Source organism: Bos javanicus, chromosome 4 (assembly GCF_032452875.1).
Source record: "Bos javanicus breed banteng chromosome 4, ARS-OSU_banteng_1.0, whole genome shotgun sequence".
In the NCBI taxonomy this organism is placed as follows: domain Eukaryota; kingdom Metazoa; phylum Chordata; class Mammalia; order Artiodactyla; family Bovidae; genus Bos; species Bos javanicus.
The window spans coordinates 77,750,362-77,878,893 of record NC_083871.1 but is presented as its reverse complement, the minus strand read 5'-3'; the positions used below and the strand labels follow the sequence as shown (position 1 = coordinate 77,878,893).

The window sequence follows — 128,532 nt, the reverse complement described above, 5'->3', positions numbered from 1 at the left end:
GATTTTCCAGGCAAGAGTACTGGAGTGGGGTGCCATTGCCTTCTCCAGATTCTTCATATGGTGAGTTATATAATTATTTCATTATATATCACAATGTAATAATAACAGGGCTTCCCTTGGTAGCTCAGACGGTAAAGAATCTGCCTTCATTGCAGGAGACCTGGGTTCGATCCCTGAACTGGGAAGATCCCTTGGAGAAGGGAATGGCAACTCACTCCAGTATTCTTGCCTGGAGAATTCCATGGACAGAGAAGCCTGGCGGGCTACAGTCCATGGGCTTACAAAGAGTCAGACGTGACTAAGCGACTCACACACACACACACACACACACACACACAATAATAATAGAAATTAAGTGCACAGTAAATGTGATGTGCTTGAATCATCCTAAAACCATCCCCCGTCCACCTGGTCTGTGGGAAAACTGTCTTTCATGAAACCAGTCCCTGGTGACAAAAAGGCTAGGGGCTGTTGCTTTAAGCTGATCTGCATGGCGTTAGAGAAGTGTTTCAGTCAGTTCAGTCGTTCAGTCATGTCCCAACTCTTTGCGACCCCATGAACTACAGCATGCCAGGCCTCCCTGTCCATCAGCAACTCCAGGAGTTTACTCAAAATCATGTCCATCAAGTCGGTGATGCCATCCAACCATCTCATCCTCTGTCGTCCCCTTCTCTTCCTGCCTTCAATCTTTCCCAGCATCAGGGTCTTTTCCAATAAGTCAGCTCTTCACATCAGGCGGCCAAAGTGTTGGAGTTTCAGCTTCAACATCAGTCCTTCCAGTTAATATTCTCCTTGACCTGAGAAGTGTTTAAGAATACTTACAAATGTTTCTAACCATTTGCTTGCTGCATTGAGAACAGGATTATACATGAATAAAAGTGGCCCCTATTGTGCAATGCATGTAGAGAAGTGTTTAAGGACATATAATAAAGATGTTTCTAAAAGTTCTACTTGCTTGCTGTGCTGAGAACAGAGTTATCTCTGTGAATGGAAGTGGTATTTGTTCTGCAATGAAAGGAGACACCTATTAAGATCACTAGGTATAATGCTGGAGAGCGTGTGGAGAAAGGGAACCCTCCTACACTTGGGCGAATGTAAATTGGTGCAGCTACTATGGAGAACAGGAGAACAGTATGGAGATTCCTTAAAAAACTAAAAACAGAGTTACCATACAATCCAGCAACCTGGGCATATATCCAGAAAAGAGGAAAACTATAAGTAAAAAAACTACATGCACCCCTATGTTCACTGCAGCACTATTTATAATAGCCCAAACAGGGAAGCAACCTACATGTCCATCAACAGATGAGTGGATAAAGAAGATGTGATATACATACAATGGACTATTTGCTTAGCCATACAAAATCAAATAACGCCACCTGCAGCAACAAGGGTGGACCTAAAGATTATGACACTAAGTGAAGTAAGTCAGACAGAGAAATACAAACATTATATGTCAATTACATGTGGAATCCAAAAACTGATGCAAATGAACTTATTTACAAAACAGAAACAGACTCACAGACATAGGAATCAAACTATGATTACCAAAGGGGGAGAGGAGGGGGGTGGGGGAGGAATTAATTAGAAACATGGATTAGGAATGTGTATCTGTTAATCCCATGTTCCTAATTATATATAATAGATTTTATCTATATATTAGATATTATTATATCTATGTACTATATCTATTATCTATATAATGGATAACCAACAAGGACTTACTGTATAGCACAGGGAACTATATCCAATATCTTGTAATAACCTACAATGGAAAATATCTGAAGGAGGATATATATAGAAGAATATGTATATCTGAATCACTTTGCTGTACACCTGAAATTAACATAATATTGTAAATCAACTTAGTTCAATAAAAAAATAAACTTAAAAAATCCCTAATTATAAAGACTTATCTAGAACTTCTTGTGCTTGCTGCATTGAGAACAGTTTCATTCAGTGAGTGGAAGTTATACCTATTTTGTAATGCATGTACTTACATGTTTCGGAAAAGCTGTAATAAAGATTTTCTAAGAATGCACCTTGCTTGCTGAATACAGTGTTATATCAGTTTTACCCACTCTAAGAGTTTCCTTTTTATTTATTTTATTTTTTGGCTGTGTATGGCTTCCCGGGTGGTGCTAGTGGTAAAGAACTCGCCTGCCAATGCAGGAGACATAAGAGATGCGGGTTCAATCCCTGGGTGGGGAAGATCCCCTGGAGAAGGGAATGGTAACCCACTCCAGTATTCCTGCCTAGAGACTCCCCATGGACAGAGGAGCCTGGTGGGCTACAGTCCAGAGGGTCACAAAGAGTCGGACACAGCTGAAGCAACTTAGCATGCACACACAGGTCCTCCCTGCTGCCAGTGGGCTTTCTCCAGTGGCAGAGAGTGGGGTCTGCTCCCTAGTTGTGCTGCATGCGCTTCTAATCATGATGGCTTCTCTTTTTGTGGAGCATAGACTCTAGGGTGCACGGGCTGCAGTAGCTTCAGCATCCAGGCTCAGTAGTTGTAATGCACTGGTTTAGTTGCCCTGAGACACGTGGAATCTTCCTTGACCAGGGGACATGCATCAAACCCATGTCCCCTGCACTGGCAGGCAGATCCTTAACCACTGAACCACCAGGGAAGTCCTACCCACTCTGTACATGTATGGTAGTGTGTAGAGATGTTTCCCTAAAAGTACTTGTAGCTTGTGCTGCAAAGTGTTGTTATCAGTGAATGGAAGTTATACCTGTTTTAAATTATTTTTAGTTGACAGATAATATTATATGAGTTTCAGTTGTACAATATTATTTGACATTTGTATATATATTGTGAAATGATCACAACTCTAGTTACCATCCATTGCCACACATAGTTCTACTTTTTCTTATGATGAGAACTTTTAAGATCTACTCTTAGCAACTTTCAGGCCCACACTATGGGATTATTAACTATAGTCACCATGCTGTACATTACATTCCAGTAGTTATTCACAACCGGAAGTTTGCACCTTCTGACCCCCGTCACCCATTTCTCCTCCCATCCCCTGCCTCTGGCAACCAATCTGTTCCTTGTATCTATGAACTTGAGTTTGTTTTAGATTCCACATATAAGTAAGATCATAGGTATTTGTCCCTCTTTGTCTGACTTATTTCACTTAGTGTAATGCCCTCAAAGCCCATCCACGTTAACACAAATGGCAAAGATTACCTTCTTTTTTTAAATTTACTTTGTAATGCATGTAGAGAAGTAATACCCTAGTTTAAAAGATGTTTCCAAGAGTAGTTCTTACTTATCACATTGAAAACAGTGTTATGTCTGTGATTAGACTTAGGTAGGGCTTCCCTGGTAGCTCAGCTGGTAAAGAATCTGCCTGCAATGCAGGAGACCCCAGTTCAATTCCTAGGTCAGGAAGATCCCCTGGAGAAGGGATAGGCTACCCACTCCACTATTCTTGGGCTTCCCTGGTGGCTATTCTGTAATGACTGTACAGAAGTGTTTAAGAGCTCTAGTAATAAAGATATTCCTAAGAAGGAATTGCTTGCTGTGTTATTGCTTGCTTGCTGTGTTAAGAAGTCTTATACCAGCGAATGGAAGTTACACCTACTCTGCAATGCACACACAGAAGTTTTTAAGGATACTCATAATGGATTGCCATTTTCATTTTAGAAATTTTATTCAAAACTTATATCCCCCAATCTCCTTTATATGATTTTTTTTTTTTTTTTTTTTGCCACATTGCATGTGAAACTTCCCTGACCAGGGGTTGAATCCTGCCACCTTGGAGAAAGTAAAAGTGAAGTTGCTCAGTCGTGTCTGACTCTTTGCAACCCCATGGACTATAGCCTACCAGGCTCTTCAGTGCATGGAATTTTCCAGGCAAGAGTACTGGAGTGGGTTGCCATTTGAAGCATAGAATCTTAACCACTGGACCACCAGGGAAGTCTATCTTACATAATTTTTATTTTTTAAAAGAATTTATTTTTGGCTGTGCTGGGTCTTTGTTGCAGCACTGGCTTTTCTCTAGCTGCAGCACACAGGCTTCTCTCTGTGGTGGCTTCTCTTATTGCAGGGCTCAGGCTCTAGGGCGCTTGGGCTTCAGTAGGCGCAGCATGTGGGCTCAGGAATTGTGGCTCCCAGCCTCTAGAGCACAGGCTCAATAGTTGTGGTGCACGGGCTTTGTTGCTCTGTGGCATGGGGGATCTTCCCAGATCAGGGATTGAACCCATGTCTCCTGTATTGGCAGGCGGATTATTTACCACTGACCCACTAGGGAAGCCCCTATCTTACATCATTTTTAAAACAAACTAACCAACTGCTTGAAATAGTTATGTCTGAAGAAAAAGCAAAATTAGTATTAGAAAACTTGAACAAAATAATTTTGCTCACTATAAATTTGAGGAATAATATATATTACTTCTTTAATTCATTAATCTAAAAAAAGTTTTTTTTTTTTTTAGAAAAAGGGCTGGGGGAAAAAAATGGAAACTGGAAAAAAAAAAAATGAACAACTCCTGAGTTGTCTCTTATGTTTGAGCTTTTGGAGAGTCATTGGTTAAGAATGTGAAAATGTGACTTTCTACATCTGCCATCTGTCTATGATTATTGCTTTGGCAGGCTGTCAACACTCTAGGCAAGCCTGGGTTTACAAGCTATGCTCTAGGAGTAAGCTGTTTTTAAAGAAAAACTGTAATTATATTAATTTATAATATAGGCAATCATTTAACAAAAGTATGATTTGAGGCCTACAAAAAGGCTTATTTTTTCATGTATACTGATGACAGAAATATCAGCCAAATTAAAGAAAACGACAGCCATTGTTATTTATTGCTCACCACCTAGGTGCATACAGTAGAAAAGAGAAAACCATGAATTCATGTGAGAGAGGACTGAAGTGGGGAAGTGAAGCTTAAGTAGAAATTAAGACCTACTAAACAGGTCTTCTTCTAACCCTGAAATGCTACGGTTCTGTGGAAGGGAATAATAACCACAAATCATAAATGTCTATTCTTGTCTTTTGCCCAATTTTAAACTGGATTACTTTTTAAATTTTTACTTTTGCTATTGAGTTCTACAAGTTCTTTATATATTTTGGTTTATTAACCCCTGGTTGCCATTTCCTTCTCTTTATCCCCATTGAATAAGTTGTCTCCACTTTGTTTATAGTTTCTTTTGCTGTTCAGGTCAGTTCAGTTCAGTTGCTCAGTCATGTCCAGCTCTTTGCAACCCCATGGATTGCAGCACACCAGGCCTCCCTGTCCATCACCAACTCCCAGAGCCTACTCAAACTCATGTCCATTGAGTCGGTGATGCCGTCCAACCATCTCATCCTTTGTCATCCCCTTCTCCTCCCGCCTTCAATCCTTCCCAGCATCAGGGTCTTTTCAAATGAGTCAGCTCTTTGCCTCAGGTGGCCAAAGTATTAGAGTTTCAGCTTCAGCATCAGTCCTTCCAATGAACATCCAGGACTGATGTCCTTTAGGATGGACTGGTTGGATCTCCCTGCAGTCCAGGGGACTCTTAAGAGTCTTCTCCAACTTTTTCGTTTGATGTAGTCTCACTTTTTGATTTTTTGTTTCTTATGCTTTAGATGTGATTTCCTAAATACCTTTACCAAAACCCATGTCCGGAATTTTGTTTTGTTTTTAAACCTTTTATTTTATGTTGGTATAGCCAGTTAACAATGTTGTCATAGCTTCAGGTGGACAACAAAAGGACTCAGCCATACATAGTAAGGAGTTTTTTTCCCTCTCTGTTTTCTTCCAGGAGTTTCATGGGCTTCAGGACTCACATTTAAGTCTTTAATCCTTTCATTAATTTTTTTGTGAATGGTGTCAGTTAGAAGTCGTTTCACTCATTAACATGTGAATATTTCCAACATCAAGACTCTCTTTTCTCCACTGAGTATTCTTGACCCCGTTATCAATTATTAGTTTACTATATATGCTTAGGTTTATTTCTGATCTCTCAATTATGTTCCATTGGCCTGTTTTTTTTTTTACGCCAATACTATCCATTTTTATGACTAAAGGTTCATAGTATAGCTTAAAATTAAGAAGTGTAATGCCTTCTGCTTTGTTCTATGTCAGGATTCATTTGGCTAATTGGGCCTTTTTGGTTTCATATAAATTTTAGGACAATTTTTCTATTTCTGTAAAAAAAAATGTCATTGGACTCTTAATAGAGATTGCATATATAGATGGCTTTTAGTAGTTGACATTTTAATAATATTAATTATTCTAGAGATTTCCTTGGTGGTCCAGTGGTTAAGAATCTGCCATCCAGTGCAAGGGACATGGGTTCCATCCCTGCTGGGGAACTAAGATCCCATATGCCCCAGGGCAACTAAGCCCACATGCACTACAACCACTACTGAGCCCACACATTCTAGAGCCTGTGTGCCACAGCTACTAGGCCTGTGCACCGCAACCACTAAAGCCCACTCACTCTGGAGCCCATGTGTGCTCTGCAACCAGAGAAGCCAGCATACTGCGACTAGAGAGAAGCCCCCATGTACTGCAAGGAAGAACCAGCATGCTTCAGTGAACACCCAGCACAACCAAAATAAAAATAAGACTTCAGAGATGAGAAATTCTTTTTTTTTTCTTTTTACTTCTAGATTAGTTTAATATAAAAGGATCTAACTCAGGAACAGCCAGATGAAAGAGACACACAGGGCAAAGGTACAGGGAAAGGTTGAGGAGCTTCGTTAAATCTCCATGTGTTCCTCAACCCAGAAGCTCTCCGAACCCTGGCCTTCTGGGTTTTTATGGAGGCTTTATTACCTAGATATGATTGTTTAAGTCACTGATCATTGGCTATTTTGTTTTGTTTATTTTTTTATTGGAGTATAACCACTCATCTGAATGCAATTTACAAGTAGTACTGTAAGAAACATGACATCCGGTCCCATTACTTCATGGCAAATAGATGGGGAAACAGCTACAGGCTTCATTTTCTTAGACTCCAAAATCACTGCAGACGGTGACTGCAGCCACAAAATTAAAAGACACTTGCTCCTTAGAAGAAAAGCTATGACAAACCTAGACAGTATATTAAAAAGCAGAGATATCACTTTTCTGACAAAGGTTAGTATTCCAGTAGTCATCTACAGATGTGAGAGTTGAACCATAAGGAAGGCTGAGCACCAAAGAATTGATGCTTTCCAACTGGGGTGCTGGAGAAGACTGTTGAGAGTCCCTTGAACAGCAAGGAGATCAAACTGGTCAATCCCAAAGCAAATCAACCCTGAATATTCATTGGAAGGACTGATGCTGAAGCTCCAATACTTTGGCCACCTAATGCAAAGCACCAACTCATTGGAAAAGACCCTGATGCTGGGAAATATTGAGCACAAGAGGAGAAAGGGACAACAGAGGATTAAATGGTTGGATGGCATCATCAACTTAATGGACATGAGTTTGAGCAAACTCCGGGAGATAGGGAAGGCCAGGGAAGCCTGGCATGCTGCAGTCTGTGTGGTTGCCAAGAGTTGGACAGGACTTAGTGACTGGATAACAATTGTAAGAAACACATTTATTACAAGTATTTTTAAACACTTCATTCCTTGCATTACATTTGTGTACAAGTCTTATTAAACACTTCAGTATATGTGTTACAAAATGGGTACATTTGTTCACTGAAAGAACACTGCTGAACACAGCTTGCAAATGGCTTGTAAGAACTCTCTTACTACAAATCATTACAGACAACAAATAATAAAAGAACAATAAATGAATACAATACTATGAACAACCCTACATACATAAATTCAATAGCTTAGATAAAACGGACTGATTTCTTTAAAGTCACAAACTACCAAAATTCACCCAAGGTAAGTAGATAAACCTGAATAGTCTGTATCTATTAAAGAAACTGAATTCACAGGTTAAAACCTTTCAAAAAAGACCTTTCCAGGCCAGAAGTTTCCACTGGTGGACTCTATTAAACATTTAAAGCAAAACTAATAATTCTACACAATATATCTTCCAAAAAATAAAAGAAGAGGGAATGCTTCCCAAAAAAAGTTTATAAAGTCAACAACAATGATACCAAAACCAGACAAAGGCAGCACAAGAAAACTAGAGACCAATATCCTTCATTAACACAGACACAAAAATCCTCAACAACATACTAGCAAGTTAAACCCAGGAGTATCCAAAAAAGAATAATACACCAAGACTAAATGGGATTTACCCCTGGAATGCAAGGCTGGTTCAATATTCCAAAAATCAACCAATGTTAACCACTAAAGAAGAAAATAATCATGATCATATACCTTGATGCAGAAAAGTGAAGGTGAAAGTCACTCAGTTGTGTCCGACTCTTTGCAACCCCATGGGCTTAGTCCATGGAATTCTCCAGGCCAGATTACTGGAGTGGGTATCCTTTCCCTTCTCCAGGGGATCTTCCCAACCCAGGGATTGAACCCAGGTCTTCCACATTGCAGGCGGATTCCTTACCAGCTGAGCCACCAGGAAAGCCCAAGAATACTGGAGTGGGTACCCTATCCCTTCTCCAGCAGATCTTCCCAACCCAGGAATTGAACCGGGGTCTCCTGCATCACAGGCGGACTCTTTACCAACTGAGCTATGAGGGCATGATGCAGAAAAAGCATCTGGCAAAACCCTACACACATTCATTATAAAAACTATCAGAAAACTAATCATAAAAGTGAGTTCCCTTAATTTTATAAAAAGCACTTAGAAAAGCTCTGCATTTAACATTTTACTTAATAGTGAAACACTGAAACCAAAAGTTGAGAACAAAGCAAAGATGCCCACTCTCGCTATGCCTAAGCAACACAGAACTGGAAATTCAAGTCAGTGCAATAAGCCACGAAAAAGAAAAAAGGCAACCAGATTCTGAAAGGAGAAAGGAAATTGTTCACAGATGATGAGATTATTTATGTAGATAACAGAGTGGAATCTACCAAAAATCTTTTAAAATTTAAAGTGAGTTTTGTAAAGTTTCAAGATGAACATATGAAAATCAATTGATTTCCATGCGTTAGCAATAAACAACTGGAAACTGAAACAAACAAAATTCTATAACAGCTTCAAGATAATGAAACATGTATAAATCCAGCAAAATAGGTACTGGTTTTATACACTGAAAAACTATTTATTTCACTCATGAAAGAAATCAAAGAAGGCCAAAGAACTTTCCTCAAATTGTTCTATAGGTTTAAGACAATTCCAACTGAAATTCCAAAACAGTATTTCATAGACAAGTTGATTCTAAAATGTCTTTGGAAAGTCAAAGGAGATAAAATAGCCAAAACAATTTTAAAAAGAACAAAATGAGAGGACTCACACTACCTGATATTGAGCATTACTCTAAAATTCAAGTTAATCAAGTTTAAATAATATTTTTAAGGGAAAAGACACTAGAGATAAATGGAACAGAATAGAGTCCAGAAACTGCACCACATAGATAGCTAGCTGACTTTTTACTAAGGTTCAAAGGCAATTCAGTAGAGAAAGGATGGCATGTTCAAACAATAGTGCCAGAAAATTTGGGCATCCATAAGCAAATAAATGAATTCAACCTAAACCTTCCACTTCAAACAAAAATTAACTAAAAATGAATTCTAGATATAAATGTAAACTGTACAACTATAGAAGAAAACAGAGAAAATGTTTATAACTTGGAGTCACCTGACGTCAGAGGCATGATTCAAAAGAGAAAAAAAATGAGGGAAAAAAACTGGTAAACTAGACTTCATCAAAAATTAATATATTCTGTGGCAGATTCATTTTGATATATGGCAAAATCAATACAATATTGTAAAGTTAAATAAAATAAAATTTAAAAAAAATTAATATATTGACTTTGAAAAAATACACTGATAAGAGAATAAAAAGATAACCTACGCACTGGGAGAAAATATTTACCAATCACATAACTAACAAAGGACTCTTATATAAAATACATAAAGAATTTTCAAAATTCAACAATAAGAAGACTAACAATTCATTTTTTTTAAATGAGCAAAAAATTTGAATAGATACTGCACCAGAGAGAATATACAGATGTAAATAAGCCAGTGAAAAGATGGTTAACATTGTAAGACATTTGAAGAATGCAAATTAAAGTCACAGTGAGTGGGACTTCCCTGGTGGTCCAGTGGTTAACAATCCGCCTTGCAATGCAGGGAACGTGGATTTGATCCCTGGTCAGGGAACTAAGATCCCATATACCACAGGGCTACTAAGCCTGTTCACTGCAACTACTGAGCCCATGCACCACAACTTGAGAGCCCCTGCACAATGAAAGATCCTGCATGACGCAACAAAGGATCCTGTGTGCTATAACTAAGACCCGACACAGCCAAACACCCAAACCTGCTACATACCCCCTGCTGCTGCTGCTAAGTCGCTTCAGTCGTGTCCGACTCTGTGCGACCCCATAGACGGCAGCCCACCAGGCTCCCCGTCCCTGGGATTCTCCAGGCAAGAACACTGGAGTGGGTTGCCATTTCCTTCTCCAATGCATGAAAGTGAAAAGTGAAAGTGAAGTCGCGCAGTTGTGTCCGACTCTTAGCAACCCCATGGACTGCAGCCTACCAGGCTCCTCCGTCCATGGGATTTTCCAGGCAGGAGTACTAGAGTGGGGTGCCATTGCATACCCCCTAGGGCAGTTAAATGCTCAAAATACTAAGTGCTGGCAAGGATACAGACTATCTGCCATCTGGTACGTGTTTAACTTACATGTGTGGCTCTCCTCTCTAGTGATGTAAGTGTAACCTGGAAGAGTTAATTTTGACTCCATACTGGATCTACTTCTGTGACTTTATCATTTTGCCACTTTTGTTATCATAGGCATACACAATGGCCTGCCTCAGGGAGCCCTGCCTGTCCCCCACCCCACAGCCTGACACTTGGGCTAGGGTGCCTTTGTTTGGCTCACAGGGAGATAGCCTGACCCTGCCCACCTGTGAAGGACTGTGACACTCCTGAGTTCTTCATGTTGGGAAATGGCGCCCTTCATCTGCTGCTTACAGGCATGGCTCAGAAATTCACATTTTGGGGGCCAGAACTGCAGATAGCTATGGCATCTCTGTTTACTGATATGACAGGAAATATTCCATTTCACCCTACCAGTGAAATGAATGTAAGGACGTGAAACTAACACATCCCCCTGCCTGAGGCTTGCCACTTTAGGAGGTCTTTGCAATAATGGCCTTTTTACTTTTGTTTCCTCAACTCCCCCCCATCTCTGATCCATAAAAGAACCTGGCATCCAGGCCCTGACAAGATGGTTATTTCCAGACCTTAGTCTGCCATCTCCTCATCAGCTGGCTTTCCAAATAAAGTTGCATTTCTTGCCTCAACACCTTCTCTCTCGAATTTACTGGCCTATCGTGTGGCAAGTAGAGTGAGCTTGGACTCTAACAAGCACTATGGAAAACAATTCTACACATTCTTACAAAGTTAAATATGCGCTTAAGTGTATAACCTTGTAATCCTACGTCTCACCCAAGAGAGATGCAAAGCTCTGTTCACACAAAACCTCTATAGGAAGTCTATTCATAATCACCTAAACCTGGAAACAACTCAAAGTTCAACAAGTAAATGGGTAAACTGTGGACTATCTATGGCATGGAATGTTGTGCAACAAGAAAGAGAAATAGCAGCAACCTAGATGAATCTCCAAGACATGTTGAGTGAGAGAGGCTAGCCTCAAAAGGTTATATATAGTCCAGATCCATTTATATGACCTTCTGGAGAAGGCAAAACTACAGGGACACAGAAAAACCAGAGGAGCAGGGACACATATGACCACAATGGGACAGAATATGGGGATGTCTTGATTTTGGTTGAGGTGGAAGGGTCTAAACGTGTGTTAAAATCTACACTGAAAGAGTCCATTTTCCTGCATATTAATTTAAAAAATACATTTTATGGGGTGACTGGCCAGGGAAGTCCCTACTCAATAAACTTCTGACTTGGAAGACTAATTCCAGGTGGATAGTACAGAAAGAGAAAAGGCCCTGAGGCAAGGAGCATGCCTGGGGATTTGAGAAACAGACGACACCATGTGGCCAGCACCCCAGTGAGAAGAGGAAACACCCCTGGCCTTGTGGGTGTCTGGGACAGTTCAAATGGGAAAGCAATGAGTGAGGGAATGCACCTGGCTCCTCACAGCACAGTGGAACTTGAGAGAGGGGTAGTGCAGGAGATAAGGCCAGTGGGGGTGCAGGTGGACACAGCAATACTAGAGCCCCAGGGGCCATAGTAAGGACTTTGGCTTTACTGAGAGGTGGGGAAATGTTGGAGGTCTTTGCTCTAGAAGTAAAAGACACCATGTGACCTGTTTTTAAGACTTCTGAGGACAGATCTTAAAGGAGCAAGGGTGGAAACAGGAAGACTAGGAGCCTGGTTGGGAGATGTGAGCTTAACTCAGGCAGGAGGCAATGGCTCTGCATTGAAAGTTCTCTTCCTCCCACTTCACTACCCCTGGGCCCTTTCTCCAGATGCCCTAGCACACCCTTTAGTGCCCCAGACCAAACGCAGACTCCTAGCAGGCAAGAAACCTGTCTCTACTCCTCAGGTCAGAGACCTGGAGGCTAGAAGCTGAATCAGGCATTGTGCAAAGCACTTGCCATCCAGGCTCTATAAGAACCCCAGAAACAAAGCCCCATTCAGGTCCCCACTCTATAGGGGAAAGCCTGAGGCCTCTGGCCCAGGCTCACTCAGCTATGATGCCCTTGTTAAAAAAAAATTAATAAACATAAACTTCAGTTAAATAGAACTGGGAGATCAGAAGGGGGAGCTCTCACACTCTACAATAGCAGACAGTTGTAGACTGTTGGGAAGAAGATTCTTCTCAATCCTGGCAACAACTCAGCCAATTAAAAGCCCTCCCAACTTCCCTTCTCCTGCCTCCTTCTCTTGTCACAGGGGGACTTGCCTGCAGTTCACTGTGGTTGCAGACCCTGAATTGCAATTCTCTGCTGATCTCAAATAAACCCAATTTTGCTGGAGAAGTTACTGGCAGTCTGTTTCAGGTCAACATTTTGGTGGCTTTTACAGGGATCTAAAGAAGACCTCTGATGAGCTGGTAAGTAAATGGGTGGTGTGCCTACCTGAGCCCATCGCTGCTGGTTTTCTCACTGATCTTGGAATTTGAAGGTACTTCTTTCTCCTGTATCTGAGCCTCTGCCCTCTTTGCATTTTGAAGCTCTCCAGGCTTTACCTGGGATCTGTTTCAAGGTTTTGGCCTTTCTGGTTAAGGCCTTGTTCTGTACCCGAGTACTCATTTGGAACTTCAGTCTGATTTTGAAGTCAGACTGTTCCAACTGGAACTGGCTAGGCTTCAGCCCATTCCTTTGAGCACAGAGGTTATTTCATTGGGATTATGCCAATTCAGCCTTCAGGTCATTCCTTTGGAACAGACAGGTTGTTCTATTGGAACTCTGCTGAGAAGGCTTCGGCCTGGCTCCTCTAGGACCAACTTATTCCTTTAGAACTGGCTGGGTATTAGGTCTGCAGGCTGTTAGAGACATCTGAACTGGTCAGGCAAACTGTTTAAGCTACAAGCCACTGAGCTGTTGAGGTTTTTAAAAATTATTCTCTTACTCTAGAAAAAACTTATGAGAAATGGGATTCCAGTTATCTAAATACTTTGAGGGCACTCTCTATAAGGACTCTGGCTGATTTTGTGCTTAAAAATTGTAACACTTCCTCATAAGAATTTCTAGCTAGACAGATCAACCTAAGGCAGTCTAGAATATCATATGGCCATTATGGGGAACTTTAGAAATCCCCAAACTTACTTTTCTTAAAACTGAATGGGACTATCAGAGTCCTAAAATTTCCAAAACTGGATGGAATGCCTATTTTGATTGGTATTTTGAGGTTTCCAAACATTATCAGCAGCCTAAAATTGACTAAAATTGATCTAAAATAAGACTAAGGCAAACAAATGATTAAAAAGCTAGAATGGCTCCCCAAGCCTCAGGCTATGGCTATGCCTCCAGGGCCATCCTGTCTCCCCTCCCTCAGCCCCTTGAGCTCAGGCCCCAGCTCCAGGGCCATCCTGAATCCCCTCCCTCAGCCCCTTGTGCCCAGGCCCCAGCTCCAGGGCCATCCTGTCTCCCCTCCCTCAGCCCCTTGTACCCAGGCCCCAGCTCCAGGGCCATCCTGAATCCCCTCCCTCAGCCCCTTGGGCCCAGGCCCCAGCTCCAGGGCCATCCTGAATCCCCTCCCTCAGCCCCTTGGGCTCAGGCCCCAGCTCCAGGGCCATCCTGAATCCCCTCCCTCAGCCCCTTGGGCCCAGGCCCCAGCTCCAGGGCCATCCTGAATCCCCTCCCTCAGCCCCTTGGGCCCAGGCCCCAGCTTCAGGGTCATCTTCCTGCTTCTCTCCTAGGCCACCCGCACCTGCTCCTGACCCTCAGTGCCGCAATACAAATTCTCCCACTGAACTTCCCCTTTTCTCTAAATTCTTCCCTCTCCCTTTTCCTTTGAACTTATCAGAACCTGTCCCTTTAAAATTAAGCTGCCTGAGGATCCAGAGGATAAACGCCCTATTTTATATATTGCCTGTACTAAACCTGAATTGTGAGCCATAGTCAAAGATTTTTTCTCAAGTAACTGGAGAGCCTCACAGATTTGCTGAGGAATTTAATACAGTCCTTCAAACTCAGCAACTTGTTTTCTTTGACTGAATCAGCTAGTTCATAGCTTGTCGCGAAGGCTAGGCCCAGCATTGGATGAAAACTGCTACTTGGGAATATCCTAAAAGGTCTTTAGAATTACAACTGGGAGCCCTCCTAACTTATATGATCAGGCTCAGGCAATCACTAAGTAGCTTCATGGGGCAATTCCTACAGCTTTTCCAAAGCCTGCTGATTGGAATAAAATGCAAGCTTATACACAATAACCTAATGAATCTGTTCATGACTATTCCAATTGACTTCAGATTGTTTTTAAGGAAAATTCTGGTCTTCTTTCAGATCTTAATCCTACACAAGCAGCTTTTAACTCCATGTTTATTAGTGGGCTGAAGCAGGACCATTCCCTTTTAGCAAAAAGGACCAAGATGGAAGGGGAAATGTTCATTCCAGATTTAATTAATCTGGCAAACCAGCTCTCTCACACTCTAGAGGAGTCAGCTAAAACGGAAACAGCTAAAATCCTTTATCTTCAACCTGAGCAAATGAAGCCTCCTAAATTAAACAAAAACCCTCCTAGTTTCTGCTATTATTGCAAAGATCCAGGACTCTGGGAAAGAGATTGTTACAAATTTAAGTGCTTCAGGCACCTGCAATCCTTTAACCAGCCTTTTCAACATCCTCCCAATTCTCAATGATTGGGCTCCAAAGAACTCCAGAGGCTCTTCCCAATCCTTCCTCTTAACTGGCTTAAAGAAACATTTCTTCAGATTGGGGTCAATCTCTTCCAGTCCTGACACTGGAGCCACCCCACTACTATAAGGCAGCCCCTGCCTTAAGAGTAAACAACAGTTCAAATAGCAGGGATCTCGAAGGAATCTATTCCATGTTGTTTTAGGCCCTTTGAGAAATATACTCTTTTCTCCTTAGTTCTTCCCCCTCTATCCACTTATTAGGGCAAGACTTTTTAGAGAAGTATCATGCCAGAATTTCTTTCTCCTATGGTTGTGAGAGTTGGACTGTGAAGAAAGCTGAGCGCTGAAGAATTGATGCTTTTGAACTGTGGTGTTGGAGATTCTTGCGAGTCCCTTGGACTGCAAGGAGATCCAACCAGTCCATTCTAAAGGAGATCAGCCCTAGGTGTTTTTTGGAAGGAATGATGCTAAAGCTGAAACTCCAGTACTTTGGCCACCTCATGCGAAGAGTTGACTCACTGGAAAAGACTCTGATGCTGGGAGAGATTGGGGGTAGGAGGAAAAGGGGACGACACAGGATGAGATGCCTGGATGGCATCACCAACTCGATAAATGTATGTTTGAGTGAACTCCGGGAGTTGGTGATGGACAGGGAGGCCTGGCGTGCTGCGATTCATGGGGTCGCAAAGAGTCAGACACGACTGAGCGACTAAACTGAACTGAACTGAAAGGGGGAAATGATTCCAGAATTTGGCAGTACTCATCAAAGTAATCAACAAGGTGAATTAAATGACTCTTCGATATCTCTGCTCCATCTCTGATGATACTAGAGCTGATTCTGGAAGCACAGATTATCTGTCCCTATTGAATCAGCTACCCTCCTCCTTACAGGCAAAATCTCCAGCTGATATTGGCAAAATTCACAGATGTCCCCCACCAAGATTCAAACAAATCTCTCAAAACCTCTTCCCAGAATCGACACCATATACGTAAAGAAGCCATTCCAGGCATAAAGGCCATAACAGAAGATACAAAGCTCAAGGCCTCATTATTCCTTGTGTTAGCTCCTATAACACTCCCATTTTACAGGTGAGTAAACCTAAAAGCCAAGGGCATAGGTTTGTCCAGACATCAAAGTATTAAGCAACACTGTTAACCCTTGACACCCTGTTGCTTTTCTCATGAGTTAGTAACAGCCATTACTACAGAAGGTAAATGCTTTATTGTAATTGTTTTATGCAGTGCATTTCTGTAACATTCCAACTGAAGCAACTAAATACCTTTCTGCCTTCACTGAAGAAGAAAAACTATTCTCCTGGACAGTAATACCTCAGGGTTTTACTGAGTCTCCTTATTTCTCAAAAATCCTGAAGGCTGGTCTGATGATACAAAGTTTCCAAGAGGTTAAACTTTGATACAATATATAAATGATTTTCTTCTCTTCTCTCTTTCTCAAACCTCCTGGCAGAAGTCATCACCCACCTCCTAAAGTGTTTAGCCTTAAAGGGACATAAGGTGGTGAAGATAAACAGCAATCTGCCCCAAACCTAGGTTCATTATTTAGGGCATCTGATATCAGAACAAGGACTACATTTAGATCCAGATAAGGCTTCCTGGTATCCTAAGTTTCTCTAAACCCAAAACGAACCACCAACCGTGAGGTTTTCTTGGGTTAGTTGATTATAGACAAAATTGAGTTCCAAATTTCTCTTATGGCCAAATCTCTGTATGTTTTACCAAAGCAAAACCACAACCCAATTTTAAGGTAAGAACCAAATGACATAGCTTTTAAGGACTTAAAAGGAGAGTTTGATGAACCCACCTGTCTGTGGGCATTCCAATAATAGATTCCCTTTTTGTATATGAAAAGGAAGGGACTGCCCCTGGGATACTCTCCCCAAAACATGGGGACCACCATCAACTCATAGGCCACTATAGCCAGCAACTGGACCCTGTCACACAGAAATACCCCTCTTCCCTAAAGCCATCACAGCCACTGTCATTATTGTTAAGGCTGCTGAGAAAATCATTGTGGGACCTCCTTTCCATACCTCATGCAATAGCCCTCACGAATTCTCATCACACTCATTTCTCAGCCAGTCAAATCACCTCCTATGGAGTCCTTTTGTTAGCAGCTCTTCACATAAATCTTTTACACTGTAATAATCTGAACCCTGCTACTCTTCTGTCACCCATGAAGTACCTCACAACGGCTTAACCTTGACAGACCACCTCCTGACTCCTCATAATGATCTGTAGGAAATTTCATTGGGAAACACTGACTTTTCATGTTTACTGATGGTTCTTATTTAAAAGGAGACAATGGAGACAATGTGCTGAATATGTTATCTCAGCTTCTTTTGATGTTGTTGAGGCAGCATCTTTACCTATGGCTACGGACAGAGGAGAGTGGCAGGCTACAGTCCATGAGGTCACAATCGCACGCGACTGAGCGACTTCACTTTCTCTTTGGCCCAACTGGCTGAACAGTGTGCTCTTACACAGGCTCATACTTCAGCCAAGGGCAAACTGCCAATATTTATATTGATAATAGATACGTTTTTGGAGTAGCTTATGATTTTGGAATGTTGTGGGAGCAATGTGGTTTCCAATACTCCAGCAGAAATAAAATTTAAAATGGCCCCAATGTTTAGGAATTATTGGATGCAACACTTTTATTCATCCTTTAATTATCAGTAAGATCCAGGCTATTCTAAACTTAACTCTCTGGAAGCTAAGGTAAATCACCTTGCTAAAATTTCTGCAAGGAATTCTGTCTTTAAAGGAACAGCAGCTAAACTTCTGTCTTGGTCCAAAGGAATATTCCCCTGAATGAGAACTTTAAAGCTCAAGAAGCCCCAAAATTGGCCTGAGGAAAAGAGAAACAAGATTGGAAATTCAATGACAGTTGGTTTGATAAAAAGAGAAAGCTCTGGTTCAGACCAAATAATTACCCAGTCCTACAAGAGACTGAAATTCCCACTGCTCACCACTGTACATGCATTAAACCACTGGTAAAGAATCTACCTGCAATGTAGGAGACCTAGGTTCAATCCCTGGGTTGGGATGATTCCATGGAGAAGGGAAAGGCTACCCACTCCAGTATTCTGGCCTGGAGAATTCCATGGACTGTATAGTCCATCAGGTCGCAAAGAGTCGGACACAACTGAGTGACTTTCACTTTCTTTCACACTGACAAAATGATAGGCTTCATGAGTCAATATTGTTGGGAAACATTAACAAAGCCCCAGAAAGTACCTACCTCACTGTCCCCTTTGTCTAAAGTACACCAGGGAAGCCTGTTGGTACTGCTCCTGGAAATTTTAGATTGCTGATGGATCATTTGAGTTCTGGCAGATGGATTTCATGCAACTTCCTTCAGATCTAGGTATGTGTTAGTCATGGTCTGTACATTGGCACACTGGGCTGAAGCTTCCCTTATAGATAGGTTACTACCCTCTTCTATGACTAAAGTACTTTTGGAAAAGATTTATCCCTACCTGGGGAACTTCTCGTAAATTTCATAATGATCGAGGAATCCATTTCACTATCCAGGTGCTTCAACCAGTCTGCACAGTTTGGCCAGTTTTACAACACTTTTATTGAACTTACCACCCTCAATTCTCTGGTTTGGTCAAACACACAAACAGCATTCAGTTCAGTTCAGTCGCTCAGTAGTATCCGACTCTTTGTGACCCCATGAACTGCAGCATGCCAGGCTTCCCTGTCCATCATCAATTCCTGGAGTTTACCCAAACTCACGTCCATTGAGTCGGTGATGCCATCCAACCATCTCATCCTCTGTCGTCCCCTTCTCCTCCTGCTCTCAATCTTTCCTACCGTCAGGGTCTTTTCCAATGAGTCAGCTCTTTGCATCAGGTGGCCAAAATATTGGAGTTTCAGCTTCCCCATCAGTCCTTCCAATGAACACCCAGGACTGATCTCCTTTAGGATGGACTGGTTGGATCTCCTTGCAGTCCAGGGTACTCTCAAGAGTCTTCTCCAACACCACAGTTCAAAAGCATCAATTCTTCGGCACTCAGCTTTCTTTATAGTCCAACTCTCAAATCCATACATGACTAGTGGAAAAACCATAGCCTTGACTAGACGGACCTTCGTTGGCAAAGTAATGTCTCTGCTTTTTAATATGCTGTCTAGGTTGGCCATAACTTTCCTTCCAAGGAGTAAGCATCTTTTAATTTCATGGCTGCAATCACCATCTGCAGTGATTTTGGAGTCCCCGAAAATAAAGTCAGCCACTGTTTCCACTGTTTCCCCATCTATTTGCCATGAAGTGATGGGACCAGATGCCATGATCTTAGTTTTCCGAATGTTGACTTTAAGCCTACCTTTCACTCTCCTCTTTCACTTTCATCAAGAGGCTCTTTAGTTCTTCTTCACTTTCTGCCATAAGGGTGGTGTCATCTGCATATCTGAGGTTATTGATATTTCTCCTGGCAGTCTTGATTCCAGCTTGTGCTTCATCCAGCCCAGTGTTTCTCATGAAGTACTCTGCATATAAGTTAAATAAGCAGGGTGACAATATACAGCCTTGACGTACTCCTTTTCCTATTTGGAACCAGTCTGTTGTTCCATGTCCAGTTCTAACTGTGGCTTCCTGACCTACATATAGGTTTCTCAAGAGGCAGGTCAGGTGGTCTGGTATTCACATCTCTTTCAGAATTTTCCACAGTTTGTGGTGATCCACACAGTCAAAGGCTTTGGCATAGTCTTTATAAAGCAGATGTTTTTCTGGAACTTTCTCGCTTTTTCGATGACCCAGCAGATGTTGGCAATTTGATCTCTGGTTCCTCTGCCTTTTCTAAATCCAGCTTGAACATCTGGAAGTTCATAGTTCATATACTGTTGAAGCCTGGCTTGGAGAATTTTGAGCACTAGTTTGCTAGCGTGTGATATGAGTGCAATTATGCTGTAGTTCGAGCATTTTTTGGCATTGCCTTTCTTTGGGGTTGGAATGAAAACTGACCTTTTCTAGTCCTGTGGCCACTGCTGCATTTTCCAAATTTGCTGGCATATTGAGTGCAGCACTTTCACAGCATCATCTTTTAGGATTTGAAATAGCTCAACTGGAATTCCATCACCTCCACTAGCTTTGTTCGTCGTGATGCTTCCTAAGGCCCACTTGACCTCACACTCCAGGATGTCTGGCTCTAAGTGAGTGATCACACCATTGTGATTATCTGGGTCATGAAAATCTTTTTTGTATAGTTTTTCTGTGTATTCTTGCCACCTCGTCTTAAAATCTTCTGCTTCTGTTAGGTCCATACCATTTCTGTCCTTTATTGTGCCCCATTCCTTGAAGAGATCTCTGGTCTTTCCCATTCTGTTGTTTTCCTCTATTTCTTTGCATTGATCACAGAGGAAGGCTTTCTTATTTCTCCTTGCTATTCTTTGGAACTCTGCATTCAAATGGTCTACCTTTCCTTTTCTCCTTTGCCGTTCTCTTCTCTTCTTTTCACAGCTATTTGTAAAGTTTCCTCAGACAACCATTTAGCTTTTCTGCATTTCTTTTTCTTAGGGATGGAGCTAGAGCAACTGTGAGGCGATACCTCACGTCCAAGAGCAGAGAAGCCTCAGCAAGATGGTAGGCGCTGGAACGGCAGCTGCATGGCACTGGAACAAAGGAGAAGGGCAAAGGAGAAGCCCCAACAAGATGGCAAGAGGGGCAAAATCACATTTAGAATCAAACCCCATACCCACCAGAGACGCTCCGAGGGCTCAAACATACCTTGTGCACACCAGGACCCAGAGACCCCACAGAGACTGAGACAGAACTGTTTTGAGTGTCTCCTGAGGAGGTACGGGTCATTGGTGGCCTGCCACAGGGGCAGGGGCTCTGGGTGTAGCATACCTAGCTATGGTATAAGCCCACTTGGAGGAGGTCGCCATTAACCCCACCATAGAGCCGCCAGAACTTACACAGGACTGGGGAGACAGACTCTTGGAGGGCACAAACAGAACTTTGTATGCATCAGGACCCAGGAGAAAGGAGCAGTGACCCCACAAAAGACTGACCCAGACTTTCCTGTGAGTGTCCAGGAGTCTCTGGCAGAGGTGTGGGTCAGCAGTGGCCTGTTCAGGGTTGGGGGCACTGAGTGTAGCAGTGTGTGGGTGGGACCTTTTGAAGGAGGTCACCATTATCTTTATTACTTCCACCATATTTTGGCCTCAGGTCAAATAACAGGGAGGGAACACAGCCCTGCCCATCAACAGAAAATTGGATTAAAGATTTACTGAGCATGGTTCCGCCCATCAGAACAAGATTCAGCTTCCCCCTCAGTCAGTCTCTCCCATCAGGAAGCTTCCATAAGCTTCTTATCTTTCTCCATCAGAGGGCAGACAGACTGAAAACTACAATCACAGAAAACCAACTAATCTAATCACCCGGACCACAGCCTTGTCTAACTCAATGAAACTATGAGCCATGCCCTGTAGGGCCACCCAAGACAGACGGGTCATGATGGAGAGTTCTGACAAAATGTGGTCCACTGGAGAAGGGAATGGCAAACCACTTCAGTATTCTTGCCTTGAGAACCCTATGAACAGTATGAAAAGGCAAAAAGATAGGACACTGAAAGATGAACTCTCCAGGTTGGTAGGTGCCCAATATGCCCCTGGAGATCAGTGGCTAAATAACTCCAGAAAGAATGAAGAGATGGAGCCAAAGCAAAAACAACATCCAGTTGTGGATGTGACTGATGATGGAAGTAAAGTCTGATGCTGTAAAGAGCAACATTGCATAGGAACCTGGAATGTTAGGTCCATGAATCAAGGCAAATTGGAAGTGGTCAAACAGGAGATGGCAAGAGTGAACATTGACATTTTAGGAATCAGCAAACTAAAATGGACTAGAATGGGTGAATTTAACTCAGATGACCATTAATATCTACTACTGTGGGCAAGAATCCCTTAGAAGAAATGGAGTAGCCATCATAGTCAACAAAAGAGTCCAAAATGCAGTACTTAGATGCAATCTCAAAAGCAACAGAATGATCTCTGTTCATTTCCAAGGCAAACCTTCAATATCAGAGTAATCCAAGTCTATGCCCCGACCAGTAATGCTGAAGAAGCTGAAGTTGAACAGTTCTATGAAGACCTACAAGAACTTCTAGAACTAATGCCCAAAAAAGATGTCCTTTCCATTCTAGGGGATTAGAATGCAAAAGTAGGAAGCCAAGAAACACTTGGAGTAACAGGCAAATTTGGCCTTGGAGTACAGAATGAAACAGGGCAAAGGCTAAGAGAGAGAGACTGCATTGGTCATAGCAAACACTCTCTTCTGACAACACAAGAGAAGACTCTATACATGGACATCACCAGATGGTCAGTACCAAAATCAGACTGATTGTATTATTTGCAGCCAAAGATGGAGAAGCTCTATACAGTCATCAAAAGTAAGACTGGGAGCTGACTGTGGCTCAGATTATGAACTCCTTATTGCCAAATTCAGACTTAAATTGAAGAAAGTAGGGAAAACTACTAGACCATTCAGGTATAACCTAACAGCATTATTAAGATTCAATTGGCAAAACTCGTAGAGACCCTCCAAATACCTTTTTCAAAAGCATTGCTGTTGGTCTTTCTAAATCGTAGACCCACCTCATTTAGAGCTCTCATATCCTTTGAGAAAATCACAGGATGTGCTGTGCACTGGACTCTTGCCTCTTTTGACCCCCCAACTAAAAAAAAGAGAGGTACTCCAATACTACAAAGGCCTAATTGTTTCTTTTTAAAATAACCATGTTTTAGGACTTCCCTGGTCATCCAGTAGTTAAGAATCTGCTTTCCAATGCAGGGGACACAGTCCCCTAGTTGGGGAACTAAGATCCCACATACCATGGGTCAACTAAGCCCGTGCACTACAACTACTGAGCCTGCGCATTCTATAGCCTGAGTGCCACAACTGGAGAGAAGCCCACATGCCCCAACAAAAGATCCTGCATGCCACAACTAAGACCTGAAGCAACCAAATAAATAAATATTTTACAGAAAAAAAAAAAAATCACGTTTTGGTAAAATAATCTTTTTCACAGTGCACTCTTGGGAGAGAAAGACCTTGATCATCGTATCTTGCAACCTGGAACTTTCATCTGTTGGAAAAGACACCACGAGAAGGATGCCGCTATCAGTACCACTAACCCCCCTGTGCTGCAAAACTCCAAGGAATACAACTCTTATTTTCATATGATACACCTAAGGAAAGCACCAAACCCTGTCTAGACCTTCAAAACATCTGGTGACCTGAAAGCAGATTTCCCTGAATTGAAGCAGATGACAGCTGCTGAGACAGCTTTCCAAAGATATCTAGACCAGGCCTGTTGGAAATTTGTCACCAAACCTTTGATGACATAATGTTAAAGAACATAATGACATATGTTCTTTAACATCTAGGATCTTGGTAACATATGGACTTTTGATAAAAAGTGCCTAAGAGTTCTCCCTCCTACCCCTCGTTTCTTAAATATGACCTCAACAGATCTCCAATCTGTGCATTTTCTCCCTGATGTGGGACACTACACCCAGGAAAAGCCTTTCCTTTCATAGAAGGTCAATAAGACCCTGAAACTAGAAAACCTGACTCAGATTAGTGATGCTTTCAGAAAAAGATCTTGATTGAAAGGGGGAAATGTTAAAAAAATAAACAGAAACCTCAAGAGTTGGAAGACCAGAAGGGCGAGCACTCATGCCCTATAATGATAGCAAGAGCCCAACAGAAAGAAAGACCTCCACTTCTTTCCTGACAAGGACTCAGCCAATGAAAAGCCATGGACTCATGTTTACTATAGGCCTCCCAAATTCCTTTTTCCCCTCTATAAAAGTTTTCCTCTCTATTTTTGCTGGGGACTTGCACACAGCTTGCCATGGTTACAGACTGATTCTGTGCTGATTCTGAATAAACCCATATTTGTTGGAGAAATAACTGGAAGTCTATTTGCTAGGTCAACATTCCCCACCCTCAATGACACCCCAAAGCTGACCTCTGGGCAGAACCAGGCACCGTGCTCCTCAGTCACCCACACCAGCAGCACATTCAGAAAATACACCTTCATTTGTTCCACATGCTAATTTCATTACATCTTGAACTGGGTATAGGTGGGGGAGAGGTGGTTCACAGATAGGGCTCCCACATGGAAGGGGTAAGGACTTGGGGCAGCAGCACATCTTCTGCCTGGAAGTAGTCAGGGGCCAAAAACGCCAATAGAGTCTGGCTCAAATGACCCCCTCCATTTCCAGAGTAGAGGTGGGGTTGATAGGATCAGGCATTTCTCAGCTCTGGGGGAAGGTACTCAAGGTCCAGGAGTCTGAAGATGTCTTCCTCAGAGGCCACGTGGAAAACCGTCTTCTGCAACAAAATGCAGGCTTTAGGGCCTGGGGGCTGTTCCCTCCACTTCAGCAGATTCCCCGAGAAAGGTATGGGGAGGAGGCTAGAAATGCTGGCAGAGCCCAGCCCTATGGTAGATGCCTCTTGAGGGCCCTGTGGGTTTCAGGGTTGAGGGACCTGGGGCTGATTCAGACTGTGGGCCAAAGAGAAAGCCGTTTCCTATCCCCCAGGCCTCCCATCACAGCAACACACCTGCTCAGGATCAAATAGACCATGGCTGTTCAGACAGAGGCCCCTCTCCTTCCTGCTGAAGCGGCGTAGCTCCCGCTCAAAATGCTGAGGAAAAAGTGACCACATCTCAGCAGGGCCACCAGTCCCAGATCCCAGGGCCAGCCCCAGCAGCACACTCCCTACCTTGGAGCCAGTCCAGCCAAGCAGGGCAAAGGGGAACTGGCTGACAGGGGCAACCACCAGGTCCACCCGCACAGCCTTCCAGGCATAGCAGGGCTTCTGGGCGCCACCTACAGCAGCCCCTGGGGGTTGCGGCAGGCGGAAAATGCAGAAACTCCTCTCAAAGGCATCCATGGTGTGGCTCTGCTGGGTCAGGTCTCCCTGCTGGCTGTGCTGGTGCTGGTGGTACAGGACAAGGCCCTGGAGGAGAACAGACATGTCCAGGCACTGCCATAGGGGACTGAGAAACCAGGAGCTGGAATCCCAGCAGGACTCTCAGCAGGGGAAGTGGGAAGCCCCTCACCTGCTTCTTCAGGTAGCACATCACTCTGGGCAGCAGCCCTGCCTCCTGGCCCTCCTGGGGGTGGGTGATGAGGAAGTCCACATCGTGGCCCTGCAATTTCCCCCTGAGGGGGCCAGTCTGACTCACAGATTCCATGTTCTCCCAAAACCCCTCAGTGAGGGAAGGCCCAGCTCAGTGGTCCCACCTCAGATGCCTTCCTGGAGGAGGGCCTGGCCGGACGGCGTGTCGAGTCCCCTTACCTCCGGAAGCCTCCAGCCAGCGTAACAATAGCCCCAGGAAGGGCCTGCCTCACAGCTGCCTCCACCTCTTGCTGCAGGGCCTCAACATCTGACCGCAGGATCGGGGCACTCAGGTCCTGGTGGTGCTGCAGTCCTGTGGAAAGTACAGCTCTCCTCACTGGCCCAACCCAGCCCTCTCCAGCTATCTACCACCACCCCTCCTCTCTCTTAAATATTAAACTTTTATTTTGAAATAACTGTAGATCCACATAGTTGAAGGAAATAACAGAGGTCCTCTGTGCCCTCAGTAACATCTTGCAGAACTATTGTATACCACACCAGAATTCTGACATTGACACAGTCAAGATACAGACTACCCTTTTCAACATCTCTGTTCTCCTATCTATAAAATGGGACTAGGAGGTATTAGATGTGAAAAGGATGACTCTGCCACTTAAGAACACCTCACTTGAACCCAAATCCATCTCCTCACCTGTCAGAGAAATCACTGTTCCTTCCACACACTGTTAGGAGGGGACTAAGTGTGGGAGTTACGGCCATTGGCACAGTGCGAGCTCAGTAAGCACTGCTGGCCATTCCTTGGGGAGAGGTGAACAAGTGGAACCAACAGATATCACTACGGAAGTCACGGCATAACGCTCCCCTGGACACTCAGCTCTCTGGTCTCACTTCCTGCTGACCAAACATAGACAGCTCTCCCAGGACCCCCAGGTGGTCTCCTTTCCCCCAGCCCCTGGGAAGACATTCAAAGAGGCAACGAGTGCTGGGCTGTGGGGCTCCTTCAGAAGAGCCCCCAACCCATGCCATGTGGAGAGATGGAGAATCCACTCAACACCTGCTACATGTTGGTCCCACGCTGAAGAGCTCACAGAATCCCATGCTTTACAGAGAATGTAACCGAGGCTCAGAGAAGTCAAAACTCAGGGCCACGGCCTCCTACCTAGTAAGTGGCAGAGATGGAACTCAAATCCAGGCCTAGTCAGCTCTCAAGTTCATGTTCTTTCCATTGCATAGTGCTACCTCCCACTAGCAGGCTCCTCACTGAACCTCTCCCCACCGAGCATCAGCCAGCAGGCCAGGGCACCAAGCACCACACTGTAAGTGTGTCCAGGGCCTGGGCTTCTCTGACCTGCTTTCCCTTCCATGAAATCAGGAGTAAAGCGTCCATGCCTGGTTCAGGTCCAAGTCTAACCAGGAGGCAGCTACTGTGACCATTATCATTCACTGAAAATGGCTTGCAATGGGTCCTGACTCCACTGGTTCAGGAAGCCACCGAATACAGATGCCTGTTTTCACACTCACCTTGCTCCCTGCCACACAGGCAGCCATGAGCACACGCCATGCATCAGAAGTAAGGGTTCTGTGGTGTGGGAGGCTTTCAGGCCCTGGTGCTTTGCGGAAGCCCAGAGCTCTGCCCTCTCTCAGAAAGCTCACCTGCTTTCTGCTGCTGGGTTAGTCTCTGGGACTCCTCTCGGAGGTCGGCCAGCGTCCAGAGCCCTTTTCGGTACCACTGGTCAGCAGTCCTTACCCCGACCCCAAAGATCTGAGTGAAGAGCTGTTTAAAGGACGAGTACAGTGTGGTCGGGAGCAAAGCTCTTACAGCAAGACGAGGATGGCAACTCTGGCATATGCAAGGCATGTCCTAGGACAGCACCCCCATGGCACTGCACAAATGATCTCATTAAGTCATCATGTGGTCTGGCAGGTGGCATCCCTACTCACATTTTTCATGTTTAAATAATCTGCTCAGGCCACACAGTGGGTGCACAGGCAGGACTCAAACCCTGAGCCTGGCCCTGACACAAACATCACGGGGGATGGCAGGGAAGGATCAGGCCCCTCCTTGAAAAGGATCTCTCCTCAGAACTTGTGCAGTTCTAGCCCATGATTTCAACATCACCAAAGGAGTCATCCTAACAGTCTGTCCACTCACTGGGAAAACCATACTGCTCCCACCCAACAGTAGCTGGGACTTACTACTGTGGCTCTGCCTCTTAAAACAGCAAAAACGGGCAGTTAACAGCTAAGGGTTCAGGATCTGGAAGGAATAGCTGGGGGCTGGCTATGGCTCTGTTCCAGGAACAAACACAGCAAGTGCCACTGGCTGGCCATGGGTCAGCAGAGGTGTCCAGGCCAGTGGAAACTATGCTGCCGGAGCCGACCTCTCATAGGGTGGCCGCCTGCCCTTGCACGGGTCTTCCACACACAGGGTGGACCCTAGAAACTCCCTGTTTCTTCCCTGACGATAGCTCGCTCATCAGGGGTGGGCAACTGCCCTAGGCCAGCTACTTATCATCCTCAGGAACTTTTGGAGCTGAAACAAAAGGGCAACCTTGCAGTGGTACAGGCTGCAGTACACGCCAGGGGCACCTTCGTGGGGACGCTGCTGGCATGCAGAGGAGGAAGAACAGCTGGGTGGCACTCATGTCCCTGAGTCCTACTTCCTGCAGTCTGGGCTGTGTTGATCCCCTGAACCAACAGCATGAACTGGATCACTTTCACCAACAGACTCCTGAGAGGAAAGATGCTGAGAATAACCTAGTCATGTTTGTAACAATAAACCTCTCATTGTTCGTGTACTTCTCTCCCAGCCTGGATGGATTCTGGGACTCAGGGGTACCCAGGAAGAGACAGATGGCTCTGCCCCCTCTTGGCACCTGTCTACCCATCAACTCCTGTGTTGCTCCCACACCCCTGAGCCCCTCCATGTTTCATCCATGGCTCCTCTACCTCTCTGAAGCTCCCCACCTCGCTGATGCTCACATCCTGGGTGACCTTCCACGGCACCTGACACACCCTGCTCGGGAAGCCCCAATTCCATGACCAGTGGCTGGGCTGACAACTTCGTCACAAAACTGGGGTGTCTGAGAAGCATGACTGAGCATCCACAGACCAGAAGTGGGTGGGAACAGCGAGAAGGTGCGCCATGGACACAGGCAAGACGACACCAACAAATGAGCATGTGAGATCACAAGAGAGAGACAGTACAAGGATGAGCAGCCCCTCAGAGTTAATCCTCCCTGTGGCACCCAGGGAAAGGTTCTGTTTTGTTCAGGTTGCTCTGTTTAAGATGCCAGGGCATGTAATATCCTGGAGAATATGCCATCAATAGTAAAATAAGAACAGATGCTGCTGAGTGATCTAGAAAATTCCCTGTGCTCAAAACAACTCTTGCCCATCTGTTTGGCTGCCTCATGCATATCAGGTGTCCTCAGTAAGACCGTCTCTGAGCCCAGGGTGGGCCCTGCCACCCTCTCTTGCTGCCTGACATGGTGGTAACCTTGCTGTGGCTCTGGGGTAACACCGTGGAGCTGAGGGCCCCTGCTCAGGGCTGCCCTGTGTACCTTCATGGTCTGGTACCTCTCCGAGAGCCGGACTCTCTCCACCTCATCACACACTCCGTGTTCTAGCAGTTCCTGTGGGAGGAGACATAGCCTCACTGTAAAGAAGAGGGCTGGGGGGCCCAAGGCCTCGGCAGAACTCCCAACACCCAGAATTGGGGTCTTTGTGGGGCCAGGATCCCAGGGAACTTGTAATGAAGAATGTACCCAGGGATCCTCCAAGCCCCTTGGGCGAGGAACAAGGGCCACCTCTCAGATAAACAACAAGCCTCGGGGTATGTCAACAACTGCTTTTTTAAAACATAGATGGAATTCAATAAGACTTCTTTTAAAAGCAGGGGATGTGGGTTCAGTCAGGGAACTAAGATCTCACATGCCATGCAGCCAAAAAATAAAATAAATTTTCTTAAAAACAACACACAGAAGTGAATTCAAAAGTATTTTTTCTGTCATGATAAATTTGCTCAGTGGTAACGTACAAAAGGACAACTTCACATTTTAAAAAGAAGTGCTCATGCTCAGGGGTCCTCTCCCACCATTCCTCACAGTCTGGGCCAATGCCCACGATGCCAGCTACCAGCCTGCCAGACTCCTAGCAGCTCCCTTGGCTGAGACCTTTCAATCAGCCTCAGGCAGGTGGTGCAGACCCAATTTACACATGAGGAATGTGGGTGAATAAGGTGGTCTGCTGCTGCCTGGGCACCATCAGTGGCCACGGCTGGGCTCTGAGCCACCCAGTCACCTGCCCTCACCAGGCTCCCAGGCCTCCTCACCACCCCCCATTCACATTCACAGCTCTGCCCTTCTACATGCAGTGAGCACAAACCTGGACAACCCTGCAGGAGTGTTCTCCGAAGTGGGGCAGGCCCTGCAGCTGGCTCAGGGCTGTGACCGGGCTGGGGAGGGCCTTGAGCACCGAGGCCGCTCTGTAGAAGGCGATCTGGCGGCCTTCACTGCCATCGAAGCCAGCGGCCTCTGCCAGCGTCTCCAGAGCCTCCTGCAGGGAAGGGTCCTTGGTGAGAGGCAGGGATGGCGGAGTGCCTTACCCTAACCCCTCCTCCAAGGCTGGGACATGGGACGGCCTGGCTCCATCCCAGGGAGGCAGGGGAGCCACAGCTCACCGAGAGACTGGCATTATGGTGCACGAGGGGTGTGGGACGCTGGCAGGCATAGGGCAGCATCCATGCTGGGCTTGGCATCTTCTTTTTGGGCACAGCCACCTACGGATGGGCAATGCACAGGCTGCTTTGAGGCTGCAGGGTTGGCAGAGGACCAGGCAGCCCTCCAGAGCCCCACCTCTCCTGGTAGGGGGGTCACCTAGGACTCTCAGGACAGGAGCCAACTCAGAGAGGGCAGAACTGCTCGAGGCACAAGGCAGAGGCCAGAGCAGCAGTAGCGGTACAATGCCACCTCTCACAGGGCACGTGTTCTGTCACTTCCTCTCAATTAAGCGGGCCTGACGTGCCTATCACCCTCACGTCACAGACGGGGACTCTGAGACCTTGTGGCTCATGGGCAGAGCCAGGATTTGAATGCAGGCAGCCCTGTTCTGAGCCCACACCTGAATCCCTCCACTGTGCTCACCCAGGAAGCACTGGAACCTTCCCCATGGCGATCTGGATGGGGCCCTCACTGCCCAACTCATGGGAAGGACACTGAGGCACTGCTGCCATGTCACCTGGCCCAGCTGAGGTCTGGCCAGCACTGGGGCTTCCTCAGTGGCTCTACCCTAAGCCTCCACCCGGCTCACCTCCAGGCGGTGCCGGCATTCCACAGGCACAGGCTGCCCAGCTGCCATGCTCTCTGTGAACCAACTTATGTCTAAAACAGCTGGGCGGGTACAACCTGGGGGAAGAACCGACATCTTGCGCTCCTGCCAGCAGACAGCCTCCTCTGCTGAGGTCCCCTCCATCACCACGTGTGTCACCTCTGGGCTGGGTGGAGGGAAGAGATTGTGAGGTCTGGAGCCCTGTCCCAGGCCTGCCATTCTTCCTGCTCCATTCTACATCTCCAAGCCTTCGCCAATACTATCCCCTCTGCCTGGTGAGCATCTGTTCACTCCAGATTTTCAGCCCCTCCTCCTGGCAGCCAAACATCTCCATCACTCCAGCATCTGCTGAGCTGTGGTTCTCTGCTCTAGATAGGATCACAAGCCCAACCCTTTTTTGGTGTTAATTTGTCTGTCTTCTTCTCCCCCAAACCCAGAGAAAGGAGAAGCCAGGGGCCTGGGGTCCAGGAAGCAGGGCGGGTGGGGGTGGGTGGGTCTTACTTCCAAGTGCTGGAGACAGACTGCTTGGCTTTGAACTTCCGCTCTGCCCCACACCTGCTCTGTGCCCTTGGGCACATCATTTATCTCTGTACTTTTGACTTCCAACTCTGCAAAGCAGAGATATTAATATATCTACTTTGTAGGCTTGCTGTAAAGATTAAATGAGCTAATAAGAAGCAAAAGGGCTTAAATAGTGCCCAGTACCCTCTAGGCTGCTGTCATCATCCTGAGTGGGTCTGCAACAACCCTGGGTATGGTTAACTAAGCTTCAGGAGGACTGGCCCCTGGTTCACTTTGCTCTCTCAACTTCAAAAATGATGGAGACCCTCCTCCCTTACTCTTAGCATTGCTTCTGTGACCATTTTGTTTGGTTTAATTCTACTCTTGGAAGTCTCACTTAAATCACTCTCAGCTCTGAGCAAAGAGATCTGTTTAGCTAACAGGGCAACATGAATTCACCTAACGAAACGTTACAAACCCAACATACACCCGCATGACTTTTACAAAGCCTCCGGCATGTTCTCTCCTTGTCCTACAGAAACACTCCTGGCCATAACTGCTAACACCCTTTTACAAAAAATGAAATTAACGAAAGCCATATGACCATGAAGTGCCAGGGTTAACTTTGAATACAAAAACCTCAGGTGCCCCTCCGCCCCAGAGTCAGCTGCGTGGGAGTCTTTTCAGATCTCAATATCCTCAGCTGTAAGGTAACACCGTGTATACAAGTGGCTGCTGCTAAGTCACTTCAGTCGTGTCCGACTCTGTGCGACCCCACAGACGGCAGCCCACCAGGCTCCCCCGTCCCTGGGATTCTCCAGGCAAGAACACTGGAGTGGGTTGCCATTTCCTTCTCCAATGTATGAAAGTGAAAAGTGAAAGTGAAGTCGCTCAGTCGTATCCGACTCTTAGCGACCCCATGGACTGCAGCCCACCAGGCTCCTCCGTCCATAGGATTTTCCAGGCAAGAGTACTGGAGTGGGGTGCCATTGCCTTCTCCCATACAAGTGGCTGGTCAGCTGCAAAATTCCTAGCGGGGTCATTTTGTGCTCAGGCCATCATGCCACGCAGCAGCGCCCCCCGACCGGCCCGGCGCGACGGCGCGGTGATACAGATATGGGCGTGCCACATTCCTCGGTGAGGCGAGGCCTTCGGCCGGCACCCGCCCCGCGCCCCTCGTAAAGAAAGCCCTGGAAAGGCGGCCCCGGGTAGGTGACCCCGCCTAGCGGCAGCTTCGCCACAACCGCGCACCTGTAGGCATTCAGGACGCGGAAACCCTTGGAGACAGCCAGGCGTGTGAGAAAAGCCTGACGACTGCGGCCCATGTGTGGTTCGGCCAAGTAGATCGTGACCCCCGGGAAGCGCGCCGAGGAGGAGGGGGCGGCGCTGGGGGACGCGACCCGCGCTCGCCGTCGTTTCGGTAGCATTAGGGCCCCGGCCACCCGCGGCGCCCAGCGAAAGCAGCGAAAGCCTGGACAGAAGCCAGAAGAAAAGCGGGCGGAAGGTAGACAGAAGCCGGAAGCCACAACGGGCGGAAGCCGACTGGAACGGGAAGTGGCACCCGGCTCCACTTAAAGAGGCAGGCCCCGCCCCCTGCAAGTTAAGTCTCCGGGTGGTTCTCTCCGCCTGGGTCGTTCGGAGCGAGGTGGAGGTCGGCTTTAGAGGCCCCGCCTCTATGCAAATAGAACCAGAGCACACACCTTTTATTTAAATTACCCTCGTAGAAAGTCCCCTCCCGTTCCTGGGACCACCCGGGAGGAGGGACTAGGGTTGGGGGTGGGAGCTGAGAGGGAGGAGATGGGAGGTAAGGGACACTTCCTCGACGTGGGTCAGGGGGCTTTGTCCTCGGAGGGTGGAGGTGAAGTCGCGGTAGTGGTGTCTGGGGTTTGTCCTGAGCGCAAGGGTGGGAAAAGGGGGTTAGTGGTCGGTCGGCGGCTGGTAGGAGTGGAATAGTTCTCAGCAGCGGAATATCCACTCCACCGCCTTCCCTTCGCCTCCTCCGACTGGATCTGGCCGGGCAGATGGGCCGCGGAAACCTGGCGGCGAGGGGTCCTTGGACCGCGCGGGCCCCGGCAAACGCGCTAGCTTGAAGCGTGCTGGTGGAGTGGTCTCTTCAAACCCCGGAAAAGGTTTTTCAGTCTTTTTTCAATCAAACGACGTTAGGACGACTGGCCGGCCATTTGGAAAAGTAGAAGTTGGCTTACGCTTAACACCAAAATAAAATCCAGATGGATCAAACATTCAAATCTAAGAAAGAAGCAACACAGAAAATGTGCTGGGGAGTCGATGAATGTTTTTTCAGCCCTAAGTATCACAATAAACCTGGAGACACTAAAGGGAAAATATGATAAGCTTTACATATTTTAAATTATTTAAAAATTAAAAGGCAAACGGGGAGGGAATACTGTGACACATTTTGAATTTAATTCCTGTAATTAAGAAATTGTTCATAGATAAATAAGGAAAATACAATGAGCAAGAACACCAGTAGGCAATTTACAGAAGAAAGGCTTCTCAAAAACATACCAGGGACTTCCCTGGTGGTCCAGTGGCTAAGATTCCGCCTTTCCACTGCAGGGGGTGTGGGTTACATCCTTGGTGGGAGAACTAAGATTCCCCTATGTACCACAGCCAAACAATTATTTTTTTTCCCTTTTAAAAACAAAACAAAAGAAATACATACCAGATTGCCTGACGAGTCCAATCACCACACAAGGGCAAACTTAAATGAATACTTTTACCTGTCACATTAACCAATGTTTACAAATTGATCACACATGAGGGAATTGGCAATTTGTAGAAGGGACTTTTTGGAAGCCAATTTAGCAACCATACCCAACAAAATGAAAACAGAAATCTCACCCCACAATTCTTTTTCCAAGATTGGTATTGCACTGAATCTCTAGATCAGGTTGGGAAAGCAGACATCTTGACAACATTGAGTGTTCTGTGTGTCTCTCCTATTTTCAGGCACTACGTTTTTAATCTCTTTGTTATACCTTGTGATGTCCTTCATCTCCCTCCCCCACTCCCCACACCCCCACAGCCCTTCACTAGTCAGTGGGCACAGGGCTGAGGCAGGCAGGTGCCTGAGACCAGGTCCCCTCTGGGCCTCCCCACCAGCTCCCAGTCAGCCCTCCTGGGCCCAGCACACACACTGTGAAGCTGGGAGGCCTGGGATGCAGACCCTCTCTCATTTCCCATGCTCATTTCTCCTGCCATGTGGGAAGGGGGAGCTCCCAGCTTCTTTGTAAGGGGTTACTCCCCCATCTGCGGGTGCTGCCTTTCCTCAGGGAGCAGTAGCCTATGTCCTGAAACCACTCCTGCTCCTTTTAATGGCCTCTGGCTCCATTTTGGGTACCTGAGTTCTCTCCTAGGGAGGCAGAGGCAACTTTTAATGACCCATCATACCTGAATACTTAAAACACTGGGCGGCTTGCAAAAATGAGGAACACAGAGCTTTCCGTGGGCCCAGGGAGGCTTTGTGAGGGGTGATCCTTGGTAGCCACCCAGTGGAGGCCTGGGTACCAGTGCACAAGGCCATGGCCTTGATGGTGGCCCTTTTCCTCTTCTCCCCTTCCTGGATCACTAGGTCACTGTCCAACCAGCTGAGAAGTGGAGATCTCAGCCCTCTCTTTCCAGTAAACCTGGCTTGGAGTTCCCAGATGTCTAAGTCTCATGCTGCCAGCACTGAGACCAGCCCCCAGAAAAGTCAGAGGCTGCACAGGCCCTCTCAGCTGCCCTGAGGGTTGCAGTCCACCCCCTGCTCTGCACTGTGGTATCTCATGCTGTGTTTTGGATTAGTTTTACCCAGATGTATGAGCTTGCATTTTTCCAAGATGAATCTCATTTAGCTATTTCCTGTTCCCACTTCCAGTTCAGAAAAGGCCCCTGGGGGGAGATTTTTTAGGCCTCGTGACCTTCGCAAAGCCTCCCCACGGAGCACCTTCTTTGATGTTCACTTTAGTGCTGTTGGCGCCTATCCTTGGCCTGTTGGGGCCAGGACTCTGCCCTGGCTCTGAGGCCCAACCCGCCCCCTGCCGGTTCCCGTCCCCTGCCGGCTACTTGCCAGCAGCATTCCAGAGGGCGTGTGGTCAGACTGCTGATGCTGCTGCTGGACCGGAGCTCCTGCGGGCCACTGGCCCAGAGCTCTGGCCTCAAGTGCTGGCCCTGTACTTTCCTGAGCTACTCACCGCATCTCTGTGGGTTTGGGCTACCTGGTCCACTCAGGCTGACAGAACAAAATACCACCGACAGGGAAGCTTAAACGAAAGAAACATTTCTCATTGTTCTAGAGGCCAGCAATCTAGGATCAAGGTGTGGCAAAGCAGGTTTCATTCTGAGGCCTTCCCTCCTGGTTTGTAGGCGGCCACCATCTCTCTGTGTGCCCATGCAATCTCCTTGTGTGCTCATGAAGAGAGAGAAAGAGAGATCTCTTCCTCTCCCTTAAGGTCACCAGTCATATCAAATTAGGACCACACCCCATGACCTCATTTAACTTTATTAGTCTTAAAAGCCCTTTCTCCAAATGCAGTCACTTTGAGGGTTAGAGCTTCAATAGATGAATTGGAGGGAACACAATTCAGCCCACAGCTCCCAGTGTATTTGGTCCTGTGGCTGCTATAACAAATAAGCACAAACTGGGTAGCTTAAGACAACAGAAATGCATTCTCTAGCAGTTCTGAAGACCAGAATTCTAAGCCATGTTCCCGCTGAAAGCTCAAGGGCAGCAGTCCCCATCCTTTTGGCACCAGGAAACAGTTTCGTGGAAGACAGTGTTTCCACAGACCAGCCCGCGGTGGCGGGGGTGGCGGAATGGTTTCTGGATGATTCAAGCCTATTACATTTGTTGTGCACTTTGTTTCTATTATTATTGTTACATCAGCTCCACTTCAGATCATCAGGCATTAGGTTCTGGAAATTGGGGACCCCTGCTCTAGATGACTATCCTTCCCACCTCATATCTTCTTGTGGCTCCCAGCATTCCTCGGCTTGGGGCTGCATCCCTCTAAACTCTGGCCCATCTCCAGTGGCTGTCTTCCCTCTGTCCCTTCCCCTTTGCTTACATTTTTTAAGATTTTTAAATTTTTTATATTTAAAACAATCTTTGGCTGTAGGCAGGATCTGGAGTTGGAAGACCAGACCAAGGGGTGGAGAAGCATCCCTGACTCCCTCCCCCTTTGGGGAATTGGCCTGAGAATGATGGAGAAGAGATGTCCTTAAAATGAAGGTTCTTCGAGTTCATTAGGGGCTTTCCAGATGGTGCTAGTAGTAAAGAACCCACCTTCCAATCCGGGAGAAGTTAAAGATGCAGGTTCGATCCCTGGATCGGGAAGATCTTCTGGAGGAGGGCATGCCAACCCACTCCAGTATTCTTGCCTGGAGAATCCCATGGACTGAGGAGCCTGGCGGGATATGGTCCATAGGGTCACAGAGTCGGACCCAACTGAAGAAACTTAGCACACATGCACTTTGAGTTCATTGGTCCAACCAACTCTGACTCAACATGAGTCAGGAAGAATTACAAGAAGAGGGGTATTTACTGGGCACTTAGGAATAAGAGCAAAGAGCTGAGTGGCCAGACAGAGTGAACAGGGGTGGGACGGGAAGGGAGGCCCATCAGCAACTGACAGGACTGACTTCTACTTAGAACTTGGAGCACAGGGGAATGTGATCCCACTCAGCTTTCACAAGACCACTCTGCCCCCGCTGCTGTCTGGAGAGCAAACTGAGGGGCAAGGCAGGAAGCCAGGAGACCCCTCTGATCCAGGTGGGGTGGAGGTGGAGTGACTGGACCAGGCTGAAGCGTGTGAGTAGAACAGACCAACCTGGTCAGCGGGTCAGATCTGACAGTCAGAGACAAAGAGGAGAGACTTGTTCCATGTCCTGAGATGGGACAGCCTGTGGGGAGCTCTGGAGTGGGGCTGCAGACCAGGTCCTCTAAAATTCAGTAGAAACAGAGGTGAGGATTCCAGTCTGACAGCTGCGGCCAGCACCCCGGGAGGGGTGAGGTCTATAGCTACAAATTAGGGATTGCTGGGGGCCAGGAGGTTACCAGATATAGAAGACATGCAAGCACTGAACCCTGGATTCCCCCAAATTAGAGGTTAGAGACTGTCCCCCAGGGCAAGGGGTGGGGCAGGGGGAACTGGGTAAGGTGGTGTCAAATGGAAAGGCTTTCACAGCAGAAGGTATGAGCGATTCTATCAGATGCCTGGAGGGTCACCTGAGATGAGGACCGAGGCGTGACTAGGTGCCTGGGGTTGACCCAATTCTGGTGGTGATGGCAGGTTGGTCCTGCCCTCGTCTCTTCTCAGATGCCCTTCATCATCCATCCTCTTCAGGGTGGTGTGTGGCTTCAGTCACCAGTTATTTAGGTCACTTAATCAACCTAAGCCCCAGTCTGCTCATCTGTTCAGTTCAGTTCAGTTGCTCAGTCGTGTCCGACTCTTTGCAACCCCATGAATCGCAGCACGCCAGGCCTCCCTGTCCATCACCAACTCCCAGAGTTCACTCAGACTCACGTCCATCGAGTCAGTGATGCCATCCAGCCATCTCATCCTCTGTCATCCCCTTCTCCTCTTGCCCCCAATCCCTCCCAGCATCAGAGTCTTTTCCAATGAGTCAACTCTTCGCATGAGGTGGCCAAAGTACTGGAGTTTCAGCTTTAGCATCATTCCTTCCAAAGAAATCCCAGGGCTGATCTCCAGAATGGACTGGTTGAATCTCCTTGCAGTCCAAGGGACTCTCAAGAGTCTTCTCCAACACCACAGTTCAAAAGCATCAATTCTTTGGCGCTCAGCCTTTTTCACAGTCCGACTCTCACATCCATACATGACCACAGGAAAAACCATAGCCTTGACTAGATGGACCTTTGTTGGCAAAGTAATGTCTCTGCTTTGAATATGCTGCCTAGGTTGGTCATAACTTGCTCATCTGTAAGCGGGAGTAACAAGGTGCCCTTCTTCCCAGGGCTAATGTTCAGACTGAATACAAACTGATAGATTTAAGAAACATTGGTCAATCACAGCACATGGGCCTCATTTGGATCCCAATTCTAAGTAAAGTGTAAAAACTGAAACATAGGGGACTTCCCTGGACGTCTAGTTGTTAAGACTTCCCTTTTCAGTGCAGGGGGCACAGGTTTGATCCCTCATTGGGGAACTAAGATTTCACATGCCTTGCAGCCAAAAAAAAACACACAACAACAACAACATAAAACAGAAGCAATATTGTAACAAATTCAATACAGACTTTATAAATGATCCATATCAAATAAAAAGTATGCTGCAATCAGAAAATATATACCCTGCTTGATATTAACATTGTATATTAAAAGAAATGTGGTTGAGAGTAATCACGTGTAGCATTGGTTATGTTAGAGCAGGAGAGAGAGAGAGAACAAGAGGCAGGCAGGAAGAGTTCTTTCTTTCATAAGCACACAGTAAAATATTTCCTGGTGAAATCACATGATGTCTGGGATATGCTTCAAAATTAAGGTGGGGGAAAGGGGAGGACTCAGATGAAACAAGATGGGCCTGGAGTTGAGAATTTTGATGCCGGAGGTAGGCGGGAAGTTCAGCACATCATCTCTCCACTTCTGCATGTGTTTGAAATTTCAATAATAAAATGTTTTTTAAGCACATGAGCTTATACGGGATGAGATCAGTGCTCTGCCAGGAGCAGATCTAAGCCCTTTACACGTGTCAGCTCATTCAGGCCCAGGACATTCTTGTCCGCAGACGACATCCATGTCCCCATCTTGCTGGGGAGAAGAGAAAGACACAGAGAGGTCAAGTGACTTGCCAGAGTTTGCACAGCTAGTGAACAATAGCTTTGGGATGCTGTCTTGGAAAAACACTCCTGTGTTCTCCTTTACTCTCACATGACACTTTGACACTTGCCATGGATTTTCCACACCCAGCAATTCTCCAGCACCAGTTGGGTGTCCTAAGTTTAACTCAGTTCTGACACTGACTAGGGTTAGTGCAGAACCCCTCCCCCCCAACACACACACACACAATTCAGATGCCAATCTTAGATCCAGGTTGTCACTTTGATCTTGAGTGGCCTGGCCTGCAATGACTTGAAGTGGGGGTTTTGGTTCCCAGCCAGAGATTGAGGTCAAGTCATGGCGGTGAGAGCACCGAATCCTATCCACTAGACCTAGTAACAAGGCTCTGGCTCTTCAGCTTTGCAGAAAAGAACTGCCACAAAGACAGAAAGTAGTAAAACAAGTAAAGTGTTTATTAGGAGGGAAAGAGTACAGCATGTGTGGATAGACATACATGCATGCTGAGACATTTGCACCCTCATGGTGGTTTGAATCACTTTTGGGGGCATTTCTTCCAGGTTTCTTTTGCCTGGTTTTGATTTGCATGGTTCTGTGGCCGTATTTGGTATATCTCAGGGTCTGCTCATGTGTGCGTGCTCATCCCTTAGCCAAGATGGAGTCTAGTGAAGAGGCTTATGGGTGGTTGACATCACTTACTATGAGGTGTCATGCCCTCCCTTTTTGACCTCCAAGGAGTCTTTCTGCACATGTGTATTCAGGGAGGTCTCCTCAACTTTTAGAAGGATGAATATGTGGTCTTCTATCTCTTATCTGGGCAGAGCTCAGCCTTCTCCATCATCCTGCTTTTACGCAGTTTCTGCTATTATGGAGCTTCTGTCCACAGGGGAGAAGCTGTCCAGCCTGGGGCCCATTTATCTCCTCCCTCAACCTGTGCTTCTGACTGATTGGCTATTAGTTGGAGTTCCCATCATCCCCTCCTCCAGTTTGGTAATTTGTTACAACAGCTCACAGGACTGGAGACTACTAAATTACCATTTTATCACAAAGGATATTGAAGGATATGAATGAACAGCCAGATGAAGAAATAGATAGGTTGGGGTCCAGAAGTGTCCTGAGCACTGGAGATTCTGTCTCCATGGAGCTGGGGTGAGCCCCCTCATATGAATGTGTTCACCAACCAGAAGCTCTCTGAACCCCATCTAGGGATTTTTATATAGGGGCCTTCATCACATGAGCATGATCAACCAACAACTCAATCTCCAGCCCACTCCTCTACCCAGATGATAGGGGACAGGGCCAAAAGTGCCAAGCTCCTAATCATGGCTTGGTCTCTCTGGTGACCAGCCCTGATCCTGAAGCCATCCAGGAAGCCACTCAGAGTCACTAAATTAGAACAAAAAGATCCTTCTTTCTGCCAGTAAATTCCAAGGGATTATGAGCTCTGTGTCATGAACTGGGTTCAAAGATGAAATATTTGAACAAGAAACGCTCCTAGTGTTCTTATCACTCAGGAAATTCCAAGGGATTTAGGAACTCTGCACCAGGAACCCAGGGCAGAGACCAATACATATTTTTTTCTATCATTTCACAGATGTGACCCGGAGAGCCTTAGCTCCATCACAGAACTCCTGATCTTTGTGCTTCCAAAACTCCCAGATGAATCTGTGTCACAAACTTACTTGTTCTCTCTGGAGGATGAGAGGGTTTGAAATTCAATAAAACATATCATAGTTTGTTATTTTGCCTACTTGTGTTTTCTAGTTTTTATACAATGAGCACACACCACTTGCATGATAAAGAGATTTGTAATAAGAAGAGTTTTTGATAGACACAAAGCCAGCAGCAGTGAGGCCAGATGCTCTGGGTGGGAGAGCCCAGGGCTCTCACCCACTAGGGTGCAAGGGTTGCAGGGGAGTTACCCTGAGACTTCCCCATCCTCACCCCTGTTTCTGATGGCCCACAGCTGGCAGGACTTCAGACCTGGCCATGAGGTCAGCAGGACTGCTGGGTGTCCAGCCCAGTACATGCACTTGGGGCCCATTGCAGCCCTGCCCTGTGAGGGGCACAGACTAATTTTGGGGTGTAGCATCTCGAGGCGCAGGGGTAGGGCGATCCCCGAGGCTTGGTGAGAGTGCCAGGTGCAGGAACAGCTGCCTAGAACTGAGGAAGTGGAGCAATGAGTGTGAACAACTTCTTCAAGGAGCTTGGTTATTAAGAGGAAGGCAGCAGGGTCAAGAGGGCAGCTATGAGTTCCAGCACTAAGAACTCTGGGCACAATAGGGGCTTTGGGGACATTCTGGCTCTTCATGCTAATGGCAGGAGCTGTGGAGCTGGGGACATGGCTGCTGAGGGTCCTCTTCCTCCTACAGAGCTTGTCACTACTTCTTGTTTTTGTTGGCTGGGCTTCTGGCTCAGGTCTGCAGACAAACATGCAAGAATGTGACTACCTTACACACAAAAAGATTATAAAATGGCTAATACTATGATGTGTTTCTTATTCTTATACTTTCTTGGGGTTTCAGCTTTTACACCTTCTACCAGATACTACTTTTTTTTAAAAACACCTTTCTAAGATCTTGATAATCTTATCAGACACAAAAGTGAAAATAATATCATCTGTAGCAAAGACTTTGTTGTTCCTCAGTGTCTATTGTCTCATTCTTATTTAGTAACAGAACTCCTGGCATTTAGCTGGCACATGGTAATCAGAAAAAGACTACACTTTTTGGCTTCCCTTGTAGCTGGGTGTGGCGCATGACTGAGATCTGGCCAAGGCCAATGGAATGAACTTGGAGCTTTGTGTGAGCTTCTAGAAAAAGTTCTTAAAGGAAGAAACTGTGCTCTACTATTCCTTTCTGCTGGCTGGGATGATGCAATGATGGCTGGATCTCAAGCAGCTGCTTTGTACCATGACATGGAAGCCAGATGCAGAAAATGGAGGCACAACAAAATGAAAAGAAAGGGACTCTGGACTGGTCTTCATCTTGAAGACAGGATTACATCAGTTATCGAGGCCTATTTGGTGTTGACCCACTGCCGTGCTCCTCACCAGTGCCAGTACTACCCTCTTTCCCTACTCAGTTCTGACTACTTCCAGGACTGTTGTCTGTCTCACAAGATCCTGTTAAGGTATTTATCCTACATTTAGCCATTTAACAGATATTTACTCAGGGCCTCTGCATGCCAGAGAGCTGTCGTAGTAAATGTCACAGCCCCCGATCCCCTGGTCTTGTGACACTGGCAGTGCTGGTAGGGAGAACAATAATAAACATCTGAGATAAGTGTTAGCTATTGTTGAGTAACCAACCACCCAACTCAGCAGATTAAAACAATCACATTTATTAGCTCACCTGCCTGCCGGCTGTTTGGGCAACTCTTCCCATCTGAGCCCAGCTTGGCTGCTCTTGCTGGTCTCCCTCTTGTGTCCAGCCTGTGGCAGCCTGTCTTGCATGGTCCCAGCTTGGCCCCCTGGGGTCTTGTCCTTCAGCAGGACAGCCCAGGTGTGCTCACACGGTTCTGGAAGTTTGGAAGAGAGGAGAGGGGATGCCACAAGCATTTTTTTCAAGCCTCTCCTTGGACTGAGTTTGTCCCTGCCTGACTGACCAAAGTCATCCCAGGGCCATGCCTGTAGTCAGAGTGGGAGGTTCCTACAAAGTTACAGGGCACAGGGCAAAGGAAGGCTGCTTAGCTGGAGCCATTAGCACCATCAGTATAGCCTAATGGGTCAAAGTGTCAGAAATAAAGTAGCCATGTGGGAAGCTGGATAAAGGCCCAAAGGTATGATATGATGTCTGAGGGAAGGGCACTGCATGCAGAAAGAACAGCAATACATACCCCACGGCAGGACGTGCTCATGGTGTTGGTGGGATTTCCTCCCACTAAATCAGGAATGTGTTGTATTGGTCTGGGGAGGAGGGCAGGGGAGGCTTTCTCAGGGGCTAAAGCAGCATCTCATTCCCGAGTGTCCCTGTGGACAGGTTGGACATCTCAGGCTCCTCACCTCCAGAGCCACAGGCTCCTTGCACCTTGAGGTCACAGTGTACCTCAGGGCAGGAGAGTCTGTCCTCGATGTGGGGGAGGGTTGCAGATGTTGGGTCACATGCTTGTTTATAAGGCTGGCATCCAGCTTCCCAAGAAGATGATCCCAGGGCCTATCCAGCCCTGGAATCCTCTCATGGCTCCTTGGGAGGTGGCTGGCACATGGCCAATCCCTCCAGCAGCTGATTGGAATAAGGCACAGGGTAGAGTCCCATTGCCTGGTCTGAGACCCCTCTGGCAAATGCATCGAGCTGAAGTCCAGACAAGTTCTTGGATGTGGAGGGGTGCTGAGCTGCAGAGGGACTCAGAGGCCCTCCATCCTACCAGGCACCTGTGGGATGATAGCCTGTTGGGGCTCAGCTGCTTTAGGGGCTGTATTGGTCAGGTTTCCCCCTAGAAACAGAACCCACAGGATAAATATACAGAGCGTGTGTGTTAAGTCGCTTCAGTAGTGATCGATTCTGCAACATTATGGACGGTAGCACACCAGGCGCCACTGTCCATGTGGATTCTCCAGGCAAGAATACTGAGTGGGTTGCTGTGCCCTCCTCCAAGGACATATACAGAGAGAGACTTACAATGAAAGATTGGGTCACATGATTAGGGAGTCTTTAGTCTGCTATCTGTGAGCTGGAAGCCCAGGAGAGCCGGTGGTGCAGTTTAGCACAAACCCAAAGGCTCAAGAACCAGGAAAGCCGATGTCCAAAGGCAGGAGATGGATGTCACAGTTCAAGCAGAGACTGGGGCCGCCCACCCCTGGGGAGGGCCATCTGCTGTTCTCAGTTCACTGATTTAGTTCGGCAACTCTCTTTCGGAAGTAGCCTCACAGACACATCTAGGAATAAAGATTCACCAGCGATCTGGACATCTCTTCCCTGATAGCTCAGTTGGTAAAGAATCCACCTGCAATGCAGGAAACCCTGATTCAATTCCTGGGTTGGGAACATCCCCTGGAGAAGGGAAAGGCTACCCACTCCAGTATTCTGGCCTAGAGGAGTCCATGGACTATAGACTCGAAAAAAGAGTCAGAGAGTCAGACTCTCAGTCAAAGAGTCAGACACGACTGAGCAACTTTCACTTTCACTAGCCCAATCAGGGGACACACAAAGTTAGCCATCATAGTGAGTTTCTGTTCTTTGTAACAAATGATCCTAAATGACAGCGTTTGATTACCCGGTACTGCCTCCACCAGGAGGGTTTTAATCTTTGTGAATTTGATATTGGAAAAGTAGTCCTCAGTGTATTTTAATTTGCATTTGCATATTTTTTTGTGTGAGGTCAACATGTTTGCATATGTTTACTGGCCACTTATGTTTCTTCTTTTGTGAACTGCCTATGTCTCGGGGCTCACTCGTGAAAATGGTAGCAAGGTTGGATTTCCCTCGAAGTCCAGTGGTTAAGACTCTAGACTTCCACTCCAGAGGGTGCAAGCTTGATCCCTTGTTGAGGAACTAAGATCCCAAATGCAGCTCAGCCAAAATAATAATAATAAAGGAAACAAGGTCAAATTAGCTTTAAAAATGTAAAAAAAAAAAAAAAATGGGGCTTCCCTAGTGGCTCAGTGGTAAAGAATCCACCTATCAGTCCACGAATTAGATCCTTGATCCAGGAAGATCCCACATGCTGCACAACAACTAAGCCCACGCACCACAACTACTGAGCCTGTGCTCTAGAGCCTGAAAGCTGTACCTACTGAGCCCCTGTGCTGCAATTACTGAAGCCCACACACCCTAGAGCCTGTGTTCCACGACAGGAGAAACCACCGCAACGAGAAGCCCGAGTGTCACAAGTGGGGGCTAGAGAGTAACCCCCACGCACAACTAGGAAAAGCCCACGCAGCAACGAAGACCCAGCACAGCCAAAAAAATAAAAAATAAATAAGAATGGCTTCCCTTTATTGAAGAGTTAGTACTTTTCAGCCCCAGCTTTCTAGATTTATTTCAATGAATCCTTGTGCCCTTTTCACAAGGGAGTGATAGAATTAATATTATCCCACTGTACAGAGGAGAGAAACTGAGGCTTGGAGAGAAACTCTGAGGCCACGGACAGCTCCTAAAATGTTTTTCTTTCTGATCTCGGGGTTGCAGGTATATTTCCAGTGTTTTGCCTGCCTTTTAACTTCACTTTCAGGATATTTTGAACAGAACTCTAGAGCTTTTATGCAACCAAAATTCTCCACCTCCTACAGTTTCTACTTGGAAAGACTTCCCCCACGAAAATATAAGCACAGATTCCTATGTTTTCTTTTGCTACTTTGATGGTGTCTTTGTCAACATCTGCATCTTTAATCCATTGGGAGTCAATTTAGATGAAGGTGGGAGGAACGATCCACATACTTTTTTCCACTAGAGCCTGTTTGGAACCGAACAGGCCTGGCTGATGGTCACATGACACCCTCACCCTCATCCCAGTCTGCGGGCTGCAGAATTACTCAGGCACTGGAGGCCCCCCCGCCTCCCGCCCCTTCAGCTCCTCAGCCCCCCTGCGGCTGTGGTGACCCCCCAGTCTCCCGGAGGCTGGGTCCTGTGGTGAGTGGAAGGAATTCTGGTGAACTCTGCTCACTCAGCAGTCCGGGCCTGGGGAGCTGGGCGGGGGCACAGGACTGTGGAAAATCACATGTGGTTTTCAAGTTGTCGGAAACCAAGAAAATCATTCGGCCAGTTGTGCGGACGACTAGACACTGTCTGGGAGACCCCGGGTCCCCTGGCTCTGGGAACCACCCTCCTGGTGAGCCTGAGCAGATTTATCCCCTGGTAACATCCAGACTGCAGACAGAGGGCGTTTCCAGGCCCCCCCCCCCGCCCCCCCCGAGAGGGAGGAGCAGAGAGACTGGGTGGGCCTGGGTCCTTCTTCCTTGGTCCCTGGAGGCAGACTCAGGACTCCAGGAGACTGGGAGGGCCTGGTGCTTGATCCTGGTGCCTAAGGTCCAGACACCATGCTTCCTGAGCCATCCAGTTTCACGCCTCCTTGGTCCCCGTCATTCTGGCCAGCTGGCCTGTGTCTGAGCTGCTGCCTTGGGGACCCAAACCTCCTGGTGCTCTGAGGCTGCCCCAGTTAGAACTGCGACATACTGGTCCTTTTGGCAGGTGAGTTTCCCAACTCTGCTCAGGCTGAGGCACTAGGGTGGCTCCTGGTGATGCTCGAGTCTCAGCAGGATGGGCTGGTGGCCCCGTGGCCCTGTGGCCTGGTGCCAGAGACTATATAAACTGAAGGGAAAGAGCATTCAGTCTGGCCTCACAGACATACCATCACTGATGAGGACATGTCTCTTCCCCCTGAGCCCGAGTTTCCTCACATGAATACGGGGAAAGCTGCTGCGCGTGCGCCACAAGAATTGAAATCCAGTCCACTGCCCACGTGCTGGGGCCCAAGACATGGGTTACCGATGTAAGGAGTCTGAGCCTGGAGAAGCAGAACCTCTCCCACAAGGAGCTCCCTTCCCTTTCACTCACCAGGCAGAGCTCCATATCCCTGGGGGTCAATGTCCACCCCTGTGCCCTCTGTTCCGGGGAGTCTAGTCACTCACATCCTGATCCCTCTGACCTGAACGTCTTCAGAGGAAGGCTACCTCCACAATTGTCGGGTCTCCGGGCCACACTCAGGCCTGGACCTTGTTGAAAGCTCTGTGGAGACCTGCCCAGTGAACACATGAGCTGCAGTCAGGGACACACACCCACAGTCACGTGCTCAGATTGCTGGGGACCCAGAGTGGAGGGGCTGGTGCTGTGGTGGGGTGGGGACTGGGAGGTGGAGGGTGATGAGATCACAGACCTTCTGGCCACAGTGACTTGGGATGAGGCAGTTCTGCTGCTGACATGGCTAGCGATCCTGGCAGGATGGCCTGGGGACATCTTTTCAGGCACTCAGGAAGCTGAGACATGGTGCCCCTTGGGGCAGAGACTCTGCTGAGACTGTTAGAATAGACTCACGGCTTGGGGCATCCTCCTCTAGGGACTCCTAACTTCCCTGGATGTGGAGAGTGGCTTGGATGGAACCACTCCATTGTCTCCCCATCTCGTGGGGAGGGTGTGGTCACCAGGTTTGTAGGACAGGAACTCTGAGGTCTTGTGGTGGGGGGAATGGGGTCAAGGTCACCTGGGATCCACCCTAGGAAGGAACTGATCCTCATTCTTCCCGAGGCTCCGGCCAGACTTGCCTCGAGGTCCAAATTGTCTGATGTGCAAAGACAGATGCTAATCTTGCTAGACATGGACTGTCTGAATGGGAGACCCTTCCAATCAGGGGTGGGGAGCTGCTAGTGGTCATGGAGTCACCCCCTCAACTTACAGCCTGAGAAAATCAAGTTATTCAAGGTCATAGTTTTAATAGTGGCTTCTGAGATGAGCTGGAGGAAGCAAGAAAGCCCTCTCCCCCTGCCCCAGGTCCATCCTGGGTCCCTCTTCTCACCCAGGAAGCTGTCGCATCTGAAAGATTAACAAGGCAAGCCCCCGCCCTACAGTGATTTCCCTACCCCTGTATGAATGACCCTACCATAGTGGGAAGAGGGTGGGTTCCATTCCTTCCCATCTCTGCTCCACCTCCTCACCCCCTCCCAATGTGGGAGCTTCTGGCTCCCCACCCCGCTGGGGGCATTACTGAAAGGGGCCAAATGGCCCTGGTGCCCCAACATGACAGCTTTGCCTACATGTCCACCCCCTCCTGCCCTTCACTGCAACCCACAGGGCCTCCTCATTGCACCATTCCTCCCAGATGGACCTTGCTACACACCTCTGGAGTGTCCCTGCTCCTGACCCAAGGTGGCAGCACCCTGCACCCCATCCCAGTCTCTCTCCTGGGGCCCTCCCACCCTGGCAGGCAGCCCTCCTACAATGGCCTTTCTCAATGGCTCTCAGAGGTGAGCTCTTGGCCCATGAGCTAAACAGGACCCACCCCAGTCTGGTCAGAGCTTGAGAGCACAGGCCACACCTCTTCCTCTCCCCACCATGGCATCTGTGGGCTCCACCAGCCTGACCTTCACAAGGCTGCAAGAAAACTTTACGCATACCATCTCCCTCCCTCCCCAGCCCATGTCAGCTGCCCCCAGAATGCCCCCTCCCCACTCTGGAAGCAGCAAGGATAGGTCCACCAGGGTGAGACATCACTTTGCCTCTGCCTGTCAAGTCCAGTCCTGTTGTGGCCCCTAGGGCAGGCCTCACTGTGCCCGAGGGAAAGGCCCAGGCTTCTCCATAGGAAGCTGGAGGTGGGGGGCAGTGGGGGGCCCAAGATGTCTGGCAGACTCCCAGACTAGCTCAGGAGAATCCTTGGACCTGGATACAGATGCCCCACCTGCTGGCAAGGGGCGCTGGACCCCAGGAGGGTGAGTGGCAGCCACAGGAGACATCAAGCCTCCCACCTCTTGGCCTGCCTCTTCCTGGCCTGGGCTGCTGCCCTTGGGGAGTTTGGCTTAGATGACAGGGCTCCTCAGCAGACAGGCGTCTCCTCATGGGCCCAGGTCTGCGCGACTTCCTGAGTGCAGGTCTGAAAGCTGAGTGGAGTCCCAGCCCTGCTCCCTGAGGGGAGATACAGGCCTGGCACAGACAGCAGTCACCACCCCCCTCACCTGCCCAGACCCTCAAGGGAGGCGGGGAGGGCCCCCAGCCCCCTGCCTCCCCACTCCAGGGCCCAGCTTCCCACAAGTCCTTGCTCATGTTCCTGTCGGTGACTCACTGTGGCTGAGGAAAAGTTTCTCTTTATTTCTTTTTAATTTTCTTATGGCTTCTATTTTCCCTGGCAGAGGATGTGGAGCTCAAATCTGATCCATGTGTGAGCCAGCTGAACTTGGGAGCTGTTCCCAGGGAAGTGACGTTCTAGAGCTGCCCCCTCCCCTGAGCCTCGGGCCTCCCTACTGGACACACTCAACTGGGGGCCACAGAACAAATTCCAAGACAGAAGTTTCGAGAACGATGATTCAGAGGCTCGCAGAGGACATTTATGGGTAAGAGCTTGCTCCATCCTACTCTGCCAGGACAGCAGGGCAGGGTCAGCACAGGGACAAGGAGGCCTGACTAGGGGTGGGGGTGAGGCGTGCTCCGAGAGCCCAGGTGGGTGGCCTTGGTCTCCTCAGGGAAGCGACAGGAGCTGGGAGTGAAGGGAGGGCCTTGGAAGAAAGAGGTGAGAGAAGGCAGAGCCCCCTGGGTCCTGCCCCTGCCCCCAGTTCGGGGCTGAGCCTGCAGCCCCCACAGCGCTCCTCGGCTGCCTCCTGTTCATCATCTCAGGGCCTCCTGAGACAGACAACCTTGGTTCAGGGCTGAGTGCTGCTAAACTTGTCCCATAGGCTCCAGGTGTACTTTTCTTGCTTCCTTATCCCATCAAGGAGGAATGTTCTGGGAGCTCTGGCCTTGGGTGTCATACCCATCTGAAGCCAGCCAACACTTGCCCTTTGAGAAGCCACGTGGAAATACCAGGCACGCATGGCAGCACATGGCACCCATGGCAGACATTACTAATCGATCTGGGATTGTCTGACTAACCCATCTATGTACCACAACCCCACCCCCCCCCCCCCCCACCCCCGCAATCAATGCGATAGATGGAGGCACAGGAAACACAGTTTTAAAAAACTGGGATCTGGTAAGAGGAAAGAGAGGAATGCCTGTTTGTCCTTGTTGGGATGTCAGCTTTTGGGAAAACAGTGTATCCCTAGAGGTCAAGCAATGTTCACCAAGGAAACAGTAAAAGAAACTATAGGGGAAGAGGTCTGCCCGAAAACATCTGTGGCTCCGATTCAGGTGGTGAGTGATCTGTTCCCATGGCAGGTTCCAGCACACAGCTTTGCACCCACCAACTCTCTCAGCTGGTGCACGTCCTCAGGAGTAGTGTCTTATCTGCTGCCTCCTGCCTCCTTTCTGGGGTTCTTAATCTGGGGTCCCTCCCTTTGCTGCTGGGAGTTCAGGAGAGGGCAAGAACGCCCTGAACTTGTATAGAAATTGCTGTGTCCGGGCTGAGTCCCTCCATGCCCCTGACAGCCCATTTCTATGAATGATGCATACAATTTAATAAAATGTGAAAGGCATCTCCTCCTTCCTTGCTCCATCTCTGACTCCCCTCCAAACTTGTCCTTGTATGTCAGTATCGTCGGAAGGGAGAGGCAATCTTAAATGGGGGATCCTACTTCCAACAGAGCAGTTAGCCCGTCCTCAGGGCAGTTTTGCACCTGTCCCTGGCTACAGTGAATTCCCAAAGTGTGGTGTCTCCCTGAGGGCCAGCATAGGAACGGGCTCTCATGGACCTAAGGGGTTAGCTGAATGTCTGATTGAAGACTCCAGAGACAGGAAAGGATGGGTTGGGACTCTCCTGCGGGTCTGTAGAGGGGGTAAGGTCCCCGAGGCCAGAATCCATAGCTTAGCTCTGCTCTCAGGGTTCCCGCTCACCTCCAGCAGGCTCTGGGGCATCCCTGGGGCACCGCCTCCAGTTCCCATCTGGCTTGGAGGTGGTATTGCAGACAGAGCTGGGCAGGGGCGTCGGAGCCCTGCCACTAGCACCCTCAGGACCTCACAATCCCTCCAACCCTCCTTCCCCTGGGCCTTCCTTCCTAGGCGCGGGGCCCAGGTCCGGGACACCGCCCGCAGTTCCCACTTCGGGAAGTGCCAAGCGCGCGCGGCGCCTGGACTGCTCAGCCCCCCCGCAGCCCCTCCGTCCACGCCCGGCTCCTCCTCCTCCTCCTCCTTCCCCCCGGGTGGGGGGAGCCGGCTCCGGAAGCCCCGGCGCCCCCGCCCCGGCCGCCACTGGCGCTTTGGAGAAGGCGGTCCGCGCGGGAGCGCGCCACGCGGGACCTGAGCTCCCAGCCGCCGCCAGCGCCTTGGAGCCCCCTGACCATCCCTGAGCCCCCACCGACCCCTGAGTCACTGCCTGGCCCGGAGCACCCCCGCGCCGCAAGCCGGAGTCCCCTACCCACCCCTAATCCTCCCACCCGCCCCTCCCCGGATCACCCCCCACCCCTCCCCTAACAACCCCCGCCGCTCCGGAGTCCCCTGCCCGCCCCTCCCAGGACCCCCCTCCCCGCACCTCTCCCCCGGAGCCCCCTCCCCAGCGCCCCTGCCTCCCAGTGTGTGCTGTGACCATGGCGGCCCTGCTCGGGGCACCCCTGCTCGGCTGCCTCCTGGTGCTGCTAGCGCTGTGCCCCGGGGGGCGCCCGCAGACGGTGCTGACCGACGACGAGATCGAGGAGTTCCTCGAGGGCTTCCTGTCCGAGCTGGAGTCCGAGCCCCGGGAGGACGACGTGGAGGCCCCACCGCCCCCTGAACCCACCCTTCCCGCCCGCAAACCCCAGACAGGGGGCAAGCCGGGGGCGCGTCCGGGGGTGGCCGAAGAGGGTAAGAGCTTTGGGTAGGGGTGGCCCTTGGCGTGATGGGGGGCCGCCCGGACAGCCGTGCACCACAGGTGAGAATGGCGGGCCTCGGTAGGGTTTGGCCGATGTCCAGTCTGCCCAGCGTGAGGAATGGATCCGTAAGGCACAAGAGAGCCCAGATGTCTGGCGGGACAGTGTGCCAGGCAGAGGTCAGCGCTGGCTGGTAGCCCTCTGAGGTTGGGGACACATCCAGCAGGTCCGCTACCCAGTGGATTGGGTCCTCCCAGTCCCTGTTGCACAGCCCGCAAACCCCTGGAGGGACTAGACTCGAGCTAACAGGGGACTCGGCAGCCCTCTCCCCAGGGTAGTGTGAAGGTGATGGGCCCTGCTGTCTCAATGGGGCCACTCAGCCTGATTGTGGCACACACTGTCTGTGCCACACCACTGCCAGAGACCCAGCATCCAGCCTCCCCTGGGAAGGATCCCCAGCACTCTGCTGCCTGGCCTCCTACTCCAGGAGTACAGAGGCAGGGAAGGGGCTGCAGAAGACCTTCTGTCTCCTCAAGGCTTCCAGGAGCAGCGGGCAGTGATCCAGGGTTATTGTGAGGATTAAATGAGGTGATACATCACCAAAGCATTTAGCCTAGTGCCTCTTATATAATCAGTTGTCAATAAATCTTAGCTGTTTATCATGACCTTCTGGAAGGTGGGCAAGGGTCTTGCTGATCTCTCTCCCAGGAGACTTCCAAGGCACCATCCATCATTCCTGAGGTCAGCAGCCCCTCCCCTTTGTCCTGCTCTAGATCTTTCCTGGCTCCTCCCCCACCCCGGGGGATGGGTTCTGGGACCCGTCTCAGCACCCCTCTCCATTCCAGGATTGCTGTCCCGGCCTCTTGCTTGCTGCTGGGGCAGCTCTGTTTCTCCTGGCTGTCTGCATTTTGTAGATTTTCCTGTATTTCAGTCACGTGGCCCCCACAACTCCATTATATTTTCAGCGGCATTTGCTCAGGGTCCTGGAAGATTCCTACAGGCAACCCCAGGCCCTGCCCTTGCTCCCTCCCTCCCCCAGACTCTGAGATGGGCAGGCATCTGCAGTACTTGCCTGTCCCTCTGGCCTCTGCATGGCCCTAGGATACCCTGTGGTTATGGCTTCCAACCTGCCCCAGGCTCCTTAGTCCTGGACGGGGGATCATGCATGCGTATCCCTTTTCTGTGAAGCTTTTCTAGCTCCAGGGGGGCCCCAGGCCCATGCCCTTTACTTTGTGTGAGAGGAATGAGACTGCCTCTCCCTTCAGACTGGGTGCTCCTTCAGGCCTGGTGGCTTAGTCACCCTCTGCTCTTTCCATGACCAGCACAGAATAGTGAGCCCTGACTGGCCAAGGGGCCATGTGGAGAAAGAGTGGATTGTGAGGTGCTTCTTGGGCAGATGGGAGGATGAGGGCCTGCTCCTGAGAAGCTGAGCCAACCAGGCCAAGGTGTGGTGGTGATAACATGTCTCGCAGACAGAAAGCCTGGGTTCCAACCCCAGCTCTTCCATGACCACAAGTGGCTTAACCTCTCAGTTTCCTTGATTTGGGAAACACAGAACTACCAACAGCCCCTTTGCCCACCTTGCGTGGGATACCTAGGGCATAGAGGGAGCTCTTCATTGATTTGACCTGAATGTGCATCTTGAACAGTGCCTCCGGGAAAAGCTAAAGACAAAGGGAAGAAAGGGAAGAAGGACAAAAGCCCCAAGGCGACCAAGCAGCCCCCGGAGGGGTCCTCTAGGCCTCCCAAAAAACCCAAGGAGAAGCCACCCAAGGAGAAACCTCCCAAAGCCACCAAGAAGCCCAAGGAAAAGCCACCCAAAGCCACCAAGAAGCCCAAGGAGAAGCAGCCCAAGGAGAAGCCCCCCAAGGAGAAGCCCCCCAAGGAGAAGCCCCCCAAGGCCACCAAGAAGCCCAAGGAGAAGCCCCCCAAGGCCACCAAGAGGCCTCTAGCTGGGAAGAAGCTCTCCATCCCAACCCCCTCTGAAAGCCCGCAATGGCCACTGCCCCCACTCCTCAGCCCTGACCACGAGGAACTACCCCAGGAGGGAGGTGTGTACTGGGCTCTTCTGGGGTTCAGCGGCTCTGACCTTCTGGGCTGCAGAGGGGTGGTGGTGAGGGTGGGTCCCTGAGTCCCTGCCTCTTGCAGACCCTCAGACCAGATGGGTGCTGGGGCCTCATTGTTGTCATGGACACAGCAATTCAGCTGAGGCTCCCACAGTACCACTCCTTCCCTGGGGAGGGAGTGTTTGGTGGCCTCGTGGGTGGGGCTAGCTCTCCACGGTCCTGGGCTCTGACCCTTGAGCCCCCCAAGAGCCACCTGCCCATGTGTTACTGGGCTGTGAGCCTGCAGGGTACCCCCCTGCTGGGACAGCAGATCCTCCCAGACAGCGGTGCCTGGATTCCCCAGAAAACTATCCAGCTCTCTGTCCCTCCAGAAGTGCCAGCAGGGCGCTAAGGGCCCAAGCAGCCCAGGCCTCCCTGGGAGTGAGCTGTTCAGAGGGTGTCAGCAGGGCCCAGGTCTTGTGGAGCCTTGCTTTGGAGCCAGTGGTCAGGGTAGGCCTCCCATCCACATGCCCCTGGGGTCTGTGTTGCAGGTGGACCCCTCCCAGATCCCTGGGGGGGTCCAGGAGAAGAGACCGACGTGGAGCACCAGCCTGGTGAGTGGGCACCAGCCACCTGGCCTCAAGGGACCAATCACCTTGGCCTGCTGGGTTTCCAGGGTGGGGCTAGGTGGGGGCATCAGGGAGTATCTTCCACGAGGTGGCCACAAGCACTCTCCCCCAGAGCCAGAGGAGGAGACGGAGCAGCCCACGCTGGACTACAATGACCAGATAGAGCGGGAAGACTACGAGGACTGTGAGTAGGGTCCACCGTCAGGGAGGCCCACCTGCCCTGCCTCCCCAGCTAGATCCTGACCCCTTGCCCGGGTTTATGATAGTCCACTCGGAGGCCCCACCTTCCCTGACCTTGGCCCGGCTCAGAGCCCACCCTCTGCCCTAGTTGAATACATCCGCCGCCAGAAGCAGCCCAGGCCACCCCCCAGCAGAAGAAGACCAGAGAGGCCCTGGCCTGAGCGCCCTGAGGAGAAGGCTGAGCCGCCTGGGCGGGGCTTTGAGGCCCCAGAGGAGAAGATCGGTAGGATGTGGGCAGACTTGGGGTGGGGGTGCCAGGAGAGGGGGCTCTGGCCCACCCCTGCCTCCCACCTCCACAGAGCCGCCACCTCTGAAGCCCCTGCCACCCCCGCTGCTCCCCAACTATGAGGACGGCTACGTGATCCCCAACTACGATGACAGTGAGTGCCCAGGGCCCCCCGCCTGCCACAGCTGCATCCCAAAGCCAAGCCACCTGTATCTCCAGCTTGGTGGCAGTGACCTTACCAACCCCACTGTCCCCGCCACCCCCTCCAAGCTGCCTGCCCTCATCTGATCTCTTCCATCAGGCTGGTCTTCCTGGCTCCTGAACTTAGCTCTTCCCTGTTGCCCTCTGTTCTGGCCTATTCTTCCTCAGCTCCGTGGGTGTCACTCTCTGACCCTCCTGAGCTCCGCCGGTCCTAGCCACCCCTCACCCCTCGGGACTTTCTTCCCTTCAAAGCTGCCGCCTTCCTCTCCCTCCTGCACGGTCCCTTTGGACTCCATTCCCTTCCTCATCTTGCCCACTGGGCTCCTGTGAACCTGGCTGGGAGCTCCTGGGGTGGGGTCCTGGGACCAGCCTCAGGCCTTCTCATCAGGACTCTCCCTCCCCACAGTGGACTATTACTTCCGGCCTCCCAAGCCCCAGAAGCCCGACACTGGCCTGGAAACAGATGAAGAGAAGGAAGAGCTGAGTGAGTGGACCCAGACTGTCCCCACCCCTGGGCCAGCCCCCAGTGCAGGCCTGACCCCCACAACACCTGCCTCCTGAACTCCGGGGCTAAGCCAACAGGACCCTCCCACCTTCCATCCTTCAGAGAAACCCAAAAAGGAGGGCAGCGGCCCCAAGGAAGAGGAGACAGATGACAAATGGACTGTGGAGAAGGGCAAGGACCCCAAAGGTGTGTCTCTGGGGGCTGGGGGCTCAGCCTACACAGCATGGGTCCTTGCGAGAGGCCAGCCAGACTCCCAGATGCTCTGGGACCCTTATCACTGCCTCCTCCCTTTGTTGCCCCCCAGGGCCCCGGAAGGGTGAGGAGTCAGAGGAGGAGTGGGCTCCAGTAGAGAAAATCAGTGAGTGAGGGGTGCAGAGGCTAGGGTGTGTAAGGACAGCGGGGGTTGGAGGGGTTGCAGGATGGATATGGGGACAGGGGTGTGGTGGGGGCTGTGGGTATGTGTGGGGGCTGTAGGGTGGGTATGAGGGCTGTGGGGCGGGGCAATAGCAGCTGGGTAAGCATGATGGGAGAAGTGACCCATCCAAGGCCACATGCGAGTCCCAAACCCAGATTTCCTGCTGGCACTCTAGGCCTCCAGGACTCTCTCCTGCTCTTAAAGTCCTGTGGTGCAAAAGGGAGAGACCCTGGAGTGTCTGCCCTGGGCCTGACCCCAGGGACAGAGCTCGGGGCACAAGGCAGGTGTGCAGATGGCCCTGATACAGACAATGCCTGTGACGGGTCAGGCCCTGGGGTGGTCGCCCCTGTGATTTCATGTAGGCCTCATGGCCCCTTGGCACCTGGCATCCTCAGCACATTCCCCGGAGGTGGAACCTGAGGCCCAAGGAGGGGAAGTATGGGCTGGGGTGGAGCTGCCCTAACTGGCACCTCCTGACGTGAGGGGAAGTGGGTACTGGGATCCTCCATTCTGGGTTTGGTGAAGGGAGGGACCGATGGAGGGGTGGAGCCAATGGGCCACTAGCCTGGGGTGCCGTGTCTCCAGAGTGCCCCCCCATCGGGATGGAGTCACACCGCATTGAGGACAACCAGATCCGGGCCTCCTCCATGCTGCGCCACGGCCTGGGTGCACAGCGAGGCCGGCTCAACATGCAGGTGGGTGTCAGATTGGGCCCTTCTCCCCGCTGCGTAGGGGCCCCCTGCACGCTCAGCCTCCCTGCTGTCCCTGACAGGCTGGCGACACTGAGGACGACTACTACGATGGGGCGTGGTGTGCTGAGGATGACTCCCAGACCCAGTGGATAGAGGTGGACACGAGAAGGACCACCAAGTTCACAGGCGTCATCACCCAGGGCCGCGACTCCAGCATCCAGTACGTCTGCCGGGCTCACAGGCACTCGGTAGGGATGGGTGGCTCCAGACATGGCTCTGAGTCCCGTTCAGAACCGTCTGGTGGGTTCTCCAGGGCCCCCACCCCCTCTCCTTGGTTATGGCCTGTCAGCTCCCTGAGTCCAGATGAGCAAAGCAACCACCCACAGCCATGCAGCAGGCATGGCAGCCTCTCTAGACCCCCAGCTAGCCCCACATGTGCTAGCTCTGGGTTCTTGGGCTCAGAAGAGAGGGCTCAGGCCGCTTGAAGGCCTGGGCCTTAGCCTGGGGTGGGGAGAGCAGCCTTGCCCTGACCACCATCTGCCCCCCAGTGACGACTTTGTGACCTCCTTCTTCGTGGGCTTCAGCAACGACAGCCAGACGTGGGTGATGTACACCAACGGCTACGAGGAAATGGTGGGCACCTGAGCCCTTGGCTCTACCCTCCTCGTCTGGGCCACAGGTGGGTCTCCGCCGGGGTTGGGGGCTGCTCTTAGGCCTGCCTCTTCCCAGACCTTCCACGGGAACGTGGATAAGGACACGCCCGTGCTGAGCGAGCTCCCGGAGCCGGTAGTGGCCCGTTTCATCCGCATCTACCCACTCACCTGGAACGGCAGCCTGTGCATGCGCCTGGAGGTGCTGGGGTGCCCCGTGTCCCGTGAGTGCCTGGGGCTGGCAGGGGCACGGACGGGTGGCTGGGGCAACCTGGGGTGGGCTGGCAGGTGGACTGCTCAAGGTCCTGCCTTCTCTGCAGCTGTCCACAGCTACTACGCGCAGAACGAGGTGGTGACCACCGATGACCTGGACTTCCGGCACCACAACTACAAAGACATGCGGCAGGTGGGGTGCTTGTCCTGAGGCTGGGGTCCTGTCCAGGCACTGGGCTCAGGGCTAACAGGTGCTTCCCCACAGAACAGACAGGGCCGTGGGAGAGGCATGGTCACTGGGGGTGGGTTGGGGGCAGGGGGCAGGCTGTGTAACTCCCTGTCTTTTCTGGCACCCAGCTGATGAAGGTGGTGAACGAGCAGTGCCCCACGATCACCCGCACATACAGCCTGGGGAAGAGCTCGCGAGGGCTCAAGATCTATGCCATGGAGATCTCGGACAATCCCGGGGATCACGAGCTGGGTGAGGGCCCCTGCAGCCCCCAGGACCCCCTGGAAGCCTGGTCCTCCCCAAGCCCAACAGATAGAGGCAAGGCCCGGTATTGCAGCTGAGCCTGCACTGTTGATGTTGCCAGCTCACCACCTCTCACCTGTGTCTTTGGAGCCCCTCCTGGGCCCTGCAAGCCTCAGCCACTCCCAGTCTCCTGGGAATGAGGCCGGTTTGGGTCCTTCCTCAGATCCCCTGAGCCTCAGGCCTCAGGAGGCTGGCTGGTTGCTGAGGTTCCTACCCTCACAGGGGAGCCTGAGTTCCGCTACACAGCTGGTATCCACGGCAATGAGGTGCTGGGCCGAGAGCTGCTGCTCCTACTCATGCAATACCTGTGCCGCGAATACCGCGATGGGAACCCACGCGTACGCAGCCTGGTGCAGGACACGCGCATCCACCTAGTGCCCTCGCTGAACCCTGACGGCTACGAGGTGGCAGCGCAGATGGTGGGTGGAGGGAAGGGGGTCAGGGTGGGGCCTGGTGGGGCAGGGCTGGGAATGGGCTGCTGATGCTGACCCCCTCTTTCCCGGCTTCCCCAGGGCTCAGAGTTTGGGAACTGGGCACTGGGTTTGTGGACGGAGGAGGGCTTTGACATCTATGAGGACTTCCCGGATCTCAACTCGGTGCTCTGGGGAGCTGAGGAGAGGAAATGGGTCCCCTACCGGGTGCCCAACAATAACCTGCCCATCCCTGAACGCTACCTCTCTCCAGATGCCACGGTGAGGCCACAGCCTGGCCAATAGGGCCTGGGGGCAAGTCCCGGTAGAGCTTGGGACTTGGGGGTGGGTTGAGGGAGACTGAGCCCAGGTGCTGAGACTGCAGGGTCTCCGAGGGACCAACGGGATGTGAGTACTGCTGAGGGGTCTGCATGGCAGATAATGGAGGCTGTGGACCAGACCTCTCCCCTGGCCACCCCCAGGTATCCACGGAGGTCCGGGCCATCATTGCCTGGATGGAGAAGAACCCCTTCGTGCTGGGGGCAAACCTGAACGGTGGCGAGCGGCTTGTGTCCTACCCCTATGATATGGCCCGCACACCCAGCCAGGAGCAGCTTCTGGCTGCGGCCATGGCAGCCGCCCGGGGAGAGGATGAAGAAGAGGTATCTGAGGCCCAGGAGACCCCAGACCACGCCATCTTCCGCTGGCTGGCCATCTCCTTCGCCTCTACCCACCTCACCATGACTGAGCCCTACAGGGGAGGATGCCAAGCACAGGACTACACTGGTGGCATGGGCATCGTCAATGGGGCCAAGTGGAAACCCCGCTCTGGGAGTGAGTTGGCCTGGGAGGGTCTGTGGTGGGGCATTTGGCATGGGCAGGGGTGACTGCGGCTCTGTGTCTGCCCCGCCCAGCTATCAACGACTTCAGCTACCTGCACACCAACTGCCTGGAGCTCTCCATCTTCCTGGGCTGTGATAAGTTCCCTCATGAGAGCGAGCTGCCCCGAGAGTGGGAGAACAACAAAGAAGCTCTGCTCACCTTCATGGAGCAGGTGTGGGGGCCACCGTGGGGACTGGCGGAGGGGTGGGGCAGCATTTGGGGAGAGGCTGGTGAAGGGCTGGGGGACCTCCTGGACAGGACAGGGAAACAGCCTGGGGGGAGGCCATGTAGACACCACCTTGCCTCCTCCCTGCAGGTTCACCGTGGCATCAAGGGGGTTGTGACAGATGAGCAAGGCATCCCGATAGCCAATGCCACCATCTCCGTGAGTGGCATTAACCACGGAGTGAAGACAGGTACACAAATGTACAACTATACCCCACTTCCCAAGATGGGGGACCAAACCTATGCATGCCCTTGGCAAAACAAGTCTGGCCTGCCCTGCCCAGGAAGTCCCTGCTCCTCTGGATCCTGACCAGAGGGAGGGCTGGAGGGGCTGCAGGTTTCTCAGACAGAGGTGGGGCCTGGGAGGGAGGGGGGACTCCTAGATAGCCAAACCCATCCTCCCTCTGCAGCCAGTGGTGGCGATTACTGGCGTATCCTGAACCCTGGTGAGTACCGCGTGACGGCCCACGCGGAGGGCTACACCCCAAGCTCGAAGACCTGCAACGTGGATTATGACATTGGGGCCACTCAGTGCAATTTCATCTTGGCTCGCTCCAACTGGAAGCGCATCCGTGAGATCATGGCCATGAACGGGAACCGGCCCATCCCACGCATCGACCCATCGCGCCCCATGACCCCCCAGCAGAGGCGCATGCAACGCCGCCGCCTGCAGTATCGGTTGCGCATGCGCGAACAGATGCGGCTCCGACGCCTCAATGCCACCACGAGCCCGGCCACGACCCCCACATCGCCCCCTCCCACTCCAACACTGCTCCCCACTGCCGACCTTGCCCCCTCCCCAGCCCCAAGTTCTACACTGGGGCCCTGGCAGTTTCTACCAGAGACCACAGTCAATTGGGAGGAATCGGAAACGGAGACGGAGACGGAGACGGAGACGGAGACCTACACGGAGGTGGTGACGGAGTTTGGGACAGAGCTGGGGCCTGAGGAGGAGGAAGGGGAGGAGGGGGAAGGAGAGATGGTCACGGGCCCAGACTTCCCCTTCACCACAGTTGAGACCTACACAGTGAACTTTGGGGACTTCTGAGAACAGGTCTGCCAACGCACGAGCTCGCACCAGTAGTCACACTGCCCTGACCCGCTCCGCGGCCATCAGCACAGGGAAGGCCCCCCGGTGTGGGTTCTGCCAGGAGGGGGCATGAATGTGATGGAGACCTAAGAGCCAGGGTCACCTGCTTCTCCGCTGCAGGACTGGGATGGGGCTGGACGAGCAAGCCCCAGGGCAGACTTCTCAACCACTTGCCCAGGCCACACCAATAAACCAAGCTCACTGGCAGATGTATCACTGACCACTTGCCATCCTGACCAGCCAGGAGAGGGGAGGAGTAGGGAGGCTCCTTCCACAGGAGTGCCCCAGCCCCACACAGGGACTGCCCAGCTCAACACCAGTAAATAGTTAGGCTTTATTTACAGAGCCAAAGCTGTCATAGTGCTGACGCCACAGGGAAAGAATGGCCAGGGCTTCTCTGGACAAGGCTGCCTTTGTGAGTCAGGGACCCAGACCCAGGCCTCCCAGGTCCTCATCCTCTGCCCCGAAGCCTGAGAAGCTGATGGGCTGGCAGGCCAGGCTGCGCAGGTTCACGAGACAGGCGGTCTGGGTGGTGCTGAAGTCTGGGACAGCCACCAACAACACTGTCTGGTCTTCAGGGCCTGCAAAGAAGCCAGGTGGAAGCCCATCTTAGGTTCTGGGTGAGCCCGATCTCAAAGGGAAGTCACAAGAGGTAAACAGGAGCCCTCCCCCACCCCCTGCCATCAGCACCACGGAGCGCTGACCACAGAAGCTCCTTGAGGCCAGAAATGAAAAGGGCCAAGAACACTGTAAAGGTCCAAAGCTAGAGCCACACTGCCCAGGATGAGCTCTGGCAAGGACAATTTCAGCCCTCGCAGAGCCTGGCCTGTCCACCCCACGGGGGCCTGGACACCCAACACAGGCCTTCTCTGTGAGCCTTGGGAGAGCATGTCCCTCATGACAGCCCAGGCCTGGGGCCCGCAGAAGACAGAACTTACCTTGGATGATTTTAGAGCCAAAGCTGGGGGTGTTGCCACAAAAGTAGACGTGAGGGCACTCCGGAAAGATAAATGGGTCGGTTTTATAGAAAGGGTAACAACCTGGAGGAGGACGAAGTACAGTTGAGAGTGGGACTTCTCAGCCTCACACAGGAGACATCTGCACGTTTGGGATGGGGCTGTCCCATGTAGGACATGGGGCACCATCCCATACACAAGACCCTGCAGCCGTCACAACAAAAATCCCTCCAAACTTGGCCCTGTGACCCCAGAGGCAGGGCAGTGTGTTGTGCTGCTGCCGCCTCTGTCCTTCTTGGTGGGCAGGGGGCAGGGTGCAGGACTCTTGACTGGCTCAAGCTCCCAACATGCTCCCACAGCCTTCAGCCCTAAGTAGGGCCTTGGCCATAAACAGAGATAAAGACTCCAGAGTAGCTCCCAAAACAAAGGTCACGCTTTGGGGCTTTTCCTTAGACAGATCATAGCAAGGCTGGTGGGTGCAAATCCATGCTGGGAACCCTCTGAGCATCAGTGGAGCCCCTTTGGTCTTCCCCGACCCTTTGCTCCCACCTCACATGTCTAAGCCCCGTTACCTAGGGTGTCAGGAGCTGTGGGGCTGATGTGCCGGACTTGCAGCGTCCACTCCAGGATCTCCAAGTGATCCTCCATGCTGCTGTATCGGAAGATGTCACTCACGTTCTGTCCCGACGTCCCCAGGAATCTGCAAGTCAAGGCTCGGCTGACCCCACCCTGGGGGGGCCATCATCTGTGCTCCTCCCACAACAGCTGGCCCGGCGCCCTCATAGCAGGTTCCCAAACCCCGCTTGAAAAAGAGCCCAATCCCAGGTGGGCTTTCTTGCACCCCTGGGCCCCATCCTCCCCTCTTGCTGTCACCAAGGAAAAAGGCCAGGGATCAGGCTGGAGTGGGGCTACCTGACTCCATCGATGGTGGCCTGGTAGGGGTTGGTGACCAGCTGGAGCGTGGAGTAGGCAGTGGCCAGAGGGAACATGCAGGGGTGCAGGGGCTGCTGGGGAAGCGTGTAGTTTGTTGGGTCAAATTCGCCTGGCATCACATCCACGGGCACGGAGGCCTGGAGGGCACAGGGGCAGGGGAGCCTGTGGGGCCCAGTGCCCTCCACAGTCACCCTGCTGGAGTCCGCTCCCCCTGCCCGCCTTTCAGTGCCCATCTGCACCGCCAGACACTCCTGGTCCCAGGCGCTGGCCTGACCCAGCTCACTCACACTCAGCTGCAGAAGGATTTCATCTAGCATCTTGACAGCCTCCACACTGGCAGCCTGGGTTTTCTTGGTCAAGTACTTGGCCTGGGAGTAGAAGTACATACACAGGCTGTCAGGTCTCAAGGGAGACTTAGATCAAAGGGACACCCAGAGCCCCTGCCAGGAGGCTGAGAGCAGAGCAAAGCCTGACTTATCGAGGGACAGTAAGAGTTCTGGGCCTCTGTCCCCACGCTACCCTCAGGAGGGAGGTTTGAGAACGAGGCTGGGTCCCAAAGCACCAGAGGTTCCTGGGTCATCAGATCTGCAAGACCCCATCCCCAACCCTCCGTGGGGAAAGAGAGGCTTGAATGCAGGCAGGTGGGCACCATACCTTGTTGATGGAGTCTCTGCTCTGCGTGTTGTGGCTGAGGAGGTTCCCGGCAAGGATGACCCGGGAGACGTGGGCGGCGCTGCACTGCTCCCCTTCATCCCCAAGCTGCCCTGTCACCACGTCCACCAGCAGCTGGGTGCCCAGCAGGCTCTCGCCCCCGCCTCCACCCAGGCCCAGACCAGACACCAGCAGCACAAACCTGCCAGAGAAGTCGGGGTCCTCTTGGGTGCTAGGAAAGTAAGGGGATGTCCCAAGAGGGCTGTTTGGAGCTACTGGTGAGGCTCCTCACCATCACAAGGAAGCAGGGGGGATAGAGGCAGCGACTGTGACTCCCCTGGACCACTGCCTGGACCCTGGGCCCCAGCTCCTCACCTGTCTGTGTCGAGGGGGCATGCAGGCTTCTGAGGGGCAAGCCCTGCAAAGCAGTGGTCCTCCACCAGGAACTTTCCATCATCTCCTGCAGAGCCCAGCACAGCCAGGACCGTTCCTGGGGAGGAGCAGGATCAGGTCTGGGAGGAGCCTCCGAGAGGCTACCACCCAACACGCTACCATAGTCTAACTCTCTCCCTAAACCCAAACTCATTGCTCCGGGAATGCAAGTGTGAGCCAGCACCCAGATGCACAGGCCACCCCCTCTCTACTCCCTACCTGTGACCAGCTTTGACACATCAATGGTGCCCTCCAGTTTGATACGCTGCAATTCATCTTCCAAGATCAGTTCATCATCTGGGTGGATGTATTTGCTCCGAGGAGGCTGGGGGAGCAGGTTATGCTGGAATTCAAAGATGGTAGTGGTCATGAGGCCAGGGCCCAGCAAGGCTCCGGTGCTCGATCAGTGAGATGGCCCTGCAGCCAGCAACCCTATGGCAGAGGCCCAGCCCTGATTCTCTGGATCCAAGGCAGGTAGCCCCATCGTGCCCTCTGGGATGGGAACATTGTTCTGGGGATGACGTGTGTGAGCCAGCTGGCCTTACCTCTTCGCTGACCTCCCGTAGGATGGAGGGCTGGAGTGGCATGGCCTTGAAGAGGGTCCCCACCACACAGCACTTCTCCCCAGGCTGCAGTTCACACAGCTTCTTCACTAGGACTCCACTGCCTGTGCTCAGAGAGAATGTGCTCAGCACAAAGAGAATGTGCTCAGAGACCAGGTGGCCCTCCTCTGCCCCATGAAGCACTGGCCCAGTCCTCACTGAGCACTGTGGCCCTAGGGCCCTGTTCTCCACCAAGAGGGAGAGAACATCAAATGCAAGGACCCCCTGGACCTAAAGGATCGGCCCCAGGAGGACAGAGGGGCTCTGGATGCTGGGTGTCCTTGCAGGAGAGGCAGACATGCAGAGAAGGCAACGTGAAGATGGTGCAGGGGCAGAGACCAGAGGGATGCGGCCACAGGCCAGCAGTGCGGGGTCAGTCACCAGAGGCTAGAAGGGCCAAAGAAGGATCAGAGGGAGCGTGGTGCTGCCGACACCTGGATTTCGGACCCCTGGCCTCCAGAGCTGGAAGGGAATACATTTCTGCTGTTTGAAGGCACTCAGTTTTGGCCTTGTTGTTTATGACAGCAGCCATGGGACGCTAATGCAGAGTTCCCTCACTTATACCTAAAGTATAACACTGATTTTTAGAAAGAGGTATGCCAAGTCTCAACACAGCCCTGCTTGGACAACACTATAATTTCCTTTGCAAGTCTATTTTATCGACCCCACAAGTGCCTTGTCTTCTGAAAAGAGATACCCTAAATTCAAACTTCATATACCCATCCACCCTGTTCTGTTCTTTGTAAAGTCAGACAGCCCTGTTCACTCTGAGCTCCTGAGATCCCAGAGAGAACAAACAGGAAGCGTCAGGGATGAGGAGCAAGACAGGCGTGGGAGAGCCATGGAATGCAGGGGTCACTTGGGTGGGCAAGAGGGAGGAGCCAAGGCCCCAAAGGCCTGAGAGTTTGTTAGGACTTAGACCCTAAGCCTGGAGGAAACGCTAACAGGGTTATGGGATGATGTGGACTTGGGACCAGCCCTTTCGTTAGCTGGGTTCTCCAAAACAAGCCCTTCTTGCCCTAACCCTAACCAATAACATTCCACAGATCTACACCCTGGGGAGCAAAGGAGAGTAATTCAGAGTAAGATAGGGAGGGTGGCACAATGCCGCCATTCTAGATAGAATGCCAGACACCAACGGGAACAACAGATCTCAAAGCCGTGATATCCACTGAGCCTTCACTCAGCCCCAGGGAGCTGTGCCCAGCCCTGAGCCTGGAGCTCTTCTACCCCCGACAACATATCAGTGGAGATATTATCACACACTACCTGGCTGAGGAAACTGAGGCACAGAGAGATTAAGTAACATGTCCAAGGCTACACAGCTGAGATCCAACATGCACGTCTGAGCACCAGGCAGAACTGCACACCCCTGTGCTGACAGGAGGACATCCATCCATTCCAGCCTGTGGGCACCAGGCCAGGCTCCAGCACAGAGAGTGAACCCGAAGGCCCATCCTTGCTCTCACTGAGCTTCCGGTGCAGAGGGAGAGGCAACAGCAGGAGATGAGGGATCCACTGCTGGGACAAGTGCCACGAACAGACGGGAGCGAAGGCAGTAGATGCCGAGAAGGCCCTCCTGGCCCAGGCAGCCTCTCAAGGCACAGGACTTTTAAAGTGAGGTCGTGAAGGAAGCCTGGGGATGGAGTATGCCAGATGCAGGGAGAGCTGACAGCAAGAAAGGGCTTGAGGTGTTCAGGAAACTTGTGAGTAGAGACGAACTCTGCCAGAGGCTGAGCTCTGGGGAGGAAACCCGGCCACATGGAGAAACCACGTGGTGAGTGAGGGATGCTGCCCCACTGTCCTTCATCCAGTCAAGGCCCCACTTATCATGGGCTCCTGTCCGAATTCCTGGCCCTACTCTGTGAGCAGAATAAAACGGCTGTTTCCTGTTACTGGGCAGCTTTGTGAGAAGAGAGACCTGGTACCACAGCAGGTTAAAAGGTGACATTGACCTTGGCTCGAGGAGAATGTCTTTGAGGACGTCAAGGAAAGCGAGAGAAAGGCCAGAGGAAGGAGACCCTTCTTATGTGGCGGAGAAAAGGTGAATAATACTTCTGCCTGAAGTAAAGAAAACGGAAAACATCTTTAATATGATGATGTAGCTAGGAGAATCCCAGGGACGGGGGAGCCTGGTGGGCTGCCGTCTATGAGGTCGCACAGAGTTGGATACGACTGAAGCGACTTAGCAGTAGCAGTAGCTAGGAGACTGGGTCACGTATTCGCCTGACTGCCTATAATATTAATAAAACCAGAGCTTCCCAGGTGGTGCAGTGGTAAAGAATCTGCCTATCAATGCAGGAGATGCAGGAGATGTGGGTTCCCTGGGTCAGGAAGATCCCCTGGAGTGGGAAATGGCAACGCACTCCAGTATTCTTGCCTGGAAAATCCCATGGACAGAGGAACCTGGTGGGCTACAGTCCATAGGGTCACACAAAGTCAAACACAACTAAAGTCACTTAGCACACATGCACACAACCCAGCTAACCTGACGGGATAGAATGGACCTGGGAGCCAGAGCTTTACAAAGCTTTTCAAGTGCTTCCAATGTGCGACCTGGGCTGAGACCCAGCATGCCTGGTGCCAGGTGGCGGTTGGGGGTGGGGGGAAGGCAATAAAAATGAGTAAGACACAATTTTACCTACAAAGTTTCTGTTTAAAGGCACAACAGATTAATTCAAAACTACATGGAAAGCCACTCTTTTTTGGGTTTTTTTGCTCACCACGTGGCATGTGGGATTCCAATTCCTCTACCAGGGATCGATTCCAATTCCTCTTCCATGCCTCCTGCATTGGAAGCGTGGAGTCTTAACCACTGGACCAGCAGGGAAGTCCCAGAAGCCACTCATAAATATTAAGAACGGGGTGATGCAGCATCACCCGAAAGTTGAATGTGGTGCAGGGTGGGGAGGGTGGGAGTCCTGCTTCACCTGGAATAACTTAAAGCAGGAGAGATCACCAAGGAAGAACCAGGAAAAAAGAAGAAGGTCTGCACTGTCCAGGTCACTTGATTAGGAAAGAGAGACGACCCCAAGGGGCAGGAAATACATACCCAACAAACCTGGAAGCATTTCCCCAACCTCATTACTTACCCCAGCGCTGCTGGGCCCTGCTCACCAGGAAGGGCCTCATCTGGATGAGACGGGTGGCATAAATGTGGGCATACTGCCGGCTAAAGCTGCGCTCTCCCAGCCGGAAGGGCTGCGAGGAGTTGGTGTAAGTCACCACAGGCACCCTGGCAAAAGTGGCATTGCTGGCTGATGGCGGAGACAGCAGAGTGTGGGCCCTCTGGGCAGCCTGCTCAGAAAACATGGCCCTGCTTGATGTGTCCAAGCCAAGGAGGAGGTGGTCCCTGTGAAAACACAAATGCAGTCCTGCAACCCCAGCCCACATGCACAGCAGACGGCCAGAACAGCACCTGGAACTTACTGTGTTGGCTACCCATGTCTCACCCAGGAACCTGCATCCAAAAAGGGAGATAGAGCAAGTTAGGGAATGCATCTCCCACCGAGAGCTCTCGAAATCCGGCTCAAGTGTCCACTGCCCGCTCCACACATCTACCTGGATGACTATCAGGGCTTCAAGCTCCACATGCCCCACATGAGGGGATTCCTCATCTGCCCCCATCCAGCTACCTGGCACCTGCCCCATTTCAGGGCGTGAAGACAGCCTTATTATTATACAAGCCTACCATAAAATAATAAGCTTATGATTAAATAACAAAACATAAGTCAGTCACTCCTCTGCTCAAAACCCTCCAAACGGCCCCCGTTTCATGGAATAAAACCCCAGGTTCCTACAGTGGCCTAAGAGATCGGCCCCACTGGTCCTGCCCTCCTGCCCACCCCGCCCCCACAACCAGGAGAACTGCTCTCCTCCCTCCCATACAAGCATGGTCCACTGCCATCTGTCCTTCAGGTGTGCTCAAACCTTCTCCTGCATCCCTCCCCTGGCATGTCTGCTCCTCCAATGTTTATTGTTTTTCATAGCATTTACCTTTCAACAAACAATACCTTTTAAGCTTATTGTCTGCCTCCTCTGAGTAGAATTAGAGCTCTAGGAGACCAGAGGTAGCAGCATTTAAGCCCACTTTTCAAAAGCAGCCCCGAGCCTGAGTGAGATGTGCCAAGAACGTCAAATCAACAGCAGGTCCTAAGATCAATACGTGGAGCAGCTCAGTCTATACAGACGTGAAGGGATGATAACAGTTCGCATGTAATGGGTTAAATAGTATGTGGTACTAAAACCGGTATCTAACCCCACCGCGTTTTTTTACAGCTCTAAGTGGCTTGAATTCTGTCCCTATCGAACAGATACTGGGCCGGAACTGTATCTGAATTAACTTTCTGCCCCAAAGTGCAGAGCAGTGGCAGCACTCCGGCCGCAATCTGCACTCCGGCCGCAATCTCAAAGGAGCCGCTCGGTCTGAAGCCCCAGACCACGGCCCCAGCACGCACCCTGGGGCCGTCTTGGGGGTACAGCAAAGACCCTGCTCAGACTTCCCTCGCGAGATGCCGCTTAACCCGCCGCCACGCGTGGACACCAAGAGAGCTAGCCCACCCCATCTCCACGAGGTCCAGGGAAGCAAGACCCTACTCACCTCTCCGCACGCCACGGCCCCGCCCCCTGCCGCGCGCCATCTCCCGCCAATCCGCGCGCCTTGCCCCGCCCACAGAGGCATCCCACCAATCACCGAGCGTTCCACCATGCTTTTCACCGCGGGACCCGCCCGCCACCGCGCACCGCCTCCCGCCACTCCGCGCACCTCGCCCCACCCTTGCTGTATCTCGCTAGTCCCGCGCGGTTTATTATGCTAATCACTGCGGGGCCCGCCCACCGTCTCGCCCCGCCCCCTGCCAATCCGCACGTTCACTGCGCAAGCCAAGACACGTACCCCGCCCCTTAGCCCTGCGCGTGCGCAGGGTTACGCCCCACAGGTTGCTGGGCAACTAAGGGGGTGGGGGCCAGTGGCTAGGGACCCGCGCGCATGCTTGTGCGCACTGTCATACAAACCTCGGCCCTTCGTCAGACTAGTCACCTCGCGTTCTCGAGAACTGGCGCTCTTTGCGCCACCAAAGGACCCCTCTGGGGTGCCCGCCTCTGCAGTGGGCACTGCTGACAACAGGGTGGGCGGACTGAGGCCAATGGTTGCAGCGATTACTCCGCCGCAGGCCCGAGGAGTAATGGGGCACTGGGATACTGGAAGTCGGGAGAGGGCTTAGAGTTAGGGTCAGGACTAGGGAAACTGGCTGTCTAAGGCCCTACGCACAGGGTTAACAGGCCTCCCAGCTTCCGCCCAAAACTCCTCAGTCTCTGTTGTCCTCACTGCCCCTCACCTTTCTCACTCCTGCCTACCCACCAAGACTTTCCCATGCCATCCTCCACTTCATGGGGGCTCTTTTCCGCATCTCCACCAATCCACAGAATTCCTAAACGAGCCCTAGTGGCCCTTCCGCATGAAGCTTCCTATTGGCTTCAACCAGAGCCGGGATTCAGTCTCAGGCCTTTCTGGTTCACTCTGCATCTGTTTCCCAAGTACCGGTCTTGTCTTTGGAACAAAGTAGGAAATGGCAACCCACTCCAGCGTTCTTGCCTGGAGAATCCCAGGGACCGGGGGAGCCTGGTGGACTGCTGTCTATGGGGTCGCACAGAGTCGGACAAGACTGAAGCTACTTAGCAGCAGGAGGAGCAGCAGGTAATAGTTAAAGATAACACATAAAAGCCCTTTCTGTGGACCTGACACTGTTTTAAATTCTTGACACATACTAATTCAACTAATCCTCAAATAACGCTTTGAAAATGCGGAAACTGAGGCACAGGTCACATGGCAGGATTCACCATGTGAGTAACAACCAGGATTCACCCCGAGGCAGCCTGACTCTTTGCCCTAACATGTATGTGTTCTGGCCCTCCTCTTGTGCAGGTCAGCTGAACTTCCCATCTAATTACCCGTTACTTCATTTTGCCCCTGTCATTTAATTAGGCATTTGTCAAACATCCAATTAGACTGAACTGGATAAGTTTGCCCTCAGAGGATGTGTGGAAACAGTCTTGTTCACTTACCGCAGTGCTTGGCACGTAGAGACTCCCAAATTTTCTTATATTTATAAGATAAATATAAATAGATGAGCACTTTTGGGGTGCGTATTATATACTAAGTGTCTTAAGAGTAAGGCAGGTCAGGTCCTAGGATTTCCATTTTACAGAAAGATTCACAGTTGCACAAGGTCACACAGCCAGGTAACCGGGACCAAAATTGGAACCAACCTGCCTGATTATCTTGCTCAGACATGAAGCTGGGTAGCCTCTCCACTGAGCTCTGCTCCTGGCAGGCCTGTGTCAGGCACACAGTTGGGGCAGCTAAGGGCGTCTGGGAGAGACCCTGAGACAACAGCCACAGTAGGCATGATGGTGGCTGGGAAAGGGGGGATGGACAAGTGGGTATAGTTCCATGGGTGGCTTGCACTTCCCAACTGTCTTCCCCTGGCTGTCTGCAAGGATGGACGGGCTAAAGTGTTGACTTTTTAGGCCTCCCTGGCAGTCATTGGTGATGGTGAGATCAGACCTGGCAGAGACATAGGGGAAGTCTGGCAGGGATGGTTAGGGCAGGGGGTGTGCTGCGTGTGGAGGCAGGCTGGGCTTCTGAGAAATCTGGTTTTGTGATAAAAAGGAAAAGCACAGGCCTGGAGGGGAGGGGAGTTTGGGGGGAGACTGGGTATATATATTTGTTTGGCTGAGTCCCTTTGCTGTTCATCTGAACCAATCACAACATTGTTAATCAGCTGTGCCCCAATACAAAATAAAAGTTTAAAAAAGAAGAGACATCAGAGAGCTTTCTCTCTCCTTACCACATGAACATCAAGAGGTCATCTGAGCACACAGTACTTTCTCTACAAACAGGGAAGTCTTCATAGAACCCAAGTGTGCTGGCATCCTGATCTGACTTCTAGCTTCCAAAACTATGAGAAAATAAATTTCTCTTGGGTAAAAAAAAAAAAAAAAAAAAAAGGAGGAGAACCACAGCCTACTCCCTTTCCTCCTTCTTCCTGTAATGAATAGAGTTCCTGGCAGTGTCCTACCAAAGATGCCAACCCGTATACCACTTAGCTACTGGATTAGGACCAGCAATTGCTAACTTATTTCACTTTAACAAAGGAACCCTTATTTGTTTTCTCCACTTTGAGTTTTCTGAATGTGAAACCAAGCATGTTCTTAAATAAATTATGTAAGGACTTCCCTGGTTGTCCAGCGGCTAAGACTCTGCACTCCAATGCAGGGGGCCCGGATTCCATTCCCTGGTTTGGTAACTAGAACCCACATGCCACAACTAAGATTTTGCATACAATGACTAAAGATCCTGCATGCTACAACAAAGATCAAAGATCCATTGTGCCACAGCTAAGACCCAGTGTAATCAAATAAATGAAAAAAATTTTTAATGGAGTATGTAGGTACGTAAAAGAGCAGAAGTCTCCTTAAAGGCTTAACAGAAACAGTGTCTTTGGGATTGGGCCTCTCAAAGTAAGTCTCGTTTCCACTGAAAGCAAGGCCTGGGTGGAATGACGTTATAGGGACAGGGCTTTCTGTGATGCTCATTAGTGTGTTTTTATTTTTATAAATGTTTTTAATTGTGGTGAAACATAATATAAAACAGCATTTTAGCCATTATGAAGCATACAGTTTGTTTGATGTTTTTGTTTTTCTGTCGCTTAGTCATGTCCGACTGCAACCCCATAGACTGCAGCACGCCAGGCCTCCCTGTCCTTCACTATCTCCTGGAGTTTGCTCAAACTCATGTCCATTGAGTTGATAATGCCATCCAAGTTTATTGGCATAAGTATATGTCATTAAGTATATGCAACCATCACCACTGTCCATCTCCAGGTTTTTCTTGATCCCAAACTGAATCTCTGTATCCATTAAACAATAACTCTCCATTCCCTCAACCCCAGCCCGTGTTAATCTCTAATCTACTTTCTGTCTTTGTGAATTTGCCTATTCCTCATATAAGTGGAAATTATACAATATTTGTCTTTTTTGTAGCTGGCTTATTTCAATTAAAATACCTTCATGGTATATCATGTTGTAGAACCTGTCAGAATTTCATCCCTTTTATGGACAAATAATACTTCAGTGGCACCCCACTCCAGTACTCTTGCCTGAAAAATCACATAGATGGAGGAGCCTGGAAGGCTGCAGTCCTTGGGGTCGCTGAGAGTCGGACACGACTGAGCGACTTCACTTTCACTTTTCACTTTCATGCATTGGAGAAGGAAATGGCAACCCACTCCAGTGTTCTTGCCTGGAGAATCCCAGGGACGGGGGAGCCTGGTGGGCTGCCAACTATGGGGTCACACAGAGTCGGACACGACTGAAGTGACTTAGCAGTAGCAGCAGCATGTGTATAACACATTTTGTTTATTTATCCGTTGATGGACATTGATTTGGGTTGTTTTCATCTTTTGGCTATTGTGAGCAATGCTGCTAGGAACAGGGGCATACAAATATCTGTTTGACGTCCTGCTTTCAATTCCTTTTGGTATATGTCCAGAAGTCGAATAACTGGATTAAATGGTAATTCTCTGTTTAGTTTTCTGAGGAACCATCATACTATTTTCCACAGCAGCTCTACCACTTTGCAATCATACCAAGAATACACAAGAGTTCCAATTTCTCCAGTTTTTCTATATCCTTACCAACACTTGTTTTCTGGGTTTTTTGGATAGCAGATTTTTTCTCCTTGGAAGAAAAGCTGTGACCAATGTATACAGTGTATTAATAAGCAGAGACATTATTGCTGACAAAGATCCATGTAGTCAAAGCTATGGTTTTTCCAGTAGTCATGTTATGAGAGTTGGATCAGAAGCTGAAGCTCCAATACTTTGGCCACCTGATGAAAAGAACTAACTCATCAGAAAAGACCGTGATGCTGGGAAAGATTGAAGGCATGGGGAGAAGGGGACGACAGAGGACAAGATGGTTGGATGACATCACTGACTCGATGGACATGAGTTTGAGTAAGCTCCGGGAGATGGTAAAGGACAGGGAAGCCTGATGTGGTGCAGTTCATGGGGTCACAAAGAGCTGGACACTACTGAGCGACTGAATAACAACAACAACAAGCCATCCTAACGGATGTGACATGGTATCTCCTTGTGGTCTTGATTTGCATTTCCCTATTGATTAGTGACATTGCACATTTTTTCATGTGCTTGTTGGCTGATTCATGTCGATGTATGGCAAAAAACATCACAATATTGTAATTATTCTTCAATTAAAATAAATTAATTTTTAAAAAAGAAATTTTCATTCATGTATCTTCTGTTTTTTAAATTGAGTTGTGTTTTTGTTGAGTTTTAGGATTTCTTTATATATTCCAGATGTGAATTCCTTATTAAATAGGTGATTTGCAAATGTTTTCTTCCATTCCGTGGGTTGCCTTTTACTCTGTTGATGGTGTCCTTGGATGTACAAAAGGACTCAGCAATGTGAGTAGACACTAGAAATCAAGCAAGCAAAATCAGTAACTATTTGAACACTATATGAACGTTCTTAGTTTCCTTATGGAGAAGGAAATGGCAACCCACTCCGGTACTCTTGCCTGGAAAATCCCCTGGATGGAGATGTCTGGTAGGCCACAGTCCATGCGGTTGCAAAGAGTCTGACACGACTGAGCAACTTCACTTTCACTTTCTTTCCGTTTCCTATATGGCCTAAGACAAAGATTGAATTTGTTGACAGTGATTCTTGAATTTCTAAAAGTTGTTTCTTCCATAGGCCCAATGATAAGTTTGTAAATTAGCATAAAATGAAGAAAAGTTATCACCATTGTTTGAAACATTTTTTTTATGTGATGAGTATGAAGTGGAAGCAGAACCGGATACACACCTGGCAGACTGGGTGGCCCTCAGCTTCCCCAGGAAGACAGGAGTGTCACTTAGAGGCCACAGTAGGAGGCAGGCTGGTTTGATGTCTAAGCCCTGTGGCAGGGTGTTTAGGACGGAGCCGCATCACTGGGCAGGGCAGCTTGGGAGCCATAGTGGAGCAGAATGAGCAGGAGGAAGAGTCAAAGCAAAGGTTAAGGTGCAGTGGACCAGGGCCAGCAAGCCTGGAGGTAGAGGACCCGGACAGGGAAATCTTGGAGATGAGGTAGGGGACTCTGAAAACCAGGATGCTTTCAGCCATTCTTTGGTCATGAGAAACCTGGCTCAAGACATGGTAGACATAAGACCAAGATGGTGGCCATCCTCATGGCTGTGGGATAATATACCCTGAAGGGGACTGAGGCTTGAGCTGCAGTTCAGTGTATCATGTGGTCATGGCCAACTTAAACCTAAGGTAGTTGATTACCTGGATATCAGGGACACACAGCATTGGTGGGAGGTTGGAGGACGGGTTTGCAAGCAGATGGGGCCCACAGGAGAGCCATGGAGCTGGGAGCACAGCAACCATCTCCTATCTGGAATTCTCTGATCTGATGCCAGCCCTGGGATGGATAGCCTCCAGAGTTCCCTCTTCCCTTGGATTTACTCATTCACAAAACAGTCTGGGAGAGGTGGTCTAGCTGGCTGGCAAGTGCCCGCTGCCTGCTGTGTGGAAGAGGTCTGAGCCCCCACGTCTCTGTAGGGTTGGTTACTAGGAACTACCCGCATCAGAGCCATACACAGTCTGAGAGAAGTTACTCCCCATGGGAAACAGTGCTTTGGGAACATGGACAAGCACTGACCTGGTAGATGATCCCTGTCCACTGCAGGGCACCTCCTTACAGTATGGAAGCAGAAAGCTGTGGGCATCTGTGGGGAGGGTCCAGGGGTCAGGTTAGACCGGCAGCTGGAGTTGGAGCTGTGGAAGTCCCCGGAGGGGTGACATGGGTGAGAGCAAGATGAGGCTGGCTTGGAAGGAGGCATTCTGAATGGGGGTGTGGGGAATGTGCAGGGGAGACTATAAGGCTGGTCTACTTTCCAGAATCAGGCCTGAAGTGGGGACCTGGGTCCTGATCACAAGTCATGGGAACCAGCTGGAGGCAGATTAAGCACAAACTAGGTCTTATCACAGGGGAAAGCCCCACAGGACCATGGGCAGTATGGGTGGCCCCCCTCCTGTCTGTCACTTGGCCTCAGGGCTTGTGTCTCTGCCCGTGTCCAATCCCCTACCTTTCTCTCCCCCACAGACCCACTGCCTCTGGTCTGTGTCCCTCTGGGAACAATAGCCACCCCAGTCCAATTGCCTGGGTGGAGGCAAAGTCCCCATCTCCTAAGGGGGCCACAGCAGGTAGAGGCTCTGGATATAACCCAGCAGGACCTCAGTGTGGCTCAGGCTAGGCAGTGCCTGGAGGGGGCAGGAAGACTGACCGGGGCACTTCACTGGGGCCTGGGGTGGCTCTGGGGAGGGCAGCCTAGTAGGGGAGGGGGAGGAAATGGAGCATTAAGGAGGGGGTCCCAGGAGGAAGATTGGGGAAGTGTTGCTGACGGCAGAGCAGGGCAGGCAGGGGTGATAAGGTTCTATTTTGGACCTGGGTGTCTCAGCACGTCAGCAGAGCATCTTGTGAGGAGAGGCAGGGCCGAGACAAATTTGCAGGTGGGAAGTCAGAGCCTGTTCCAGAGCCCTGGGGTGGGGCAGACAGGCACTACAGGGCAGCAGGTGGCAGAGCTGGGGGTGCAGGCAGCAGAAGAGCTTTCCCCTCTCCCCGAAGCCACAACGCCTGCCTCTTTCCTCTGTGCCCTCGCCTGCAGCCAAAGCCTTGCTGGAGAGAAACCAGAGACCCCGCCCCGCATTGCACCCACAGAGTCTACAGAGCCTCCTGATGTCAGGCTCCAGAGTCAGACATAGTATTGTCTTAACTATTCCTGAGACATTCCCTGAGCACCCGCTACATGCTACACTTGGTGCTCCGGGTGGGATAACTCATCTGCACTTGTGGTGCTGAAGTTGGGAAGCTGGGTCGATCTCAGGGTGGGCTGGACGAGCTCTAGGTGGAGCATGGCCCAGACCTGCATTGGGAGAGGGCTTCCTAGGGAGGTGACACCCGTGCTGGGACCTGAAGCCCAAAGAGGCCAGATGCGGGATCTGCAAGGGGCTGGGCACAGCCCGGATGATGGCCAGAGCTGTTCCAACACCTTCTGGCTCAGTTCCCTCCAGCCTGGACTCTGGGCACCTCTGTGTCCTGTGTTCCCCATCGGAGGAGCCGATCAGAGGAACTGGGAGGTCCAACCATCTCAGTTCAAAGTCCAGCCTTGGGTGGGTTGGCCAAGGGCCAGATCTCCCTCTCACGTGATCTTTATCCTGGGCTTTATCTCAACACAGTGACTTCTGGGTTCCAAGAAAGTGAGGACAGAACCACAGGCTGCTTGAGGCCAACAAACCATAAGCCAGCCCAGATTTCTGGTTGGAGAAAATAACCTGGTCTCCTGATAGGAGCAGCTCTGCCCAAACATGACATGCAGAAAGCCTTGACTATGGTGTGATCGCTCCACTGGGGTGAGTGGATGAGCTATGTGGCTCCTAGGGGCTCTGTCATCTCAAGGCAGACAGCAACTCCTCCAACTTACCACCCTTTCAAGGCGCTCTCTGTCCCTCCTCTCGTTGCTGCTAGGAAATCGTCATCTGTGCAGACAGCACCTGTGGACTGTCTGGGGTACCAGTCTACCCCAAGCCATCTGCATGTTTCTCCAGCTATACATTTAACCAGAAAAACAAAGTCAAGGGCTGTAGTGGCCCCTCATTTGCTGCTTACCAGCACGGCCCAGAAATACACACGTGGGGAGGTCAGTCACAGATAAATGTAGCGTCTTTGCTGATATGACAGGAGATATTCCATTTCACACCAGCCTTGAAATGACTGTACAGAAGTGCAACAAACACATCCTCCTACCTGAGGCTTGCCGTTCTAGGGACATTTGCAAGGATTGAACAGTCTTTTTACTTCGTTTCCTCACCTACCCCCATCTCAGATCCATAAAAGAAACTGGCATCCAGGCCCCCCAAAAATGGCTATTTCGAGGCACTAGCCTGCCATATTCTCAGCCAGCCAGCTCCTGAATAAAGTCCCCTCCTTGTCCCAAAACCTCATTTTGGATTTATTGGCCTATTGTGTGGCAAACAGAGAGAGCCTGGACTCTGTAACATATTTAGACCTATTATTGACTGGTCTCTCCAGGATCACTGTATTCTTGTCACAGTGAAATCAGAGCAAAGCGCCAACACCACCATCTCTCAGATCCTCTCTCTCAGCCTGCTGGGAGAGGCCTGGAGCAGAGGATGGGCAAGGTGGGCTGGGGACCGTGACAGCCATCAGACCCTGTCAGCTAATCCCTGGACAGGCCACATCTTCTGCAGAAGCAGACGGATCACAGATTTCTCATGCCAGAGCTGGTCTTTATCTGTGGTGTTAAAATAGCTAAAGAAAGAAAGAATGTGAACACTGCCTCCAAGATGGAGTGGGGGCAGGGCAGGGTCCAAGGCCCCGATTGGGGGCTGAACAGCCTCAGGATAAATTTAGAAAATACGGTGAACAGAGGCCTGGATCCACACTGCCCACCCAGCCAAGCTGGCGAGGCCACTCTGCCCCCAACTCCCACCCCATCCACCTCCACCCCCACCATCCAGGCCGAGGCTCTGGTGGCATGGGACCAAGCTGAGGAGATAATTCAAACAAAACATCTTGCCAATCCAGAAAACCTCTCTACCAAAGTCACAAGAAAGGACAACGTGGTCCTGAGCAACCACTGAGCCCAGCCCTGTGCTCATCACAGAGACATCAGAGCAGGAAGTAGTCCCTTGCCTTTCAAGGCAGTTCAACCCATCCATCCCCAAGAGAAACAGAAACCAGTCTTGTCACATAGCTCACCCCCCACCCACCCCTGGCCCCACTGGGACTTGGGAGGGGCACCTTTGTTTGCTGATAGCCTTATCTGGAGGAAAGGCAAACTTCTCATCTCTTTACAACGGGAAGTACACTTACAAGCCGGGCCATGGTAGTCAGGCTCCTGCGTCCCAGGGGAACTGGGCAAGGAGGGTGCTACTCTCTTCAGAGAGATGTCCCCAGGTCCTTGGGAAACATTTCAGGGTTGTCAGACTAGCAAGAGGCTGATTTAGCTTTTAAACAGATTTACACACACACACACAAAAGGAAGGGAAAGAACTTACAGGTTTTCTAAAGGAAATGCTCTAAGAAGAGGGAGGAGAAAAGTGCTTACTTTCTCTGCATCAGGGAGTATTAACGTCTTCTCATTTTTAACTTGCATTTGCCTCTACAGCCATCTCTGCGCGCACTCAAAACCCAAGGGACTGAGCAGCACAGCGGGCTGGCCCTGGCTCCAGGCCCTCCTGCGGGTCTCACTGAGGACTCTAGCCTGAGAGATGGCTACTCAGTTAGCTCTGAGGAACTGCTCGGAAGAGAAAAGGGAGAGGCCAGTTTATATGTGACTTTTTTTTTTGCTAGAAAACACCTACAGTCAAGCATACATCATGGTAAAAATGTACTGCTAGTCACAAAGAACAGACATCTCAGTAATGATTTTAGGGGTTTTCCATGTATGGGAAGAGATAAGACTCTGGGGTCATTGGAATCCTTCCTGAGATATGCATCTAACTATCTAGGGGCCTGCTTATCCAAAGCACAGAGTGCTTCCTTCTGTTTCCATCCAGATGGTGAGTGACTGTTGTGGGTTATGAGTTAACCCTTGTAGAACTGGGTGGTGAATGACACTTTTCTTTGTTCACACATCTATGATTTTTTTGGTCTGTTTCAGAGTCTCTCACAACTTTTCCTTGTAGAGGCTTGAATTATTAAATCATCCCTTACTTCTTTTTTTTAATATTTATTTTTATTTATTTGGTTGCACCGGGTCTTTGTTGCAGCATGCTGTATCTTTAGTTGGGGCATCTGGGCTCTAGTTCCCTGACAAGGGATCAAACCCAGGCCCCATATATTGGGAGCACTGAGTCTTAGCCACTAGATTACCAGGGAAGTCCCCATCCCCCACTTCTTGAAATCAGTTTGATGAAAAAGCAGAACGCATGAGCTAGACTACACCTGCTTGATCTTATTCACCCATCTTCACAGCAAGCATGCTGGGAGGGACAGTTTGCTTGCTCCCTGATGAAGATTCAAGCAGTGCCACAACTTCTGTGATCACAAATAAGCAATAGAAAGCACCATTGATAACTTTATATCTGAAGTCTCAATGTAGGAATTAAACTTGCCAAGTCCCAGGTAAACATCAAAATTGAACACCTCTCGGGTGAGTTGCTGTTCGTTGTTTGCCTTCTGGAGGGACTGTGGTCAGCTCTCCCTTCTCCCTCACCTCCTCCCACCTCCCCAACCTGTAGTGGGGGCGGGGTACTGCATTGGGGCTTGGAGGTGGGAAGGAGTCAGGCGAAGAAGGATTTCCTGTGTTCTAGGTCTTGCCCTCCCCTCTGCACCCGCCTGCCCTCTCCCCTCCCCCTCTCTGCTGCTGACACTCTGGAGGTTGCCCTGCTGTCCCTCCTGTTCCTATGATGAGGATGGGTGCCCCCAGCTCCTGGTTTCTGCAGGTGAGGTGGGGGACGAACACATACAATTCCCTCCAGAGAAACCTTCTCCTCTCTCCAGCAGCCTCATCTTTTCATCCGGAGGCATGAGGCCAGTTTCAGAGTACTTCCCTTAGCACCTGTGTGTGCTCCAGCACCTCCGTTGGTGTCAGCGCGCCTCACTTGTGTTTTCACATGGGCCCCTCACACCACATGCGTGTGCAGAGAGGCCCGCCTGAGCCTGGGTGCAAAGATGGGGGCTGTGAGGGGGAGAGGGTTCCCAAGGGGGCAGAGTCCCTGGGCTGTTGGCAGATGTTTGCTGAGCAGAGAAACCTCATGTAGCTCATTCTGGGCCTGGTGGAGATGGGCATAAAGGCCCCCATTTCCTCTCCTAGAGGAGTGGCCTTGGGTGCCATGCCCACCCTCACAGGCCTCAGTGTCCTCATCTGTAACCTGGGCACAACAGGGTTCATAGGTCACAGGGCAGTGTGGGGTGCATGCAGGGGGCTGGCAAGGGCCAGGCTGGTTGTCACAGCAATCTCTGCATCGGCCCTTCAGCTCACCTAGGCGCCCCCACCCCATCTGCCACAGACAGGCCACCACTGAGATCTAATTCGGAAATAGCGTTTATTGAGGTGTCCCCACAGGCCTGGCCCTAAGTCCCAGTCGCTGGCACCTCGGGCTCACTCCTCCTTCTCGTCCCCATGGGTGATGATGTAGCACAGGGACTTATAGTCGATGTTCCCTGCCAGGTCCATGGGTGTCAGGGCGAACATTTGCTCCACCTGCGGAGGTAGCTGGTCAGAGTGATCTGATGGAGGCCTGCGACCTTCGCCCTGCCCCTGGGGCCATGCACTGCCCCTCAGCTTTTCAGGCGGAGCTTGGGGCAGGAGTGAGGGGTGCGGTGGGTCCCAGGGCCCACCCTGCCCACAGAGCCGCCCTCCCTCCGGTGTTGCTAAGATGCTGTTGTTCAGATGCTAAGGTTGACTGCGCTCTCACCCCTGGACCTCTGCACACAGAGCTCGTACACCTCCTCTGACTCCAGGTCCTTCACCCTCCAGATTCCAACAGATGCAGCACCTCCTCCAGTAAGCTGGGCTCTAAGCCCACAAGGGCAGTGGGTCACTGAGGCCCCCGCCCCTGGACCCTGTGGGGTGGAGCCCTGTGAAGGGGCCCAGGAGGGATGATTGAAGGAGCCCGGAATCCTCACCTCAGCTGGAGAGAACTTGTCTGCCTGGGTCAGGAGAAGCTGCCTGAACCTGAGGGAATAAGTGGGGAGCAGTGGGGAGAGCCTGGTGGGGCTGGCTGCACGGGCAGGGGATGGAGGCTCTCACAGCCTAGATGGTCAGCTCCCCCCAAAAGCAGAGAGGACCCCAAAGGACAGGTGGCCACCCTCACAAGGGGACCCCCTCCCTCCCTGCTTCTGGCACAGTGCCCCCAGCCACTCACTCCATTGTCCCACTTACTCATCCTTGTTCACCACGCCTTTACCACTGGGGTCAAAGAGGCGGAAGGCGCTCAGGATGGCCTCTTCAGGGTCTGTCCCTGGGAGGCCAAGGGAGCCAGGTGAGCACCCACACCGCCAGCTTCCCAGCCCCACCGAGGAGGAACCCAGAGTGCGGGAGGGAACCTTCCAGATCACAGAGAGCCGGGAGGGTGCCTGATACAAAGTGCTCCTTTGGGCTCAGAGACGCTGGGATCAGCTGTCTTTCTGAAATGCCGGACTTGGCCAGGAGGCTGGGATTGGGGATTTGGGAGTGAATGCAAAGGCATACTTCCCAGCCCTGAGGCTTGGGGTGATCGGTGCTCATGGGATGCAGAGGTGGGCCCCACATCCTCTGGGTGGGCAAGGGCCAGATGGGGTCTGGACTGGCTCTGGGTGGGATTCAGGCCGGGTCCAGGTGGAGTGCACACTTGCTGCCCAGCCAGGGACTCCAGACCTGCCCCTGGCTCACCATTGAGCTTCTCCCCAAACAGTGTGAGGAAGACAGTGAAGTTGATGGGCCCCTTCCCTTCCTGCAGCATGGCATCCAGCTCCTCTTCTGGAACATTCACCTTCCCTGTGGGGGTGTTAGATGGACACAGGGCCCTTGAGTGTCCCTGAGTAGGGCTGGGCTGCCCCTCCCCTATCCTAGCCACCAAGGGTAGAGAACGCTCACTGGGTGGGGGAAGTGAAGTGGAAGGAATGTGTTCTAGGGGTGGGTGGGTGGTGTGAGCCAGGACAGGAGTACAGGCCGGGCCAGGCAGCAGCTCTGAGCCGGGTCCCTGGTGTGAGAGGGGCTGGGCCAGGCAGGAGACGGGTGCCCTCACCGAGCTGGGAGTAGGTCTCTCTAAGGTCCGACTTGCAGATGATGCCGTCACGGTTCTGGTCGATGCAGCTGAAGGCCTGTGAGGTGGAGGGGCCACAGTCTCCAGCGGGAGCAGCCCACACCCCAGGCAAGGCAGGAGGTGAGGGGGTCCTGGGTGGTGGGAGGAGCAAGGACAGGGGCCAAGACCCCTGATCTACGGGGAAGAAGGGATGTACTGGGGGCATGGTCCCCAGATGGGGCCCAGGCTAGTGGGAGTGGGGCACTCACTTCCTTGAACTCCTGGATCTGGGCTTGCTCGAACATGGAAAAGACGTTGGAAGAGCCTCGCTGGGCCTGCTTGGTGGCCGCAGCCTTGCCCCGGGTCCCTGCCTTCCTGCTGGCCTGCAACACCACAGGTGGGGATGGGTCCTCTCCCCAGCTCCCCAAAAACTCCCTGCCATGGACAACCCCAGAACATTCCCAGGAGACCCGGGGCCCAGGGTCCTGCTTCTCTTCCTGGAGACCATCTCTCTGGGCCCAGCACAGGCACAGAAGTACTGGCTCCACACCCCCAGCCCAGAGGACAGCACCTTGGAGGCTGCCGACCTGGAGTCCCCCACTTGCCACTCACCATCCTCTCTCTCTGCAGCGGCCTGGTTGTCTCCAGGGGCCCAGAGCCCCCTTTATGTCTCAGCCTTATCACCTGGAACGCCAAATAAGGACAGGAGGAGAGGATAGGCCCAAACTTGGCAGCCTCTGCTTGGGCTGGGGGAAGACAGGGCCCCTGAGCAGATTCCAGCCACATTCCCAGCGACCTTCAGGCCCCCGACAGACGTGTGACATGCAGTGTCTGCCCGTCTTGGCACTGTGAAATGCACTGCCTCCTGAGAGCAGAGCAGGCTTGCAGCTCTCGCCACTCCAGGGCTGAATGAGGGGCCCCTGTTACCCTCACCAGACTGTCCTTCTGCAGTTCCAGCCCAGGCCACAGGGACAGCTGGGGTGGGGCTGGCCTGAGGCCTCCATTGGGCTTGGGAAGGCAGTCAGAGGCTCTGAGGATGGTCTCTGGTCTGAGACCCCTGCAGGGATTCCCCGAGGTGAGGATATTTGGCCCTGGCCTCTCGACCCTCTGACCAGGGGGCAAAAGGCAGCCCTGAGCTGATGGCTACCCCAACCAGAACTTGCATGTGATGCTGCTGGAGCATGGAGCACTGCCTGGACCCCAAGCATCCCTTGTGACCCCCATGGAAGTGGGTCCCAAGCCCTTCTTGTGGAGCTCCACTACAGAGTGAGGGGCCTGGGCGTCCTCCACTGTGCCAGAGCAGCAGCCTCTCAGCTGCCTGTGGGCCCAGGGCAGAGAGGGGCTGGGGGGCTGGAGACCTGCCAGAGCAGGAAGAGTGGGCAGTTGGCGGCTCCCCTGAACCCAGAACAGGAGAGGGCCCATGGCTGTCCCTCTGCCCACCGAGGCGAGGATCAGGGAGGCCAGCCAGGAGAGCAGGGTTCTCGTCCATCAGACCCAAGGTCTCTTTTGTGTAACAAGTATCTTTTACACCACTTTTACTCTCCTGAAATGAAATTCATAGGCTATACCTATAACCTACCTCCATAGAGAATTTGAAACAATCAATACAGGGCCCTGAATCACAACATAAAGGACAACTAGAAAATAATTTATGGTAACATGAGATCCAACAGGTGAATGCTGGGACATGAGTACATCAGTACTGATAATGGAGTCATCAAAGGCTTGCACAGACTTCCAATGCATAATTTAGACTTGAGAGAACGAAAAAGATCAGAAGTAATTCCACATGTGGCATACCATAAATTGGGACAGCATCTCAAGGAGGGCATGAAAACTCAAAATCACAACTTTGGGTGAAGTACTGAATGAAACAACATAGTCATTCCAGATTTGCTGGTTTCTCTCATTGAAAAGTGAGTGTAATACACACTACGCATGTGTGCTCAGTCACTTCAGTCGTGTCCGACTGTGTGATCCTATGGACTGTAGACCACCAGGCCCCTCTGTCCACGGGATTCTCCAAGCAAGAAAACTGCAGTGGGTTGCCATGCCCTCCTTCAGCGGATCTTCCTGACCCAGGGATTGAACCCATGTCTCCTGCATTGCAGGTGAATTTTTTAACCACTGAGCCACAGGGGAAGCCCTACTATGTATAAGATAATCAACAAAGACCTACTATATAGCAAAGGGAACTCTACTCAGGATTCTGTAATAACTGAGAGGGGAAAATAATCTGAAAAAGAATGGATATATGCATAACTGAACCACTTTTCTGTATACCTAAAACTAACACAACATTGTAAATCAACGACGTGCTAAGTCTCTTTAGTCATGTCCAACTACTCCAACATAAAATAAAAATTAAATTAAAAAAGATAACAACATCCCAAAACCTGAAAAAAAAAGTGAGTGTATGTTGCTGCTATTGCTGCTGCTAAGTCGCTTCAGTCATGTCCGACTATGTGCAAGCCCATAGACGGCAGCCCACCAGGCTCCCCCATCCCTGAGATTCTCCAGGCAAGAACACTGGGGTGGGTTGCCATTTCCTTCTCCAATGCATGAACGTGAAAAGTGAAAGTGAAGTCGCTCAGTTGTGTCCGACCCTCATCAACCCCATGGACTGCAGCCTTCCAAGCTCTTCTGTCCATGGGATTTACCAGGCAAGAGTACTGGAGTGGGGTGCCATTGCCTTCTCTGGAGTGTATGTTAAAATCTTACAAATACATGTTCATATGTAACTGGGTTTGTGTGTAAGAAGGTCTTAGCCCTGAGCCTTGGCTGATGTGAAACAGGCATTTCTTTCAGGAGTAAACTTGAAAGGATCACAGAAATCATGTGACTTCTTTTAAAAAAAATATTTATTTGGCTGCACTGGGTCTTAACTGCAGCCCACAGGATCTTCTGTTGCAGCATGAAAACTCTTAGATGTGGCATGGGGGATCTAGTTCCCAGACCAGGGATGGAACCCCGGCCCCCTTCACTGGGAGTGTGGAGTCTTAGCCACTGGACCACCAGAGAAGTCCCCACGTGACTTCTTCTAATTCTGTCTCCAACATCTTCCATCACTGTCACAACCTAAGTGGCTCCAGGGACTCCCTGCTGAGACCGATCTGCAGCAGGACCAGTCCCCAGAGATCAGCCTTGTTCCCCCTTCTTAGAGTAGCCCCACTCCCTCCAGGATTTCACCTGGAAGCTCTCAGAGACCTCAGAGCTGCTGAGTGATTACAGACAGGTGGAACCACACCCTGAATCCCACAGGCTGGTGGGCAGAGGCCTGGTCAAGTCCAGGACCCCTGACCACACCCCCGCACACCACGCGATGCCATTCCTGTTCCTTCAGCCTTGTGTGTTACTCTTCATAGTCCCCAACATGGCTCACCAGAGAGGATGGCAAATTTCAAGACACACCTTGGCCTGCAGAGTGTCTGTGTGCACAGGATCACGTCTGTATGTATGCTGTCCCACAGTCTCATACACAGAGCTCAAAGAACAGTGGACAAGGTCATGTTCTAAACTTTTAAAACTTTTAATTAAAAAAAAAAAAAACCCCACACAGTTCCAGGTTGGGCATGGATATGCTGGTGTGGTACATGGAAGTCTGCTAAGAAGAAAGAGGCCTAGCTTGTCCCTTGGGGTGTGTGCTGTGTGCTGCTGGGCTTTCTGAGTGCCCAGGGCCATGGGAGCCAGGGACTCGATCCCAGAGATGTTCCCAGGCCTGTCTGTGGGTGGGGGGACTCCTCCTTTTCCTGGGCCCCTCTGGGCAGAGGCTTTGGGGACTCTGTCTCCTGCATTTCCTGTGAGGGTCCATCCCAGAACAACAGACCACTCAGGGATGGCAGGATGGGAGGGAAAAGGCTGCCATCTCCAGGCCTCGGGGTACCCACAGGCTCTACTGTGGAGCTTGTCCCTTCCATTTCCCGGGCCTGAGTGATCAGCAGCTCCCCGGGGCCCCCGTGGAATCCAGGTCTAGGTCTGGCCAGGTGATGAGGGCTGCCTCCCCATGCAGGCTGAGCTCATGGGGAAGCCAGGCCATAGTAGGGTCCAGAGGGCACCCCCTTCTCAGAGCCAGGGTTGAGCCAGGCTGAAAGCTCCAAGAGACAAGCAGTGCAGAAATGCAACAAAATCCTGAGTGAATAACTCCCTTCTGGGTCCTTGATTCCAGCAAAAAAGGCGAGGTACTTTGAGGGTTCTCCATTCCTGTTCATTTCTGCTCCCGACCCAGTCAGGGCCCTAGGGCTATCTCACCAACTGACCCTGAGAGAAAAAGCCTGCCTGGGCCCTCGGCAACCTCTCCAGAGGCTTTCCCGCATCTTCTGGAGGTGACAGCTGGGATGGGAGGCATCCAAGGTCCTCAGAAGGAGAAGCCTCTCGATTGGGCCAGGTTGGGGGGACTTGTAAGGAGAGTGTCCCCTGGAGCCCAGGTCCAGTAGCCGGCCACAGCTTCCTTCCTGCCTTGCAGCCTTTCTTCTTACTGGCCCAGCATGCAGGCCTTCTTACAGGCCACCGCGGAGATCAAGGCCGCGCCCCGGCCGCTGCCCTCCTCCGACTCAATGAAGGTGATTTCACAGCTGGGCGTCAGCCTGCGCACGATGGCGTGGAACCGCTCCTTGAAGCTGCGTAGAGGGGAAGCTTGGCTGCCGGTACCGCGCTGAATGCACGGCAGGGGGTAAAACAAGGGAACCCTCCTCCTGTGTCTGGGGGCCAAGGGAGTTCGGAGAGTTTAAGAGTTCTCGGGACCTCGGAGAGCTTCCCTCTCTGAGTATCATAGATGGAGACCAACGCCCGGGTTCTCCCCTAAGGATGCAAACTCACAAGGGGCAGGCTGGACCAGGGTTGGACCGGCAGAAGGCCGCGCGGGCTCACCTAGGGTGCAGCTTGTACACGGAGCCGTCCACGCCCACGGTGATGCGCATCACGTCCTCGCTGCGGCTTTCGCGCATCCGGTTGATGACGCCCGCCAGTCCCGCGGCGCACATGTGCGCGGCGCGCGTGGACACGCTCTCGCAGGCTCGGCGCACGATGTCACAGTCAGTGGCCGAGGGTCGCAGCCCTAGAGTGCTCAGGATATTGTAGATCTGCTTGCGGTCACCGGAATCGCTGCGGGGAGGGGATGAGAGGACATTGCGGGAGGGTCTCTTGGTCTGGGACCAGCCGGATCCCCACCGCGGAGGTCTCTGCCCCTTCCCCTGCCCACTTCTCCCAGGCAGAGAGCGTGGGTCTACGAGTCCCGAGGGGAGCGGGTCTGACTCCGCCAGGGACCAGCAGTAATTTGGTCATTACTCGTCTCTCTAAGCCCAGGGTCTCCGCCCTAAAGTGGACAACTGCCGCGCCTCTGGACTGTTGTGTGGATGAAATGAGACTAGGCCCACGGCGGGTGGGGGAGCCTCAGAGGGGAGGTGTGGTCTCCGTCGATTGTCCTGAGGGAAGTTCCTTCGGGAGCCGGAAGCCACACCCGCCCCCGGTGCCCCATCCCTGGACCTTAGCCGGTCCTGAGCCCCTACGCCCTGCGCCTTGCCCTCTGAGCTCGGCTCCCCGCACACGTCCCAGGACCCCACCGCTACCCTGGGACCCAGATTCGTGTCCCGGCCCCGCCCTCTGCCCCCTGAGCTCCGCCCAGGTCCGGCCCACACTTGGAGCCCCGCCCCCCCGACTTCTGCGTCAGGGTCCTGGAACCTCTGCGTTCACACTGCCGCCCGTACCCTACACCTATCCCCTGAGCGCCCCGCGTACCTCTCCACCTGAGACACGAAGCGTGTCTCGAAGGCGCCGCGCGTGCGCAGCTGCTCCGAGGCCTCTCCGTGGAAGAGCAGATTCTCGTCCACAAGCTTCAGCAGCACAAGCCGCACCAGCTCGCCCATGTACTTGCCACCGATGAGTTTCTCGTACCTGGGCAGAGGAGGACAGCCGAGTCATTCCCCGCAGGGAGGTCCCCACGAGCAGACGGAGATCGGCCACCGCCCCATCACAGCCAAAAGGAGGCCATGTGGGACGCTGTGACACTGGGTTCAAGCCCATTTCGGCATTAATCCACCTGGGCTTTTGGGGCCTTGGGAGAACGCTCCATGGTGGGGCCACAGTTCAGTGCCTCTAAGACCTTCCTCCCGAAGGACCCTGAGCTGAGCCCACTTCGATCTCCCCGCATTTATGTGATAGGAGCTCTTCTCATCACCCAGAGACAGTTGGGGAAGCTCAGGCTCAGAGGGGCTAGTGGCCAGCCTGGAGCAGGCCTCTGCCCACTTGCTAGGGCTCCTAGGGTCCCTGTGCGCCTAGAATCCACCGAGTTGGCACATCAGCCCTGGAGTCTGTAGGCCTCCAGTGTTTTCCTCTTTTATTGAATACTACCGACCTCCCCGAGGTTTAGGAGAGCCAGAGAAGAAGCTCAGGTGCCTGGTGCAGAGTAGGCAGTTGATAAAGGAAAGCCCTGACAAGCTCTGAACCTGCAACATCCTCCAGGTTACTCCAATTCATTCTGGTAACTTGTTCAGAGCCATACTTTGGGGATCTCTTGATTAAGCCCAGTCAGCCTTGCTGGGGGCTTCTCAGTCTTCCTATGCCAGCGGTCACCTGCTGGAACGGGGGAAGTCCCTGCTCATCTGTCCATAGGCCCTCTTTTTAAAGACTAATCTTGGCATCTCTCATTATTTCCGGTTCACAGAGGGGCACACGTGTCTGAGCTGAAGGAAGAAACGAGCCAGCTTATGAAGAGATTGTCAGTTTGCTTTTCCCCAGAACTGTTTAAAAACAAGCCCATTATCTGCGGGCCGGCCCCATCTGCCGCATGGTCGGGGGAGGGGCGGTCCTTACAGCTGCTGGCCGGGGTTCAGGGAGTTCTCATCCACCACGCGGTCGTACTCCAGCAGGAACTCGTCCAGCTCGCCTGAGTCCCCGAAGGCGCCCCACTCGGTGTTGACACACATGCGGCCCTCGTCCCCTTCCACCAGCTCCACGTTCTGCATCTCCTCCATGTAGCAAGCGTTGCAGCCCGTGCCTATGGGAAGTGGCATCGTCGGATCCCACCTGGGATGCCAGCTGTCCTGGGTGCATCGCCCCTGCAGGAAGCCCTGTGTGGCCCTGTCTTCCCAGCTTCTTTGAGCCCTCAACCCTCACCACTCCCTCCATCTCCCTGCAGCAAAGGAAAACCAGCTCTCCCAGGAGCTGGAAGGTCTGGGTTTGCTGTGTGACCTCAGGTAGATAAACCCACCTCCCTGGGTGGTTCTTCTTCCCCAAAAGGGGTTGGTAACACCTACTCCCCCTGTTACCTGGAGTTGAGAGAAGTGAGGGAAAGAATATATGTTAAAGTGCTTTGCCAATTACAGATGGGTGTGGAATGTTATGATTTTGTCTTGTCTGTGCATCCCTCTTGTTTTCTGGCACTTTCTAAACATTTATTTGAACTCTGTCTCAGCCTCTGTTCTTTTTTGAGGGGGGCCACCCAGAGGTCAGGCTTCCCAGGTGGCTCAGTGGTAAAGAATCCATCTGCCAATGCAGGAGATGCAGGAAGTGTGGGTCCAGTTCCTGGGTTGGGAGGATCCCTTGGAAGAGGAAATAGCAACCCACTCCAGTATTTTTGCCTGGAGAATTCCATGGACAGAGGCACCTGGCAGGCTACGGTCCATAGTGTCGCACGACTAAGAGGATGAGCACGCACGCACACACACAGTGGTGACTGAGGCAGCGTGTGGGCTCTTGGGAGCAGCACACAGGTCACTGCAGGTGGGCCTGGCCATGGAATTTATAATCCGCAGGGTCCCATGCAAAGTGAAAACATGGAGTCCTTTGTTCATAAATTGAGTTTCAAAATAGTGATAGCAGAGCATCAATCTCAACATGACTGCACACCCCTCAAGCTGTGAGGGACAGCCACTCAGTCATACCAACCTCATACCAGCAGTGGAGCTGCCTGGGATCCAGGCCCAGTGATGCTGGGCCTTCCAAGATTTTGTGGGGAAAAAAATACAGAAATCCAGACTTTGACGTGATTTCTCCCAATTTTTAGGTGTTGGTAATTATCATAAACATGTGTTTAACCGCAGAGCAGAGACACCAAGACTGTTGCAGGACGAATGTGATCACTGGCTACTCTACCATCTCTGCTCCAGAGGCAAACCTGAGGCCATCGGCCACAGAGCCCAGGTGGAGGTGTGCTGGGGAACTGACCCAGGCAGTTCTCTCTCCTCTCAGGGACGAGAGAACCAGGGCCCCTGGGGCTTCTGTTTAGGGGTGGACTTAACTTTCAGCTGGAAGGTGAGGGTGGAAGGAAGAAAAGTGAGAAACTAGAGGAGAGGCAGAGTCGACCAGGCTGCCCCTTGGGACATGTTCATACAGTTGCAGAGAGATGGTAAGAACATGAATACAGAACCCCTCAGGGCTGACTCTGAAGGGGCCGTGGAAGCAAACAAACTTAACGCTGCCTTTCTGGGTAACCAGGGCTCAGAGAGTCCAGGGAAATACCCACACGCCTGTGTGTTCATGCATTGCAGTAAACATTGTAAAGGCCTTGGGAACTTCTGGGAAAGCCCCATGGTTGGTGGGAAGAGCCCACTGGGGCCCACATTGTCCCCTTTCCTGGTACCTGCCTTCATTTCCGGCAGGGTGGCCGGCTGCCCTGGGGTGCGGTAAGACTGTCCAGGAAGGGATGACGCCACCCAGGTTTATCCTCTTCCACTTGGACAAATCTGTCCAGGTTGGTCAATTTACCACATGAGGTGATTTAATTAAATCCTGACGGGCCAGTGGACATGCATGCAGCTGGTGTGCCATCTGAGGCAGTGACTTGTGAGTGTTGAAATGCTTCCTACCAATAAATAGCACGTGCATTTGGGACACCCATGCTGCTCACAAGACCACCCTGGGCTCCAGCACCTTGGGTGGCCGTGACTGGAGCAGAGGCACTGTGTAGCCTGCTGTAGATGAGAAGCCTCAGCTCTGTCTTTGGGTGGCTAGGGCCCCTGGATCAGGCAGGGCGTGCATCCTTACCCACAATCATGCCAACCTCACACCGGCGGTCTTCATAGTAGCAGGAGATCATCGTGGCCACAGTGTCATTCACCATGGCCACCACGTCCATCTCAAAGTCCTGCCAAGAGGTGGAGAGACAGTGGTGACAAGGCTGGTTGGGGGTGGGGGTCTTAGCTTAGTGGGCTCCGAGCCGTTCCAGCCAGGCACAGGAGGCAGAGACCCCTTCCTGAGGGACACCCAGCAGGCCCTCACTAGCATCCTGGCCTAAGGCGGGGGGAGGAGGGTCCAGGGCAGTCACAGGGGCAGGTGCAGGTGCCACTTACACCTCTCCGCTTGATGGCATCTCGCAGGAGCCCCACAATGTTGTTGCCTTCTGCTCCCGAGGCCTTGAAGCCCTTGGTCCAGTTGAGAAGGATGCCCTGAGGGGAGAGGAGGGTCTCAGTGACTGCTGGATGCTGGGGGTAGGTGTGAAGGTATGGGAACTAATTCAGACCACAGGGATGTGCACCCACTTTATTTATTTATTTTAAACTTTTGGCCACGCGGCTCAGCATGTGAGTTCTTAGTTCCCCGACCAGGAATCAAACCTATGCCTCCTGCATTGGAAGAATGGGATCTTAACCACTGGATCTCCAGAGAAGTACAATGTGCACCCACTTTAAAGCTGAGGAAACTGAGGCTCAAAGCAGCCATATAACTTTGAAAAGTGTTGGAGACAATTCTCTATCTATATCTCAAATTTCTGCAGAGCTAGGTTCCAGCCAGTTTAAGGATGCCTGTATAGTTAAGCCTAGAGTCATCATCCCTGAGTGAGGAGGAGGTCCAGAGGGGAACAGCCAATGTAAGTTCAGGGCTCCCCTCCTGTGTGCAGCTCTTGTGTGTGAAGGTCCCATCCAGCCCCAATGTCCAGTGGGGACTAGGGATTGGAAAACCAACATAAGATGTTGCTCCCACAGCTGCCTCTGCCAGGAGTACTGACTTTGGCTTTCTCTCTGACCCAGAGGTCTCATGTGTTATGTATAATTGTGTGTATGTATGTATGTATAATTCACACACACATGTATATACATTTGTATAATTAATGTGTGTAGATGAGTATGTGTCATTTATCTGTGAATGTGTGTGTGTATATATATATATATATATAATCACATGCATATACACATGTAGGTATGATTGACATGTGTAAATATGCAGATGTAATTTACATGTGTATATGTACACATACTTGATGTGTATAATTTACATGTATATATGAATGTATAATTGACATGTGTAGATATATACAAATATATAACTGACCTGCGTGTGTATATATGTTTGTATAATATATTTATGTATAAAAATATGCACGTACAACTTATATGTTTATATATGTATATCCAGCATGAGTGCATGCATGTGTGTAATTTAAACACATGCAGTGCATGCATGTATAATTTATGTGCAAACACGTGATTCAAATGCATAACTTATGCACATATATACACATAATTTACATGTGTCTGTGTGTGTGTATAATTTACATGTATGTGTGTATGTGTGGAGGCATGAATAACTGACAGGCTAACTTACCTGCCAGAAGGCAGGGTAAAGCTGCAGCCCTGGGACATTGCCACCTCCCCAACAGAAGGTACAGCGTAGTGATGACACGCTGGTGTGTTGGAGCCTGGCTGCCTGAGTTTGAACCCCAGCGCTGCCACTTCCCACTGTGGAAAAGTTGCTATGCCTCAGTTTCCTACTCTGTAATGGGGGTGTTATGCATACCTCATAGGGTTGCAAGGAGGCTTGAGGCAAATAGTAAGAATCAGCTAATATTATGATTATTTCCCAGAGTCTCACAGGAGGTAAGTGATGGAGCTTGTTTGAGTCCAAGGCTCTTTCCCAACGTGGGATGCTGCATTTGAAAGCAGCCCAGGGCAGAGTTCATGGGCCCTTTTCTCTGGGGTGCCTGTCCACCCATCCATCCACCTCCTCCCCTGCCCACCTCACACCTAGCCCCACCTTGTCAATGTCTTCATGCCTCACGGGAAAGGAGAAGGTGAAGCCCAAGGGCAGCTTCTTATGCTTCATCTGATGCTTATCCAGGAAGTCAGAGATGCACTCAGAGATGTAGTCAAAGAGCTGGAAGACAACACCAAGGTGGCCATCAGCTGCAGAAGGCGAGCCTTGTGCCAGGGTGCTTCTCAGCCCTTGCTGAACCATAGGCCCTTGGAAACATGGCCTCTGGACCTGCCCTCAGTCCCCTGCTTCTTATCACCAATGCTTTTCGGGACTCAAGCAAGCCCTGTGCACAACCCCCATGCCAGAGAGCCACTGACAGCAGTCCTCAGGACAGGCAATGCCAGGACAATGGGGATGGTCCCCAGCGCAGCTGTGCTCTGCCAGTCTGGCCCTCCCAGCTGGACCCAGCAGCATCCAGCCTCAGACTTTGGACAGAGGTGTATCCCAGGCTATAACTATGGTTTCTAGCTTCAACACCCAAAGTGTTCTTTGCTGCCTCCCAAGTGTCCTGGCCACCCAACTCCTGGACCTGCGAGGACTGGCCACCACCCCACTCACATAGGCCTGTCCACAGAGCTGGGCGTTACTGAATGCCTGCTGATCGATTAAGCTCCCCAGTGGGTTCCAGGCCCAGGGAGGCAGCAACACTATCCTGCTTCCTGGATGCACGCCCGGTCCTGCAGCATTCCAAGGAAATTGGCTCTTAAAACCCTGTGCCTCAAGGAAATTGGCTCTGGCTCCATCCACCTCCCCTAGGGTTCATTCTACTTCTGTGGTCCTTCTTGAGTCCTCCCCATGGGCAGATATTATCATTGCAGTCATGCCCCCTGGCATCTATGTTGGTGGAGGGTGAGGGAATGCCACGTGGGAAGGAAGTAGAATGCATTCATGGACTGTGAGCCTGTTGGACCAGAGTGTTCTCTTGACTGCCCTACCATGTTTCTGACCCTTCTGGGAAACTGGGCAATGGTGCGACTTGCTGGGGCCATGCCCCACGGCCATCCACCTGGGCCTCTCAGCTGCTTCCCTTTCCTGTAGCAGGGCCCCCTGAAGTTGGGCCCACAGCCACCTGCCCTTGATGAACAGGTAGGCCCTAACACCAAGCCAAGCTCCAAGATCCTGGATGGTCTTGACCCTGGTCCCTGCACTCCCTCCCCCCGCCCAGCCCCTTGTTCCCTAGCCCAGGGTGCTCACCATCTCAGCAGTACCCGTCATGGCATCCTCGGGGATGGAGTACATCTGGTGCGTGGTCTTCACACTCCACTGTCCCGCCTCGCCTTCTCCCACCTTCACCAGCATCACCCGGAAGTTGGTGCCACCCAGGTCCAGGGAGAGGAAGTCCCCAACTTCTGCAGCCACAGACAGAAGTACATCAGTCTCATGGGCACCGCCTGGCAGGACCCCCGAGACTAGAGAAGAGGAGGTAAAGGCATGGTGGGGGCACCAGAGGGGCCCCTGATACCGGACCCCAGAGTAAACTGTGGAAAGGGTCAAAGGTGAACTGGGTAAGTCAGCAGGAATTCCTTGCCTTGGACTGAACTCCCCCCAAGCCCAGAGCCCACCCGAAGATCTAGGAAAAATGTCCAGACTCAGGATTGGGCTGAGAGTCCCCCAAATGACTATAGGAAACCATTTTTCTACTTGTGAAATGAAAAAAACCAGTTTCTCTGAGGTCAGAATGAGCCTGAAGGCCCCAGGGCTGAGCCAACAGAGCCAAGAGTAAGAACAGGCCAGTGTCTGGGGCCCAGCATGCTGGGGCTGCTAGGGACAGTCAGGGCTGTTAAGAAGGGCCTAGGGAACTTCTCCCTGCTGGAGCTAGGGGACAGCTGCCTCTGGTTGAGGACCTGCTGGCTCCCATGTGGGTTCCATCCCAGCCCTGTCCTGGACCACAGTACCTGAGCCCTCTGGAGTGGAGCGCACATAGGTGGGCAGCATCTTCACACTGGCCTCCTTGTGGGTCTCCAGCCTCAGGCCTCGATCCATCTCCTTCTGCATCCGCCTCATCACCTTCTTCAAGTCCTCCTCCTGCAGCTGGAACTCTGCCAGGATCTGTTCCGCCTGCACAGGGAGGGGTGGAGAGCAGTTGGGTGGGAGAGGAGCTGTGCAGAGTTGGGGAGGGGGAACCTGCGGAGTGAGTATTTCTCACCCACACTGAGGGTCTCCTTTTGTCCCTTCACCCTGAGTCCAGGATGACCCATCATTTCAAACCACTGCAGTTAAAAGCAGTTGGAAAATTAAGACAGTGGAGTTCCAACACCCCTTCTAAACAAATGCAGCCTGGGGGTGGGGGGCAGAGGGCAGATGAGGCACCTGCTTTGTACCCCTGATCCAGGTCAGGGGAAGAGGGAGGTGCTAACCATGAGAGTGGGTGAGACACAGGCTGGAAGAGCCTGTCTGGAGGGCGATGGGCAGCTGGCCATTATTGTCTAAAAGATCCAATCATTCTACCTCTAGGAGTTTATGCTAAGGGAGTAAATGGGCCAGTGGTGCAAATTTTCATTAAGTGTTAGTCAAGGCACCAGTTGGAGGTGACACCAGTTAGTTAGAGGTGTCTGTTGGACTAAAGCATGGTGTCCACAGCCTGGAAGTTGCTGAGGCCATTAGAGGGAGGAAGGGTCCCTATATATAAAAGATAGATTCAATGTCACCATTCCTGTGAGTATGGACAGCCTGGGCAAGGGTCTCCTCCCACACTCTTTGGAGGAGTGGCCGCTCACTCACCCCTTTGTGGTGGCACGAGGTTGGGTGTAAACACAGTACCCATGCCCATGAATCCCCAGAAAACAGAGACCCTGCTCTGACCTTGCATGTGGACAGTGGTATGGCAGCCCTTCCTTCTTTGCACAATAGCATGTATTCATGCAGAAAAGGCCATTTTTATTACCTGGATATTCGGACCAAAAAAGAAAGGGCAGATACTCGAATAAAAACCATGGATCCACTCTTCAAAAACCTCAGCCTCTTTTGTTGGCAGTTTACCATGTGAGCTTGGGGGTGGAGATGCTCTGAATTCCAATAAGGAGACTACATAGCTATTTGCCCCTTCTTCCTCAGTTTTGATAGCCCACATTTTGTTGGGAGACTGGGGGGCAATCACTTTAAAGGAAGACAGCCCCTCACCAGGCTGAGGCAACTTCCCATGATTGGGCTAAGCCAAGCCCAGTTATCCTGTCCTGTTTTTGCTGGTGATTTGGTTTACAGTTGGGCATGTGGCCCAGTTCTGGCCAATGATGGGTGAAGGGAAGCCTGTTTTTAGCAGGAGGAAGGCCCTCTGGGGAAGGTCAGTGCCCTGCCAACTTTGTATACACAACTATATAAGAGTGTGATAACCGGCACTGTAGCAGCTATCCTGAACCGTGAGGAGACAAGGCTGAAGAGAAAAGGCTATTAGCATATTATAGATGGCAGTGAAGAGAGGCAGAGTGAGCCGAGCCCTGATGACGTCACTGACATGCTGAGTCAGCCCCGGACCCACACACCTCCCTGTGCCGCTTGTGGAAGCAAGCACTCATCACTTAAGGCCATGGTTAGTCAGGTGTTTCATTTCCTGAAGCCCAAAGCATTCTTAATGGGTACAGATCCTTACTTAGGAGCCAGTTCTCTTACCAAGACCCCCTTGTTTAAAACTTAAACCCACGGAAGGTCACACAGGAATGGAGCTGACAAAGTCTACAACAAAGCACAGAGAATCAAACACCAATGTTTGCTAAGCTATTCCGCAGCTCTGGGCATGGGGTGGGGTGCACCTTGCCCCAAGGCTCTTCTCACAGGACACAGCCCTGGAGAGGCCCCCATGCTCTGTGAAACCATCCAGGCTGTCCTCAGAGGCCCACGCCTACAGCTTGGACCCCTCTCTCTCTCACACACACACTTCCAAACATAAAACATGCCAAGGAGGAATAGTAACATTAACATTCGCTAAATCCTTGCAGTATGCCAGGCGCTGAGCTGAATATACTACACAAGCTTCCTCACATCCCTGGCACAAGGGGAGGTGTTAGCATCTGCTCACCTTTTAGATGGTAGCCATAGGCAGCCAACACACAGCATGGGTCCAACACCCAAGGCCAGGTACACAAGGACTGCCTGGCATCTTTCCCCAAACAGGACTGTGCGACATCACCGGCTCTTATCAAAAGCGATGCTAATCCTGCAGAGGTCCAGCCCTCGGGCCCCGCTGGGTTTCATCCCGTCTCCTTACTTCATGGCAGTCTGACCCATAGCCGTAAGCCTGGACCCATGAGGGGTTGTGACCCAATGGCTTCACTCTGTGTCCAGACCCATGTGGGCACATGTTTGGAAAGGGGCTGGAAGGTTCCGTGGTTGCAGACCAACACTGCAGGCCGCAGACTGACATGGGCCTCCAGCCGACCTCCCCTCTGGCCGTGGGGAGCATCCTCCAAGATAGGTACAAACCCCTTCCTTGAGTGAGTATCTGCAGGCACCACATTTAGTCACCCTGCAACCCTGAGAGGAGGTGCTCCTAACTGCACAGTCCCCTCAACTCTCAAGGCTGTGTGTCCAGGAGGGTATGGGTGGGGTTTAGGTCACAGGGAAGAGGTCTGCCTCAGAGACCCCCTGCGAACATCCCCAGGAGCAGGCGCTGTGCGCCAGATCCTGCCCAGGGTATCGCCTGCTTAATCCCCTGGGACCCAGGCATTTTATTACCCCTACTTCCTTTCCGAGGCCACAGATCTAGACAGCTCAGAGCTGGCTTTGAACCCGGGTGCTGGCTCTGAGCCCACCTCCCCTCCCCACTCCACTGGGATGCCCAGCCCTTCCCAGAGCCCAGGCTGGGTGTCCATGCACCCTGGCTTAAAGGTCTTGTTGAGCAGCCTAGGGACTGTGGGGAGTTGCCTGAGGAACCCCAAGAAGCCACCTGTCCCCCAGGTCACAGACAGAGCCTGTCCCCCACTCTCACCCCACAGCTGTACCCCTGCTTGTTCACCAAGAGGTCACAGGACACAGCATCAAGGCTCACAGCTACACCCGAATATTGTGTGTGTGTTGGGGGGTCTCCTGCCTGAGCAACTCTTCTATGCCCCAGGCAGGGTCACTGCCCCCATCTGGCAGTGCCATGGCCCCCAGGATCCCGGCTTCTGGTGTCCCGGCCCTCTGGCTCTCCTGGGTGCTCCCATCTTGGCTGTCCTGGGACTCTCAAGGCAGGTCTCGGGTTGGCAGGTTGGGGAACGGTTTCCCCAGGAGTATGTGGCAGCTGGCCCAGGATCACCCTCTGTGTGTACACAGCCATCCAGTGGCTGCAGCTGGACACACATGGGGCTCACACTGCCCTCCAGGGCAATGGATGGGCTCTAAAGCTCACAGGGTGTCCAGCATTTGCCCAGGGGTCCTATGCCCTGGCCCTCTGGGGCCCTCCCAGTGCTATGCTGGGATGGGAGGCACTCTCACACCTTCACCTGTCTCATCCGTCAAAAGGAAGCCCTGTAGCATGTCCTGCCTTCTTTCTTGAGCCAAGGAAGTGGGGTCCCAAAGTGCCGAGTACGGCATAAAGAGGGCAGTTGTCCTCAACCAAGTTCCACAGACCCAGCCCCCATCATCTCTGCCCACCAACTTGGCCCTTCCTACTTTGCTTCCAACCTATACATCCAATGGCTTTGTCCAGACCTGTGGCCTTAAGGACTATATGCATACTGATGGCTGCACACTAGGAGGGGAGGTCCCACAGACCGAGAGGCATGGGTAGGGCTGGGGGAATCCACCTGGTCTTGGCATGTCAGGGTGTCTGTTAGTCAAGGAGAGATTGATGCCAAGGAGTGGTTGGATTTGTGAGGCCAGCGCACAGCGGACAGTCTGGCACTGTCAGCCCAGGAGCAAGTCCCCAAGAAGACACTGTCCACGGAGAAACCCCTCCTAGAGAGGCTGGACAGTGGAGGGATCGGCTGCCACCTAGCTTCTGTGCCTCCTTCCAGGGGGTCCAGCTCCTTCCCCACTTCTGCTGTCCCAGCCGTGGCCCCAGGGACCACTCACCTGGCTTTGCGGTGACCCTTACCAGGTTCAAAGCTGTCTGGGCCTGGCTCCTTGTGGCTTCCATCACCACTTCTCTGAGAGGCCAAGAGGTAGGTTTAGGGGGAGGTGGAGACTCTCCTTCCTGCTGAGGCACAGGGGTGGCCTGTAGCCTGGAAGTCAGGGGCCTACCTGTGCAGGTATGGGCCATGGAGGAAAGAGCTGCCCACTCAGGCTGCCCGGGCCTTCTGCAGAGAGCATTCAGCAGGCAGCTGCTAAGATACTCTGCCTACTGCTACAGGTCAGATAGGGCCAAAAGGGCAAAGGAGGCCTGCGTGGGGTCAGGAGTGACAAGGGCTATGGAGTGGTGGCCCATGCCTGCAGCCTGGGGTGGAGATCTGTTGCCCAAAGTTTCTGGAGAGGGAGCAGAACCACTCTATGTCCCCTTCAGTCCTTGGACGTCCAGGGTGGACAGTCTTCACGCTTTCCAGGTCAGGAAAGCACATTGAAGAGCTGGCAGGCTGGAAGGGGCTGCTGAGGGCCTGACCCTGTGCCAGATGAAGAACCTGAACCTGGTCTTGGTCTTGAACCACGGGGACCCCTGGCCAATTTTCCCCTGAGGTCTTTACTGCAGTTGGGAGGGGAGAGGCAGGCTGGTGGCAGGGAGGCCTGGCCTGAGGACCTGAGCAAGGAAGACTCCTTGTGAAACTGGGGTGCAGAGGGTGAGAGACCTCCTGAGACTCTCGGCTCCTCTCCTGAGCCCTCAAAGCCCTGCCATTTGCCCAATCAGGCTGGTGGGTTGAATGAGGGGTTGGGGGTGTGCCTAAGACATCATTTGGGTCATTGAGAGCCAGGCTCAGGCCTGGGCTAGGGCAGGGGTAGGGGCTGGGGGTGAGGGTTGATGGTTGTATGGGGGCTGGGGGTGGGGCCAGGAGGTGGGAAGGGGAGGGGTGGGCCAAGTGTGGGGGAGTAGATGGAGGCAGGGCACCACTCTGATGACTGGCCCCACCCTTACCTCAGGGCCATGCCCCCTCCTCCCTGACCAAGTAGAAAATGCTTGTTTTCATCAAAGGTCTTCAACTGTAAATCATCAAAACCTGCCTCAAAAGGTGGGGAAGGTCATTCTTTGGTTTGGGGTCTGCAAAGTCCAGGCCAGTGCTTGCTTTGAGAACCATCCCTCCTCCCCACTCCCAGCTCCCTGCCCGGGAGTGAACTTGTCTAGTGGGACCTGCCTGCAGCTGCCAAGCACTGCTAAAATTAGCAAGAGCTCACAGTGGGCCGGGTGGCTGGATAGAATGCCAGGCTCTCCAGCCAATGGCCAGTGTGGTCATCCCCAAGGAAGCTCTTGACATGATTGATCTCTTTCCCAAAATAGAGCAAAAAGGGCTTCACCAGACCCACATGTGACAGATCACTGTCCCACCAGACCCTGGCTCTGTGCCTCTGTCTTCACAGAGCAGGCATGACTCATCCCTGGGTTTGGAGTCCCCACACTGGCCTTCTGGACTGGCCAGACCAAGGAGCAGCTGCCCTTCTATTGGTCCAGGCTCACAGCACCTGAGAGGAGGATCAGAATCCCCCAGACCTGTCCTCTGGGAGGCTGGAGAGGACAGGGCTGGGCAGAGGTCAGTGGGTCCCTTTCTGGTTTGCTGGACTTCCGGGGCCCTCTCTGGCTTTCAATTTGACCAGTGAGCATGCTTCCCCAGACCCCTTTCCCGGGCCTCCTCCTTGCACCTGTGAGGGCAGGAAGGAAGGAGTCCAACACCCCCACTTGGCCACACTAGTTAATCCTCCAGAGCCAGACTCTTATGCCTCAGCCAGCTCTCCTGTGCTCCCATCACAGGAGGTGTGCCCTGTCTCGTCGTTTCCCGTTCAGGTGAGGGAGTGACACCAGAGGGTCAGCACTGTGCTGGAGTCAAGAGTCATTGAAGCAAGTGACAGACCTGTCCAGGGAAGAGAGGCCAGGAGAGGAAGGACATCAAAGATAATCGCTCCCGAGGGATGCCCAGGACACAGAGTGGTCAGTATCGCAAGGGTTGTCCTGAGGATGTTGGATGAATGTGGTCTCTGCTTAGACTTTCTCAAAAATAAAAACAACAGAGCTACCCAGCAATGGGCCAGGATGTCTCAGCAGATAGTGAGCTCCTGACTTGATGGGAGAGAGAGATGTGGTCTATTAGAGAGAAGGAGCTGAAGGACTTCTATGTCCTAGTCAGTGTCCTCATCCTTTGGTTGCTCAAGGAGCTGATTGATAGGCATGGTTTAATTTTCTTTTTAATTTATCTCTAGGAAATAATCTAGCAAATTCAGTGATGGATATTCCAGGTTACTCTTTATAAAATGAGACATAATCCACACATCCAACTTTAGGAAAGTGGTTAAATAACCTATGCTACATTTATATGCAAAATGATAAGATCGATCTGCCTCTGTTGGCATGAAAAGATGTTAATGACATTTTGTTTAAAGAGAATGTGGGACTTCCCTGGTGGTCCAGTGGCTAAGACGCCACGCTCCCTATGCAGGGGGCCTGGGTTTGATCCCTTACCATAGAACTAGATCCCATATGCCACAGCTAAGAGTCCTAATGCCACAGTGAAGATCAAGGATCCTATATGCCCCAGCTAAGACCCAGCAAGGCCAAATAAATAATTTTTTTTTTTAAGAGAGAACACGGTGGCTACCCTCTGAAAGCTCCTCCAATGAGCCTCACATCTGGCATTCAAGCCGCTGTGTAGGCTCCACCCGTGCTGAATAGGTCTAGCCTATGTAACTAAAAAGCTATTGCAGAAATGATGGACTGTGAAATGTGAGGCTAGGCCATCAAAGACAATGAAGCTTCTGCTTTTCTCTAATGGTTTCTTCACTCTATGGGAAGCCAGCACCAGGTCACGAGGACACTCAGGTTCTATCAGGAGGTAGATAGTTTTTCTACTGAGAAAAACTGAGGCCACCTGCTAATGGGCATCTCCAACTTGCCAGGCAGGTGAGTGAACCACCTTGGGAGCAGATCCAACAGCCCCAGTTGAGCCTTCAGATGATGCAGCCCCAGGCAACATCCTGACTGCAACCTCAGGAGACATGCTGAGCCAGAACCTCCCAGCTGAGCCACTCCTGGATTCCTGGCCCACAGAAATGGAGTGAGGTAAAGTTTTGTTGTTTCAAGCCACCAAGTGTTGAGGTAATTTTTTACATAGGAATAGATGACAAATACAGAGGAGAAACAGTTTAAAAATATAACACAATCCATTTTTCTCATATATATATATATATTTAAATCTCTCTCTTTTTTTTGGCCACATCACACAGCATGCGGATCCTAATTCCCCAGCCAGGGATTGAATCTGTGCCTCCTGCAGTGGAGGCTTGGAGGCTTAACCACTGGATCATCAGGGAAGACCCTGTCATATATAAGTATATGTGATATACACATGGGAGGAAATATAGAAAAATAGTAATAGTAGTTATCATGATCATGGAAATATGAGTGACTTTATTTTCCTCTTTGCTTATCTATATGTCCTGTGTTTTCTGCAATGGAGTTGTACAAATAAAGTAGTATTTAAAAATCAAGTTAAAAACAAAAAGGTTGGGCCTTATCTGCTATCTTTGCACAGAGGCTCTGAGGCCCAGCCTCTGAAGGATGGAGGCTCAAAGTTAAATGGGTCAAATTACCAGACTCCATATTCCATGGGAAAGAAAGTGAGGCTGGAAGCTGGAGAATCCCGCCTGCAAGCCCCTTCCCCACTGGCCTGCCAGCCCTCCACACCAGCTGGGCAACAGCGTGGGTACTCCCTGACCTGGTACAACAGGGCCTGAAGGTCAGTATGGTGTTGCAAGTGTTCGCTCACAGCACGGTCGATGGAGGCTGGCTGCGCCCTTGTGTAAGGGCAGTCCAGGGGCCTGGTGATGAGAGGGTATCAGGTAGTGTGGCCGTGTCAGGGACAGAGAAAGGGGGAGATGAGCCAAGAGACAGCAGAGTGGGCTGGGGCCCCAGTAACCACCGCTGGGGAGTACCCAGTGCCTTCCGCAGGCCAGCTGCTGTGCTAGATGCTTATGTGGATCACAACTGGCCGCCAAGTTCAGGGCAGTCATTTTAAATGTGGGGACACTGGGGCCCCTGGGAGTGAAGGGATTTCTGATACACAGCAGCCATCAGTGACTTAGCCAGGATTCAGCCCCAGCTCAGCCTGGAGTAGCTTTCATGGCTACTTCCTGGAAGTAGCTCTGGAGCTGCTTCCATGATGGAGATGTTCAGAGACCTCAGCTTCAGCCAGGGGAGGTAGGGAGGAGTGAGGGGGTGATGGGGCGGGGGGATCCGCAGCGGCCACAGAGGTCTGTCCAGCACAGTGCTTGCCTCTGACAGCAGGTGGACCTGGAGGCCTGGGGCCAGATGTTGGGGTGAAACCTAAAGGCTGGGGCCACAGGAGGGATGGGGGCAGAGAGTGGGTGAGGAACAGGGTGTGTCCTGCACATCAGCCAGCTGCAGGATCGTTCAGGACCCAAAGGAGGCAGGATAATGCTGGGGTAACATGGGAGCAAACACAATTCTGCTCTGTAGATCCATTTCCTGTTGGGTATTGGTTACAGCAATTAAACCTGCCCTAATTAACACTCAGAATGAAAGAACCAATGACCCGAACAGAGCTTCGGAAGGGATTGAATCACACATTTATTTAAGATTTATTGAACGTCTAATTTGTCTGAGGTTATGAAAATGACTAGTTTTTAGTTCTCAAGGACCTTACACTCTGGCAGAAGAGACAAGCAAATAGCAGATGCTAACTGATACTGGCAGAGCTGCAGAGTCTTGGGAGGGTTCTCTGGAGAACAGGGTTTTTCAGGACTTCTTCCTGCAGTCCTTGATGTAAGAGCAGGAAATGGCCAGCAGAGAAGCACATTCTAGATTGAGGGGCCAGCAGAACAAAGTCAGAGGCGTTTGGAGAAATACATATATTTGTAGTGACTTGAAATAATGCACTCAAAGGGTACACAAAGGAAATTAGGCTGTTGTAAATGGCATTTGGGCTAAAGAGGAAATCTGAGTTGGGTCACACCCCCCTTTATAAATATATAACCATGAGTATACCAAATGTAAAAAGTACGGATAATAGCTAAAGCACCATGGTGGATTCATGTTGATGTATGGCAAAATCAATACAATATTGTAAAGTAATTAGCCTCCAATTAAAATAAATAAATTTATATTTAAAAAAATAGCTAAAGCAAAACTCAAAGGAACCCTTAATTCACTTAAAAAAAAATAAATGAAAAATCAACAAGCAAAGCATTCCTCTAAAGGTATTAAAAAAAAAAACCAACAAACAGAACATAAAGTAAACCTAAGAATAAAGGAATCAATAATGATAAAAGTAGAAACAAATTGTACAGAAAACACGCAAATATGGCTGTACCTATGGCTGATTCTTATTGATCTATGACAGAAAACCACAAAATTCTGTAAAGCAATTATCCTTCAATTAAAAATTAAAAAAAAAAACAAAACCAATAGCAAACTTGAGGGATTTCCCTGGTGGTCCAGTGGCTAAGACTCCATGCTCCCAATGCAGAGGGCCCAGGTTTGATCTCTGTTTAGGGAACTAGATTCCACATGCCACAACTGAAGATTGAAAATCCCACAACTGGGACTCCTCTCGTGGGCCAGTGGTTAAGAGTCCACCTGCCAATGCAGGAGACATGGGTTCAATCCCTGGTCCAGGAGGATCCCTCATGTTGTGGGGCCGCTGAGCCTGTGAGCAGCAACTACTGAGCCTGTGCCCTAGAGTCCATGAGCAGCAGCTACTGAGCCCACGTGCTGCAACTACTGAAGCCTGAGTGTTCTAGAGCCTGTGCTCTGCAACAAGAGAAGCCACTGCAACGAGAAGCCCGTAGCACTACAACGAGAGAGTGGCCCCTGCTTGCCACAACTAGAGAAAACACTCTCCCAGCAGTGAAGGCCCCATGGACTGTAGCCCACCAGGCTCCTCCGTCCAGGGATTCTCCAGGCAAGAATACTGGAGTGGTTTGCCATTCCCTTCTCCAGGAGATCTTCTTGACCCAGGGATTGAACCTGGGTCTCCTGCTTTGCAGGAAGATTCTTTACCATCTGAGCCACCAGGGAAGCCCACTGAAGACCCAGCACAGTCAAAAATACACAAATTTAAAAAATTTTTAAGAAAATCCCACAACTAAGAACTGGTACAGCCAAATGAATAAATAAATATTTTAAAATTATACCTATAAAAACAAAACAGTAAACTTGATTAAAAAGGTGAATTTCATTGCATGTATTTTATATCAACATTAAAAAAAGAAGAGTAACAGATGAAGTAGAAGAGTCAGGGGTCCCAATTACAGATGGAAAGAGACAGGGGCCCCTGGAGAGAGCTGCCTCATCCTCAAGCCTCCCTGGGCAGTGGTCTCTCCCTTGTAGGAACCATGACCCTGGAAGTCCTTGTTCCAGCTCCCTCGTGGCACTTGGAACAGGAAGAGGGAGCTGGTGGACACTTGCTACCTACCTGATCTCAGATAAGTGATTCATTCAAAATTTCAGTTTCTGTGCCTATAAAAAGTCCTGAGCCTTGGCCCTGGTCAGGTGGGTGGCCTGCTCCTGGGCAGTGCTCTGGTCTTGTGTGCTGTTAGGGGTGGAGGCAAACACCCTCACCCCTTGCCACCCACAGCTGGTTCCCCTTCATTCTTACTCAAAGAGCCTCCATTTGTGGCAACACACCCAGTACTGGGGGTTGGACCTGCCTGGCCTCACCCTCCTCCTCTTCTGGAGACAACAGGAGGGAGGCAGCTAGGGAACATGTGGCAGGGAAGCCCCACACCTCTTGCATTTGGAGCATCACTGGATCTGTTGGTACCCCCCATACAGCCATGAGGGGGAGGACAAGACAACCTGCGGGGTTGACCCAGAGTCTGACATCAGGGTGTCATTGTACGGGGGTGGGAGCCACCTCTGGACTATTTTTTATGTGAGATAATGAGCCTATCAATGAATTCAGTGTCAGCTGGGTGTCTGGTACAGCCTAATGGACCATAATTGCCACATGAGGACTAACAAGTAATTCTGCTTTTCTTCATGTGAGCAAGCCCAAAGAGGGGGAAGCAAGGGACAGTGGGGCACATGCTGGTAATCACCATCAACAGAGTGGCTCAGGAAAGACCACAGGAGGTGAGGCGGGAACTGGACTTCACTCCGTTCAAGGTTATGGAAACCCAGCTGGAAAATGTTTAACAACTGGCTCTCCAGGGGAGAAGACCCGAGTGAAGGAAGTGAGCATAGATGGGCTCCAGCCACCACACCCAGCCTCCCTAGCACCTGGTCCCCTGACATAGCTAGGCCACCTCACAGAGGCTGTGGTTCTGGCAGGGACTGTGTGACCACAGCATGAGGGGCTCTGCCACACGTTCTCCTATCACTCGGGCCCTACCGCCTGCAGATGGAGTCGGGGCTCTGTCCCACCCTCTGACTTTCGCCAGGTCTAACGATGCCACTGGTCAAGCTAGGTCTGCTGCTGCTCCCCACATGGATTCCCTGCATGGTTGAACTATACTCATGAGCTTTGTAGTCACTTTGAAAACATCTTAGAGAACTAATTTACAATGGCAAGAGCCTACATTCCTTGTTTTAAATGAAAGGCAAATGATGCCCATCCAAAAACTCCATCCAATTACCCAGATATCACTAAAACTCTCTTCATATATAACAACCCACCAGTGACTTTTGCATAATATGAAACATTCAAGACACCAATTACCTAATTATTTAACTCTTAAATAGCTCAGTGGTGGCTGTAATTGTATGGAGTACACAGCAATTCTGTTCATGTCACAGCCTATCACGCTGTAGATGTTGGAGGCTGCCATGATCCCCTTGTACAGGTGCTGTGCCTGCCCCCACCTGCTCCAGCTGGCTGCCAATAGCTCACAGCTGGGCCCTTCTCCTAAGACTCGCCTTCAATCTAATAAGTCATCCTGCCCAGAAATACCTGGGAGGTTATGTGCCTCCAGGGTTGGTGGAGAAAATACAGTATGTCGTGCAATATTTGGGACACATATTAAAATTTTATTTGCTGTTTATCTGAAATTCAAATATAACTGGGCATTTTTTTTTCATTTGCTAAATTTTTATTTGCTGAATCTGCCAGGCCCTACCCTCCTACCAGGGCCCCAAACCAATGACTGCCCAGTATAGAAGGGCAAAGGCTACCTGGCCTCAGGAGAGAGGACTCACACACGAGGCCATTCATGCCCCAGAGCTCCCCATGGGATTAGACTGTGGCTTGACTTCTGCTAAATGTGAATCTGCCTCCATCCTTGTCTTACCACGTCCCGCATACACCCGGCCTCACCCTGTGAATTCTCCTGCTCTTCGTCACAGTATGGTTCCAAGAGACCTAAACCATCTGGTCTACACAGACCAGAACATTATATCAGCTCACCACATTGACGACATCATGCTAGTTGGACACAAGAGGCAAGTATCATGGATGCCTCATGGTGAGGCACATTTCGAAAAGCCTCTGGGCTGCCACCTCCGTGAAATTTGCATGGGCCCAGTGGTCTGGGACATGCCAGGGACAATTGCTTTAAAGTGAGTAACAAACAATCGTGCCTTGTTTCTCTTATCTCTAAGAAAGGTGTGTAGTGCTTAATAAGCCTCTTCAGATTTTGGAAACAGCGTATTCTGCACTTGGCGATACTGTTCCAACCTATTCATTGGATGAAAGAGAAGACTGATAGGTTAAGTGGAGCCAAAGAAAGAAAGTGCTCTGCAGCCAGTCGGCCACAGTCAGCCCTGACTCTTAGGTCATGTGACCTGGCAGCTGTGATACTTGAGGTGTTACACTGTGTGGAGTATAATAAATCCCCAAAGGAGTGTCACAGACTGGACCCCAAGCTCTGGACCAAGGGCCCACCACCTGCAGCAAAGAACCAAATACCACTTGAAAGGCAGCTCCTGGTCTGTCACTGGGCCCTGATAGACAGAACATCTAACCACGGGACACTGAGTGACTGATCATGTGGCCAGAACTGCCCATCCTGAGCTGGGTGATGTCAGAGCTGCTAAGTCATCAGGTCGGGCAGACACCACAGCCATCCATCATAAGACCGAAGGAGGGCATCTGCAATCAGGCTCAAGCAGGGGCAGGAGGCTCAGACCCACCTCCTGTCACTACCACTCCTCATGAATGCCCCTGTGCCCCCCTCAGCTCACACAGATGGCCTTCCCTCTGTCTGGCTGCCGGAGGGGTCAAAACCCACCCACTTGGTCCACAGATAGGTCAGCTTGGCCCGTTGGTGCAAGCTGGAAATGGGCATTTGCCAGGCAGCAGTCCCACTCAAGGGTGGCCGTGGAAGACAGAAATGGGGAGAAAGGCTCTCAAGAGTCAGAGTTTGGGGCAGGCACCCAGTGACTCCCCTTGTGAAGAGAGAGAAATGGCATAGACCATGGAAAAGGTACCCATAGACCATGGACAAGAGGGAAGAGCTTAGCTGGAAGGAGCGAGATTAGAGGACTGGGAACAGGAATGGGGCGGGGAGGAGGAGTGTAGAGAAATCAAGCTGCCCGAGAACAAGTCGGCTGAGTTCCAGCCTATGAGAAACCACCTGCTAGAGAAAAGGCACTGAACAAGCACGCGGTGGGCTGGCCGGTAGCTTCACGTTGGTAGCTTCTCAGCGTTAACACGATGCCCTCACAAACCATTAACCATGGCGGTGGATGTGGAAGCTGTAGACACCAAATACCCCAAAGCGTAGGCTCCGTCTTGCCAGGGCCAGCCTAGCTTTTGCCGTTGTCAAATGTATGACCTGCCAGTGTCAGAGACCAACCTTAAACCTCTGGGGGTGATACTGTTCCTCCAGGGTACCAACCAGCCACAACCTGGTCCAAGTTGATCACACAGAACCGCTCCACTCTAGAAGGGGCAGCCATTCATCTGCTCTTCCAGGCACACGTCTGCCTTTCCCACCTTCAGTGTCTCAGCCAGTGCCACCAACCAAGGAACCTCGAATCTACTGATCCCAGATCCCCCACAACACGACCGCAGAGGAAGGACCTGCTTCTTGGCAAAGGAGGCTTGGCAGTGAGCACACGATCAGGACACACGAGTCCTCCCACCTAGCAGCTGCCCCCCTGATAGAGCAGTCAAACAACCTCCTGAAGGCACAGCTGAGCTGTCAGCTTGAAGATGCTCGCCCCCCCGTGGAAGGGACCGGTGTCCTCCAGGGTGCGAGTCCACTCTAACAGCCACTGGCTGATGCTGTGTCCCTAAAAGGGAAGATACATGGTCTGGGAACCAGGGGCTCTTCATCATTCCTCATGACTGATGTGAGGGGATTCATTCTTTCTGTACCTGCAACCTTAGGTTTTGTGGGCCCAGGGGTCCTTTTTCTCAGAGGAGGGATGCTTGCACAAGAGATACAGGAAGAGCCCCACAGAATTTAAGGTTATGACTGCAACCTTGTCAGCCTTGCTCCTGGGGCCAGTAGCCAGGCAGGACACCTACAAGAGCCAAGTCCCAGGAGCTGGGCTGGGTACAGGTCTAGGGCAGTCAGAGTGTGGCTGCAGATTTCAGGCTGCAAGGTTACAATTGGGATGTCTTCTGAGGGTCTGGCTCTGCGCTGATATGGGAGGCTCTGTGCAGGGGAAGTCCACCCAGAATTGCACTGATATGGCTCACTCTGGATGCAGTAGGGAAAGTGAACTGACTCGCAAGGCGAGAACCTGGAGTGGGACAGCCAGCAGAGGCAGGTGGAGGGGGGAGGACAGGAGAGCAGAAAGGCTGCTGGGGGCCAGTTGGCCACAGGAGAACACACGCAATGATGTACTTTGCAAGACAGACAGGTGGTCTTGGGCCAAATCCAAGAGAACGCCGGTGAGGGGCTTGATAAGGGGAGCTGGGCGGCCTGGAGACCACACTGCAGTAAGGACAGGCATGGACGAAGGCCCGAGGGCACGCCCAGAACAGGACCCTTGTCCTGTGTGCCCGCACCAGCTCTCTGACTCCAGAAGGCAGCTGACTCTAGTGCCTTAGGGAGCCAGCACCTTGGGAAATACAGTGGGTGCGCTGCCCGAGCAGAGCCCTGAGTCCTTCCTGGGAATCATGTGTAGCAGAACTCAAGGAGAAGAGTTCTCCTTTCGCTCTGAATGCAACACTGTAAGGCTGTGAGCCTGGAGTTTCTGTGGCTGCATCCCCGCCCAGTGGAAAATGCACATCGTCCGGAGGGGAAAGTGACACCAGCCCCAGACAGAAGTGGACAGAGGACCCTCGGCCACAGTTGGACCTCAGATCCTGCTCCTCTCCCCTCTGCTCCCCTCAGCACATGGAACTTGGTCCCGTCAGCCAGTCCATCCCTTCTTTGCTTCCCCTGCTTCCATTGAATTTGCATTGCTTATGGCCAGAGAGCCTGACGAACCCCTGGACAATCACCTGTCAGAGTAGCTGTGAACTGCACTGTTCAGGGTGGTAGTCACTGACTACATGTGGCTTTTTGTCACTTGACACATGGCAAGTCCAAATTGGGAGAAGCTGTACGTGGAAAATACACATGGCTTTGAAAGGCAATACAAACCACAGCGTGTAAAATATTTCATTAACAATTTTTATGTGGCTTGCCTGTTTCACTGATAATGTTCTGGATTTTTGTTTGGTTCTGTTTTGTTTTGTTTTGTTTTTTGACCATGCTGCACAGCATGGATGCTGCATGACCTTAGTTCCCTGACTACGGATCGAACCTGAGCCCTCAATACTGTAGTGGAGTCCTAACCACTGGACCGCCAGGGAAGTCCCAGGAATATTCTGTTTCTGTGTGTTAGTCTCTCAGTTGTGTCTGACTCTTTGCAAACCCATGGACTGTAGCCGACCAAGCTCCTCTGTCCATGGAATTCTCCAGGCAAGAATACTGCAGTGGGTAGCCATTTCCTTCTCCAGGGGATCTTCCCAACCCAGGGATCAAACCCAGGTATCCTGCATTGCAGGCAGATTCTTTACCATCTGAACCACCAGGGAAGCCCTTAATATTCTGTTTATAGTGGGTTAAATAAAGCTTTATGATAATTAATCTACCTATTTCTTTTTACTTTTGTAACATGGCTACTAGAAAACACTGCATTTCCCCTGGACAGTGATGTGTGGAGTTGCGCCTGCATTAGAGAGAAGGCTGACACCTTGAGAGGCACCTTCAGACACAAGCAGAACACATGGCTGTGCACAAGGAGAAAAGCAGTCAGCTCCTGGGTTGCTGTCCTTTCATCCTCACAGACAGGAAGTGTCAAGTCCAAGTACCTCTCCCCTAGGAAAAGGATTCTCTCCAGCACTAGGATTCTTTCCTGTCACCCAACATGTCCCCTCCTGGATGTCCTTCCTGCCTCCAAGCCCTCACAGACACATCCTGTCTGGGCTGGCTTCCTCCACAGGTCCCTATGCAGTATCCCTTCTTGCCAGCCTTCCTGGCCAACCCACCTGGAAAGGAATGGAAAGGAAGGCCAGGACTTATACCTCATCCCAAACTCTCTAAGATGCCCACAAGCCACACTTCCTGGTCCTCAGTCCCTTCCTTCCACTGTTAGTAGACCCCTAGCCCCTCCCCTAGCCTGGCCCCTCCTGCCCTCCAGTGGGCCATGCGGACACTGGTACCAATTCTCAAATGCAAGGAAAATGCAAGCTGTGACCTTGCATGGGTATGGGTTTGGGAAGCCTCCTCCTTTGCCCTCCTCAGGGTTGCCCATGAGGGGAAATAGCTCTGTGTGGTCTATTTTATTTTGACTAAAAGTGTCAGAATTTGATTAAAAGTGTGTGTGTGTGTGTGTGTGTGTGTGTGTGTGTGTGTGTGTGTTGGGATGGGGGAGGTGATGTACAGCTGAAAAGAAAAAGTCCTCGAAGCCAGTGAGCCAAAGTATAAGACAGGCAGGCAGGGCTGTGCACATCACTGAGGTGGGGGTGGGGCAGCGTGGGAGGCAGAGCCACAGCCCCCAAGACATTCTAGTCCTTGGAATCTGTGAAACGTGATCTTACATGGCAAAAGGGAGGTGGCAGGTGTTTAAGAACTCTGAGATGGGGAAATGGTCCTGGATTATTTCATGGGCCCAATAACATCATAAGCATCCTTGTAAGTGGTAGGCAGGAATGTCAGAGAAGATGTAACGACAGATTAAGAGGCTGGAGGGAGCAGCTGCCAGCTTTGAAGATGGAAGAAGGGGCCATGAGCCAAGGAATGCACATGGACGCAGAAGCCAGAAAGGCCAAGAACATGGACTCTCCTCTAGAACCCGCAGAGGAACTGGCTCTGCTGACACATTGTTTTCAGTCCAGAAGACCCATTTCAGACTCTGACCTCCAGAATCATCAGTTGATAAATTTGCTTTGTTTTAAGCCACTACTTGTGATCATTTCTTACAGAAGCTATAAGAAACCCATGCAGAGAGGGACCAGCATTTATATTTTTATCTCAACTATGTGAATATGTGCTCAGTCGTGTATGACTTTTTGCAACCCCATGGACTGTAGCCTAGCAGGCTCCTCTGTCCATGGGATTCTCCAGGCAAGAATAGTAGAGTGGGTTGCCATTTTCCACCGCAGGGGTTCTTCCTGACCCAGTGACTGAACCCACATCTCTTACGTCTCCTGCACTGGCAGACGGATTCTTTACCACTGCACCACCTAGGAATCCTTTTTAGCAACTACTAAATGCATAAAAGTGTCCTCATTAATAAATATAAATCTGAGCAATTGTGCTTCCCAGACATGCTATGAGGGATGAGCAGTGTTGTGGGGTGGGAAGGGATCACCCTACTACATGTGTCCCCGGCTGGTGCCCACCTTTATGAGGACTGCCAAGCCTCAGAGTCCCCTGGAGGAGGACTGTACACAGCAGCAGGCGGTCACTGGCCCAGAGCATGGCAGAGAATCTGTGAGGCCTGGCATCCAGACTGAATGGGTCCAGGCTTTCTTGGAAGTCCAGAGGTCTGGCTATATCTCGGCTCTGGAGGTTCCCACCTGTGTGACCTTGGGCACGACCTCTGAGGGGGCCCGATTCATCACAGGCAAATACAGGTATAGAGGTGCACCCCATCCCATGGAGCAGTTTGAGCATAAACTGGCTGGACTACAAAGGAGCAGACCCGGCCACCAGCACCTGCTAGACCAAGGCATCACGTGTGGGCATGTGGACCCCGCTGGACCCAGGCGTCTCAGAGAGAGGGTGCCGGCCACTCTCTCATGTTCCCCCGACACATCCTTCCTTGCCTGAGGTCTCGTGGTGACTTACGAGCATTTGCTTGTACTATGGGATGAGAGGTAGGCCTGTGACAGACCTGGTCAAGCAGGTTGCAGGCAGGTGCCCTCTCTTAGGTGCAGAGGTAGTGAATGTACACCTACAGAGGGAGCTGGATGACACAGGGGGAGGGGCTGGCACCCCGCTCTGCAATGCTGCTCCTGTTCCATAAGCTCCTCCTGGGCAGACTCGGGCTCAGTCATTGGAAAACCCGAGTCCTGCTTGATGGTATTTTTTTCACACTACTATTATAATTTCCAAGTGATTTGCTTCTATCAGTGATGATGTGATTGTGTGTGTGTGTGTGTGTGTGTGTATGTGAATAGGGAAACATCCACTATTTCTTTGTAATGGACTGAAATCACTGCACAGTAGTGGGCCCCTTGTGGGCTATTTTAAAAGACATCTATCACCATTCTCACTGACTTTTGCTTTACAAATGTATGCATTGGCTTTTTTCATAGTATGTTCAAGGGACAGCCTGCCTGCAGGTGAGCCTGACGGGGTTACACGGGCCAGGGCCAGGGGAAGAAAGCAGGTGCTTTCCCCCAGCACACCAGCCTTGATGTTTTTCCTTGTGTGCATGGCCCACAGCCCCATCAGCTGACACAATGCTGCCCTGGAACCTCTGGAGGAAGGGGGACCTTGGCCAGATCCAGGAGCCATGCGGGTCATATACACACATATTTGATGTATATGACATGGGTTTCATGTGAGCCTGTGGATGGGAAAATGATGTCCCAGGACATAGAGTGAGGATACTGTATCTTCTGGAAGAGGGTGTGTCAGGGTGTGGCATCACCTTCCTCCTGCCTGTCTACTTGTGGGACTTCTCTGCCTTCTACTCACAGTGGGAAGCTGTTCTGGAAAGGTCAGCGCTTGGTTACCTAGCATGAGGGGCTCCTCTACTCACCCCTTTGAGAGGAACACACTTAGGGGCTCACACCCCCACAGCAGCCCTGGCAGGCCATAGTACCAGAGGAGAAACTGAGGTCTGGAGGGATTTCAAAGTCACCAAGTCCACCTTGCTAGGGAAGGGAAGAGCAGGTTTGAACCCACAGCCCTACCAGGCACAGGCTGGGAGCAGAGTCCTTGGAGCAGTCCTTGGAGGTGGAGCCAGCCTCCTTCCCTGCTGGGTGCCCAGACTGGTTCTTCTCTTCTGGAAGTGCTAACCAAAGGAGTTCTTTATTTCCTCCCACCCCTCCCCTCCCCTGGGGATGAAGGATGGATCTGCTGGGTCTTCATGGGCAGGAAGCACATACACCCAGGCCTGTCCCCACTCTCCTGTGGAGGGTCAGCAGAGCTCCCCCCTGGGCAGGATGGCCAGCAGAGTGGGCCTCCACAGGCCCTGCATGAAGGACCGGGGCCCGTGGGGAGCTAGCTCACCACTCCCCAGCATCTATGTGGTTTGCCCAGGGCTTAAGGGTCTGCCAAGCTGTGCTAGGCATGGTCAACTGGATGATCAGCAGGCGTCTATAGGCATTCATCGGACATAAGGCTGTGGTCCTGACTGCACATCCCCAGGCAGGCTGTGCTAGGCCCCTTGGAGGGGTGGGAGCCAAGGAGGCAATGTAGTCAGTGTCCATGCTGGAGCAGTGAGCAGCGCCTTCCTTCATAGAGTAGGGTGGGTGTGGGGATGCTTCCTCCACCCAGAGCCCTAGGGCTCTCAGACAGCATAACTTCAAAAGCTCCTGGTTCCCCGAGTCTCCATCAGATCGTCCTCTGGCCAAACCTCACAGAAGTCTCCACACCCAGCTCATGTGGCACACGCTGCTATTAATCCATTTTAAGGACCAGGCAGGTGAGGCCCAGAGCCACCCAGATCTCACCAGGCCTCGAGGAAGCTGACTCCAGAGCCCGGGCAGGCTCTGCCCTCGCCAGCAGCTGCCTTTGGGCTCATGAAGTCACTGCCTAAGAACAAATTCGCTCGCTGAACCCAGGTCTCCATCACTCACCCCTGTGACTTCAGCAACTCACAGGGCTTCTCTGCCTGCAGAGCCTTCTTTCTGTGACACTAGGGGCAGGACAGCCTCTGAGCACCATCCCCCAGAACAGCCAGTGGTTGAGCATCGGGCAGACCTGGCCGGTGGGGACCTGGGACCAAGCACCTGTCTCTGGGGCCCTTCCCCTCTGTGAGACTGTGGCTTGGGCCCAGCACTGGGTGGTGGTGGTAGGGAGGTGGTACTTGGAGCACTCCTCCCCTGCCCCTGCTCCCACCTGGGCAGGTGTTAGCCAAGGAAGCAGAGCAGAGGTGGACTAAGATGCATGAGGAGCATGGGAAGGGATTGGGGATCAAGAGTAAGGCAGGACAACTGCAGGGGGGCCTGAGGAATTGGGGTCCAGGGGATGCTAGCCGCCCACCTGGAAAGGTGGGCTCTCTGGTATGGCCAGCCCCCACACCTGGCCCCTCGTCCCCCTTACCCCGCAGGATCGCTCTTGATCCAGGAACACCCTCCAACCTTCGTGGCCTCTGGAGCCCCGCTCCTTCCACTGCCCCTTCCCAGTTACCTCCCTGCAGTCTAGCTTATGGCTGGTGCAGTTCCTGATGAATCCAGCTGCTGGTGGGACCCCCAGCATCCAGCTCAAGGAGCCTGTGGGAAGATTCAGAGCTGGAGCACCCTGGCCCACCCCAGCCCTCAGGAGGACAGCCAGGACCTCTGGCATCGATGGCTGGAGGAGGATGAGCCAGACTGGCCTTTTCAGGGGTCAGGGAGAGGCCTGGACCAGAAGCTCAACTCTCTTGGAAAGGAGAGTCCAAGATCAAAGAGAGGAAATGTGAACACTTGTCCAAAAAGCAAAAGAAGACACCCCCCTCCCCCCAAAAAAGCCATCATCTGAGTCAGGGGGAAGTGGTCCATTTTCTGGGGTAGAAGGTACATCTCTTTCCAGATCAAAACCCCGCTTTTATGAAACATGCCAGATGGGTTTAAACCTCACTAAGAAAAGGGGAGGCTAGAGCTAGTGCTGTAGCTATATTTGAAGCGTGAGTGGCTTCAGTGAGGGATTCCTTGAGCAGAAGTAAACAAACAGAAATGGATCCTCACCAGGCACGTGTACTTACTGGAACTTAGTCCCATAAAACAGGCTTCTGCAAATAGCTCGATGGCCTGTACACAAACTGGTCGCCAGGAAACGGCTGCTCTTTCAGAAATAAAGGGATAGAATACATGGCCCAAGAGAAGAGGTGGCAGCGGTCAGAGCACCAGGGCCTTGGCTGACGCCAAGCAGCTTCCCCAGAGGCCCTCAGAGGCTGAGGAGGGAAGGGGCCTGGGACAGGAGGGTGTGGGCCCAGGGACACCCCGGCCTGAGTACAGCAGAGGTGTAGAGGAGGGGCCAAGGGGATTCCAGTCTGGGAGGGACCTGGGCAGAGGCAGACCTAGACCTGAGGGGGTGGTGTGGAAGGGAGGGGGTTTGGGGAGGAAAAGGGGGCCTCTTTTCACTGTGTGTCCAGCCAGAGAAAGAGAGACAAAGAGACAGCGAGAGACACACAGAGATGAAGAGACAGAAAGACAGGAGAAGGAGAGAGACAGAAAAACAGAGAGAAAGAGAGACAGAGGAAGAGACAGACAGACAGACACATACACACACAGAACTGTATTGTCCTTAGGATCAGTATCTACCTGAGAAGGGAAGGGAGATGAAGGTGGAGGGGAGGGCCCAGGCTTGCCCCTCTGACATAAAATTGGGGGAGCATTCCAGAACCTTCCCTGGAGGGCCTCCCTTCACCACAAGTCTCATCTCTCTTGCTGCAGGGTGGTTTCAGGGCAGCTCTGCAGAAACCGAGGGAGGAGGCCGAGAGCACTCTGTGCCTCTCTCTCTCTTCCTCTCTCTTCCCCTCTCTCTCTCAGCCCGTCTGCCCTCCGGTCCTGCTCTTGCAGAAGCAGGCATGGGCCTCGCCGGGTCCATACTGCCTCTCACTGCTGGGTCCCCTTGGCCTGCTCCCGACCCCAGAAACCCCAGACGACAACGCCTCTCTGGAGCAGGGAGATGTTCGGAATTCTAATTCTGTTTCGGAGGCACCTGGACCCTGGGGCCTGGGATGCAGGCGGCTTGCTCAGCTCTCCTGGAGCAGTCTCTGCTTCATAGTCTGCCAGCCCAGCCCGGCTGCGGGACCGCAGGGACAGTGTGTCACATGCTCAGAGCCAGCAGCTCCTGCTTGAGAGGGGCCCAGGGCAGGCAGGCATGGCCCCAGCCCCCACTGCTGAATCCACAGTTTACTGGGTCACAAGAACCCTGTCGCCCCATGCTCAGGGTCTTATCACCACTCTGTTCAGTGGAGCCATCTGCTCCTCCCCACGCTGGCCCCTCTGCAACACATCTGCTTGGGGGCCACCTGGACCTTTGTGTCCTCCTGAGCATCTGGCAGTAGTAGGGCCTCCAGCCAGCTCAGGGGGCAGGGGCCCAGATAGGCTGGGACAAGTCCTGCGGGGAAACTGGGAGAGCGTGCCTGCCGAGTGATGCACCCTCACTCCATCTCTGAGCCTTCTGCTTCAGCAGCAAAGTGCCCAGGGCAGCTGTGGAGGCTGAATGAAGAAAGGTCCGCCCCCTCCCCGGCTCTACACCCATCCCCAGGGCTATAGCCTGAATCGTGTTCCCCCAAACCCATATGCCAAAGCCCTAACCCCCAGTGTATAGTATCAGGGTGTGGGCCCTTTGGGAAATGATCAGAATTAGGTGAGGTCATGAGTGGAGCCCCCACAAGAGGAAGAAACCAGCATGCTCTCTCTTACCTCTGCATCCCCCTTCCACTGTGTGAAGACCCAGCAATAAAGAAGCTGTCTGCAAGCCAAGAAGTGAGCCTGCCCCAGAAGCTGACCATGCTGGCACCCTGATCTCAGACTTCCGTCTTCAGAACTGTGAGGAAGCAATGTCTGTTGGTTAAGTCACCTGGTCCACGGTATTTTGTTTTGGCCCCTGGGCAGACTAAAACACCTGGAGGGTCACCTCCCCAGTTTTTCTCCTGAAAAGTGCTCCCCAAATCCACTACACACAGCCAACTATACGGGCTATGGAGCCCCCATCCCTCCTACCCACCAGCAGAGGGGCACAGATGAGAGAGGGTAAAGAATAGACCAGAAACTTCCAAGAGGGCTCCAAGAACCCAATCTGAGGCCACTCAGAAGTGGTGGCCATCAAGAGATAGAACTCTATAGCAACCTAAATGTCCACTGACAGATGACCAGGTAAAAAAGATGTGGCTGGCGTGTGTGTGCTCACTCGCTCAGTCGTGTCCGACTCTTTGCAACCCCTTGGACTGTAGCCCGCCAGGCTCCTCTGTCCACGGGCTTATCCTGGCAAGAATACTGGAGTGGGTTGCCATTTCCTCCTCCAGGGGATCTTCCTGACCCAGGGGTCAAATCCGAGTCTCTTGCGGCTTCTGGGTTTGCCGGCAGATTCTTTATCACTGGGCCACCTGGGAAGCCCTAAAGAAGATGTGGTACATATACAATGGAATACTACTCAGCCATAAAAAAGATTAAAAATAATGCCACTTTGTAGCAACAAGGATAGACCTAGAGATTATCCCACTAAGTGAAGTAAATCAAACAAAGACAAATATCACGTATGATATCACTTATATGTGGAATCTAAAAAAATAATACACATGAACTAACTTACAAAACAAAAATAGACTCACTGGCATAGAAAACAAACATATGGTTACCAAAGAGGAAAAGAGAGGGAGGGAGGGAGGGGTAAATCAGGAAATGGGGATTAACAGATACACACTACTATATAAAAAATAAAAACAAGGATCTACTGTATAGCATCAGAAACTATATTTAATATCTTATAATAACCTATAATGGAAAAGAACATGAAAAAGGATATATATATTCAGTCCAAGGAATTCTCCAGGCCAGAATACTGGAATGGGTAGCCTTTCCCTTCTCCAGGGGATCCTCCCAACCCAGAGATTGAACCCAGGTCTCCCACTTCGCAGGTGGATTCTTTACCAGCTGAGTCACAAGGGAAGCCTATATATATATATCTGAATCACTTTGCTGTATACCTGAACTAATACAAATCAAAAAATTCTTTTAAAAAAAGAAAAAGATATTTTTAACCTATCTATAGATGATGAAATTATAGAGAAAAAGATAGAGCTCCATGCCAAGGGAATGACTCAGGGTGTTGAGGTTCCAAGGCCACAGGCTGGAGATGAGGGCAAGCGGCATCATAGGAGCAGGCCTGCTCCCAAGGAGCTCTAGAAGAACTATGTATGAAGCTGCCATGCCCCTGGGGAAGCCACTGAAAATGGTACTGAGGCCACACACTCCTGCGAATTATAGAGGAAGACCCCAGGTGATCTGAGATGTCAGCATAGGCAAGAGGCACCAGGGAACAGAAAGAGCAAAACCAGCCACACTTGAGGTCCCTCCAACGCAACCAGAACGCTCTCCTTCTGGGAGCCTGCAGCGGATACAGCCCCAGCCAACCTGCTGGGGACAATTTTGAAATTGCTTACTGCTCCAAGCCAAATGGCTTGTGTTGGGGATAGCATTTCCCGGGGGTGCAGGGCTGGACCTGGGCGGGCCTGGCAGCAAAACATCAAACCCTTAGGATGGCCCTGAAACCAAGCTGAAGCTTCCCGGCTCCCAGACAAGAGGTGGGCCCTCTGGGCAGCCAGGACAGACTGGAGGGGTGTGCACACGGCCAACAGCCCCCGCCTCCCTTGTCTGGCCCTGGCAGCCTGCTGACTGGCGCTGTAAGGGCAGCCAGCACAGGCCTGAGACAAGTGAACAAATCAGCAGTACTTGGGCCCTCTTTCTTTGGAAATTTGGCATTTTGCTCATCAGAATTTTTTGCATTGATTTTTGATTCTTTAGAATTTGCATTAAAATATTTATCTTGATGATTGATGTTTCTGGTGCCCCCTTAAAGCATGGGCCAGAGGAGGGGCCTCCCTCTCCTCCTGGCCCTGACAAGGCTGTCAGTGACCCACATCCCCCCACTGCTCTGGAGCGAACCAGCACCCCACGCATGTGGGATTTACCATGGGGAGCATTGTGTCCCCAAGACAAACAAGAAAGGAGCATGGGCCAGCCCCTGTCTGATGTGGTGGACTCCCCACAGCAGGCCACAGGCCCCACCTCTCCCTGCCACCGTGCCAACTCTCTGCTTGTGCCGAAGACCCCATCTCCCTTCTCTCCAGCTGGCCCCCATGGCCCCTCCACCTAGGATCTCTCATCCAAACTCCGGCCAGAACCCCGGTGACCAGCAGATGCGGGCTTCCTGCTGCCTGCAGCTTGTGGGCGCCCTGACCTGGGTTGGTTGTTTTTCTCCTAACATCATTAGCTCTGCCAGGAGCAGAACCAGTCCAGTGTTTATGCTGACCTCGTCATTTCACAGAAGAAGGAAAAGAAAAGACATGTGAGGGGGAAACCATGCCAAAGGCACTGGATCCGGGCCCTCTCCCCCATTTCCCCCGCCCCGCCTGGCTGAGGGGAGCAGGCAGGCGCTCCCCTCCACCCTGTCACCAGTTCTGGATCCTTTCCTCACTGCTTGGGCACAGAGCTGGCTCACAGGATGTCTGGATTTTTCTTTGTTTTGGAAAAAGTAACTGCTCTCCACTTCTTACCAGGAGCAACGGTTCTTAGGCTTAAGTGATTCTTGCAGGGAGGTGCGGACATCTGAGAGCTCTCACGATGTCTGTTGAGTCTTGCCTCATGGCTAGGTAGTTGGTTCTGCCCCTAAGGTCCCTCATCCCCCCACCCCCCTCCCCAGCTGGGGTTTTAAATTCCCCAGACCCTCTACCCAACAGGGGTCACTTCCCAGGCCTCCTGGCAGTCCAGCCCTGTGACAGGTCACAGGGCTGGACTCTAGAGCAGCAGGGAGAGGACTCAGAGTGCCCAACCAAGTCAGTGCCCCACAATTCACTCCCAGCAGATTGTCCCTAAAGCGCCTGCGCATACACTCAGCTATGGAGGCACAAACACTTGGTCAAGTTAAACAAACCACTGAATGCGAGAACATGGAAGAAACTCTTCTAGAAAACTGAACGTGGCAGAGAGCTACCTTTTCCTTCTTGGAGATCTCCATCCTGGCTCTGTCATCCAGCATTTGTACCGCAGCCAGCCCAGAGGAGCTGGGACCCCTCAGCGTTCCTCGACAGGCTTCCAAGGTGAAATATCCCCGGCCTTCTCCTAACCAAGGGTAACAGCTGGCCCAGGTATCTGGTTGAGTATGGTCCACCTTCTGGCTGGTTTCTGGCTTGATGTTCAATCACAGAGTTTCCTCCTTTTCATTGTTCTCCAGCTTTCTCTCCTGGGTCATAGTCAGGACCTTTCCCCACTGAGGCCTTGTCAGGCTAGGTATGGTCGGGGGAGGACCATTGCTGGGCTCCCAGGGCTGGTCAGCTTTCTCTTCGGGCTGTGCTAAGCTGTGACGGCGTGGTGTTCTCTAAACAGATTCAGCAGAAAAGGTCCTCCTTCCTCCGGTGTCTGGGGGACAGCCTTTGAGTCATGAGGCTGCAGACGACTGTGCGTCTCTCACACACCAACCTGCTTCCCTGAGGCTCAGTCACCGCCCAACACTTCCTGCTCCGACCAGGTGTGGAGTGGGGAATTCTCCTGCCAGGGCTTTCTGTGCTCCTGTGAGGGCCCACGCTGCCATGACAACCAGGAGCAGGCCTCTGTGCTCACGCCCTCTGGCCTCTGCAGGGCTGACCATCCTGTCATTAGAGCTGCCATGCAGAAAACTGGGGCTGATGGCAAAAGGCCTCCATCTTGACATCACCATAGCGACAGCCCGATCGCCTTATCGCTGTAGACTTTGCCACCTGTCCAGTTACCAGGGGAGACTCAGAGGGTCTTCCAAACTCATGTTCTAAGGGGGAGAGTCCCTGGGGTCTGGGAACCAGAGGAGAGGGGACGGGTGGCTTAGCCACTGGCATGGCCACACGTGCTCAGACCACTCTCAAGCTTGGTCACTGCCTTCCCTGCCTACCATCTGGAAATCTGAGCTCCACTAGTATCCAGCAGAGGGAGCAAGGAGGAGTGGCCAGGGAGAACTCTCCAAATGGATCCACTGTAACATTTTTAAGCCACTTATGTACTGATGGTCATCTGGGTAGTTTCAGTTTTTCTCCATTGCAAATCTTGGTCTTTTAACCAGAGTCAACACATGCATGTGATTCTTCTGGATGGTTCCTAGAGGCTGAATTTCTAGGTCAGATGCTGGGCACATTTTAGGATTGCTCGCAGAGGACTACATTACCCCCTCAAATGGCTTCATGGTTCCATGCTGGCCAATCCATGAGTTGATGAATCTTTATAACTTTTACTTATCTGTTGTGTTTCATTATCATTTAAATTGCAAAGTGCTGGACACCTTTTCATATGTTTATATGTTTATTGTATTTCTTTTTCTAAGGATGATTTGTTTTTATTATGTAACTATTTTGTTATTAAATTGTCTTCTATTTTTCAGTTTGTATTAACTATTTTTATATTCCATCCATAATTACTAATAATCCTTTGTTTTGTTAAATATGCTATAATACCTGTGAGTATGGTTTCAGTGTGTTTGCCCTCTGATGCCCTCTTGCAACACCTACCATCTTACTTGGGTTTCTCTTACCTTGGGCGTGGGGTATCTCTTCACGGCTGCTCCAGCAAAGCGCAGCCATTGCTCCTTACCTTGGACAAGGGGTATCTCCTCATCGCCGCCCTTCCTGACCTTCAGTGTGGGATAGCTCCTCTAGGCCCTCCTGCGCCCGCGCAGCCACGGCTCCTTGGACATGGGGTTGGTCCTCCCGGCCACCGCCCTTGGCCTCAGGCTTAGGGGCGTGGGGTAGCTCCTCCCGCCCATGGTGTTGGAGAAGACTCTTGAGAGTCCCTTGGACTGCAAGGAGATCCAACCAGTCCATTCTGAAGGAGATCAGTCCTGGGATTTCTTTGGAAGGAATGATGCTAAAGCTGAAACTCCAGTACTTTGGCCACCTTATGCGAAGAGTTGACTCATTGGAAAAGACTCTGATGCTGGGAGGGATTGGGGGCAGGAGGAGAAGGGGATGACAGAGGATGAGATGGCTGGATGGCATCACTGACTCGATGGACGTGAGTCTCAGTGAACTCCGGGAGTTGGTGATGGACAGGGAGGCCTGGCGTGCTGCGATTCATGGGGTAGCAAAGAGTCGGACACGACTGAGCGACTGATCTGATCTGATCTGATAATACCTGTCCCCCATCTATTGTGATCAAGCATATGGCTTGATCACTGATGTCTTTCATCACACAGTATTTCTTTTTTTATGAATCTTATTCCTTGCTTTGTTTTGTGAAGCTCTTGTCTTATTAAGAAAAGCATTTTCCACTCAAATTAGAAAAATGTTGTTCCACATTTCCTTCTAATATTTTCCCGATTTGTTTATGTTCAGCACTTTTTATCCCTCTAATTAGTGCATAATTTGAGGGTAGGAGTCTAATGAGTTTGAGCAGGCTCCAGGAGTTGGTGATGGACAGGGAAGCCTGGCGTGCTGCAGTCCATGGGGTTGCAAAGAGTCAGACATGACTGAGCGACTGAACTGAACTGAATTGAACTGAGTCTAATACTCGTTGGCTAGCCTTTTCCCACTGACTTGTGTTGTTGACTGCACCACAGTGTGTGCTCCATCGTTGTATCTCTCTGTTGTGAGGGGCGGTTCAGCTCCGGTCAGCTTGCAGGTGTGCGCATAGGCTAAGTCTGAAGCACAGCAGCCGAAGCACTTTGCTGTGTTCCAGGAAGTGAAGCTGGACGTGGGAGGAGCTGTGCCAAGGCCACGCCACGAGGCTCTCCTCTCCACCTGCCCAGGAAGCATCCAGTGGGGTTTCCCCTCCTCTCTGATTCTGAGATGTGAGGCTTTCTGCCCCAGCCCCCTCAGCATGTAGCTGCCATCTTGACTGGGCTCCCAGCCAGAGGTAACGCCTTGGGGTGACCTGAGGAGCAGGCACCCTGCCTCTTTGGTTGAGTATCATCCTTTCCGGTACATGGGACAAGGATGGAAAGCAGCACCTTTGGGTGCTCTTCTCTTTCTTTCCTTCTTTTTCTTTTTTATGTTGCTGCCCATGTCAGTAACAAATTGTATGAATGTAAAAATGACTCTTAGAACTCTGCCTGTCCTGTCTTAGCCCCAGAGTTGTCTATGAACTAGATGTCTCTCTGTCCATTCCTGTGGATACCACACTCTTTCAGTCAGCATAACTTTTTAGCTTTTTTTTATATCTTTTGGAACAAACATCTCCCTTTTTTTCCCTACAAAAAAATTTTTACCATAAGCCTCTTATCTTTCATATAAACCTTAAAATCTACTCATCCCATTTCACTAAAATAATGCTGCTGATAATTGCACTGGAGAGGCATTGAATTTGTGGATTAGGAGATTTTAGAGAACTGACATCTTTATAACATCAAGTCTTCTCATTCAGAATTTGGTACATGCCACATTTGCTTAGGTCTTCTTTTATGCCCTTCAGCTTTATTATTTTTCTCTTATAGATAAATAAATTTCTTATTAGATTTATTCCTAAACAAAGGAAATATATTTAATAGGAGAAGGAGAAATTGTCATTATAACTACTATTGATTAAAATGTTTATGATTGACAAAGTACTTTGGTATTCATTATGTCATTTGATCAGATAATCTTGAGGCAGTGGTATTATTTTCACCACTTTTTTCCCCCATTACTTACAGATAAGTTCACTGAGACTGGGGAAGTTCAAGAATTGGGCTGGAAAGAACTGTGATGTTCACCATCCCCCAAGGACAAGAGACAAGGCAATCCTCTTGCAGAGCCCTGCCCTCCCTGGCCACAGTTGATATGTTACCTAATCCAAGGGCAGCCACACACTGCACACTGGTCAGAGCCTTGGGGGTGGCCCCACAGGAGACATTTACCCAACAGGGACTACTTGAAACAACAGGTTGTAATTTGGAGGTCTCAAAAGGGCAAATCTCTGAGCATTCAAGTCTCCAAAGTAAAGTCCTGCATCCTGAAGTATCTGTGGAGCAGGAGGGGAGGGAGCGGCTCCCTTTGCTTCCCCTCTCCCCCACCCAGGTCCGGGTGTTTCAGCCCTTCACTCTGCTAAACCCCCATCACCTATGCCTCTCACCAATTTAAACCTTTCCACCTTGGTTGCTGCTGCTGCTGCTGCTAAGTCGCGTCAGTCATGTCCCACTCTGTGCGACCCCATAGACGGCAGCCCAACAGGCTCCTCTGTCCCTGGGATTCTCCAGGCAAGAATACTGGAGTGGGTTGCCATTTCCTTCTCCAATGCATGAAAGTGAAAGTGAAGTCGCTCAGTTATGTCAGACTCTTAGTGATCCCATGGACTGCAGCCTACCAGGCTCCTCCATCCATGGGGTTCTCCAGGCAAGAGTACTGGAGTGGGGTGCCATTGCCTTCTCCATCCACCTTGGTTAGTATCTCCCATTTTTTGTCCTTCTCCTGCTCTCTTTCTGTCATTTTAGTGGAGTTCATATAAACATACTTATTTCATCTTCTATGTTTAACCAGAAATTTGTACCTACAGTTTGAGGTTCACTGACCTTTTTCATCTGAGCAAATCCCATTGCTTCTCCCAAGCCTTAAACACTTAAGTCTTGGACTGTGCCCTGGTTAGATAGCCTACCCTGTGGTCTGCATTGATTGCCTGAGGCCTGGGTTAGGTGCCCAACTGTAGACCAATCCCTGAGGCAGTAGGGAAGGCCTTGCATTGATTGGCTCAGACTTTCTGGCACCCACATGCTAGCAGGGATGCAGAGCTTCAGAGGGTGGAAAGGTTGGGGAAAGGGAGGAGACAGAAGGGGATGGAAGAGGCTGTGGAGGGGGCTTGCAGTCCTCTCAGTAGCTTGTGGTTTTAGATTCTTCATAGTGCCTTTTCCTTTGTGATGTCTCCCATTCTGCTTTCTGCTCTCAGAGGTCCTGGGGACCAGGCTGGTGCAAGGCCCAGACTCCTCTTTTGTGGTGGCCGGCTCTGTCCCTCTTGTTCCACCTCCATCTGCCTCCCTGCCTTCCTTCCTATTCTGCAGAATTTCTCCCACTTTTTTGTGCAGGTCAGCGCCATAGTGGTAAAGGTGCTTCAGGTCAAGTCACTAGTCTAAATGACTAGTGGGCTCTGTATCCATCCCTAGATGCAGAGCAGGGAAGCAGTGCCTGGTGTTGCAAATATAGATCCTGGCAAGGCAATTCTGAGGGGGCCTGTCCCTCTATTCAGGGAACTCCCAGCTGGGTCCTGTCTTCCTTGGCTGTGATCACTTCCTGCCCACTGCCTCCAGGTAAACCTTCTCATAGTGTACCCCGTCCCCTCCTGCTCTGACATCTTCTGTTCCCTTTGGGCTGGTGGCAGCGCTGTGTCTGGGTTTGTCTTCCCTGTGGCCTGGAGAACCTGGTGGAAGCACAGGACAGGTGAGTAAGCGGTCATGGGAATGAGCAGCATCCCTGGAGACTGAGTCTGCTAGTCGACCCTGGTGGATAGCATCAAGTCCGTGCTCCTTAGACTTGGTAAGCTACTAAGAAAAAATTCTCCTCTGCTTTCTTTGGTTCTCCAGCTGGGCCAAACACTGACAGTAACATGAGAAATGCATACAGGTTTTATTTAAAATGTTAGTTGCATATAGGAGACTTCACAAGAGAATAGAGACCCAAAGAAGTGATGAGAAAAAAAGCATTTATACTTTTATCTTTTTTTTAAAAAAAGCAATAAATTTGTGAAGAATTGAAAGGACAGTGGTGTTGGGTAGGGAGAGTAAATTGCAGAGAAGTGACTAAAGAAGATGAGTGTTGGTTCAAAATAATATGTCAAAGCAGCATATTTAAGATGACATGCTCTGAACTCTTTTAGAAGCCTGACTACATTGATGGCCCCTTTCAAGGCCCCTTTCCTGGGTAATCTGTGGAGGCTGGTGTTAGGCTTACAGTGAACACAGCCCTACTGCCCTAGCCTTGACTGGCCACACAAGGGGGTATGGGGACTGAGGCCACTGAATGGCTGGGTTTCCCCCCTGGGCTGGGCCTCCTGGGGTATGCCCCTCAGCCTGCCCTTTTTTTTTTTTTTTTTAATATTTACTTGTTTATTTGTTTGGCTGTGTCGGGTCTTAGCTGTGGCATGCGGGATCTTTGTTGAGTCATGCAGACTCTCCAGTTGTGGCACAAACGCTCAGTAGTTGAAGTACATGGGCTTAGTTGCTCTGTGGCCTGTGGGATCTTAGTTCCCCACCCAGAGGTCAAACCCAGGGGAAAGTCAGCCACTGTTTCCACTGTTTCCCCATCTATCTGCCATGAAGTGATGGGACTGGATGCCATGATCTTAGTTTTCTGAATGCTGAGCTTTAAGCCAACTTTTTCACTCTCCTCTTTCACTTTCATCAAGAGGCTCTTTAGTTCCTCTTCACTTTCTGCCATAAGGGGGGAAACCCTGCTTTGCAAGGTGGATTCTTAACCACTGCACCACCAGGAACGTCCCTCTGCCAGCTATTATCTGGCTTCCTAGAGGCTTCTGCTGTCCAGCTAAATTGAGTACCTTCTGTGAGCTGAGCAAAGCCTCAAAAGTGGGTAGCAGTCTGCCTTGCCCAGCAGGGGCTAATTTAGAGACTCTCAGCCATTTGTCATGGACAGCCTTGTTCCAGTTCTGTCTGCAGGGCCCAGCCCTGCAGGGGGTCTGCGCCACCCCTGCCTGCGTGGATGCTGCATGTTTGACGTCAGCACCCCTGCCCTACAATCTTTCCTAGCCCCATAATTTCAGACTTACAGGACAGCTGCAAGAACAGTACAGCAAACCCCTGGATACTCTTCATCCTGACTCTTCTCTTTTTCATCCTGTCTCTTTAAATTTATCATATTTACCTTTAAATATATTATGGGTTTCCCCGGTGGCTCAGCGGTAAAGAATCCACCTCCCAAGCAGGAGACTCAGGTTCAATCCCTGGGCCAGGAAGATGCCCTGGAGAAGGAAATGGCAACCCACTCCAGTATTCTTGCCTGGAAAATCCCATGGACAGAGGAGCCTGGTGGGCTCCAGTCCATGAGGTTGCAAAAGAGTCAGACACAAATCAGTGACTAAACAACAACTTGTATTTCCTTAAAAAAAAAAAAAAAAAAAATTCACTTACATAACTATAACACCATGACACCATGATCAAAATCACTAAATTTAAAGAGATAAAATACCATTCTGCAATCTATAGCCCTTCCTTAGATTTCAGCTTACTGTCAAATCTTCACTTCCTATAGCCTGCAGGATCCCTATAACCTACCATGATCTCTTCTCCTTTTTTGTCATGAATGATAACAATACACATAATCATCATTGTTAAACATCTATATGACCAGAGCTTGGAATACAAGTCTTATCATTCCTAGCAATGTGCCTATGGGAAGGACATTTTTCCAGTTTTACAAATGAGAGAAAGAGACACACACACTCAGAGGGGTTAATGGTTTGTTCACTTCTGTGGTTTTGTGGTTTGTGGCTAGGATTGAATCCAAGTTGAATAACTTCTGGGGTGATGAAGTGGAAGGTGGATCTTACTTTTCATTAAGACAGATGAACGTGGGGAATTGGTAACCACATAGACCAAGAGAGGCTATCTGGGGTGATGG

The 128,532-nt window shown here is 51.3% G+C and overlaps 5 protein-coding genes across 14 annotated transcripts; 1 reads left to right on the top strand and 4 right to left on the bottom strand.

The window, feature by feature from the left end:
* Nucleotides 1-24,349: 24,349 nt before the first annotated feature.
* Nucleotides 24,350-36,681, bottom strand: POLM (DNA polymerase mu). Of its 3 annotated transcripts, none has more exons than XM_061414473.1 (12): nt 36,529-36,681; nt 32,496-33,491; nt 30,726-30,909; nt 30,097-30,195; nt 29,802-29,972; nt 28,979-29,050; nt 27,069-27,189; nt 25,635-25,767; nt 25,396-25,498; nt 25,056-25,292; nt 24,894-24,977; nt 24,350-24,659 (listed from the first exon to the last, which is right to left on the bottom strand). In XM_061414473.1, exons 2-12 carry the CDS (start codon nt 32,669-32,671, stop codon nt 24,576-24,578), a joined length of 1,464 nt encoding a protein of 487 aa, XP_061270457.1. In that variant the 5' UTR covers nt 32,672-33,491; nt 36,529-36,681; the 3' UTR covers nt 24,350-24,575. The 3 variants fall into 3 exon arrangements, with proteins under 3 accessions (XP_061270457.1, XP_061270455.1, XP_061270456.1); XM_061414471.1 differs by having other exon boundaries at nt 24,350-24,662; nt 36,529-36,680; XM_061414472.1 differs by lacking the exon at nt 36,529-36,681 and adding an exon at nt 34,656-34,792 and having other exon boundaries at nt 24,350-24,662.
* Nucleotides 36,682-46,055: 9,374 nt separating this feature from the next.
* On the top strand, nt 46,056-60,562 carry AEBP1 (AE binding protein 1). 2 transcript variants are annotated; one of them, XM_061414463.1, is made up of 23 exons: nt 46,056-46,163; nt 48,812-49,012; nt 50,613-51,389; nt 53,044-53,445; nt 53,991-54,053; nt 54,181-54,252; nt 54,397-54,531; nt 54,608-54,688; nt 55,142-55,219; nt 55,343-55,426; nt 55,545-55,598; nt 56,241-56,350; nt 56,428-56,567; nt 56,896-56,980; nt 57,077-57,221; nt 57,318-57,403; nt 57,568-57,691; nt 57,965-58,161; nt 58,255-58,434; nt 58,635-58,986; nt 59,067-59,206; nt 59,351-59,450; nt 59,670-60,562. In XM_061414463.1, the coding sequence occupies exons 3-23, from the start codon at nt 51,137-51,139 to the stop codon at nt 60,305-60,307; spliced, it is 3,519 nt and encodes a 1,172-aa protein (XP_061270447.1). In that variant the 5' UTR covers nt 46,056-46,163; nt 48,812-49,012; nt 50,613-51,136; the 3' UTR covers nt 60,308-60,562. The 2 variants fall into 2 exon arrangements, with proteins under 2 accessions (XP_061270447.1, XP_061270446.1); XM_061414462.1 differs by lacking the exons at nt 46,056-46,163; nt 48,812-49,012 and having other exon boundaries at nt 50,600-51,389.
* A 102-nt stretch (nt 60,563-60,664) lies between these two features.
* On the bottom strand, nt 60,665-68,621 carry POLD2 (DNA polymerase delta 2, accessory subunit). 6 transcript variants are annotated; one of them, XM_061414469.1, is made up of 12 exons: nt 68,524-68,550; nt 67,937-68,075; nt 67,016-67,275; nt 63,867-63,988; nt 63,541-63,664; nt 63,265-63,379; nt 62,893-63,091; nt 62,526-62,606; nt 62,218-62,375; nt 61,878-62,005; nt 61,288-61,389; nt 60,665-60,930 (listed from the first exon to the last, which is right to left on the bottom strand). In XM_061414469.1, exons 3-12 carry the CDS (start codon nt 67,233-67,235, stop codon nt 60,770-60,772), a joined length of 1,410 nt encoding a protein of 469 aa, XP_061270453.1. In that variant the 5' UTR covers nt 67,236-67,275; nt 67,937-68,075; nt 68,524-68,550; the 3' UTR covers nt 60,665-60,769. The 6 variants fall into 6 exon arrangements, with proteins under 6 accessions (XP_061270453.1, XP_061270449.1, XP_061270452.1 ...); XM_061414465.1 differs by lacking the exon at nt 67,937-68,075 and having other exon boundaries at nt 62,893-63,121; nt 68,524-68,621; XM_061414468.1 differs by lacking the exon at nt 67,937-68,075 and having other exon boundaries at nt 68,524-68,621.
* Nucleotides 68,622-80,041: 11,420 nt separating this feature from the next.
* MYL7 (myosin light chain 7) lies at nt 80,042-82,152 on the bottom strand. The gene is made up of 6 exons (XM_061414461.1): nt 82,010-82,152; nt 81,744-81,819; nt 81,389-81,493; nt 80,900-80,978; nt 80,644-80,692; nt 80,042-80,218 (listed from the first exon to the last, which is right to left on the bottom strand). Exons 1-6 carry the CDS (start codon nt 82,043-82,045, stop codon nt 80,117-80,119), a joined length of 447 nt encoding a protein of 148 aa, XP_061270445.1. The 5' UTR covers nt 82,046-82,152; the 3' UTR covers nt 80,042-80,116.
* Nucleotides 82,153-85,245: 3,093 nt separating this feature from the next.
* Nucleotides 85,246-121,511, bottom strand: GCK (glucokinase). Of its 2 annotated transcripts, XM_061414459.1 has the most exons (10): nt 120,969-121,511; nt 94,601-94,763; nt 93,900-94,054; nt 92,706-92,825; nt 91,025-91,120; nt 90,720-90,819; nt 88,548-88,731; nt 87,474-87,629; nt 86,607-86,840; nt 85,246-86,356 (listed from the first exon to the last, which is right to left on the bottom strand). In XM_061414459.1, the coding sequence occupies exons 1-10, from the start codon at nt 121,011-121,013 to the stop codon at nt 86,212-86,214; spliced, it is 1,398 nt and encodes a 465-aa protein (XP_061270443.1). In that variant the 5' UTR covers nt 121,014-121,511; the 3' UTR covers nt 85,246-86,211. The 2 variants fall into 2 exon arrangements, with proteins under 2 accessions (XP_061270443.1, XP_061270444.1); XM_061414460.1 differs by lacking the exons at nt 87,474-87,629; nt 88,548-88,731; nt 90,720-90,819; ... (3 more) ...; nt 94,601-94,763; nt 120,969-121,511 and adding an exon at nt 87,024-87,445.
* Nucleotides 121,512-128,532: the final 7,021 nt, after the last annotated feature.

What these genes read in the sequence shown, in the direction of transcription:
- AEBP1 (XM_061414463.1), top strand. Translation starts at nt 51,137, where the DNA reads ATGGCGGCCCTGCTCGGGGCACCCCTGCTCGGCTGCCTCCTGGTGCTG. An exon ending in TCCCGGGGATCACGAGCTGG is followed by an intron (nt 57,692 to 57,964) that starts GTGAGGGCCCCT and finishes CTACCCTCACAG; the next exon opens with GGGAGCCTGAGTTCCGCTAC. An exon ending in TGCTCACCTTCATGGAGCAG is followed by an intron (nt 59,207 to 59,350) that starts GTGTGGGGGCCA and finishes TCCTCCCTGCAG; the next exon opens with GTTCACCGTGGCATCAAGGG.
- GCK (XM_061414459.1), bottom strand. Translation starts at nt 121,013, where the DNA reads ATGCTGGATGACAGAGCCAGGATGGAGATCTCCAAGAAGGAAAAG. An exon ending in TGACGGGTACTGCTGAGATG is followed by an intron (nt 92,826 to 93,899) that starts GTGAGCACCCTG and finishes GTTGTCTTCCAG; the next exon opens with CTCTTTGACTACATCTCTGA. An exon ending in TTCGTGTCTCAGGTGGAGAG is followed by an intron (nt 86,841 to 87,473) that starts GTACGCGGGGCG and finishes CCCTCCCCGCAG; the next exon opens with CGATTCCGGTGACCGCAAGC.
- POLM (XM_061414471.1), bottom strand. Translation starts at nt 32,671, where the DNA reads ATGCTACCGAAACGACGGCGAGCGCGGGTCGCGTCCCCCAGCGCCGCC. An exon ending in AATGCCGGCACCGCCTGGAG is followed by an intron (nt 30,196 to 30,725) that starts GTGAGCCGGGTG and finishes GCCCATCCGTAG; the next exon opens with GTGGCTGTGCCCAAAAAGAA. An exon ending in ACTCCTGCAGGGTTGTCCAG is followed by an intron (nt 29,051 to 29,801) that starts GTTTGTGCTCAC and finishes CTCCTCCCACAG; the next exon opens with GAACTGCTAGAACACGGAGT.
- MYL7 (XM_061414461.1), bottom strand. Translation starts at nt 82,045, where the DNA reads ATGTTCGAGCAAGCCCAGATCCAGGAGTTCAAGGAA. An exon ending in AGATCCAGGAGTTCAAGGAA is followed by an intron (nt 81,820 to 82,009) that starts GTGAGTGCCCCA and finishes TCCACCTCACAG; the next exon opens with GCCTTCAGCTGCATCGACCA. An exon ending in AGAGACCTACTCCCAGCTCG is followed by an intron (nt 81,494 to 81,743) that starts GTGAGGGCACCC and finishes ACACCCCCACAG; the next exon opens with GGAAGGTGAATGTTCCAGAA.
- POLD2 (XM_061414465.1), bottom strand. Translation starts at nt 67,235, where the DNA reads ATGTTTTCTGAGCAGGCTGCCCAGAGGGCCCACACTCTGCTGTCTCCG. An exon ending in CAGGGCCCAGCAGCGCTGGG is followed by an intron (nt 63,989 to 67,015) that starts GTAAGTAATGAG and finishes CTCTGAGCACAG; the next exon opens with GCAGTGGAGTCCTAGTGAAG. An exon ending in AAATCCTTCTGCAGCTGAGT is followed by an intron (nt 62,376 to 62,525) that starts GTGAGTGAGCTG and finishes TGTGCCCTCCAG; the next exon opens with GCCTCCGTGCCCGTGGATGT.